Source organism: Pleurodeles waltl, chromosome 8 (genome assembly GCF_031143425.1).
Source record: "Pleurodeles waltl isolate 20211129_DDA chromosome 8, aPleWal1.hap1.20221129, whole genome shotgun sequence".
In the NCBI taxonomy this organism is placed as follows: Eukaryota; Metazoa; Chordata; class Amphibia; order Caudata; family Salamandridae; genus Pleurodeles; species Pleurodeles waltl.
Genome location: NC_090447.1, coordinates 116668925 through 116813103, shown reverse-complemented (window position 1 = coordinate 116813103; position 144179 = coordinate 116668925).

The window sequence follows — 144179 nt, the reverse complement described above, 5'->3', positions numbered from 1 at the left end:
ATAACTGAGAACCACTCAGCATCACAGGGAACTTGAAACATTATCACAGCTGGATTTGGTACTACGGGACAACATTTGACTATTATGTCATTTATCTTCCTCAAATCCTGAACAATCCGGACCTTTCCACTCGGTTTTATCAGTCCCATAATTGGTGAATTACATGGACTGTTTAACACTTCTTTTAGTACTCCCTGTTTTACAAACTCATCAATGAGTTGGGCGACTTTCATGAGGGTGTCTTGCGCCATATGGTATTGTGGGGTCTGGGAAAAGGTTACATTGGGTTTTACAGTCACTTTCACTGGTTCTACTCCTTTGACCAATCCTACTTCTTTCCCTGTCATATCCCACACTTCCTTTCCGGCTGTTTCCTGTAACTCCGCAGGAATATCTGCTTCAGTGAGCATTGGATAAAGAGTAATCAGGGGATACTCTTCATCGACAGTTTCCACTTCGTCCCCTCCTACACCGTCGTCTTACTCCCCATCACTGTTTGTCTGAATTTTAATTCCATCATTTGAGCACATAATTGAACATCCCAATTTGCACAATAGGTCTCTCCCTAATAGTGATATCGGGCTTGAGTCACACACCACAAATTTATGTGACCCTTGATAGTTACCGATCCTGACTTGCACTGGATCTGTGATTGGGTTTGTCAGGTACCTATTTGCTACTCCCACTACTTGAACTGTTCTCCCTGAAAGTGGCAAATTTGGTACTTCGATGCTCCTAACAGTAGAGCGTGTAGCTCCTGTGTCAACCAAGAATGAAACGCGATGACCCATAACTCTTCTTTCCACATACGGACCCTTTTGATCAACTTCCAAGGATGCTGCAAGCACACAATTTCCCTCCTCATCTGAGCTTTCACTCTCCCATACATCGTTTATTCCATTCTCACTGTGTAACGGGAATTGGTGTACTGTGTCACTTTGGTTCATCACTTGACCCGCGACCTGTTGAGGAATCATTACCTGTTGCTGATTCATTGGTGCTAAGGGTATTTGCATTTGCTGATTAGGTACCATGGGAAACTGCTGTTGCATTGGGTGCAACTGTGTCATTTGTGCACGGGGCATTTGCACCTGCTGCGGTTGTATGGATTGTAAACCCTGCATCTGATTTACATTATTTTGAAAATTTGGATTTGGACCTTTCAATTTCGGTCTTCTCATATTCTGAAATGCATTGACATCATTGTTTTGCTGTCCTGCACCTTCCTGCACCATCATTGGGCACTCCCGTTTCCAATGCCCGACGATTCCGCACGTGTGACATGGCATCACCTTCTTCATTGCCTGTATACCATTTGGAATCATAACAGTATTTATGTCAGGACCATTATTCATAAAACCTCCTCGACCTCTGCCTCTCATCTGCGGCTGAAACATAGCATTTCTCTGCTGTTGCTGCTGCGGCATCTGTTGTTGAAAACCTTGCAAACCTTGCAAACCTGTCTGAGCTGCTCTAAGCTGCATCACCATCACCTTTTCTTTCAACCTTTTCTTTTTTGTCTCAATCTCATCACTGCAGTATTTTGCATAGTTCAACACTTCATCGATCGATTTTGACTGCCAACAAATCAAATGCATTTTAATCATCTGACTGACCTCGGGTCTCAGCCCTTCCACAAATCTGAACACGATATGGAGCATGTCCTTTGCCTCAATTGTTTCCGTGCCACTGTAATTTTTAAACACTTTCAACAATCTCTCATAGTACGCATGTATCGACTCTTTAGCCTCTTGTGCCGTTCTGTCAATCCTCTGCCAATCCACGTTTTTTGACGCAACCTTGGTTTTCAAGTGCTCGATCACCTTATGGTATATACTCATTACCGTAGGCGATGGTGCACCTGTGTCCCTATCTCTTTCTGGTTCACTCGTCTGCCAACCTACAGCCCTTTTACAGTCTTCCCATAAATCTGCCGGAACCACAATTTCAAATAAGGTATTCAGGTCTTCCCAGAGACATTTTGCGAGTTTCACAAATCTATCTGTCTGTTGATACCATTCGATCGGTTTTTCTCTTAATTTAGGGAAATCATCCGTGAAGGATTGAATATCGCACCTGTGCCATGGTACATGTACAAGTTTTCCCCCTGCTGTCTCTCTCATTGGCAACATGGTTATTAAATCGGCATTTTGTTGTGATTTTTCGCTTCGATCTGGGGTATTTTCCTTCCTTTTGTCCTTTTTCTTAACCCACTTGCTTTCCCACTTATCTAGACATCTCCAGACCTGCGCGCTCTGCAGTATCTCCTTAAGGTGCGTTTTCATCCCTGCCGATCTCATGTGTTCAAAATCTTTTGTCTCAAAGTCTAGCCTGTAACTTCTGCTCAAGTGTTTAGTCTTACCTATATCGATCTCGTTTCTGTCTGCAATTTCTTGTAACTTCTTATGTATGCTGCTCACTTCCCTTGTAATCCTAGGGCACATGTATCTCAGCTCTTCTTCTGCGTATGATTCTAACCTGTTCAGACCCATTGTTCCCTCCACTAGTTCATCTGCCTCCATGCCCAATCTTATTTTATTCAGGTATTCTTCTCCCTTCCCGCTGGATGTATTCTGTGGAGAGTTCAGACTGTTGAACCATTGTGTTAGCTGTTATGCGTTCAGTCCCATCAATGTAGCACTTACATCAACTGCTACTGAAGGTTGCTGTAATGTTTCAGTCTTTGAAGTTAACGGTATTAATAGTGGTGGACTTGACCTTACCACTGTCGACGGAGCACAAATTGGAATTGGACTAAATCCCGACAACGAACCAGATCCATTTGGCAGTGTTGCTATCAGAGTCATTTCTGGAGTGTTTTCTATGCATCTTCTCCCTGTCTCACTTTGTCTCATTACCCCTTGTTCGCATACGTTTGGGTTTGCCTGTATATACAATGGTACTGGCGGACCCACAGTGATAGGCAGAGATATTGCATCTGGATTCCCTGAATTCTGTGGCATGTTAATCCCCACATTATGGTTCATTATTGGTGGCATTCCTAACTGACCCTCTGTTACTCGAGTGTACCTCGGCACTTCTTGTACCTGTTCTTGAGGCATCAAAAATTGTGTTGATTCGGCTTGAATCAATGTCAGTCTTTGATAACTCTGTCCTCCCTGAGCCACTAAGTCAGAAGTCGTTCCCAAGTTATGCTCATCGCAGCAGTGCCTTTGAACCTGCAGCTGATAAGTATCGATAGGTTTCAATTTAGGCACGTCAGGATATATTCTCTGAACTTGTGGTATTTGTGGTGAAAAAGGCATATCGGAACCATTCTGTCTTTGTGAAATTCTCAAATTCGGTGTTATATTACCCTGTGTTGGTTCTGGAGGGGCAGTACTAATGCTTGAGCCTTTTTCGCTTTCCACATATGGTGGCGGGCGATCATTCAGCAATTGTATAATGAACTCCTCATCGTCTGACTCGTCTGACCTTTTCGAGTTTCTGTTATTCTCTCTATCTCTGGACTGACTCCTGTTTGTTTTATAGGTAGCTTTCCTTCCTTCCGTCTCTGCTTCATCAGTAATTGCTGGGAACAATTTAATTCCCTGCAATACATCTGATATCCAAACTTTTTGTGTGCTATCCCATCTAGCATCCGCTAGTGTCTTTTCTACTTTTCTTATTCTTGTCTCAAATTTCTTTTGTTGTTGGTTTCTAGCTATTAGCTCCCAAATTGCCAATGCCTCAAACTGTGCTGGCCTTAGAGGTACTTTCATGTCGTATAGCGCAAACCTTAGATTCTCCAAAACCCTTAGGTTAAACGACCCATGGATAGGGAACGCTACACTTCCATGCTTCTCTGTTAATTTGCACCATTGCTTTAGCCAAAGACATGGTGCTACACCCTTTTCCTCAATCGCGATGTAAGCTGGTGTACCCTCAGGCGGTGTTTCTTCTCCTACATTTGCTTTAATATAAACATCTCCCCTCATGGCACTCTTAAATGCTTTGAAAAATGTAATCTTTCCGTCTTTTATTTTTCTAAAATAAGTAATCAATAAGTGACTTTAATTCCCGGAATACTCTTCACTTGCCTTTCCCCACCAATTGCGCTTCACGGACTGCGTCCAATCCGTGCGCGACCCTTCTCACCAACCAACCTATCCCAGCGCAGCTCCTAGTGACGTCACACTCACACACTGCGGCTGACAAAGTCCTGCGGCTTGTCCTCCTTCATTCAGCTTCACTCAAAACTAATTTCTGCAATATATCGCGAGCACTAACCAAAAGAAGAAAACAAATCTGTCGGTTTACTACAGGAAGGGTAATACAATTGCTTCAGAAACCTTTGGGATTTTTCACTAGCCTCGGCAGTTATTCCATCTTTCTCGGTTTCCCACTTGCGCAAGCAAAATTTGACCCGCAAACTTTACTCTCAACTGATCAATGAACTATTCTAGCGCGCTTTAGAATTCATCAAATCTCAAAGTCGAAAATTTTCTTTCATGCCTCAATATTCATACCGACTTGTTGACCACGCCCGATCAACCTACTAAACCGAACAGATTACAAAATCAATCAAGTGTCTCATGCACTTTTCAACATACTCCGGAGTCTCTTGACCTCGCAGGGCCCGTCTCAACATCAACAACCACGTGGACAATTTTTCTGCACAAAGCGCTACACACATGTGAAGTTCGACGACTTCCCTACTCTCACACTTTGGAGTAACACTCCTCTAAAACTTAAAATCCTCACAAACTTCTCAATTCATCTGCGGCAATAAGCTGTGAAGCGCAAAACCCTAACTTCACTCATACCGTCACTAGAAACGCCGAAAACATTCTCACACCTCCATGTCCTCCATTCGCAAGCTCCGAGATCCCGGGAAAGTCATTGGGGACTTAGGGCATCATCATTTCTCCAACTTGTTTTATCAAAGAAAATTCTAGCTTAACTCCGTCTATTGTTCGGATGGGGTCCCAAAGGGCGAAACCATCCTCTGCTACCATCTACTGATAACGCGTCCAGCCCTTATAAATTACCTGTACCTGGACACGTTGGAGGTTGGTGAACCTTTTAGCCGAGTTGGGCTCTCCTCATCCTTGAATAGTCGGGTCACTTAAATCAATAATCAATAACTGTTGTGACCGATAGCCAATAGTCAATTAATAGATTGAAATAACACATTAGGAATCAAATAACAGTTGGTATTTCGACGCACCATGACCTTTCAGTCATGAATAACCACACCAGTTTATTAAAAGTTAGTGAATTTATTTCCCTATATTAACAAAGCTAGCACAATGTATATAAGTCTCAAAACCAAATTATATATGTATACGAACATTACTAGCTGTCCATAGCGGCGGAAGAAACGCAATCTATGCAAAATCTGAATAATAATACATTCAGTTATAGCAATACAAATCACTAATATGAGTAATTGAATTTGACTAATTGCATACATCGGTCAGCATGACAAGATTTCAATTCAACATGGTGCGTCAAGTGCATACCTCAACTAACCTCTAATTAGCATTGGCATGTGGGGCTTCATGCAAAACGAATTTAGTCAACACAAATTTGGAAAACTTCTAGCTTGGGCCCTAAAATAGCAGTTGGTACCTAAAAGGGAAAAAAACACAATGCATAATACAATTATCCTTTCATAATTACCAATTACAATCAGCATTCAAGAAAGTCTTCGTCCTTCAGGTATCGGTTCGATCAGCATGGGGCAGAATTTCAAAGGGGCAGAGTTTAAGGGCAAGTTTCCTTGCAGCAGCAAGGAGGATGGGGCAAAGTTACTGCATGGGCAAGATGGGGCAATTTAACGTTAAAGTCTCTAGGGTGAGAATTCTCAAAGTCTCTGTGACAGAGAAAAGGGCATCAAGATGTCATCTAAGATGGCGTCTGGCGTTTGGCTTCAAAGATGGCATCAAGGAAAATGGCTGACTTCTCTTTGTCCAGTGGGTTTAAGTAAGAACATTCCAAATTCTGCAGGGTATTCCATTGGAGGGTTCATAGGGTGGCTTCAAATTGACCAATAAAAATGTCTTTCTACTAGTACTCATTTATGCATACATTGTCCTTGGAGCTTTGGAACACAAGTTGCAACATGGCTTGCCAATTATTTTGGTATCTGTACCCTCATTGTCCGCACCTGCAGAGACTGACCTTGCTTCAAAGGGGATGAAACCGGCCTAGCACGAAACCTTGGAGATAAGTGTATTAGTCATCTCTACTGGAAAAATACAACTTTAAGCAAGAATATATGTTTCATTAGTTCAAGGAAAAGCCACGCAGTTAGAATTTGAGACCAGGCAACTAGGCCAAAGCCTTTACTAAATTTAAGCTAAGCATAAAGCAGTTTCAGCAAGAAATCATGGCACACATTTGCAATTATGACGGATTACTACAATCTTTTCAATTCTCCATGATTAATAAAGCTCGTTTATAATATTGGCGAACTACTCCGAGGGCACAATTTCCCTCGTACATTATTTTCTTTACTAAAATCACACTACATTATACGATTTTGGTTACATGATATATGAATATATGTAGGACCCTCTTTTTCTGCGTCATCAACTCTGTATACCCTTGTGGAAGCCTGCACCAGCTGTAGACTCTGTCTAGGAATTTGAAACTAAAAAGAAACTGACTATCCTCATGAAGAGGCACAGAAAAGAAAGCTTGTGACAGATCTACTACTGTGAACGACTCTGCATTGCAAAGAATCTGAAACAGTACCACTGCTGGATTGGGCACTATCGGACAACACTTAACCACCATGTCATTCACTTTCCGCAATTCCTGCACAACTCGTACTTTCCCACATGGCTTTTTCAAACTCATTATCAGTGAATTACTTGGGCTACTCAGCACTTCTTTCAAAACTCCTTGTTTTAAAAAGCCTCCAATTATTTGTGCCACTTTTGTTAAAACATCTTGTGGCATGTTATACTGTGGAAGCTGCGGGAACACTGCATTTGGCTTCAAAGTGATTTTAATCAGCTCCACTCGTTTAATTAGACCTACTTCCTTTCCTGTCAGATCCCAGACGTCTTCTTTCACAGTTCCCTGTAAATCCACATGCAATTCTTTCATGGTGAACATTGGGAAACATTCCATCAACGGGTATTCTTCGTAAGCATTGTTAACTATCATTGCAGTTGCCTGCTCTTCTTCATCATCACTATTTGTCTGGACCTCTATCCCTGTGTCTGAACAATTGATTGAACATTTGGTCTTGCACAGTAAGTCTCTACCCAATAAGGATATGGGACTTGAGTCGCACACCACAAATCTATGCATTCCCAAATAATTTTCAATTTCGACCTGCACTGGCTCTGTGATTGGATTTGTCAACTGTCTGTTCTCCACTCCCACAACTTGCACTGTTCTGCATGAAAGAGGTAAATATGGGACTTCTATGCTTTTTACTGTAGAGTGTGTAGCTCCTGTATCATTCAAGAATGAGACCTTGTAACCCATCACTTTCCCTTTCACAAATGGTCCTCTCTGATCTACTTCTAGAGAAACGGCAAGCATACAAACTCCTTCATCTGAACTGTCACTCATCCGTTCTTCGTTTATTTCATCCTCACTATAAAATGGAAACTGGTGTACTGTGTTATTACTATCGTCTTGTCTTTGACCTGTGACCTGCTGAGTAAGCATCACCTGTTGCTGTTCCATCAGGGCTTGAGGCATTTTCATTTGCTGTCTAAGTACCATAGGTACCTGCTGCTGTAGTGACGGTAATGGAGCAAATTGCACACGCGGCATCTGCATTTGCTGCACTGGTAGGAAATTCTGTCCTCGATTCTGAGCATTAGGAATAAATCCTTTCATTCTTGGGACTTTCACAGATTGAAATGTACTGACGTCACCTTGTTGAACCACAACATCCTGCACCATCAACAGACACTCCTGTTTCCAGTGTCCCACGTTTCCGCACAAATGACACAGTATCATCTTTTTCATTCCCTGCATGTCATTCTGAACAACCACAGTCCTTAAATTCGGACCACGCATCATGTCTGTTCCACACCCTCTAACCCTCACTTGAAGTTGGAACATAACAGCTCTCTGTTGTGGCGGCATAGGCGGTACTAAAGCTCCCTGCATTCCGGTTTGAGCTGCCTTGATTTCCATCACCATCGCTTTTTCTTTCAACTTTTTCTGTTTCAATTCAATTTCGTCACTACAGTATTTTGTGTATTGCAAAACGTCATCAATCAGATTTGCTTGCCAGCATATTAAATGACTCTTAATCATCTGTCCTACTTCTGGTCTCAGACCTTCGACAAACCTGAACACAAAATGTAACATGTCTTTCGGCTCAATTGCTTCCTTACCACTCTACTCCTTGAATGCTTTCAACAATCTTTCATAGTAGGTATGTATTGCTTCTTTAGCCTCTTGGACCATTCTATCAATCCGCTGCCAATCGATGTTTTTGGGAGAAGTCCTTGTCTTCAGGAACTCAGTCACCTTATAATAATTTTTCATTACCTCGGGTGAAGGCGCACCTGTCACTTTATCCCTTTCCGGCTCACTTGTTGGCCAATCCACAGCTCTCTTACACTCGACCCACAAATCTGCCGGGACCACTATCTCCAATAACGTGTTCAAGTCTTCCCACAAACATTTGGAAAGCTTCACAAATCTCTCTGTCTGTTGATACCACTCAACCGGCTTCTCTCTCAATTTTGGATCATCATTTGTGAATGACAATATGTCACTCCTGTGCCACGGGACATGAACAAACTGCCCTCCTGGAATTTCTCTCATTGGAAGCATCTTAACTGATTCGCCCTTGTCAACACCTTCTACCCCTTCTTGGGAATCCTGCTTCCATTTCTCTTTTTTCTTGGTCCATCTACCTTCCCACTTCTCTAATGCCCCCCAAATCTGCGCACCTGTGCACTCTGCAACAGTTCTCTCAGATGTGCTTTCATTCCGGCTGATCTCATGTGTTCGAAATCCTTTGCTTCAAAATCTAATCTGTAGCTGTGTTTCAAATGCTTCATCTTCTCAATGGCAATGTCATGTTTTTCTGCTAACTCTGCTAGCTTCTGATGCATTTTACTCACTTCTCTTGTAATCTTTGGGCATAAATACCTCAGCTCTTCTTCTGTGTAAGATTCTAATCTGTTCACACCTATTGTTCCTTTGACTAATTCAGTGGCTTCTATATTCAACCTGACACGATTTATCTGATCCTCACCCTTTGATGCATTCTAAGGAGTGTTTAGACTGTCTAACCATTCACTTAATTGCTGAGCTGACAATTCCTGTAATTAAATGTTATTTGCATTCAGCACTGGTAGCTGTTGTACCACTGCACCTGAAGTCTGTGGTGTCAGAAGTCTCAAACTCTGACTCACATCCATTAGAGGTCTAGATCCATTGAAGGTTTGTCCTGCAGACGACATTAGCTGTGCAGGATCACTCACTCCCCTCTTTATAAGGCTCTGTGGCATTTCACTCTGTTTCCCTGCATCTTGTTTCTTTTGTGCAAATAGGGTACCGCTGGACCAACAGTAATTGGTAGCGATATTGAATCTGGAGCTGCTCTAGCACTTGCACCTTGCGGGAATGTTACCCCCATTGCCTGATTCATAACTGGTGTAATATCTGACAGTGTTCCTGTAAACTTCGGTAGACCCTGTGCTTGAGCTGTAGGCAACAACATTGGTGTCAGATCTGTCTGAATCAGCATTGGCTTCGGAAGCACCTGCTCCCTCGGCACCATGATGTTTGAGACTGTCTCAAGAACTGGCACATCTGGATAAATTTGCTGCACCGAAGGTGGATGTATCTGCACTTGAACTACAGTACTAGTTCCTGCATTAAGCGTACTCCGTACTACCCCTGGTAATTGTCCGCCTTCTGCTTGTACAGCTCCCTCAGCTCCCTGGGCTTGTGCTGGAGCAGCCGTAAAGGCAGTAGCATTAGTACCTGGACCCCCCGCATAGGTTGTTGAAGGTGGAGGTCTGTCTCTTAACAACTGAGTAATGAGATCCTCAACATCAGAATCATCATCATCTACATAGGGCTTTCACTTTTTCTTTCTTCCCCCACTCTCATCCTCTTTGGCACTATCTTCCTTCTCTGCCTCATCTCCCTCTGTAATTGCGGGAAACAATTTGACATCCTGTAATTTCACCGCTCTCCATCTTTTTTGTTCCCAATCCCATCTAGCTTTAGCCAATGATTCCTCTACTCGCTTCATCCTCCTCTTAAACTTCATCTCTTATTGCTGTCTAGCCACTAGCTCCCAGACCACTAAAGCTTTAAACTGTGCTGGTCTCGGTAATGGCTTCATGTCGTACAGTGACATTCGCAATTGATCCAAAATTCTCAAATTAAACGTTCCATTCTCCGGAAACGCTAAAGACCCTTGATTTTTATTAAATTTGCACCATTGCTTCAACCGAAAACACAGTGCTACACCTCGCTCCTCCATCACAATGTAAGCCAGAGTATTTTCTGGTGGGGTTGGCTCCACCATTGACACCTTTATGTAAGTATCACCCTTCATCGCACTTCTGAATGCCTTGAAAAACTTCATTTTGCCTGTTTTGTTTACTTTTGATTCAATAATGAAATGACTTTTACTCCCAAGATTCCCTTCACCCGCTTACTCAACCAATTGCCTCTTACGGACGGCTGCCAATCCGATCGCAGCTCTTCTCACTGACCAACCTATCCCAGCGCAGCACACTCTGGCGTCACACTCACCCACAGCGGCTGACAAAGCCTTGCGGCTCTTCCTCCTTGACTCGATTCACACAACTAATGCAACTTATTGCGAGCACTTACAAAATCCCAATAACTAAAACAAACCTGATGGTTTATTACAGGAAGGGATACAGTCGCTTTAGAGACATTACGGATTTTCACCAATGGCTCCTTTGGCTCATATAGCTATTCCTCTTTCTCAGTCTCCCACAGTCGCAAGCAAAATTCGACCTGCAGATTTTACTCTCAACTGATCAATGGGTCTGTCCTGGTGCACATAGAACTCGCCAAATCTCAGTCAAAATCTCTTTTACCCAATTATCACACACACCGACGTGTTGACCACGCCCAATCAACCTACTAAACCAGACAGATTACAACATATAATCAAGTGTCTCCTACACTTGTCAATATACTCAGGAGTCTTAGACCAAGCAGGGTCCGAACATCATCAACAACCACGTGGACAATTGTTGAGCACAAATCGCCACACACATGTGAAGTTCGATGACTTCCCTACTCTCATACTACGGAGTACACACACTCCAATTAACCTCAATTGGAGTACTCAGACTCCCTACTATACCCCACATACCTCACAATTCACCTGTGATTTGCTTAAACCTATGCAAGCGCAACCTACCACTTTTGTACTGTCTCAAAAACACGCAGAGAACATACCCAACTTTACTAGCAGGATCCAGGATCTGGGAAAGTCATTTCTGGGCTTAAGTGGACATCATCTTTGCTACCATTGCCATTTCAGAAAAATAAAATTCAAATCTCATAAAATACAAACAACTAACCCTAACTTAAACTACTACCATAACCAGTAGTCACCACATAACTAGTTCCCCAAGGAAACCAACCATCAAGCTGCTACCAAAAACTGCTAGCGCGCCTGGTCCTTACTAAGTAAATTTACAAGGGGACGTGTATAGGGCGATGAACCTTTTGAATCGCATGGAGTATCCTAGTCATTCAGTGATCACTGGACCAATAATCAACAATAATAAAACAATATCGAACACCTAAGGAAACCCAAAAGAAAACCACATTAATCAAGAAATAACCATCACTCATGGAAAAAGGTTAACAAGTATTATTCTCTATTGATTACAATTCTAAGTCATCAGTTAGTTCAAATTTATTCAATCAATTCTTTATTAATTCATCAGTTAGAGGACATTGGGGGTCATTACAACATTGGCGGTAAAAGCCGCTTACCGCCGTGCAGAAGACCGCCAACACACCGACGCGTCCGCGTTATTCCGCCATGGTCATTATGACCCATAGCTCGGAATCCGCCAAAATCCACACATCCACACAAGTCCGCCACACCAAAGGTCAGTGATAAACTGGCGATAACAAAACCTCCACTGTCACGCAAACAGGAATACGTCCACACTATCACGACCCACGAATCCAGGCTGCGGTCTTTCAACCGCGGTATTCCATTGGCGGTACACACCGCCGCGCTCAAGATACACACTCATTTACAAAACACATCCACATTGGACAATTCGAAATATACACACCTGATACACATACACACACCACTCCCACACATCCAATACAATATAAAACACACACCCACAAACCCTTACGTCAACAATTGCGACAGAAGGCCAGAGAGAGACACCCCCAGAAAGAACAATAGCATCCACAGGCGCCCTACACCATCACTCACACAACATCCAAGCACCTCACACAACACACCTCTAAATATCACCCCACACATCACAACACACACCACCCCACACATCACCCACACCACCTCATGGCCCCGCAAAGACACCCCCAGGTTCTCTGAGGAGGAGCTCAGGGTCATGGTGGAGGAAATCATCCGGGTAGAGCCACAGCTATTCGGATCACAGCTGTAGCACACCACCATAGCTAGGAAGATGGAGCTATGACGAAGAATCGTGGACACGGGTCAACGCAGTGGGACAGCACCCAAGAACACGGGATGACATCAGGAAGAGGTGGAACGACCTACGGGGGAAGGTGCGTTCCGTGGCCTCAAGACACCACCTTGCAGTTCAGAGGACTGGTGGCAGACCCCCACCTCCTCCCCCAGAACTCACTACATGGGAGGAGCAGGTCTTGGCTATTCTGCATCCTGAGGGCCTCGCAGGAGTAGCTGGAGGAATGGACTCTGGTAAGGCAAATCTTTCACTACTTCATCCCCCACCCACCTGCATGCTATCACATACCCCCACCCTCGCCCTCACCCCCATCACTCCAACTCCTCTCGTATGTCCCAATATCACAAACCACACATCTCAAACCCAAGCCCTGCATGTAACACCAAAGCATGGACACCCATCACCAAAGCATGTCCACTGCACATACCCATACACCCCCCTAAACCATTATCACACAAGGTCCTACACAGGAATGCAAGCACTGGGGTACAGGGTCACCCACCCATTGCACACCATGGCACACACAGATGCAATAATCATGCCTTTACACCCCTGCAGGACCCCTACCCAACGTCACCAGACAGGAGGGTCCAGACATGTCCACTCCACCCACAGAAGAGGTCCACAGTGATGACAGCAGCTTTGTCCAACTGGATCAAGATGACCAGCCCGGCCCATCTGGGACCTCAGGACATTCGGTTCCCCTCACACTGGCACAGGCCACTACAGAGCTACCCCCCTTTGGAAACACCAGCACAGCACCCACCCAGCGGGCCCATCCCTCTGTCCCCAGGACACGTCAATCAGCAGTGTGTCCACCACTACAGGGAACCCAGGCTAACCCACCACCCCAACGTCACCAGGGACCTGGGGGAAGTGGCAGTGGGCACACGGTTCAGGGGACAGAGGCACAGGAAAACAGGGGAACTGGGAGGGCTGCTGTGCGACAGGGGGAGGACAGGCCCAGGGAACCCACTCTTCACGAGGCCCTCTCCAACATCATGGGAGCCTACCACCATTCCCAGGAGACAATGGCAACGGTACTTGCCAAGTTTCAGGAGACCCAACGGCTGCAGGTGGAACAGTATCTGGGCTTCAGGGAGGAACTAAAATCCATCAATTCCACCCTGGGCACCATTGTAGGGATGCTGAAGGAACTCATCAACACCAGGAGGGACACTGTGGCACAACAAGGGGCCCCTGACACTAGCCTGGACGATGAACTGCCCACCACCTCCACTGGCGCTAGTGGACAGGAGGCACCGCCACAGCACCACGACACCAGCACCCCACCCCCTGCAGATGGAGAACCACCCTGCAAGCGGTCCCTGAGATCCAGGACAAAGACAGAGAACAATGCCAAGACCCCCGCCAAGAAATGAGACCACCCTGAATGTCATCCTTCTGTCCCACTTTGTCACCCTCTCCATACTTAAACTGCCCCAGCTCCACTTCCTATGCCCCTTTGGACAATGTACCTGTGTGACTAATAGACTGGACTCCGCCATGGACATTCCTCCACCATCACCCCTGACCATTTTACAACCCCCTCCACTATTTAGCACTTAAATAAACACCCTTAAATCACAAAACAATCTGGAGTCAGTCTGTGCTTTCACAATTGTGTATTTGCAATAACTGAGGGAAATAGCAATGTCCATTGTATTGTCAACATACCTATGTCACACAGCTCTAGTCCATGCGGAAACAAAGCAGATGTCACACAAATCGTGAAATCGTAAGGGAAAGTGACAACTCAGTGACCATACACTAGGTGAAAATGACAGACAGATGAGAGGTATTAGAATTAAATCAGATGTAGCAGGCAGTGTTGTCTTCTTACCTGTGTCTCACTGGAAGTATTGGTGGATCACTGTGTTCCTGTTGTCTATGTCCTCTTCTTCTGCTTCCTCGTCTTCACTGTCCACAGCTGCCACAACACCTCCATCTGGACCATCCTCCTGCAGAAAAGGCACCTATCGTCGCAAAGCCAAGTTGTGAAGCATACAGCAGGCCACGATGATCTGGTATACCTTCTTTGGTGAGTAGAATAGGGAACCACCTGTCATATGGAGGCACCGGGACCTGGCCTTCAGGAGGCCGAAGGTCCTCTCTATAATCCTCCTAGTTCGCCCATGGGCCTCATTTTAGCATTCCTCTGCCCTTGTCCTGGGATTCCTCACAGGGGTAAGTAGCCATGACAGGTTGGGGTAACCAGAGTCACCTGCAAATGGTGAGGGACAACTGTTAGACACACACTAACTCATAGGGACATCCCCAGCCACTATTCACACTGTATAGGGTCCATGTCCTCACCTAATAGCCACACACGGTGCCTCTGGAGTTGCCCCATCACATAAGGGATGCTGCTATTTCTCAGAATGTAAGCGTCATGCACTGAGCCAGGAAATTTGGCATTCACATGGGAGATGTACTGGTCGGCCAAACACACCATCTGCACATTCATCGAATGGTAACTCTTCCGGTTTCTGTACACCTGTTCACTTCTGCGTGGGGGGACCAAGCCCACATGTGTCCCATCAATGGCACATATGATGTTGGGGTTATGTCCCTGGGCATAGAAGTCACCTTTCACTGTAGGCAAATCCTCCACCTGAGCGAAAATGATGTAGCAGGGCAGACAACACTCTGGACAACACGTTGGAAAACATAGGCTGGGACATCCCTGATGTGATGGCCACTGTTGTTTGAAAAGACCCACTTGCTAGGAAATGGAGTACTGACAGCACCTGAAATTGAGGGGGGATTCCTGTGGGATGGCGGATAGCTGACATCAGGTCTGTCTCCAACTGGGCACACAGTTCCAGGATTGTGGTACGATCAAGCCTGTAGGTGATGATCACATGTCGTTCCTCCATTGTCGACAGGTCCACCAGCGGTCTGTACACCGGAGGATGCCGCCATCTCCTCACCTGCCCCAGCGGACGTTGCCTATGGAGGAGAACAGCGAGCAGAGAGTCAACCAACTCTGAGGTACGTAAACACAACTTAATTGGAAAATGTTTGCAAATCGACATATGGCTGTATTAGTGTTTAAACAAGGCCTAGATATGTGAGACGCAGTCCAAAATAATGCCATGTGGGCCCCTGAAATGGCGGCTGCCTGACCTGTAAAGTGGGACAAGGGGATATGAGGTAACTGCGCTGGCGTCATACACCGTTGCGGTAGGCGGTCGAAGACCGCGGCGCAATCCTGCATTGGTTAACATTGGACCTTATGGGTCCCAGGAGCCAATGACGATGTACGCCGGCGGTGACGGTACGCACCGCCGCGGACGTGACTGCCATTTTCTCTCTGTTCAATCACTTGATACCTGATCTTCGACAGGAGAGGACCTACACTGCAAGTGCTGCTGTGACCTCAGTCTGGAAGAGACAATGGCTCGTGTGTCTGGGGAAAGGGCCCCTGCCTTCAGCACGGAGGAGTTGGAGAAACTAGTGGATGGGGTCCTCCCCCAGTACACGCTACTCTACGGTCCTCCAGACAAACAGGTGAGTACACTGTGAGCATGCTGTATGGGCAATGGCTGTTTGGAGTGGTGTGGATGAAAGATGATGGGGGGGGAGAATGAGGCGTGCATGAAACGACAGTGAGTGCACGTGCTTCATGGCAAGGGTAGGGATGCGGGCCAATGACTGTGACGGTGCGGAAGGTTATACCTTCTCCTTTTCCCCTGTACTATTCCTGTAGGTCAGCGCCCACCAGAAGAATGATATTTGGCGTGCCATCGCCAAGGAAGCCCAGACCCTGGAGGTCTACCACAGACGGAGCACCCACTGCCGGAAAAGATGTGAGGACATTCGCCGCTGGAGCAAGAAGATGGTGGAGGCCCAGCTGGGGATGGCCCCCCAATGTGGGAGGGGTGCCCATCGCACCATGACCCCCCTGATGTTCCAGATCCTGGCAGTGGTGTACCCAGAGTTGGATGGGTGCTTGAGGGCATCACAGCAGCCATAAGGGGGTGAGTACACTCTCATTCAGCGCGCATTGTAGGTGTCTGGGTGGGGGAGGTGGGCTTTTGGGTTCCCCTAGGCAAGGGCGAGTTTAGTAGGCAAGGTCCCTTCTGAAGGCAGGCCCTCTGGCACCCCACCCCACCTGTGTACAGAGCCAACTACACCTAGTCAGGCTCTTGTGACATCGATGTGTGCAGCAATTGGGCATAGCCTTGTAACCCATGTCCCTGTGATTGATTAGGGAACTCCAAGTGCATGGCGTAGTGCAGGGGGCTTCTGTGTCTGTAGTGTCCACCAACGGTAGCGGTATTGCATGCACTCAACATGTCTTTCTTCTTTCTCACCCCCCCTTTTTGTGGTCTCCCTATTCTTGTGTGCATTAGCATCATCAGGCGGAGGAGCAGTGGCACTGGAGCAGGAGGGAGCTGCATCCCACATGGCCCTGGAGGGCGACACAACGGAGTCTGAATTCACCAGTGGGACGGACGGCGAGGGGAGCTCCACGGCGGGAACAGGAGCTGAGACCAGCGATACGGACTCCTCCTCTGATGGGAGCTCCCTTGCGGTGGCGGGCCCATCTGTGCCCCCCCGCATCTACAGGTACAGCCGCCAACCCCCCTACCAGCATCGCCCTCCCAGCAGCCTCTCAGCGTTTGCCCTGTGGCCGCTCACCCAGGAGAGTGGGCATCTCCTTCGCCCCAGGCACCTCAGCCCCTGCCCCTGTCACCCCTGCTGCCCTCAGTGAGGAGGCCATTGACCTCCTCAGGTCCCTCACTGTTGGGCAGTCAACCATTTTGAATGCCATCCAGGGTGTAGAGAGGCAGTTGCAACAAACCATTCATTCTGGTCAGGCAGCCCAACAGCAAGCTTTTCAGACTCTGGCCTCAGCACTGGTGGCAGCCATTGTCCCTGCCTCTAGCCTCCCCCCTCTAACTTCCTCCACCCAGACCCAAACCCCTGTACCTCAGCCTATCCCAAGCACACCATCAGACCAGCATGCACACACGTCAACACACAAGGGAAGCTCAGGCAAACATAAGCACCACACATCCCACAGGCACTCACGCAAGCATCATACACATGCAGACATACCAACATCCACTGCCTCCACTGTGTCCCCCTCCTCCTCGTCTCCATCACAAGTACACCCACCACCACACCCCGCTCACGTGCAGTCACCACCCCCACTTCCATTCACACATCCCCTGTGTCCTCTCCCAGTGTGTCTGTGAGCCCACCTCCCAAGGTACACAAACGCAACCACACACCCACCCAACATCCATCCACCTCACGACAGCCTCCAGCCCATGCACCTTCACCCAAAGTCACCAAACGTACACCTCCTACAACCACTACCTCTTCCTCCACTCCCAAACCCCCTCCATCTACCCATCCCAGTGTGCCCCAAAAACTTTTCCTGTCCAACCTTGACCTCTTTCCCTCACCTCCCCCACCCCTTCAGTCTCCTACGGCCCGCCTATCAAAGGTCCCAACCCAGCGCTTCAGCCACAACATCTGCGGGAACAGTGGTGCCAGTAGTAACCGGCTTCTGGAGTGCGCCAGGCAGCAGGGCAGCCAGTGTGGCAAGGAGCCAGACCACGGACAGTCCCCCACCTCAAAAGCAGAAAAAGTTGCCCAGTGCCCGGTGGGAGAGAGGAAAAAAATCTGCCCACCAAAGCCGCTCCCAGGGGTACAGTTGGGAGTGTGTAGACAGCTGCGCCACCATCCAAGGTGGGGAAGGGGCACAGTAAAACCGGCAAGTCTGGGAAAACCTGCACGGCGGACAAGACCACAACAAGCACCGCTGCCAAGGACACCGCCGCCACCAGCACTGCTGAACAGGACACCGCCGCCACCAGAACCGCTGCCAAGGACACCGCCGCCATCAGCACCGATGAACAGGACACCGCCGCCACCAGCACCGCTGCAAAGGACACTGCCGCCACCAGCACCGCTGGACAGGACACCGCCGCCACCAGCACTGCTGAACAGGACACCGCCACCACCAGCACCGCTGCCAAGGACACCGCCGCCACCAGCACCGTTGAACAGGACACCGCCGCAACAAGAACCGCAGGCCATTGAGCGCCAAAGATTCCAACGCTACTGAGGCTGCCACGAGCAGGATGAAGCACTCTGGGCACAAAGCCCCTCCAGAACCAGTGGAGAAAGGCAGCCACTACCTCAGTCCTTGGCAGGATGAAGCACTCTGGGCCCAAAGCCCCCTCCAGAACCAGTGGAGAGATCCATCCACTACCTCAGTCCTTGGCAGGATGAAGCACTCTGGGCACAAAGCCTCCTCCAGAACCAGTGGAGAAGGGCATCCACTACCTCAGTCCTTGGCAGGATGAAGCACTGTGGGCACAAAGTCCCCTCCAGAACCAGTGGAGAGATACATCCACTACCTCAGTCCTTGGCAGGATGAGGCTCTCTGGGCACAAAGCCCCCCCACCCCCAGAACCAGTGGAGAGATAAATCCACTACCTCTGTGGTTTGCAGGATGAAACACTCTGGGCACAAAGCCCTCTCTAGAACCAGTGGAGAAAGGCATCCACTACCTCAGTCCTTGGCAGGATGAAGCACTCTGGGCACAAAGCCCCCCCCCCCCAGAACCAGTGGAGAGATACATCCACGACCTCTGTGGTTTGCAGGATGAAGCACTCTGGGCACAAAGTCCCCTCCAGAACCAGTGGAGAGATACATCCACTACCTCAGTCCTTGGCAGGATGAAGCACTCTGGGCACAAAGCCCCCCCCCAGAACCAGTGGAGACATACATCCACTACCTCTGTGGTTTGCAGGATGAAGCACTCTGGGCACAAAGCTCCCTCCAGAACCAGTGGAGAGATCCATCCACTACCTCAGTCCTTGGCAGGATGAAGCACTCTGGGCACAAAGCCCTCTCCAGAACCAGTGGAGAAAGGCATCCACTAGAATGAAGCACTCTGGGCACAATGCCCCCTCCAGAACCAGTGGAGAAAGGCATCCACTGCCTCAGTCCTTGGCAGGATGAAGCACTCTGGGCACAAATCCCCCTCAAGAACCAGTGGAGAGATACATCCACTACCTCTGTCCTTGGCAGGATGAAGCACTCTGGGCACAAAGCCCCCTCCAGAACCAGTGGAGAGATCCATCCACTACCTCAGTCCTTGGCAGGATGAAGCACTCTGGGCACAAAGCCTCCTCCAGAACCAGTGGAGAAGGGCATCCACTACCTCAGTCCATGGCAGGATGAAGCACTCTGGGTACAAAGCCCCCTCCAGAACCAGTGGAGAATGTTATCCACTTGAGAGACTGTGGCTTTGCACTCCCCAGGATGCAGCAGTGGACAACACACCCACTGTAGAGACTTGAGAGACTGTGGCTTTGCACTCCCCAGGATGCAGCAGTGGGCAAACCACCCACTGCAGAGACTTGAGAGACTGTGGCTTTGCACTCCCCAGGATGCAGCAGTGGGCAACCCACCCACTGGAGAGACTTGAGAGACTGTGGCTTTGCACTCCGCAGGATGCAGCAGTGGGCAAACCACTCACCGTAGAGACTTGAGAGACTGTGGCTTTGCACTCCCCAGGATGCAGCAGTGGGCAACCCACCCACTGTTATTCACTTGAGAGACTGTGGCTTTGCACTCCCCAGGATAAAGCAGTGGGCAAACCACCCACTGGAGAGACTTGAGAGACTGTGGCTTTGCACTCCCCAGGATACATCAATGGGCATGGAGCCCCCTCGTGGATCTGGCGTCGTGCACTCATCCGGCTGAGGTGCCCCCCATTCCCTTCCCCCTGAGGTGCCTGTTTTATTTCTATCTGATGTCCCAGCAGTGTTCTCTCCGTCTTGTTTGGGTATTGAGTGTAGACCTTGTCCATGCATTTTGGGCCCAGTGGTCCACGGACTATGATGGTGGAATCCCCTGGACTTGTATTCTTGGTGTATATATTTGTTTATAGTGTGAATATCTTTATATATGTATATATTTTTGATTCATGTATTTGAATATATTACAATCATTTGACTCATTTCCTTTTGTCCTTGCATTCTTCCAGGGGGGGTTTAGGGGTGTAACTGTAATGTATCATGATGTATTAGTGTGTGTGTTGTCGTGGGTGAGGGTGGGGGTGGGGGTGTTGCGTGTGCGTGTCACTCTCTTTTCCCTCCCCCCTCCCCTGTGTCGTAGGTCCAGTACTCACCGTGGTCTTCACCACCGTCTTTGTTGTTCCTGGTAGAGAAGCAGGAAGATAAAGGCTGGCAGTATCTGGAGCTCGGGTTCCATGGCATCCTGATTCCTCGTGGGGTGTGTAGAGGTGAGCGTTTTCCCTTCCAAGTCCTGTTCCCGCCGTGTTTTTGTTCGCGGTGATTCCGCTCTGGAAAAGGTGGCGGATTGGACTGTTGTAAATCTGTGGGCGGTACATTGTCCTCCGCCTGCCTGTTGGCGGTTACCGCCGCGTTGTTGTTTGTACCGCCTTGGCGGTCGGAGTGTTAAAGTGGCTGTCTATGTTGGCGGTTTCCACCACGGTCGTGATTCAAATTTTTTTTCTGACGGCCTGTTGGCAGTTTTACCGCCGCTTTAACACCGACCGCCAGGGTTGTAATGAGGGCCATTATCTCTTAGAAAAAACATATGTGACCAAGCAACAACATAAGCTATGAAAATCAGCATTAACAATGTAATTCAGCAATAAAGTTCGTCATTCATTTGTCACTGTCCACGTCACCCCTAACAGCCTACCTGAGCAAGATTAGCATTGGCATGGGGGTCTTCATGCGAAAACTATTTCGATAAAGCATTAATTTGGAAAAATCGAACTAAGAGAGAACTTATATCAAAACAGTGCAAGTTGGTACCTAGAAGAAAAGGCACAAAAATTCAGTCAGTCACATTTTCATAGCTACCTATCCAGGATGGATCAGCAACGTGTCAGTCTTCGTCCCCAGGTCATCTGTGGTCAGCTACGCATTAGGCTCACAGAGTATAAGGCTAATTATCAGAACTTCGGACAGCGTCTCCTGACATCATCAACTTTCTCCTCGCAGTTCTGATTTCGCTCCCCTTGTCATGACTTTTTATCAGAGTCTCTCAATCCGTCCCACTAATTGCTAATTGGTCTGTCTATCGGAAGTTATGACTCTAACCTTTAGTTTTTGTTTACCAAATCTCTAATTTTGCATATACCTCACGTCCCATAAAACTGATTGGTTCTTCTTGCGATGAGAACATCATCAGGCTCTTCAGGTAACAAAATTGTTGCATACAAGTCTTTAGTCAGTGCCTCTATTGTTCAAGTCCTGGGAAAGGACATGTAGTCTACACTACACATTATTGTATCAAATTGTCTTCATCATCTCCTGTCTGTTTGTACATTGCAGAATGTTCCAGCTAAGCCGTCTGAACTCTGAACAGTTCAAGGTTTCTCCTTCCAGTTACCAGTCCTCGCAACGTTTTTCGAAGTCTCCACATTATGAGCAAGCAAGGCCCAGCGAAACCAGGCCTTTAGTCCGGCTAATTTAAGAATATGAACTAACATAAAACATAAGTTACACATTCAGTTATGATGTATTAATACGTTTTGTTATTATTTTTTCATTATTTTGCATCTGTTAATACACGTAGTGACCATTCTCTGAGGGCATGTTTTCGTTTATACACATTATTTTCTAATATTAATTTTCTATGCATTTTTCTCATTAATACACACATTAATCATTAGCAAATTTCTTTAATTAACATATCTGCTCAATCAAGGCAAACTTATTGACAGAGCTAAAGCAGCTTTTCCTACATACTGTTATGTAAATTACCTCTGTTACTCGGCGTCCCTTGAAAAACTCTTGCCATTTTCATTTGTTCCACAAAACTACAGCTCACCTTACATCTAATATTTCAAGATCACACAGGGGATCCTGCATTTTAAGGTTTCGCCAGTGGCTGCCAATTCAGGGGCATATTTATGAAAGGCTTGCACTGCCATTGCATCAAAGTCAGTGAAGCAACGGTGGTGCAAACCTTCCAACAATATCTATGAGACCATGCACAACCACTTTACGAGGCTTTGAATGGGCTCATAGATATGGAGTAAGGCAAGGCAACTCAAATCACTGTGTTGCCTTACTCTGCATTAGGGAGGCGTTCCATGGTCACTGCCTGGATGTTCCCATGCAACACCCATGGATTTTGATGCATCACCAGATTTACTAGACTATGGGGGTCATTACCACCCTGGCGGTCAGTGGTATAGTGGAGGTATTACCGTCAACAGGCTGGCGCTACCTACCTCCACTATTATGGCATTGGCGGTTGGCCAAAGCCAAACTGCCAATTCAACACACCGACCGCCCCGGTGGTAACGATCGCCGGGCTGGAGACTTCAGTCTCCAGTCCGGTGGCCATCACTAGGACGCCCATGGCATTATGACCCCACCCACCACCATGGTTTGAGTGGTTTCTGCACTGCCACTGAAACCATGGCGGTAGGCACTATCAGTGCCAGGAAATTCCTTCCCTGGCACTGATAGGGGTCCCCCTCCCAGACTCCTCCTCAGCCTCCTCTTCCCTCTCCCGACCCCCTCGCACATTTACACACATACAGGCACATACATACACACCCATACAAACATGCATACACACATTCACCCACGCATTCATACATTCATACACACTCACAGCAACACTCACAAACATACATCCAGGCACACACGCAATCTCACAACACAACATGCACGTACACTCACACCCACTCATTCACACACGCATTAAACACGCATGCACGCATTCACACACAGTCACACACACCCCCAAACACGCACACAACACCTCATACCCCTCTCTTCTGTTGGAGAACCCGACTTACCTGCTTGCAAGGGGTTCTCCGGCAGGAGGCCAGACGCGGCGCTGCTGCCAGCAGCAGCGTCCACCAGCAAAACACCGCCAGGCCGTATCATGGAACATGATACGGTAAGCAGTGTTTTCCTGGTGTGGCGCTGCTGCTGGCAGCAGCGCCACCTTACCGCCGTCCGATGCCATGACGGTATTCTGTCTACGGTCATAAAGCCATGGACGGTAGATAGCCATGGCGACAGTATGTTGACGGCCGTCGCCGTGACGGTAGGCAGCATTTTCCGCCAAGGTCCTAATGAGGGCCTATGTAAACCTAGGGATGTAGCATCGAAACCGGTCCGCCACACATTAGGAGTGCTGTTGTTTAAATCAGCGCTGAGCGCCGATTTTGTTAATTTTTTTGTTTTTTAACCGTGTGCAGAGAGGTGGATCTCCTCTTTTTCATGGATGTGCTCCTACAATGACACTGAGGGGGTCATTCCGATCCCGGCGGGCAGCGGGCGCCGCCCGCCGGGCGGAGACCGCCAAAAGACCGCACCGCGGTCAAATGACTGCGGCGGTCATTCTGACTTTCCCGCTGGGCGGGCGGGCGACCGCCAAATGCCGCCCGCCCGCCCAGCAGGAAAGACCCAGCAACGATGAAGCCGCCTCCGAATGGAGCCAGCGGAGTTGCTGGGGTGCGGCGGCTGCAGTGGCACCCGTCGCGATTTTCAGTGTCTGCAAAGCAGACACTGAAAATCATTATGGGGCCCTGTTAGGGGGCCCCTGCACTGCCCATGCCAGTGGCATGGGCAGTGCAGGGCCCCCCAGGGGCCCCACGACACACGTTCCCGCCATCCTGTTCCTGGCGGTAAAAACCGCCAGGAACGGGATGGCGGGAAGATGGTCAGAATCCCCATGGCAGAAGCAGCGCCGCCATGGAGGATTCCCTGGGCCAGGGGAAAACCGGCGGAAAACCGCCGGTTCCCCTTTTCTGACCGCGGCTTTACCGCCGCGGTCAGAATGGCCCAGGAAGCACCGCCAGCCTGTTGGCGGTGCTTCCGCGGTCGTTGGCCCTGGCGGTCACCGCCAGGGTCAGAATGACCCCCTGGATGGTGGATTTGAGCAGAAACACACTTTACTTTAAAAATTACGTTTATCAGATGCATCTTATAGTAATAACACAATAAACAGTGGGATTCCAACATACCGCTATTTAAAATCTTCTGCTTGATACGCGGAATTTAAAAAAATTAGACAGTTCGAGCTTTCAGCCATCAAACCAGATACAATTGATGAAAGAGACTTCTGCCTCTAAGGGATTAGCAATAGAAGTCATTGCTTCACAGCATCGCCAAATTTGCAAACCAGAAATGTTGTCTGGTTACTCTCACCCCGGAGTCGATCAGACATGTGATAGATATTGCCTTTAATGGCAGCTCGATGACATACAGTAGTAAGGACATGTGTGCGGTCCGCTGTCCGGCAACGCACGTGCAGCCCGGCGCCTGCCTCGTGATCCCAGATCACACCGGCAGACAGTGAGCAGTTGTGGGATATCAGAGATTGTAATTGCATTTATATAGCACTTCCTACCCCTGACGAGGCGATACCAGGGCGAGTGCCGATAAACATATATTTGTTTTTAAATAAAGTCCTACATATTCTAATAAAAGCGCTTTATAAAAATATTTACTTTGTGCAAAGTGCGTGTTTGTGGACATTGCTATTTATCATAACTTACCGTAGGCTTTATTGAAGGAATACACCAAATTGATCACATAACATGTCTAGGTTTGCTGCATAAAATTTACAAATATAAAAAGCATACTTTCCAGGGTTGTACGTGCTATTCATCCCCTTGGAGTTCACAGAAGTGAACCTCTAAATAAAAATGTTTCTGTTTGAAAATGCTCCCTTGAGACACTTCTTTAAATATGAAAATGTTGTTCTGCAGAGGTCAGTTGCTTTAATTATACTGCAAACACCAGCGTTTTAAACCAGATTATATATGTAATAAAGAGATACAGGAAGATGGGTGACACACAGTAAATGTTTATTTACTACGAGTGAACAAGCATTGGAACAGCCAATAGGTTTCAGTAATCCGGCAATCCGAAAGCTATAGGTGTTGGCAATGTAAATGTATTTGTGTACAGCTCTGGGCCTGTTCTTATTGATATATACAAATGTTATTAACACTGACAAAGCCTATAGCTCTCAGACTGCCAAGACCTATTGGCTTTGCCGATGCTTGTTCCTCCTTCTATGTGTGCTGCACTCTGCAGCACACATAGAAAGAGGAAAAAGCCTCCCAGGACTTTTGTTTTTGTGCAGGAAGGTGCACAAAACAATCCTGCATGCAATGCATGGTGCAAGAGTCCCTGCGTTGGTGCAAGGCTGCCAAAAACGTCGCCAGTGCATGGGGAAACAACAGGGGTTACGATGGGAGCCTACATCTTTTCGATATCTGGAGTTTCAGTTGTATCGGATAGAGTCAGATCTCCTGGAGGGAAATATAGGGAGAATTATTACAGCCTTGTGCTTGTGGATGGGGTTCTGGAAGTCGCCCCCAATTATGATGGTGAGGCAGGTGGTAATAGAGAAGATGATAGCCCTGCCCTGACTGCTATATTTCTTTGCCACCCTGCCCATTGTGGTACCTAGAAATAAATTATGGGAGCTTAACTCCCTGCTAGTAAAGCTGGTATAGAATAGGAGTAGGCAGTGAGTGGCCTTAACAAAGCTTCAACGCCCATTTCATGATGGGGGCCTAGGATCCCCAGATGTTGAGGCACGTTACTTGGCAGTGCAATTGCAGTGGGTGACATGATGGGTGGTCGCGAGGATGGTCGGGTGTCAGGAGGATGAAGCCCGTCCCCAGTCGTGGCTGAATCAGTTGATTAAGGCACCCAAATGGTTGATGACAGAGCCTAGGGGATTGCGAATGGTGGCAAAGCACTGCTGGCTTCGATATCTGCAGAGAACGAGAACAGGTACTCCCTACTCCGTGGAGCTGTGTCTAGGTTGGGGGTTTTTATGCAGGGGGATGCTTGGGCCCAGTTGTCAAAGTGTTTGGCATCATCAGGGTGGGTGATCTTTATAATGCAGGCGTTCTGCTGTCGTTTTATGACTTGCAGATCCCAGATGATGTAGTTGCGGGGCATAGGGTCTACCTAACACTGTGTAAGATAAGGAAGTACTTCACGGATGCACAAGTGATGTGCCCTAGGTGTGTGGAGATGGTGGCCGAGATGATACACATGATGTGGGAAGTGTCCAACTGACTACCTATTGAACGGAGATACTCACTCTGACTAATGATGTGATGGGACGCAATCTACAGCTGCTGCCTATGGTGTGTCTGCTGAGGTTCTTCCCTAGGTTGGCTAGGTATAGGATGACTACAAAATCCATTGACCTTGCATTCATCCTTGCCAAGTGCCAGATTATCTTCAACTGGAAAAAACAGAGTGGTCCCCAGGTGGCATTTTGACAAACAGATATTATTCTTTAGGCATAATATGAGAGTGTCAACCTCCTTCAGGATGCAAAGAGAGGAAGAGGCACAGTTGAGGTGGCCTGTGCAGGAGGTGCAAGAGGGGGAAGGTACCTCCGAGGTGGGGGAACTCCGCCTAGCAAGCCGGGCGCAGCGGGTACTTGACTAAAGGGATGGGACCATTGATGGTGTGTTGGCACGTGAGGGCCCTTGTGTGACAAGAGAGGCCTACAGCTGTCCCATGCATACTGTTTCCGCTTTTACTTCAGGGAAGAAGGTTATGGGCGGGGACCATTTGCCCTTTTTCTAAGTGTATGAAGCTGCTGGATGGCTGAGCAGAGCACGAGAGGAGGGGGAGGGGTTTCCACTGTTTATTGTTCTGTTTGGAATGGATACGAGGGAGTGGGGTGCAGTGTTTTTGCTAATTGCTGTCCTACAAAAAAGAAACCCTGTGGTGTTGATAAGGACCGTCATAAGTTTGTAAATTGTGAAATCCTGAGAATCTTTTCATTTTCACTAAAAGGTCACTTATAGCTTTCCACGATCCGATAAAATTATGAACAATGTTAGGTAAAGTTTTTTTTCAATATAATTAAGGTAAATGAAAATCCATTTATAGGATTTTGGGATATAATTCTGTCTGGGTGCTCTGTGTTTATGGAAGCTGAAAAAGGGCTAGCCTGCGAGGCAAATTAACCAGAATGGATTTAGACTTCAAAACATGCCCAAATCTTGAGTTATATTTAGAAAAAAAGTCTTACTTTGATTGTAGAGATGCAGACATAATCTGTGATTAATTGACTGGCTTCATGCAATTATAGACCACTAGACAACCATAAACATTTTAAGAGACTTTAGCAAATTACTTAATAAGGCATCAGAGTATACTGAGTTTAAATGTGCGCCGGAAATCTGCAGCACAAACCACACCTGGACCACTTATGGTAACAGAAAAAAGTAAAAGAACATTCAGAGAAAATAAGTAACTGGACTGTTGCGAGAAGAAACCTATAGAATGGTGTTTCAAGACATTAGCTAAGAGCTTTGGTCTTATTTAGAGTTTGGTAGGCGCTAGACATCCCCCAGACACAGATGGAGGTCTGGCCTGCCGTATAAAGAGTGCATTGATATTCTCTTAATACAGCAGACAGTATCAGCCACTTTTGGGCAGCTGTACCACCCCCCTAAACTCTATATATGGACTTTAGTGAGCACAAGACTTAAATGTCCTGGTGAAAGGCTAAAGGTAAAAGAAAAACCCTACGGTCTCATAAGATAAAAATTATCTACTTATCAACCTAAGGTTATTTCAGGTACTGAAAATAATCTTTGGGATAGATTTGAAGACCAGGCTCTTGCAGACATCCTTTATTAGTGTGAGTAATGTAATGCGTAGTATTTTAATTTGTGCATTGAGACTAGTAGTCTGTTAATTCTGATGACTTTAATGCTTAGCTCACACAAAATAGCGTGATTTGGTTGTCTCACGATGCATTGGGGGTTAGTGAGAAAGCAATAGCACTGTATACATGCCCAGTAGATAACTACAATAAAACAGAGGCAACTTTGCAAAATCGCCTCTGAGCCGAGAAATTATATTAGACCTAGGCCCGTATTTATACTTTTTTTAGCGCCGCATTTGCGCCGCTTTTTGACGCAAGACGGCGCAAACCTACAAAATACAATGGTATTTTGCAAGTTTGCGCCGTTTTGCGTAAAAAAACGACGCAAATGCGGCGCAAAAAAAGTATAAATACGGGCCTTAGTTCTTCACTTATGGCTTTAACCTTCCTTTGAATGCTCACCAAGCTGCTGGGCTGCCTCGTGCAGATAAGATGAGGGCATAAAGGACTTTGCAATACTCCTTGGAGTTGAGAGTGAAACCACTGTAATTTAATTCACATGTAATTCTCTTTTGGTACATACTCTGTTCCCCAGAAATATGCTAATACTAAAATCATGTTTATCTAAATTCTTGAATTCACCTTATTCTTTCTGGCACCGTCTCGCAGCTGTAATCTCCATTAATCAAGATCTCCTTGCTCGTTTCCTAGGAAGAGAAGGCGGCAAGAGTTAGGATTCTTTGTGACTCTCAAGACCCATTTTATTTCCCTTCCCAACAAATCATGTTCCTGAATTTCCATTCCTTTTCAGCGGTCCTGGAACACTTGGCCGGTAACCTCACCCCACTAAAAGCAAGGGGAAAATGCGGCGGGCTGTTTTTGAAAACACAACAAATGCTGCTATAAGAAAACCACTTGAGCGGCTCCTGTTTTGTTCATTAGCCATCTAACCTCTTTCAGGTTTCCGGGGGTGCTGCAGCACCTCTTGCACACCTAGAGCCCGATGTACAAAAGTTAGTGTTTGCGATTACCAAATAGCACATTTTTGCCATTTGTTTATCGCAAGCACATATGTACTGAAGTGTGTTTAACACTTTTTGTGATTCCTAGTGTGTCGCACATAGACCTACCTCATTAATATTCATGAGGTAGGTTTTGGCTTGCGACCAATTGCGAATGGGAAAAAATCACAGGGATGGTGGCCAGCTGGGGTCAACAGACCAACATGTCAGTGATTGCTTTACAATAAAGCGATCATTTTTTTTTTTTTTTTTTTAATGCAGCCCATTTTCCTTAAAGGAAAATGGGATGCATTTCAAAAAAGAAAAAATCAACGTTTTACTGAATCGCAAAACCTATGTGTGATTTGGTAATAGATTACTGAATCGCAAATAGGGCCTTTGTATATTCCAAAATACTTTTTGGGATTGAAAACGGCCCAATTCTGCAAATCAGACCGTTTGTGACCCAAAAAAAATCTGTACTTCTAACCCCTAGTTCAATCACCACTGCTCCCTTTTCTCTTCCAAACTTATTTGGGAAAAGCAGGACACACCAGAGAGGATCCCTTGTGAATCGGCTGCCTCCTGTCTGTGCTACTTCAATAAAGTAGGGGAAATGGGTGTCCTGCAAGACCTCTGGGTCTCTGGAAAATGTAGGTAAGATTTTGCACCTGATTAGTCTTTATACTTGTCAGTCTGAACTGGTGTGGGGCTTGGCTAAAAGAAAGTCCTGCCTCTTCTCTCCTGATGTTGCTTTAGCCTTCAGATGGGTCACAGTTAAGCTGCTATCAGATTACTGGCAAATATCAAATGACATTCCTTATCCTCCAGGATGCAGAACGCTGACATGTGCCTCAGTGTTTGTTCACCGCTCACATTTTCTCTACCATTACTCCTTTACTCCTGTTTGGGTTTTGCGTAAGTGGTCATCTCCATCAAATGAGAATTAGATCCTAAACTTCCCCAGGAGTAAATACTAAATTTTCACTACACATGTGCCTACTGCTACACAGGGGCATGTCAGTGATGGCTGCCGCCAATCTAAAGTGGTTGGAGGGTGTTAGAGGAATAATAGTTACAAAAAAATACCTGCCGTTCCCAGTCCCACTGCCAGATGCCTTGGTGCTTCTCTGTTCCCAGCAGTCACTGGGGCACATAGCACAGGCTCCCTACCCAATCCAGATGCTGCTTTCATGCTATACCAAGCATGAGAGAAGTGCTGGGATTGGCCTGAGTGGGCTCGTCTGATGCTTGCACAGGCACAGGAAGCCTATATAATTTCTTCACCCAGCTGTACAGCACAGCTGGGTTGGAGAAATGTAAGTGCAAGTCAATTTGGCTATCCTGAGGCGGCCGGCCAAACCAACATGTGTACTTACAGTGCATGTCACTCCTCCTCCCTGCCATGGCCCAGCCCGGCCCGCCCTAGATTCCATGGCTCAGTCAGTCAGTGTAAAATGAAATGATAATAAAATTGATTATTATAATTTTATTTTTCACTGACTGACTCTGAGCAGGGGGGTGACACTCCTCCGCTAATAAATAAGAGCCACCCCTGCAGAAACGTCTTGGTGATCGATTCCTATCATATTATGTAAAATTAATTTATTACTTTGCTCTTAGAGATAGGCAGCACAAGACCCTCTCAAGAATGGATAATTTCCTGCTTTATGTACAAGACCTCCGTATAAACTCTGTACTCACTTGCCTAGTATGAGGTTGTCCGCTACCATTCAGATGTGTCTGTATTCCGTCAGTCTTGTCTCTCTTCCAGCTCTGGTCTTTCCTTTTGTACCACATCCTGAAGTATAATGCCAGATGCTAATGGAGTATGTGGCAATTCATATTCATGGATAGGGGCATGAGGGCATCCAGTGTGAATTTGATGAAGGGATGTCGTATGTTGTTGACTAAAATGCAGGACTGAGAAAATATGTAACAGTGATAGAAAGCGACTCACCAGAGGACAAGATACTTTATCCATCCTAATGCATGGAAATGAAAGGGTAGAAGAAACCACCATCATTGTACCTTGATTCATTAACCATAATAAGTTAGTGAATCATGTGTCCTTTGTTATACTTAACTGCTGATGTCACCATGCTTAATATAGCTCCCTAGTTCTACTATTCCTATTCCCTGTTCTTAGGTCTTTCACGTGTGTTGCTGTTCTGAAGCTGTAGAAATGCAGAATGAGCGCTATACAAAAATTACAAGTTACATTATAAAAGATATGCACATCACTGTCCTTTGAGAATAATCGGATGAAAACGCTTTTTTCATTATAATGATGACATTTTAATTACTGTTTTCAATAGTTTCTGGAATATTCTATAATTAACCCCAACTTATATAATTACCTAGTGTGTGTTTCTAGGATACAAAAAGAAGGATTGCCAAGAGGGTCAGATAAGACATATTCAGGGGCATATTTAACCCTTTAATCGCCATTGATGTAGTGGTTACATCCATTGCTGCGCCTCTCAGGCGCCACGGACGTAACCATTACGTCAAGGTACCGGCCCTTTGAGGAATCGCTGCTCCCCCAGGTCAGGGCTGGAAGAGGAATCACTTCCCCTTCCACCTCTATCCCACCCCCAAGCATGCTTCCAGCGGGATGCGGAAGAGAAATGCAAAAACCGGTAGAGGCATGAAAGGACACCAGGGATTTTTTTTTTTCCAGGGCCTCTCCCCTTGCAGAAGGGGAGAGGCCCCTTGGGCAAGGGCCGCTCCCCGGGCGGGGGCAAAATATTTTTAGCCCATTTCTGCCCCCCGGTGGCAAATCGTCCTAATATAATTAGGCCGATCTGCCCCCAGGGAGGGCAGAAAATCCCTAGACACCAGGGACATTTTCTTTTCTTTTTTTATATGTGTGGAGCGACCCCTTAGGCAAAGGTCACTCCACGGGGGGCCAGATCAGCCTAATATAATTAGGCCGCTCTACCCGTAGTGGGAGCAGAATCCACTAGACACCAGGGAATTTTTATTTTTTTTATACTTACGCATAAGGGGAGCGCCCCCTTGAGCAAGGGCAGCTCCCCAGGGGGGTAAAATATTTGTAGGCCTTTTCCCCCCTGAGGCAGATCGGCCTGATATAATTTAGCCGATCTGCCCCCAGGGGGTCAGAAACCTTTAGACACCAGAGATATATATATATATATATATATTTATTTACTTTATGTTTTTATGTATGGGGAGCAGCCCCTTAGGCAAGGGTCGCTCCCCTGGGGGGAAAATTGTATTTAGGCATTTCAGCCCCACCTGGGGGCAGATCAGCCTATTTTTGTTGGGCCAATCTGCCCCCAAGGGGGGCAGAAACCACTAGACACAAGGGATTAAAAAGAAAAAAGGGAGCACACTGCCTCACACTCAAGCAAAAAGTTAGCCCCAATGCATCATGGTAAATGCAGTCACTTCGTTTTGTGCTGAAAAAGTAATCAAAAGTCTTTCACCTAAGTAGGTGCAGCAAGTGCTGTGTATCTCTGGACACGTGTTTCTAGGTTTAGCCCGTCATCAGCAGAGAGCAGCCAAGTCTGTGGGGTTGCTTGAAATGCCGCCAAAAATTGGTGTTTGTTTTGTTTGGGGGGGGGTCAGCCCCTTGGGCAAGGATCGCTCCCCATGGGGGCACATTAGTGTTGGCCATATTTGCCCCCTTTGGGGACAGATCGGGCTATTTTTGGAAGGCACATCTGCCTCCAAGGGGGACAGAAATCCCACCAGAAACCAGGGAAGATTTTTTTTTCAAATAAGAGGGTGGGAGTATGACCATACCTCCACCCCAAATAAATGGGGCCAAAGTTGTTCTGCCCACCAGTAGGCAGATTGGGCAATAACCCCCGATCCACACCCTGGTGGGGGCAGAAAGTCTCCTAAATGCCAGGGAATTAAAAAAGAAAAATAGTGGGGTGGTGGCTATCAACCATTATGGGCCTGGTTATGCCCCCACCCCACCTAAAGGGGGGTAACAGTCTTTCAGCTCTCCTCCCACACAATAAAACATCTTATCCCACAGCAAGTAAGACGACATTTGATTATTTGTGGTTTTTGTTTTACATTTGGGCCATGAGAGCTTGGCAACTCTCAAAAGCGTCCCACTTGGAGTGGTGGGGCCTGCAGTTTTTGGACTTTGGGACGCTGCCATGTAGAAAAATCCACAAGACCTAGACACATCTGAAAACTAAACATCTGGTTGATTCCAGGGTGGTGTGCTTCACATGCACTCCGCACCATTTTTTTACCCACAATGCCCTGCAAACCTCCAACTTTGCTGGAAATCGCATATTTTTCCCACATTTTTGTGATGGAACCTTCCGGAATCTGCAGGAATCCACAAAAATCCTACCACCCAACATTGTCTCATCTATACAGATAAAAATTCTGCTGCACTTGTCAGCCTAAAAATGATTTTTTTCAAATTGCCCTTTTGGACCTGCTTACGTTCCCCCTCAATTTCAACATGTTTTTGGCTCTTCTCTTTCACAGGCACTTGGCCCACATACACAAGTGAGGTTTCATTTTTACCGGGAGGGGAACGTTGGGTGGTAGGAAATTTGTCCTGGTGTGGTGATCCCACACAGAAATGTGGGAAAAATGTGATTTTTTAGCTACATTTGAGGTTTTCTGAGGATTCTGGGTAAGAAAACATTGGGGGATCCACGCAAGTTACACCTCCCTGGACTCCCTCAGGTCTCTAGTTTTCAGAAATGTCTGGGTTTAGTAGGTTTACCTAGATGGCTGCTGAGCCCAGGACCACAAACGCAGGTTCCCCCCTCCCCCGCAAAAACAGGTAGTTTTGTATTTGACAATTTTTATGTGTCCAGATAGTGTTTTGGGGCATTTCGTGTCGCAAGCACTAGGCCTACCCACACAAGTGAGGTACCCTTTTTATCGGGAGACTTGAAGGAATGCTAGGTGGAAGGAAACTTGTGGCTCCTCTTAGATTCCAGAACTTTGTGTCACCGAAATGTGAGGAAAAAGTGTTTTGGGCCAAATTATGAGGTTTGCAAAGGATTCTGGGTAACAGAACCTGGTGAGAGCCCCACAAGTCACCCCATCTTGGATTCCCCTAGGTGAGCAGGTTTTTGTAGGTTTCTCCGGCTGAGCTAGAGGCCAATATCTACAGCTAGGCACTTTGCAAAAAACATGTCAGATTTCAATGTAAAAATGTGATGTGTCCATGTTGTGTTTCCTGTCACGAGCATTGGGCCTACCCACTCAAGTGAGATTCCATTTTTATCGGGAGACTAGGGGGAACAAAGAATAGTAAAACAAGTGTTATTGCCCCTTGTCTTTCTCTACATTTTTTCCTTCCAAATGTAAGACAGTGTGTAAAAAAGACATCTATTTGAGAAATGCCCTGTAATTCACATTCTGTTATGGGCACCCCAGAATTCAGAGAGGTGCAAATAACCACTGCTTCTCAACACCTTATCTTGTGCCCATTTTGGAAATACAATGGTTTTCTTGATACCTATTTTTCTCTCTTTATATTTCAGCAAATGAATTACTGTATATCCGAGTTAGAATGAAAACCCACTGCAAGGTGCGGCTCATTTATTGGCTCTTGGCCCTATATATCCCCACAACCAGAAGAGTCCAGCAGACATAACAGTATATTGCTTTAAAAAAATCTGACATCGCAGGAAAAAGTTACTGAGGAAGAAAAATGGCTGTTTTTTCCAACTCAATTTCAATAATTTTTTATTTCAACTGTTATTTTCTGTAGGATCTACACAAATTACCCCTTGCTGAATTCAGAATGTGGTCTACTTTTCAGAAATGTTTAGCTTTCTGGGATCCGGCATTGGTTTTACACACATTTCTGCCACTAACTGGAAGGAGGCTGAAAGCAAAAAAAAATGGTAAAAATAGGGTAGGTCTCTGTAAAAAGCCAACATTGTGTTGAAAAAAGGGGTTTTCTGATTCAAGTCTGCCTGTTCCTGAAAGCTGGGAATATGGTGATTTTAGCACTGCAACCCCTTTGTTGATGCCATTGTGAGGGAAAAAAAACACAAGGCTTCTTCTGCAGTCCTTTTTCCCCCCTTTTTTTTTTTATGCAATTTTCGCTGTATTTTGGCAAATTTCTTGGTCTCTCTCAGGGGAACCCACAAAGTCTGGGTACCTCTAGAATCCCTAGGATGTTGGAAAAAAAGGACGCAAATTTGGCATGGGTAGCTTATGTGGACAAAATGTTATGAGGGCCTAAGCGCGAACAGCCCCAAACAGCAAAGAAAAGGCTTGGCACCTGAGGGGGAAAAGCCCTGGCAGCGAAGGGGTTAAGAGCCCCTAGCGCCTCTTTACACCACATTAGTGTCATCTTTTTTATGCTAATGTGGCCCAACGAGGCCAAAATCCATGCGCCATATTTACAAAGTGGCAGAATGCTTGCATTGATCTCCTTCGTAACCCTTTGCACTACATTATGCCTGCTCCAGGCATAATGCATGCAAAGGGAGCACTCCCCTGTTAGGGAGCCCAAACAAAATGGCGTAAGGAAGTCTAACAGGTTTCTTTGCGTAATTTTTTTTTGTCACTTTTAAGGCCTGCTCATAGCAGGCTTTAAAATGGGGCACACCATTGTTTACAATGGGCCCCTATGTACTCTGTAGGAGTAGTGGCAACATTTTGATGCTACTCCTGCAGAGTACATCAATAGCGTCATAAAAATTATGCTATTGCCCCCTACCCTGCACTGTGGTGCACCATATTTTAACTATGGCGCACACATGGTTGCGGTAGGAGAGCAGTAGAGGTCACAAGAAACGTGACGCTGCACTGTGTGCAGCACCACTTTTCTTAAATATGCCCCTCAATGTCCAAAATCCAGCTGAATGTTATTGTGAAATGCACATCTTATGCCACCTTACTCTCTCGTTATAGATAATACATGCATGGATTATTGCACAACGAACACATGCAGGCCAACACAACTAAAGAAAATGGCCAATCACCTGGATAAAGATTGGATCCATGTCTCTAGGGCAGTGTTGTACACACCTAATTAGCAATAGTTTACTTTGAAAACAGGTTAAGTAAGTGACCTGTGAAATATGGATTTAAAGATTAAGGGTTTAGCCTCTCCTGCCCCATCATTTAGAAATACACACTTTAAAGGGTATACCATGGCGAAATGTGAGAACACACAATGGTTGCCATTGGCAACAAATGTCAGCACATATATGGGAAAAAATTAACTGTTTTCTGCTACGATCCAATATTCTGGGTAACAAAAGTGAGAGAAGGAGCATGCATGGTACACCGCTGGGATTACTCTGGGTCTCTAGCTTTCATAAATGCTTGGGGTTTGCAGGGCTCACCAGATGCTGGCCAACCCAAAGCCAAAATGCTACAGCCACCCTCAAAGTCTGCGTTTACTTCATTTTGTCACAGTTTAGGTCCTTTCCAGCCCTGTACAATGGTCCCACCCACACATATAGGATACAGTTTTTCTCAGTAGATGGTAGAACACTAACCATTGCAAGCACATTTCACTGTTTGACAGGATATATAATCATGTGATCTAGTAACCAGGTTATCAAGCCAAAACAAAATTAGGGAGGATTTATAGACAACATCACATCTCACCCATAAACTACAAAAAGTTCACAATCTAACTATTGCCCACCCATAAGAGAATACATTTCAAAAGAAAAGATTAAAAACCCATGCAGTGCACCTGTTTGGTTTACGATAAGGTTATTAACAATGTGAACAGTAATGCGATAACAACCTACCAGTCTACTACTCGCCATTCACAAATCTCATGCAGCCACTTGCCAGTCAAGCATACAGCCAGTCACCCACATAATGATACCATCACTTACCACCTAGCCAGGTGCCTTCCAACCACAACAGAAGTCACAAACAATCACACTGTAAATGGTCCAGCAGTCACATCTTCATTTTACAGCTAAGCAACCAGTAACCTGCCATCCACAGCAACAATTTTCTGCCTACCAAGATCAAAGATATTCTGTTGCTCATTCAAAATCAATAATTATAAGCAAAACATACATATCTACATGCATAACCTTCAACAGCTAGCATTATTCCTATATCAGAATCTTCAATAATGTTGGATTTTCTATTCAACTAAGGACAGATGATCTGCATAGTGTCTCCCAACCAGCCTTGACACATCCTCCAACACACCTCTGCTTGAGATGTCTACTTTAGCCTACTTTGAGTGTGTGCAAATTGTTATCTTCTCAACATTATGAAAATACATTTTCCCTTTAAGCTACAGGTATGCAATAAAAAACATGTGCTTTGTACATAGCCAATTACATCTTATGTACTACCAGCTTTGAATATCAATCTCAAGTTCTATGTTCAACACTAAAAGGCTAAAATCTCTGGTGGCTCGACCCCACCCCCATGTTTGTTCTAATCTGAAATACAGTTCAGCTTCTGAACCGTAGCAACCTGAACGTAAATTGACACTGTTGACATGCGCTCATTATGTACGTTGGTAAGAAGATTCACATCCATTTCTTTATTGAACTTGACTGTGAGCGCTGTTTGATAATGTAAATGACTGCATTGTCTTCTCGCAGGTCTCTTTCATACAAGTTCTTTTAAAAGCCTTTTGATTTATCTTTGACTATCCCACATGCAGGTGTGAATGGTAACCAACAGCTTAAAAATTGGAATTGCCATGTATAATATATCAAGATACACATGATGCCTCCTAGTCAGACGAAGATGCACAACATGTTATTAAAGTTTCTCGTTAGTACCCAAAGATTCTGGCTGACTAGGAGTGAAATGCTTGACTGTCTTTTGGTGTGGGCTCTATGGCTATAGCTTTACTCATTAGAGATTTTGCATAGCAGATGCAACTTGACACCATACCAAGGTCTCTTGCTTGGCATGTATTGTTTACCCAACAGAAGAATCTTGTGTAACAACATCAGCAAATACTCAAATGAGAATTTTTGACAAGGAGGATGTATTTCTGTAAACTTCACTGCAAAGTGATCTAACAAAGGAGTACCTTGAACAAATGATGACCATCATTGTGATACCACTGTACTGTAGTTAAAATGTAGCATATGCAGAAGAAGAAAAGAAATAAGATATACTTATGTCAGAAAAAAAAACGAAATGCACCACAAAGGTTCAAAAGATAATATGACATTGATGACTTATAAGGTGTATGATACTCCAAAATTGTCATTATTCATTGGATTGCATCCATTATATCCTTGAATAAAGAAATTGACTTTTCATGTGCTACTGGAAATATTGCTTGGCATGCAGATTACTTTGATGCACTATTTTACTTAGATCATCAATATGTAATTTAAAAAATACATCATGTGTACAATTGTCTGTGTTCTCAAAGCATCCAGTAAGTTCAGTAAATAGTGGAAAATGTGGTATTCTAATTGGATAGGAATTAGGTAAAAAAACTCCTCAGCCCTTGCCTCACTGCACCTTACAGATTAAGGTAAACTGTAAAAGAATAATGGCTGGATTCACAAAGAATAATTGTAAATATCCACCTGTATACCTGATCCTGCATTAAGGTGTAGATGTAGGAGTTTTGGCAATATTCTCAGGCATACACCTTTTAGCACACCAGTAGCAGATTGTTAGGATACTGGTAATGTCATGTGTCATTTTCCAGGACGTGTATTTCCCCATAGGAGTACTCAGTACAAGTATGCATTGGGAAAAAGCAACCTGCAGTGCAAATTAAAATGTGTTTCTTTTTATTGTTTTCTCCACCATCCATACAACATTGCAATACATTTTCATGGATCAGTCTCATGCTGAATAGATAGCTGGTTCTGCTTAGAATCTGCAATCTGAAGCTGCAAATTCAGATGGAGGAGCCCATGGAGTTGCTCTGCAAAAGTCCACCATGCGTGCACTCAAAGAATGATGAAATTCTGCCATTACCCTTTTGAAATTATTCTGGATCATCTGGAGCAATTTTACTTCTGTTAGAAAATGTGCCTTGACAATAAAGACTCAAGGCAATATATTTTTTGACAATGTAAATGATTTATGTCCCCTCCAGATCAGGTAAAAATTTACAAAGTCATGCAAGACCAGAAGTCTGCTAAAAGGAACAGATAAATCAGAACCCTCCTTAGAAATTGCACTGTGCTGGTGCATTTCAGGTATGTTCTAAACGAGGTCAATGGATCTTTTCATCCTAGTTGGGGGAGGTGGAGAAAATCAACATCACAATCAATCAACATATTAATTTACATTATAACCAATTTTCCACAGAAGGAAAACCCAAGTCAGAAACAAAGTTAAAGGGTTTTATTACAAATTTAGACTCAGGTTAATGTAAATGATTCTCACGACAAGACTATATAGATACAGAATTACCATTGGATGTCCAAGGCACTGGAGCAACCAAAGCTTAATTAACATCCAACAGACTAAGCATTCTATCAATGAAGCGCAAAACATAAGCACCAGAACATGATGTTCTGAAAATAAACATTGACCAGTTCTTCTAAGCATTTATTTTCTATAAATCTCAATGTATACCACTAGTTCTCTAAACATTGGGATCCCATAACATTTCCAATCTCTCCTAGTACTTGGCTGCAAGACATATAGGACAAAAATAATATGGGAAAACAACGCTGGGGAGAAATGAGGCTAACTAAAGTTTGCAAAATGTAAGCAAAAAGGGAAGGTGTCAGCATGTCAGAAGCTCGGTCAAGAGTCTTCTCATTTGTCAGAAGAAAAATCTAAAGGCCCAATGTACGACCATTTGTTTTGCAACTTGCAATTTGCGATCCGATTGCGAATCGCAAATTGTGAGTCTCACTGTCTGCGATTCCCAAATGGGTTGCAAGAGACCTGCCTCGTTAATATTCAGGAGGTGGGTCTCAGTTTGCGACCCATTTGGGAATGGCCACACTCACAGGGATGGGTGGACTGCTGGGCTCAGCAGACCACCACGTCTGTGATTGCTCTTCAATAAATACGTTTTTTTATTTTAAAATGCAGCCTGTTTTCCTACTTTCTCAGGCTCCCTATGCTTAAAACAATAGGACATGTATTTCCAAACTAACATTTTATGGGAACAAAGTCTGAAAGAAATGACACGCTATCAAGAATGGAAAACAGTTTCACACATATTTTATGAAACAGGGCCTTGCAGGCCTCACATAGACTAACTAAAGCAAATTAAAATGGCACATTCATTTATGTTAAAATAAAGCACATATAACATTGTGATTATGAATTCATTACTAATAAATCTTGTCAGAGTTCACGTTACAGAAGTTGCAAAAACAAAATATAACTTGTTAATGCTTGAGAAAGGCTATAATGGGGAACTACAATTTCGACATTAAAATATGACATTTAAAACATTTTCTTCTGGAATATCATTATCATTTTAGTGAAAACTATCCATTAACATCAGGGAGAAACACATGGAATCAAATTAAATGATTATACTTGTACTTTTGGGGCTGTAACACATACATCAAATATTCATCTACAGTGTTTGCATGCTAATATAGGCTTTTAGTGCACCACTTTAAAGGTAACTTGTTAGAACTTCAAACAATATAATGCAAATTCTTGTCACATATACATGATCATTGTGCAAGGTAGCAATTTAACTTCAGCTACATCAATTGAAAACAATATTCTGGTAGTGGAAGGAGTTGTAAATAAATCCACTACTTTTTACCTGGCCACCAAATCTAGTAATACCTCCATCTGCCTAAATGACAGTAAAGAATTTGGGAATTCTATTCTCTACATCCTGCTGTTCCATCCTTTGCTGCATTATCAGCTGCCTGTGTTCTCAAGGATGTAATCCCTTCAGCTGCTGAGGCTGAGTAGCCCATTTTAGTTGCCTGTGAGCAGACTTTCAATTAATTGCAGTAACGCCCTAATTCGATTGCCCCTAATTTTGACCTTTTATTGCCCTTTCAGACCACATGATTTTCTCCCCCTCTGCAGCCTTCTGATTTCGTTCCTTCAATCTTCCCAAAACAAAAAAGGACTATGACCCCATACCAGCCTGTGGCAGTGAGTGCCTTTTATTCATTCCCCAATGGGCTACTGCCTCAAATTACAGCGTCAGGGCAGGTTATGACCATCCTTAACCCAGTTAAGGTTGCTTAGGACAATACTTTTAACCTCCCAACTGGCATCGACTCTCCCCAGCACCCCTTTCCAAATCCAACACAAATGATTTCACGATCAAATACCCCCTAATCTTTCCAAACATGCAATGAAAAACTTGAAACACGGGACCCCCAGAGACGGAAAATCCTCTTTGCAGACCAATACCTCTGCCAACACAATGGTTCCCTTAAAACCGACCTCTTCCTCTTCACACACAACACTGACCTATGGATCAGATCCCTACTCAGTTTTTTCCCATTCTCTTCTTTCTCCAACATCCTATTTGGACATAAACTCAAATGCTGCTCCCCCTTTGGCCTCTTGGACAACCTTTTGTATATCCATTTACAACAATGAAAAGATTTTGGGGGTCATTCTAACTCTGGCGGGCGGCCTTCCCCCCTCCAGAATACCGCACCACGGTCAGTAGACCGCTGCGGTTATTCTGTGTTTCCCGCTGGGCTGGCGGGCGACCGCCAGAAGGCCGCCCGCCAGCCCAGCGGGAAACCCCCTTCCCACGAGGAAGCCGGCTCCGAATGGAGCCGGCGGAGTGGGAAGGTGCGACGGGTGCAGTTGCACCCGTCGCGAATTTCAGTGTCTGCTAAGCAGACACTGAAATTCTTTGTGGGGCCCTCTTACGGGGGCCCCTGCAGTGCCCATGCCATTGGCATGGGCACTGCAGGGGCCCCCAGGGGCCCCACGACACCCCATACCGCCATCCTGTTCCTGGCGGGCGAACCGCCAGGAACAGGATGGCGGTATGGGGTGTCTGAATCCCCATGGCGGCGCAGCAAGCTGCGCCGCCATGGAGGATTCAGCAGGGCAGCGGAAAACCGGCGGGAGACCGCCGGTTTTCCTGTTCTGACCGCGGCCAAACCGCCGCGGTCAGAATGCCCTGCGGGGCACCGCCAGCCTGTTGGGTCAAGGACCACCGGGGTCAGAATCACCCCCTTTGTTTCAACCCAACAACACAATTCTGGACACGATCAACTTAATTTTACTCACCCTCAGGCCCACTATGATTCTCCACATTCCCCCTCTCCGTCCACCCATAATACCTCCCACCAACTCTCCCCCACTTCTGGCACACCCAGACATCTTCTCTCACCTGGACTCTCCTACAATCTGTTATGCCCCCCACAACCCATTTCTCACCACCAATGACAGTCTTTAAACAGCCCTCCCACAACCTTCCCCACATCATTGTTCCCCAACCTTCCACAAACCATTATCTTCCACTCAAGTAGGCGTCGCCACACCTCTTTCATCACCACAGCTGGCCCTTAAGTCCCTACCTCCCACCCTTCCTTTCTCACCTCTGGCCCCAACATCTTTAAACTCCAAACAACACCAACCAGCACCTCCCCACTCTTCCACCTCAACCCCTCCGAGTCCATCCCTGACAGTTTACCCCAATCCTCCCACAATTATTATACACAACGGGCCTCTTTTCAACGAGCTTCTTTCCTCATTCTCTCACCTCTTTCAAAGGATGAACATCCTCACTTCGGCTGTATTCTAGCTTAGTGAGTCTCTGTCTTCCAGTCACTCCTATCCTCATCATCTCCTATGGACTCTCCCCACATACCTTTCCAGCATACTGAGAGACAGCCGCCTACTCAGACCCAAACGGACACAACCTCCCCTTGACAACTCAGACCGACTCCATCCCCTAAAGAGTTACGCAGATTCAAATTTTGCTAACCCTTCCTCCAATCTTCCCGCTACCCCCACCTCCTATTTTCCTGTAGGGAGGCTGCTAGATTTCCAGTATCATCTATGACCGCATTTAAACTCTTACACATCACCCCAGTGCAAGCTCATCCCCTCATAACTTGATACAAATCCTAATTACCCTCCAGTTCAGCCAAGTCAGAAAGACAACAGCTTCTCCCTAAATTACATGCTATACAATTGTCGATCTGCAGTCAATCATTGTCTCGAGTTATCAGACTCGATCCTGACCCAAATTCTTGACATCCTAAACCTCACTGAAACGAGGCTCAATGTCTCATCAAACCACGCTCTTGACCTCCGCCTTCCTCGCAACTACTCAATTTTGCACCGCGAGCAGGAAGATAGACACGGTGGAGGTCTTGCACTCATTCACCGTAACCATCTGAGATGACAAATCCCCTCATCATCTCACTACCAGTCTTTCAGAAGTTTGTCAGTGGAACTGTCCACATCCGCCACGTTCAACCTCAGACTGAATGTGATCCACCACACACTGGGTCAAAACAACATCTTCATCGAGGAATGCATAGATTTCTTCAGCTCTTAAGTTATCTGCTTTGACAACAGTATCTTCCTTGGTGACGTCAACATCCACTGGGGAGAAGTGGGCAACAGTTATGTGGACACTTCTAATTCCTTTCTCAGTGCCGATGATCTCCAACAACACTGCCATGAACCTACACCCCAGAAAGGCGCCATTCTGGATCTTATAATCTCCAATTCTCTCTACCTAAAGACATATGACCCCATTCTAGTCGACTGGTCTGATCACATGCAGATTTCATTCTCTCTAACCTTCTTACACCAAAACATAAGGGCAACCCAATAAAAAGGAAATATGGTTTAGAGTCAACTCCTGCATGGAATCCCTTATGACAAATGTGCACCACTGAAGTGTAAATCATCCAGACCAAAACCCTTGAGGTCCTGGTTCTCTAAAGAGCTTTATAAAGAATGTAAGCTTATCAGAAAATGCAAAAAAAGATGGAGAAAAGCACCATCCTTAATGAGGATAACTAGGCTTCACACAGCAAGAAAACTATACAAAGACCACCTCCTCAGAGCCAAATCCTCCCATATCAGAGCCCTTGTGAGTTCCGCAAAGAATAGACCAAAGCGCCTGTTCAAGGTATTGCACAGTCTACTTTCCCCGCTATCAATTCAGCTCCTAAGCATCTGTGGCCCGTTGCAATGACTTCATGGATCTCTTTGATTTCTTTGATAAAAAAGTCAGAGACATCATTAATTCGCTTCCCATCAATGACTCCCTTGAAACGGTTGAGTCTTTACCATGCAAAGCAATACAATCATGGTCATCTTTCTCTGCAGTCTATGAGCAGTACCTACAATGAACTATCTCCAAAGTAAACACTAGAACCATCATCAGGATCCTATTCCAGGCTCTATCAGCAAATCTCCTGCCATACATCTACTCTCCATATGAACCACATTGGTCAGTTCTCTCTCTCTCTCTCAATCAGGGCCTCTTCCCTGAATAACTAAAAATGGGTCAAATCACTCCGCTCTTAAAAAAACAACCTCTCTATCCAGTGAACCTGAACAACTACTGCCCAGCCTCCACACTTCCATTTTTAGGCAAAGTCATTGAAAGCTGCATAGCGTCCCAACTAGCCTCACACATCCAAACAAACAACCTCCCAGACACTCTCCAATCAGGTTTCCACCAAGGTCACAGTACAGAAACTGCGATCCTGGAAATAGTTGATTATTCCCTTAGAATCTTCAACTCCTGGTCCTCCTTGATTTATCCGCCGCATTCAACACTGTCAACCATCATGACCGCCTTCGTATTCTTGAACTACACATGGGATGAGGACGTACAGTCCTCAGCTGGTTTTCCTCTTACCTATTTAAACTTTCTGAAGATGGGCAACTCATTCTCAAGACCAGTCAACATTCACTAAGGTGTCCCCCAAGGCTCGATCCTCTCCCCAACCCTCTTCAACCTCTACCTAGAACCACTATGTGTGATTCTCACAAATTCTGGGATTCTCTTATATTTCTACGCCAACGGTACCCAAATATACTTGAAAATATCATCCCTGGAGGACATTGCCCTGCTTTCAATTACGCTACTAAAGATTCAAAACTGGACGTCCAAATACCATTTAAAACTCAATCCAACTAAAACAGAATTTCTTTTGATCTCACCTCCGAAAGCAAAAATGCCTGTACAAGAATGGATGGCCAGCTTTTCCACCTTTGTAGGCTGCCCTGCCATTGTCATGAGTGCCAGATCACTCGGCATCACCCTGGACAGTCATCTCAATCTTCAAAGTCACATATCAGCCATGGCCAGCATTCAACTTAGGCAGCGTTGGGGCATTAGACAACTGATTCCGGAACAAGACCTCAAAACAGTGGTGCAGTCTCTTGTTCTCTCTAGACAAGACTATGGAATTGCCTTTCTCTCTGGCATTCCAAGGTTCACCCAGGCCCACTGAGAGCAGCACTATATGCAGCAGCATGCTTTGTCTTAGGTCTCAAGAAATGTGAACACATTTCCCCTGCCCTGCTAACCCTCCAATGGCTCCCCATTGAAGCGCAGGCCCAATTCAAAATCGGTTGCATTACCCACTTAGCGCTGCACTCCTCCTCACCCTCCTATCTAAATAAGAAACTGAAAATCTCCGGGGCAAACAGCGGGTCCAGAAATGCCCATTCCCTGCTCCTGGAACCCCCCACCTTAAGGAAAGAATGATACATGAATCAGTTTGTCTCTGGCAGCTCCACAAGAATCTGGAACTCTCTGTCTCCCTCATTCTGTCTAATGACCGGCCTACCAACTTTCAAAGAGAGCATCAACCTCCTCTATTTGACAGACATCTTGGTTAATTCACCCTCGGCCAGACTTACCTCTGGTCAGCGTTTGCACCGCTCTCCTGTGCAGCACCACCTGTTGCTGCTGCTGTCCTGCATCTTGTGAGCCTCCCTGGCTCTGTGTGTCCGAAGCTCTCTTGCACCTGCAGGCACCCACCTGCCCCTCATCCCTGGTGTCATGTGGTGGCCTTCTGTGTTTCTCTCTACTGCCTTTCTGTATCTTTATTTTTCCTTTTTGCTTTTTTCACATTTCTCCTTCTTTTCTGTTCATTTTCTATCCTCTTGCAGATTCCAGCGTCTCCTCAAGCTGCGGCCCCACCTCCTTCCTAGAGCCACGTTACCTGCCCTACTGACTCCCAGCTGACCGACCGCTCCCATTTCCCTACCCTTCTTAAAGGCGGCTGCTGTGTGGTGGGCGGGCGACTTCACTGACCTCTGGTCAGCGTTCGCGTCGCTCCCCTGTGCAGCGCCACCTGTTACTGTCCTGTGTCCTCTGAGCCAGCCTGGCTCTGCTAGCTCTGTGTGTTCGAATCCCTCCTCCACCCGCAGAACCTGCCTGCACCTCATACCTGGTGACCAGTGGTGACCTTCTGTCTTTCTCTCTGCTGCCTTTCTGCCTTTCTGTATCCTTTTTCTGCTTTTTTGCTTTTTTCACTTTTCTCCTTCTTTTGCCTCCTTTTCTATTTGTTTGCCATCCTCTTGCTGATTCCTGTGTCCCCTACTGCTGCTGCCCCTGTGGCCCCGCCCCCTCTGAGCATCACGTTTTCCACCCTCCCACCTCCCAGCAGACCGACCCCTTTGCCCTCCATCCCCTTCTTAATGGTGGCCGCTGCATGGTGATGGGGTGACTTCACTGACCTCTGGTCAGTGTTTGCACCACTCCCCCTGTGCAGCACCACCTCTTGCTGGTGCTGTCCTGGATCCTTTGAGACTGCCTGGCTCTGTGTGTTCGAGGCCCTACTCCACCCATAGGCACCCATATGCGCCTCGTCCCTGGTGGCCAGTGGTGGCCTTCTGCTTTTTCTCTGCTACCTTTCTACCTTTTTGTACCCTTTTTCTGCCTTTTTGCTTTTTTCACTTTTCCCCTCCTTTTGCCTCGTTTTCTATTTATTTCCCATTCTCTTGCCAAATCCCGCATCTCCTGCCACTGCTGCCCCTGCAGTCATGCCCCCCCTTTGGGCCACATTTTGCGCCTCCCAGCTGACTAACCCCTTCAACCCCCTCCCCTTCTTCATGGCAAATGCTATGAGGCCGCGTGCAGCGGCGTGACACTGGTGTGTCAAAGGCAAGCCTGTCTGCGCCCGTCCATGCTTGGACCGCACTCAGCGACATGGACCCTTGTTCCTGCACCATCCATGGATAGGACGCCAGCACCCTGCATGCCCTCAACACCGGAGGCTCCACCGCATGCCACCACGGTTCACTAAAGGACACTAAAGGACCATTTTCCTGCCATAACTGCACCTTCAAACTACACAAAGAGTATGGGGTATCACGTAAGGACAAAATAGTGTTAGATTGTCCTGGACCGTCAGTGTGTCCCAGACTCCGGGACTTGTTTGTGTGCTTGTGGTTAGGGAGCCGTAACAAGGGTCTGGGGGAATTTCTCCTTATGGACTAGGTGGGCTCACGCACTATATAGTGTCATGCTCCATCATATGACCACCTACCCCCATTCAGGTAGGATAGTACCACCTGGACGGGCTCAACCTCACCATTAAAAGAACTTTGAGGGAGTACGAAAATAAAGATTGTCTGGATAGTATTGGGATCCAGTTGTACTATGGAAAATCTAAAATTACATAATCAACCACCTGTGTATTATTGCACCTTTATTAGCAGTGGTTGTTGGTAAGATTAAAAACACAACGGGACGCTTCTAGAGAATAATGACTCAAAGAGTCACCAATGCCTTACTGGGCAACATGTTTCTGTCCACTAGATAAAGCCAAAGAAGGTCGGGGCATTCGTCAGGCCCTTGGATCCTTAGGGTCATGCACTAAAAGGTCATGCACTTAAGGGGATGCCTAGCTTCAGTAGGAAGTGGCTGGATCTATGTAATGCAATGGTCCTACCTGTGGATTGCTTAACCAGGGAGGCCTGTAGATGAAGGAAAAAAATACTTAGAAGTTGCATGCAAGCAAATTACATATATGTGAGGCTAGACACAGCAAACCTCTGCACACGGAAAGTGATACTACATGCTCAAATAGGCATATAACCATACAATACATCAAATCAGCCACAGTAGGTACACTGTTAAGTGGGACCTCAACCTACTAGTTGAGGGAGAAGGTATGGTCTCTTCCCCTGTCAATGGAGGGTGAATAGCCCCTGATCTGGGGAAGGGGGAGAGTATCCCCTTATAGTCAGACACTGTAGGAGAGAAAGCCGGCAGAGACGTGAGAGAACAAAATTAGTGCGGCAGAAGGCAGGAGGGTGAATACGATAGTAAAGTACACCCAGTCAGAGTAAGGGAAAGGTTAGCATCAAGTGAAACTAAAAATAGAGACAAAACATTGAATGATATCTGGTCTTATCTGAGTAGCGAAGTCCGGAGTTACCGTCCGGGAGGGGGGGCGTCGACTTACTACATCAAAAAAGGGTGCTCACTGGCACACCTAAGAAGACTCCTTTCCCAGTGTTCACTGATAACCCACGGGGAGCAAAGGGAGATATTAGAACCTGCCGCCGGGTGCCTGAGCAGACGTTCAGGAGCGTGTCATTGAAAGGGGAGCAGAACGTGACAATGCTCCAAGCACCCGGTCGGAGGACAGCATGGGACATGTAGTCCCAAGTGTCCCACCGCCTCAGTGGATTCTGCACTTTAGTATAAGGGGGGGGAGGGAAGGGGTGAAGAAAAAGGAAACAAGGAAAGCTGAAGAAAGGGACGGAGAGACCCTGATGGGGGGGAAGAATATACCAAAACATGACAGAAGGACAGGACTGGAGCTGGATGCATGGGAGGGGCAGGGAAGAGGGAAAGGAAAAAGGGGAGGAAGGGAGGAGCGGAAGGGGGAAAGAAGGGATTGAATGAGGGTTAGTGGGGGGTTTGAGGTGTGAGGGTGGGGGGAAGAAAAACAGGGGAAAAAAGGAAAGGAGTAAGAGTAGGAGGAGGAAGAGGAAAGAGAAGGAAATTAAACCGAATGAGAAGAGGAGAAGGGAGAAGCAGGGAGGAGAGGACAAAGAGAGGGAAAGGAGGAAGAGAAGGAAATGAACCCGAAAGAGGAGAGGAAAAAGGGAGGGAGAACACAGAGAGGGATGAGGGGAAGAAGAGGAAGGAGACTAGAAAGAGGGAAGATTTGACATGGAGAGCATCAAATGATCCTTTATTTACTTAATGAAGACCATGGTATTTCTTCATTGAGTCCTGTGGTATCTGTACGTAATCTCCAGACCCATCTTTGTTCGTAGTATAAGAGCTTTTGTTTCATGTTATTTGTCGTTAGATTTAACTTGTGAAGGACTACCCTTTCCATGTCATCCGGGGAGTGGTTGCTCCTGTTGAAGTGGTTAGTGAGTTTCGTGGCATCACGTTTGCAGTGGATAGTATTTCTGTGTTCACATATGCAGGTTCTGATTCTCCTCATTGTCATCCCAATGTATTTTAATAAGCAATGACATTGGATCATGTAAATGACATTCTTGCTATTGCAATTAGAGAGGGATTTTAATTCCCAAGGTGTTTTCAAACCTAAATCTATGGTGGTTGTTTTATGTGTGAACTGACTCACACTGCATTTACCACATGGATGGTGGCCTGATGGGGAGGGCAGTTGCCACAAAGTCAGTTGTTTGTTTGCTGGTGTCTTTATCTGGGGCCGTGTGTGTACCACCATGTCTTGTATGCTGGTAGCTCTCTTGAAAGCATGTAAAGGTTGGTCCAAGGGAAGACCTCCTGAAGTCAGGATTTTCCAATCTTCCCTTATTATTTTCTGGATTTTGTTTGATAGGGGGTTAAATGTGGTCACACAAATCACTTGCCCTTTTTCTTTTGTTTGCCTCATTTGCAAGGCTTCTAAGAGCTGGTCTCCGTGGTTATAGCGTGCCCTGTTGTCAGCTCTCCTGGTGAGATGAGACGGATAGTCCCTCGCGAGGAGTTTCTGCAACAGTCTTTCCGCATGTTTGGTGTAGTTCATTACATCTGAGCAGTTGCGTTTGAGGTGAAGGAATTGTCCCACTGGTAGGTTTTCTAGTGAGGACCTTGGATGAAAGTTCGGGAATTTTAGAAGATTGTTCCGGTCTGTAGGTTTGTAGTAGAACTCGGTGGGCAGTGTTCCATTCCTCTGAAAATGAGCAGGTCTTGAAAGGATAGCTCTCTATGGTCATAGTGAACTTTAGATAAGGGTTCAATGCATTAAGCCAATTTGCAAAGGTCAGGGCCTCATTGGCGGCACCTGTCCAGATCAGTAGGATGTCATCGATATGGCGTTTCCATAGTCTGATCTGTCTAGGAAAGGGCTGTCATGTTGAAACACCACTTGTCTTTCAAAGTGATCCACATTTAGGCAGGCTAGACTCGGAGCAAAAGTACTGCCCATGGATGTCCCATGTACTTGTAAGAAGAAGTTCTTCTCAAATTCAAAGTAGTTTCTGGTCAGAGCCACATGGGCCAGGTTCAGTATGAACTCTGGGGGGGGTTAGATTCCCATCTGGTTCCCTCCAGGAGTCCCCAGAGGTGGTGGATTCTTCTTGTTATGCATTTTCGGAAGGATGTAGAGATATGGGACTTTGGGTCCTTTTGAACCAAGAAGGCTGCTTCATGCTTCGCCAGCCAATCATTGTCTGGTTCCCTGGATATCAGGAAGTCAATCTCCTCCCGAATCTCTGACGTGGGCTCATTTAATAATCGTTTGTAATGTTGCGTATTTCCCAACAGGCGTAAGCATTCTTCTCTGTACATTTGCTGGAGTGTTATTACAGTGGCTCCGCCTTTATCTGCTGGTTTTATCACTATTGTGGAGTCTGATGTGAGACGTTTTAGAGCTGCTAACTCTTGGGAACTGGTGTTGTGAAATGTGTTGTTGGGTAACTGTTGTAAATTGTCAATCTTTCGAGTCATGGATTTTTCAAAAGCCAGGACCTCTGGTGGCATTTCACTCATGGGGGGACAGAAGGTAGATTTTGGTCGTAGGCCTGTGTTCTTATCTGTTTCCCAATTTGGGTGGGGTTTTCCCAAAAGAAGGTCTTGAGTTGAACTTTACGAAAAAAATCTGCAAGTTCAGTTCTCACTTTGAAGAGGTCTATCTCTGGGGTAGGGACAAATCCTAGTCCTTTATTTAGTGCACTTGACTCAACTTTGTCAAGGGCTCTGTTGCTGAGGTTGATGATAGTGCTGTCTCCAGCTATTACATCTTGCTGGTTCTGGGGGCATTGTCTCTCAGTAACTCAGTCTCTAGAGGCTCTTCTCTTGATCTCCAACTGACTACCTTCTTCTTCTTTGGCCTCTGTCTAAAAGGCGGGTTAGGGAAAGCCCATGGTGTAGAGTGTAACGGATACATGGGCAGGGGGTCCAAGGTGCGCGGGCCAACCCCACTGTTGGCTGTTCAGTGGGGGAAATTGAGACATCATGGGTGGGTGATTCCACCTGCCCCGGTGGGAGCCTCAACGTCCTCATCGTTGTCGGGTCGTCATGGAGGAATTACTGTCAGAATCAGAGCTGGTGTTCCTACTTGATGATACCTCGGAGGAATTGTTGTGTTTGGGGACACACTCAGCCTTCGAATAGGGGTAAATTTTCTAATGTGAAAATGTATTGAGGTCTTTTTGGAACTTAGAGATTTTTGGGTTGTGTCAAATATTCCTTGTACTCGTTGATGTTCTTATTTATTTTCTCTAGCTTTTTTTTAAACGAAAGGGAGGTAGGACCTGTCTTTAGGTTGTTTTCACCAGTATTAATCTGAACTAGTAAGGCTTCAGATAGTTTCATGGCTGTTTTTATTATTAGGATCAGCCAATCTCGGGTGCACTTCCAGGCGTTCAGAGACCAGTCCTTCCTAAACTCGAGATCGTCAAGAAAGATGCATGGTTCATTGTTTACGATAAGACCATTTTGTGCTGTATTGCTCTGCAGATATTCTGTCAACTGCACCTTCACCTGCCTCTACACATCAAACCACCCCACCTCGAGCCCACCTGGACAACTCAGATGCATACTACTCAACACCCACTTCCCGTCAAACACACAGTAGAAGTACAGGATCTACTTGACTCCATCGCAACCATTGTTGTCTTCCTCACGGACACCTGGATTACCCCACCTCAGCCGCAGACATCGCCACCGCCATTCCCAACAGCTATAAGATTATCCATAAAGACTGCATCAACCGAACAGGAGGAGGCATCACTATCGTCTACAAGAACGCGCTCCTCCTCATGACCAGTGTCGATACCCAGGCTGAGGCCTCCACTGCCAGACACCTACACTTCTAAATCCAAACCGACCTGAGCACCACCTTCCAGGGCACCCTCATCTACAGAATGCCCAGACCTCACCCTCATTCAGTGAAGCCCTTGCCAACCATATTTCTCCCTGCGCCCTTGCCTCAACAAATTACATTCTCGTTTGCAACCTTAACTTTCACCTCGACAACCCCAACGACCCAAACACATCATCCCTCTTGGAGAACCTCGCCACCCTCGGACTCAAACAACTGGTCAACATCCCCACACACTCAGCAGGACACACCCTCAACTTCGTCTTTTAAGTAGGAAACAACATCCCCTCTCACACATCTCGGAACACCACTGGACCGACCACCACTGCGTCCACTTCTTATTCACCAAGGCCACTGTACGCCACAACGCCCCCCGCCCACAGGAACTGGAGCAAGGTTACCGAAGCCCAGCTCACTACCCCACTTCCAGACATCACAGACTCTAATGCCGCGGCCCACAACCTCCACCACTGAATCGCCAATTGCACCAACACCCTAGCTCCCCTAAGGAAACCAGCTGGCAATCAGTCCCACAGGAAACCCAGTTCATTCTTGTCCGATCTCCAAGAATCGAAGCGCACCTGTAGATGACTAGAACAAAAGTGGAGAAACAGCAACAGCATGACAGATGGCAAAGCCTACAAAGATACAATCACCTCACACCACCAGCACATTAGATCCTCTAGAAAATCAGTCATTCAGGAGCGCATCAACACCAACACACACAACAGCAAGGAGCTCTTCACCATAGTTAAGGAATTCACGAATCCTGGAATGGACACCACAGACATCCCCCCTCAAGATCTCTGCGACAATCTCGCCAACTTTTTTAAATCAAAAAATCCAGGACATCTATGAAGGATGAAGGCCCCCCCCCGCCTACCAGCATCATCAAGAGCCCCAACCCCTAGCCGACCCTGAGCCACTGGACCCTCATCACCATGGAAGACACACAAAAACTCATGAGCTCTATCCACTCAGGGACAACCTCTGACCCATGCCTACACCACATTTTTAACCGAGCCAGCGCCACTGTCACCCCCGAGCTGTGCAAGACAATCAACCGCTCCATTGAGACCACCACCCTCCTGGATGACTGGAAACATGCGGAGATCAACCCTCTACTGATGAAACCCTCTGTTGTTCCAAGAGATATGAAAAAACTACAGACCAATCTCATTGCTCCCCTTCCCGGCCAAGGTAACTGAAGAAGCGCACACAGGTCACAAAGTTCCTCAAGACTAACCACATCATAGAGCAGGAGAAATATTAGCACCAAAACTGTTTCCTTGCAGCCACGGATGACATCTACACCCTTGTGGACCACTGAGAAACAGCTGCCCTCATCCTCGACCTCTCCGCTTCCTTTAACACCATCTCCCACATCACCTTATGCACCAGACTACACGATACAGGCAACCACGGCAAGGCCTTGGGGTGGATCTGCTCCATCCTCACCGGAAGAACCCAGAGAGTCAGACTCCCACCATTCATCTCAGAACCTTCAGAAACCAGCTGCGGAGTTCCCACTTTAATATTTACATGACCCCACTCGCCAAGATCGTCAGACACCACAGAATCAAAATTGTCTCCTATTCCGATGAAACACAGCTAATTTTGTCCTTTACTGACGAACCTACAAGAGCCAAGAGTAACGGAATGAGAGCAGTCACCAACTGGATGAAAGACTGCTGTGTCAACCTGAACTCGGACAAGACAGAAATCCTCATCCTGTGCCCCTCTCCCACTGCCTGGGATGACGCCTGGTTGCCAACAGCCCTTGGAATCGCCTCTGCCCCCACTGACCACGCACGCAACCTTAACATCATCCTGCCTCCTTGCTGTCCATGGCCTGTCAAGTAAACGCTGTCTTATCATCGTGCTTCCACACACTTTGCTTGCTCCGGAAGATTTTCAAGTGGATCCCCATCAAAACAAGAAGTACGGTCACACATGCACTTGTCAGCAGCAAACTCAACTACAGCAATGCACTCTATGCCAGCATCACAAAGAAACTTCAAACAACACTCCAGAGAATGGCCAGGCTCATCCTGGACATCCCCAGCCACAGCCACATCTCCGCCCACCTGAGAAACTTGCACTGACTCCCCATCAACAAATGCATCACCTTCAAACCCTGACACACGCTTACAATGCCCTGCACAACATCAGACCAGCCTACCTCACCACCGCCTATCCTTCTAGGTACCCTCCAGTCAACTTAGATCTGCCCATCTGGCCCTGGCTGCCACCCCTAGAATCAGGAAGAACACAGCAGGAGGTAGATCCTTCTCCTACCTCCCCGTGCAGACCTGGAACATGCTGCCACTCCACCTCAGGCAGTCACCCTCGCTTAATCAGTTCTACAATGACCTCCACACCTGGCTCTTTGACTGATCAGTGCCCCCTCACTAGTGCCTTGAGACCCCATGGGTGAGAAGTTGCACTATACAAATAACTTATTGATTGATTTACTTTAATCAAAGCACCCGGATCTGCCTTTGTTTAGCTGTTCATGTCTTCTGCCCTACTGTTGTAACTGTCCCTTGTGGTAATTTCTGTATACATTCACTGATGTAACTGTCCGAGTTCAACTACTATTAATGTAAGTCGCTGTAACCACGTATTCTGTGTGTTGTAAAGAGCTTTGAAGCCTTCGGGCCATGTCTGCACAATATAAAATTGCAAAAATAAAAATAATAATAACAAACAATAACTCTAAATTCTCATTTTCTTGACAATTTAACACAGTAGTCAATGATTTTAACCTACAGCGCAACCTCCTACAGAAAATCATTAAATTGCTTCGAAGTGATCATTGGCTGGAGCTAATGAGAAAAGTGTTACTGGTATGCTTTGACTACTGCAACATCATCAACTTCGGGCTCTCCAAGAAACGCATCAGGAGTGCAAAATAAAGTAGCCGGATAGTATTTGAACCTGCAAAGGCTTAACCTTATAAAGCCACACCTGCCACCATTTCATTGGGTCTAAGAGGAAGCAGGATCAAGTATAATATCCTCATCAGTGTCCTCACAGAAGTGAAGTGAAAACATTTACAGGAACCTGCCACCCATTAACCCGTTCTCCATGCATGCATACATGACGTTGCAATGAGCTTACAAGCACCTGACATGTAGGGGCAGATCCATGGACATCCTGGGTTCCAGGCACATTTCCATACAGTGTTTGATCATCAGAACTTGGGACATGCCAACAGCAATCTCCTGGAATGACATGTCTTTGCCATGTGCCATTCTTCTCTTCACATGACCTCTCATTCTTTCATGCTGTGCATTGTGTCCTATTTTCCCTTTTGCCTCTCAAGACCTTCCTATGCTCTTGTCTCCCCTCATGACCATACTTCACCTAATTATCTCTTTTCATGTCACACGAAAAGTAGATATTGCACACAGCCTGCATCTTGCACTGGCCAGGTTGCAATAATTAAAGCATTCGCTCATTGCGCCCACCAGTCATGCAAACTTAAATGGTCACACTGTTAGGGTCTGATTTAGATACTGTATGAGTGGAGGGGTTACTCCGTCAAACATGTGACAGATATCCCGTCCTCCAAAATCTAAATCCTATTCTGGCCTATGGAATTTAGATTTTGGTTGATGGGATATCTATCACCGTTGTGTTGGAGAAACCCCTTCGCAAATATCTAAACCAGGCCCTTAGGCTGCCTATTAAAGGCTGCTGAGGTACGTAGACCAGATTGGGGCTAACGGACCTACTGCCACTGTGAGCATAATGGGGCTCTACTCAGTGTGGACTGATCCATCATGGATTCTCTACAATTCCACATAACAACTGTGCACTCATCAGCTACCTTTCAGTCAGTGTTGACTCTCCATGCAGGTCACAATCCTCAGGAAAGCCTTAAGCACTGCAAATGTCGCTGAGCCCCGATGGCACATACGTCTCCTGACATCTTCTGTCCAAGACATTTAGGACCCACAGCTGTGGGGTAAATAAGAGGAAACACTTTGGGTCCAGACAGTGAAATAGAAGGGGTACAGAGATGAGACTGGAGGCATGGTACAGAGCAGTGGATAATGGCATTGGCATAAGTGACATGATAATCCACAAATATAAAGGATTCCCAGTGTTTGCTGATACGTATGCTCTTTGTGTGTGGTGAAATTGCCTGTTTCATTCTAGGTCGTTTTAATCAGCCTGCAGATTGCCCATATACAGAGTAATATGTGGGTATCAAGTGCTGTCACTTAGCATCCACAATTAGCTTCTCATTTCATAATATTGCAGTTGCACTTAGGTGCACTAAACTCAAAGTCACTGACTAGGAACATTCATAAAGAGTTTCTTTTGTTGTCACCTAGAGGATCACCTTGGAGAAACCTACCATCCTGAGAATTTCTCAACTCCATACAACTTCTTGCTCTCCTACACACCACTTTTGACTTTCACAGATGGCTCTTGCCCTCCACACTCACAATTATCTTGCCTCTGACACACGCACATTGTTCTAGCCTCTCACATGAAACCCTTCTCTCCAAACACTGTGTTTGACTTCTATATCCATTCATTAAGTTAGCATCCATGCACTAACTTTTCCACCCCACAGTCAGTCACTTCCATTGACCAAGGAATTCACTTATCTCGGAGATGTTTTAAGGCATGGATGAAGGCTTGGGTGAAGAGAAAAATTGCCCAGGGCTTCCACCTTTCAAGGAGCCCCTGGGAAAGTGAACTCTCTCTCTATCCCTCTCTCTCTCTCTCTCCCCCTCTCGCTCAGCTTTGTTTCTATATTTCAACTTCCCTCTTCTCTGACTACCTCTAAATTATGATATTTTCTGATGCAAGGATTTTTCGACTCCTGGAAAGAACATATTTCATCTGTTTTTGTGTGACCCCATTTTCTAAAAATTTATTTGGCATCACTTGGTCTTCAATTAGCAGAAACTGAGTATTAAATCCTTTTTTTTTTTAAACTAGGTCTTTCAAAATATGCCTGGGAGGAGCCTCAAAAATCCTTAAGAAGACACTCGGGCCCTCATTACGACCCTGGCGGTCGGTGATAAAGTGGCGGTAATACCACCAACAGGCCAGTGGTAAAAAGAATGGAATTATGACCACGGCGGAAACCGCCAACACAGACAGCCACTTTAACACACCAACCGCCACGGTGGTAACAACAAGCACTGCAGTGGTAACCGCCAACAGCCAGGCGGAAGACAATGTACCGCCCACCCTATTACAACAGGCCAATCTGCCACCTTTTCCGGGGCGGTACCAACACCATCAAAAGCACAACAGAAACAGAACACAGAAGGGAAACGACTCACCTCTGGACAATCAGGGAACAACCACGACGCCATGGAGCCCGAACTACAGGTGTTACCCATGCTGATCTACCTCCTCCTACACCAGGAATACCAACGCTGGCAACGACGACCAAGGTGAGTACTGCCGCCTAGCACACAGGGAAGGGGGGAGGAAAAAGAGAGTGACACACAAGCGCAACACGCACCACCCCACCCCCAACACCATACACACAAACAGATACAATAACATTACATATTCACCCAGTACCCCTCAGGAATAATGCAAGGACAAAAGGAAGTGAATTAAGTGATTGTAATAAGATAAAATAACAGGCATGCGTCCTCAAAAATAAACACAGTATATCCAGAAATACAAATGGAGGGACACTGCTCAGTCCATAATGTCCGTGGGCCACAGTGCCATATCACACAGGCCAAGGCCCCACTTGACTCCTGCCTCAATACGGAGAGAACACTGCTGGGGCATCAGGTCGAAAATACACAGGCACCTCAGGGGGAAGGGGAAGGCGGGGCACCTCGGCCGGAAGATGGTACAACGCCACTGCTCCTGGAGGGGGCTACATGCCCTCTGCGATGTCCTGGGGAGTGCAAAGCCACAGTCTCTCAAGTGGGTAGTTTGCCCACTGCTTGGTCCTGGGGAGTGCAAGGCCACAGTCTCTCAAGTGGGTGGTTTGCCCACTGCTTGGTCCTGGGGAGTGCAAGGCCACAGTCTCTCAAGTGGGTGGTTTGCCCACATGCTCTAGAGGGGGCAACATGCCCTGTGCTTGGTCCTGGGGAGTGCAAGGTCACAGTCTTTCAAGTGGGTGGCTTCTTCCACTGGTCCTGGAGGGGGCTTTGTGCCCAGTGTGCTTCATCCTGGCAAGGAGGGGGTGAGTGGATGCCTTCTTCCACTGGTTCTTGTGGGGGCTTTGTGCCCAGTGATGCAGCACTTGGGGAGTGCCAGGTCACAGTCCCTCACCTGGGTGTCAGACCGACGAGTTTGCAGTGGGCAGGATGCATGACACTCCATGGAGGCAGGACTACAGTCCATCCGCTGGTGGCGACGGCTGCACAGTGGTGGTAGTGCCAGTGCTGGTGGCAGTGCTGGCAGTGGTAGGGGGAGGCTCCAGCCCTCCCCCTGCAGCCTCGGACGGCTGCCCACTGGGGCTGCTGCTGCTGGCAGTGGTGCTGACAGTGGCACAGGTGGTGCTGCAGGTGGCGGTGCAGATGGCGGTGCTGGTGATGGTGCCTGTGGCAGTGCTGGCAGTGGTGGGGGAGGCTCCGGCCCTTCCCCTGCAGCCTCGGGCGGCTGAAGTGCCATGGTTGGTGTTGTGTGCTCAGATCCAGCTCCAGCACCAGGCCCCCTATCCCTCCTGCCCACAGTGGCCGGACCTTTGTCTTTGCCCTTGGCAGCTGGTGGTCCCTTCTTGCCCTTTCCAGCTGGTGGTGCCTCCTTGCCCTTGGCAGCTGGTGGTTCCTTCTTGCCCTTGCCAGCTGGTGGTGCCTCCTTGCTCTTGGTAGCGGGTGGTCCCTTCTTGCCCTTGCCAGTTGGTGCAGGCACACTGGCAGTGCTGACGGGTGTCTCCTTGGAGCCTCTCACACCTGCAGTAGCTGCCGAAACTACAGTGGCCGTGGACTGGGTGGCTGAGGTGATGGCCTGGGTTCCGCCTACCCTGGCCCGAAGTGAAGGACGGGGGGGAGGGGCAGGGAAGAGGCCAAAGGTGGAGAGGAAAAGCTTTTTAGGGACACTGGGGTGGGAAGAGGGTGAAGGTTTAGGAGTGGAGGACGAGGGAGTGGTGGTTTGAGGTGTCTGTCTGCTGTGTGTGGGTGCAGGTGCATGGGCTGGATGCTGTTGTGAGGTGGATGGCTATTGGGTGTCTGAGTGCTTGCGTTTGTGTACTTTGGGAGGAGGGGGCACAGCCACAGTGGGAGAGGACCCAGGGGACGTGTACATGGATGTGGGGGTGCTGACTGCCAGTGAGGAGTGTGTAGTGATAGGCGTGATGGTGATGGAGGTAGTGGCTGAGGATGTAGTGCATGCAGGTGTGAGTGGAGACGCAACTGGGAGGGAGGTGGACAAGGAGGAGGAGGGGGACACACTGGAGGCAGTGGATGTTGGTATGTCTGATTCTGGATGGTGTTTGTGTGAGTGCCTGTGGGATGATGTGTGGTGCTTGTGTTTGCCTGAGCCACTCCTGTGTGTTGTTTTGGGTACATGCTCGTCTGATGGTGTGCTTGGGATAGGCTGGGGTTCAGGGGAATGGGACTGAGTAGAGGAAGTTGGAGGGGGAGGCTAGAGACAGGGACAATGGCTGCCATCAGGGAGGAGGCCAGAGCCTGGAATGATCTCTGTCGGGTCGCCACGCCAGAGTGAATGCCCTCCAGGAATGCATTTGTTTGTTGCAAATGCCCGGCCAGCCCCCTGGATGGCATTCACTATGGTTGACTGCCAAACAGAGATGGATCGCAGGAGGTCAATAGACTCCTCACTCAGGGCAGCAGGGCTGACTGGGGCAGGGCCTGAGGTGCCTGGGGCGAAGGAGATGCCCACCCTCCTGGGTGAGCGGGCACAGGAAACATGCTGAGGGGCTGCTGGGAGGGTGGTGCTGGTATGGGGGTGGAGGCTGTACCTGTTGTTGGGGTGGCCACAGAGGTGTCCGCCACCACCAGGGAGCTTCTATCGGAGGAGGTATTACTGTCCGAACTGTCCCCTCCAGACTCCGCCGTGGTGCTCCCCTAGCCCTCCGTCCCTCACGGTCTGTGGATTCGGCCTCCAGGGCCATGTGGGATGCAGCTCCCTCCGGTGCCTCTGCTCCTCCGCCACATGATGCTAATTCACAGAAGGACAGGGTGACAAAACAAAAAGGGGGGGGAGAGACAGAGGATACACTTGGTCAATGCCAGCAACAACACCACTGTTGGGGTACACAACACCCAGGAGGCAGCCCTATGCACTAGGCGATGCACTACCAGTCACAATTCTAGTCACCAGGCCATGGAGAATAATGCCTAACACCAATAGCAGCATACCTGAGACCCACAGAACCCTGCTCAAGAGTAGATGCCCACTAGCATGTTTGGGGGTGGAGTGCAACAGACCCTGCCTAAAATGGAACCTACCCTGCAATGTTCGACCTGGCCAAGGGGCACCCACAGGCCCACATCCCTCACCCAGATAACACCCCATCGCACGCAATTTACATAATTGGAAACTGTACTCACCCCCTTGTGGCTACTGTGATGCCCTCAAGCGCCCATCCAACTCCGGATAGGCCACCGCCAGTATGCGGAACATCAGGGGGGTCAGGGTTCGACGGGCACCCCTTCCTCGTTAGGAGGCCATCCCCAGCTGGGCCTCTGCCGTCTTCCTTGTCCAGCATCTCAGGTCCTCCCACCGTTTGCGACAGTGGGTGCTATGCCTGTTGTGGACCCCAGGGTCCGCACATCCTTGTCGATGGCACACCATATACCCTTTTTCTGAGGGGCGCTGACCTACAGAAAAATAAACATAGAATAATGCTATCAGTCATACCGTCCAGCCTGTTACACTCATGGCCCACCATATCCCTCCCATCCCCTTACGCACATACATTGCCCACCATATATCAAGCACTCTGCCCAGGACCCCACAACCAGCCCCCCCTTACACGAGGCCTTCGCATACAGCACTCCATGCATTCATGCCCATGCATCCTGAACACAGTGTACTCACCTGTTGATCTGGAGACCCATAAAGCATTCGGTACAGGGGTAGGACCCCATCCACCAGTCTCTCCAACTCCTCCGAAGTGAAGGCTGGGGCCCTTTCCTCAGAGACTCGAGCCATGGTCGCTTCCAAACACAGGTCACAGCAGCACTTGCAGTGTAGGTCCTCTCCTGTAGAAGGTCAGGTAGCAAGTGAGTGAACAGATAGAAAATGGCGGTCACGTCCGCGGCGGTGCGTACTGTCACCGCCGGCATACATCACCATTGGCTACTGGAACCCATAGGGCCCAATGATAACCAATGAGGAGTTGCACGGCGGTTCTCAACCTCCTTCCTCAACGGTTCACAACGTCAGTGGAATTACCTCATTTCCACCTGTCCCTCCATACAGGAAAGGCGTCCGCCATTTCAGGGGGGACAGGCCATGGCACCTAACTGCGTCACTTACGCACCTTTTGGGAATTAACATAAACACACTGTTTCTGTCACAACATGCAATGCATTGTACAATGAGGAAATGTTGAAAACTGACCAGATGCTCATCGTTTTTCCCCCTAGAGTACAACCACTGAGGATGAATAGGAGATGGAGACACCCCCCGTGTACAGGCCCCTGGTGGACTTGGCAACAATGGAGGACAGGCACATTATCCTCACCTACATACTTGATAGGACCACAATCCAAGAGCTGTGTGCCCAATTGAAGCCAGACCTAATCTCAGCTATCCGTCAGCCCACTGGGATCCCCCCTCTTGTGCAAGTCCTATCAGTGCTACATTTCTTGGCAACTGGCACCTTCCAAGTGACAGTGGCCATGGCAGCAGGGATGTCACAGTCAATGTTCTCGAACGTGCTGACCAGAGTGTTGTCTGCCCTGATGAAACACATGCGTAGCTACATTGTTTTCCCCCAGGTGGAGGATTTGGCCACAGTGAAGGCTGACTTCTATGCAATGGGACATATCCCCAACACCATTGGGGCAATTGATGGTACACAAATTGCCTTTGTCCCCTCCTCCCCCGGAGAAATGAACAGGTGTTCAGAAATCGAAAGAGCTTTCATTCAATGAATGTGCAGATAGTGTGCCTTGCGGACCAGTATATCTCCCATGTGAATGCAAAATATCCTGGGTCTTTGCATGATGCCTTTATCCTGAGGAATAGCAGCATCCCATATGTGATGGCTCAACTCCAGAGGCAACAGGTGTGGCTAAGAGGTGAGCCTATGGTCCCCACCCAGTGTCTGTTGGTATATGGGTGTGGGGTAGGCCCTAAGGGTGACTGTGTGGCTAACAGGTATCCCTCGATTTTTGCAGGTGACCCCAACCTCTCATGGCTACTTACCCCAGTGAGGAATGCTAGGACAAGGGCAGAGGAATGTTACAATGAGGCACATGGGCGTACTAGAAGAATTATTGAGGGCACCTTTGGCCTCCTGAAGGCCAGGTTCAGGTGCCTCCATCTGACAGGTGGATCCCTGTGCTACCCACCCAAGAAGGTGTGCCAGATCATCGTGGTATGTTGCATGTTGCACAACCTAGCCTTTTCTGCAGGAGGATGGGGCTGGAGCTGGGCATGTGGCAGCTGTGGAGCCTGTGGACAGTGACGAAGAGGAGGCAGAGGATGAGGATGTGGACAACAGAACAACTATCATACAACAGTACTTCCAGTGACACACAGGTCAGACACTGTAACTTCACCTTCCATTGCAGTTTTGTGTAGCTAATTTTCTCTAGGCAGGCTGCTATTCCCACTACTCTGGCCACTCATTGTACCCTTTGACATGTCTTTTCACAGATCGTTTTGCCCTACTCTGGCTCCTGGTGTACTGACTGCAGCACATTACAGGTCATACCTATGTATACATAACTGTACAGTCTAATTGTGATGTCTACAGATTGTTAAACGAATACATCCTTAAATCATTTGACAAACTCCATACTTGTATAAGAGGGTGTTTATTTCAGTGCTGAGAAGTAAATGGGGATGTGCAATGGGCTGGGGTGATGATGGAGGAAAGTCCAGGATAGAGTTTAGTCACCATTTGCGTGGTGGTTGTCCTTCTGCAGGGGGCGGGGTTCTGGTGGCCTGTTGTTTCTGTGGCGGGGCCCCCTGTCCACTAGCATTGGCGGAGGTGGAGGGCCATTCATCATTGTGGCTAGTGTCAGGGGCCCATTGGTGTGCCACTGCCTCCCTCATGGTGTTGACCATGTCAGCCAACACCCCTGCATTGGTGACCAGGGTGGTGTGGATGTCCCTCAGGTCCTCCCTGATCCCCTGGTAATGTCCCTCCTGCAGCCACTGGGTCTCCTGCAACTTGACCAGTATCTGGCCCATCGTCTCCTGGGAATGGTGCTATGCTCCCAGGATGTTGGTAAGTGCCTTGTGGAGGGTCCGTTCCCTGGGCCTGTCCTCCCCCTGTCCCACAGCAGTTGTCCCAGCTTCCTTGTTGTCATGTTCTTCTGTCCCCTGAACCGTGTGCCCACTGACCCCAGGTCCCTGATCGTCCTGTGTTTGTGGGGTGCCCTGGGGTCCCTGTAGTGGTGGACACACTGCTGATTGACGTGTCCTGGGGACAGAAGAATGGGCCCGCTGGGTGGGTACTGTGGTGGTGTTTCCTGAAGGGGGAGGCTCTGTGGTGGTATGGGACTGTGGCTGGGTAACCGACTGTCCGGAGGTCCCTGATGGGCCAGGTAGGTCATCCTGATCCAAGCGTGCAGAGCTGCTGTCATCACTGTGGGCCTCTTCTGTGGGGGGACTGGATGTTGCTGGCACCTCCTCTCCGGTGACGTTGTGTGGGGGACCTGTGGGGATGTAAATGCAGTGTTATAGTTTCTGCGTGTGTCATCTTGTGCATGGGTATGTTGCCCTCTATGGTTGATATTGCCATGGCAGATTGGCCTTAGGGAGTGTTGTTATTTGGTGGGCCAGGTGATTGTCTCTAGTGTGCATGCAGTGGTGATGGTTGTCCATGCATGTCTTGAGTGTTGTCCATGCATTGGTATATCATGCAGGGCTTGGCATTGGGATGAGTGGGTTGTGATGGTGGGGTGTGTGGGTAGTGGTGGAGTGATGGGAGTGAGGGTGGGGGCATGCAGGTAGGGGGGGTGAAAGTAGTAAAGATTTGACTTACCAGAGTCCAGTCCTCCAGCTACTCCTGCCAGGCCCTCAGGATGCAGTATTGTCAAGACTTGCTCCGCCCATGTTGTTAGTTGTGGGGGAGGAGGTGGGGGTCCCCCGCCAGTCCTCCGCACAGCTATCTGGTGTCTTGCAACCACAGGTAAGCAGAGGTGTGGAAGTAGGAGGGGCTGTGCTCCTCTGATTTTACTCAGCCTAACCCAAAAATAGGTCTTGGTGGTCTGAGACCCTGAGAAAGACATTGATGATTGGTTAATGCCTACATTTGACTAATTAATGGATAACTCATCCCAAGCATTTTCTCATGACCAGACCCATATTTGTCTGTCCACACTGTATCTTAAAGATACAGTGCTCTCTGTAGCCTCATGAATTCTGCACCTGCAACCCCCATTCTCCGAACTGATAGCACATTGCCCACCTGGATCATCAGCATCTTCTTCGTTTGTTCAGGATGAGCACTAAGATTATCTGATGACTGTTTCTCCAGGACCGCCATGTTCCTATCCACACCTAATGTGTTATGTGATTTCAAACCCTGGTTCACCAAAATCAAAACAATCGAACCAATGTTTTACACATAACAATGTATTTTAACAGGAAAAACTGAACGTGTTCCCAGTGACGTGTCATCTGGTAACCCTAATCAAAATAGGGCTAACTATTCATGCAAAAGTGTAATGATTGCCTGTAAACCAAGGCAATAAAAGAAGTGGCCATCTTTGTGATGAGAATTATATTTGAACCATGAGAAGTGAATGTAAATGCTCTCTGTATTTGCAGGGGCGGTTCCTTCACAATAGCGAAGGAGTGTCACCCCCCTGGCCAAGAGCCAGGAGATGAAAAATAAATCGATAGTTTAATTTTATTTTTCATCTGCTGGCTCAGCCATGAGTGCAGGGATGGGTTGGGCTGGTTCAAGGGAGGTGGAAGGAGAAGAGAGTGCACCTAAGTATGCATGTGTGCTTGGCCTGCCGTCTTAGGCCGGCTAAACACACATGCACACTTAAGTTTCTCCAGCTCGTCTGTGTTGAACAGCCGGCTGGAGAAACTGCACATACCCCAGGACTGTGTCTGAGTGGCAGTCCAAGCCACTCAGACCAATCCTGGTGCTGCTTTCATGCTAGGTTGCTGGTGTCCTAGTGAATGCTGGGACACCACATCGAGGGAAGAGGACCGAGGCGGCAGGAGACAGCAGGAGATGGCAGCATCAAGGTGAGTTTATTATGTTTTTTTTTTTTTTTCACCTCTGTCTCCATCCCCCCCACCCCTCCCCTGGAGATTCGCAGCAGCTGCCGCTGTGTATTTGATCTTCCAAAGACTTTTTTAAAGTTATTTTTTGTCCTCCTAAAACAGTGAGTGAAAAACAACATCGTTTTTTTAAATAGCTAAGTAGAGGCGTGTGGTGAACATGTTATGTTGGAAGCTTGATGCTTGCAGGATGCCAAGAGGTGGTTCTTTCATCATGCACCGTGCATCTGGCGGAGTGAGGTGCTTTGCTGAGGGCATGCATTGTGGTTCTCAGAGGGCGGGTGTCATGTACCTTCTGGTCTTCGGTTCCTGAAGGAAGGTTGAGAGCCTTCAGCACAGAATGCCTCACATCCATCTTCATTGTAGCTTAGATACATGTCCTTATGCAGGTGCTCCCTGAAACATGAAGAATCCACACTTACCGGACAGAGGGCCCATTAACAAGTATTTACAGCTGCAACAAAACGTCCAGTGCCATCAAATGCAGAGCAACAGAAGATATGAAGGGAGAAAATGGGAATGAGACTCCCAAAGAACTTTGGGGGTCCTTCCAACCTCTGCGGTAAAAGGCGCTTACCGCCGTGCAGAAGACCGCCATAACACCGCCGCGGCCGCGGTAAACCGCCACGGTCATTCTGACCCACAACAGGCAAACCGCCAAAATACAGACATCCACAAAAGTCCGCCACACCAAAGGCCAGCGAGAAACTGGCGATGACCAAACCTCCACGTCACGCCAACAGAAATACGCCCACAATATCACGACACACGAATCCACGTGGCGGTCTTTCAACCGCGGTATTCCATTGGCGGTACACACCGCCGCGCTCAAAATACACACACTCTTATTAAACACAGCCACATTGGATAAATCGAAATACACACACCTGAGACACATAGACACACCACTCCCACACACCCAATACAATATAAAACACACACCTACATCACCCACAAACCTCTACTCCTAGAGATTCGTGAACACGCACAGAGATAAGAGACCCGAGCACCCAGACGCGCAATTCACTGTCACCCAGCAATATTACCACGCACTTCAAACTACACACCAATACACATCACCACACTTAGCACCACACAATCCACCCCACACATCACCCAAACCACCCCATGGCACCGCAAAGACACCCCAGGTTTTCTGACGATGAACTCAGGGTCATGGTGGAGGAAATTGTACAGGTAGAGCCACAGCTCTTCGGGACACAGGTGCAGCACACCACCATTGCCAGGAAGATGGAGCTATGGAGCAGAATAGTGGACAGGGTCAACGCTGTGGGACAGCACCCAAGAAATAGGGACGACATCAGGAAGCAGTGGAACGACCTACGGGGGAAGGTGCGTTCCATGGTATCCAGGCACAACATCGCGGTGCAGAAGACTGGCGGCGGACCCCCACCTCCTCCCCCAGAATTTACAACATGGGAGGAGCAGGTCTTGGCGATCCTGCATCCTGAGGGCCTCGCAGGAGTAGGCGGAGGAATGGACTCTGGTAAGTCAAATCTTAACTACTTCATCCCTCCAACCACACCAGCATGCCAACTCATACCCCCACCCTCACCCCCACCCCCACCCCCATCACACCTACTCCTTGCAAATGTCTCACCCTCACAACCCACCCATCCAAACACCAAGCCCTGCATGCGACCACAAAGCATGGACACCCATCACCTAAGCATGCCCACTGCACATACCCATCCCCCCCCCCAAACCACCGTCACAAAAGCCCCCACACAGGAATGCAAGCACAGGGGTACATGGGCACCCACCCATTGCACGCTATGGCACACACAGAAGCAATAATCATACATTTATACCCCTGCAGGACCCGAACGCCACGTCACCGCGCAGGAGGGTCCACATATGTCCACTCCACCCCCAGAAGAGGCCCACAGTGATGACAGCACCTCTGTCTCCCTGGATCTAGATGACCAGCCCGGCCCATCGGGGACCTCTGGACAGTCGGTTCCCCTCAGACAGCCACAGGCCACAGCAGACCTTCCCCCCTCTGGGAACACCAGCACAGCACCCACCCAGCGGGCCCATATCTCTGTCCCCAGGACACGTCAATCAGCGGTGTTTCCACCCCTACAGGGCACCCAGGTTAACCCACCACCCCAACAACAACAGGGACCTGGGGGCAGTGGTAGTGGGCACACAGTCCAGGGGACAGAGGCACAGGGAAACAGGAGAACTGGGAGGGCTGCTGTGCGACAGGGGGGGGACAGGCCCAGGGAAACCACTCTCCTCCATCATGGGAGCATACCACCACTCCCAGGAGACGATGGCCACGGTCCTGGCAAGGTTTCAGGAGATCCAGCTTCTGCAGGAGCAACAGTATATGGGGTTCAGGGAAGAACTAAGAAACATCAGTACCGCCATGGGCACCATCGTAGTGGCTCTGAATCAGGTAGTCACCACATTGCGGGACACTGTTGCACCACAAAGGGCCCCTGACACTAGCATGGACCAAGAACTGCCTACCACCTCCGCCGGAGCTAGTGGACAGGAGGCCCCGACACATGACCAACAGGCCACCAGAACCCCACCCCCTGCAGAAGGTGAACCACCCCGCAAGCGGGCCCTGAGATCGAGGAAGAAGACAGAGTAAGAGGCCAAGACCCCCGCCAGCACAGGATACCTCCCTGATTGTCATCCCATTGTCCCACATTGACACCCTGTCCAACCTTACACTGCCCCTGCTCCACTTTCCACAGGCATCTGGACAATGCACTTGTGATACTGATAGTCTGGACTCTGCCATGGACAATCCTCCACCATCACACCTCAACGATTTGCAACCAGCCACGAATTTTAAGCACTATAATAAACACACTTATTGCATAAAACAATCTGGAGTCTGGCTGGGATTTTGTACAAATGTATTAGACATTACCGTGCCAAATGGCATATACACATTGTGATGCCAACATACCAATGTCACACAGCTGTAGTCCATGGGGAAATAAAGCAGATGTCACGCAGTGGGGCCCACATCTCTGAAATCGGAAGGGAAAGTCACAACTCAGTTACCATACACTGGGGGAAAAGGACAGACAGTAGAGAGGTAGTAGGGGTTAAGTATATGTAATATGTCGGTGTGGATTCTTACCTGTGTGTCATTGAAAATACTGGTGTATTACTGTGTTCCTGTTGTCTATGTCGTCCTCTTCGCCTTCCTCCTCTTCACTCTCCACAGGCTCCACGGCTGCTACAACACCACCATCTGGACCATCCTTCTGCAGAAAAGGCACCTGGCGTCGCAAAGCCATGTTGTGAAGCATACAGCAGGCCACGATAATCTGGCACACCTTCTTTGGTGAGTACATTAGGGATCCACCAGTCATATGGAGGCACCTAAACCTGGCCTTCAGGAGGCCGAAGGTCCGCTCTATCACCCTCCTAGTTCTCCCATGGGCCTCATTGTACCGTTCCTCTGCCCTTGTCCTGGGATTCCTCACTGGGGTCAGTAGCCATGACAGGTTGGGGTAACCAGAGTCTCCTAATAGCCACACACGGTGCCTCTGGAGTTGACCCATCACGTAAGGGATGCTGCTATTCCGCATGATGTACGCGTCATGCACTGACCCAGGGAACGTGGCATTAACATGGGAGATGTACTGGTCAGCCAAACACACCATCTGGACATTCATGGAATGATAACTCTTCCTGTTCCTGTACACCTGTTCACTCCGGCTTGGGGGGACCAAAGCAACATGTGTCCCATCAATGGCACCAATGATGTTGGGTATATGTCCAAGGGCATAGAAATCAGCCTTCACTGTAGCCAAATCCCCCACCTCAGGGAAGACGATGTAGCTCCACATGTGTTTGAGCAGGGCAGACAACACTCTGGACAACACCTTGGAAAACATGGGCTGGGACATCCCTGATGATATGGCCACTGTTGTTTGTATGACCCACTTGCTAGGAAATGGAGTACTGACAGCACCTGCACTAGAGGGGGGATCCCTGTGGGTTGGCGGATTGGTGACATCAGGTCTGGCTCCAACTGGGTACATAGTTCCTGTATAGTGGCTCGGTCAAGCCTGTATGTCAGTATGACATGTCTTTCCTCCATTGTCGAGAGGTCCACCAGCGGTCTGTACACAGGAAGATTTCTCCATCTCCTCGCATGTCCCAGCAGACGGTGCCTATGAAGGACAACAGCGAGCACAGAGTCAAACAACCCACAGGTACGTAACCAGTGCTTGTACATAACACGATTCCCAATGCATTGAATGGCTTGTATGAGTGTCGATGCAAGGCCTAGGTATGTGTGACGCAGTATAAAATAAGGCATGTGGGCCCTTGAAATGGCGGCTGCCTGACCTGTGAAGTGCGACAATGGGATGTGAGGTCAATGCGCTGGCGTGGGACACCGTGGCGGTAGGCGGTCGAAAACCGCGGCGCAAAGCTGCATTGGTTAACATTGAAGCCTATGGGTCTCAGGAGCCAATGACGATGTGCGCCGGCGGTCGCGGTACGCACCGCCGCGGTACGCACCGCCGCGGTACGCACCGCCGCGGGCGTGACTGCCATTTTCTATCTGCTTAATCACTCGATACCTGATCTTCCACAGGAGAGGACCTACACTGCAAGTGCTGCTGTGACCACGGTCTGGAAGAGACAATGGCTCATGCGACTGGGGAAAGGGCCCCTGCCTTCACTGCTCAGGAGTTGGAGAAACTCGTGGATGGGGTCCTCCCCCAGTATGCGCTACTCTACGGTCCTCCAGACCAACAGGTAAGTACACTGGGACCATGCTTTGTGGCCAATGCCTGTGTTGAGTGGGGTGGATGAAAGATGGTGGGGAGGGGAGCGATTGAGGCATGCATCAAACGACGGATGAGAGCATGTGCCACATGGCAAGGGTGGGGATGGGGGGGCCACTCACATCGAGCATGCAGAAGGTGATGATTATTCTTCTCTCCATGTACATGTCACATAGGTCGGCGCCCACCAGAAAATCGGTATTTGGCGTGCCATCGCCAAGGACGTCCGGACCCTGGGGGTCCACCAGAGACGGGGCACCCACTGCAGGAAGAGATGGGAGGACATCTGACGCTGGAGCAGGAAGACGGTGGAGGCTCAGCTGGGGATGGCCTCCCAACGTGGGAGGGGTGCCAGTCGTACTTTGACCCCTCTGATGTCCCGGATCCTGGCGGTGGCCTACCCCGATTTGGATGGGCGCGTGAGGACATCACAGCAGACACAAGGGGGTGAGTACACTCAAATCCTGGTGACTTTGCGCGCAGTGGAGGTGTCTGGGTGGGGGAGGAGGGCTGTGGGTATCCCTAGGCCAGGGCGATATCTGTAGGCTAGGCCCCTCCATAAGGCATGGCCCTGTGCCCCCGCCCACCACCTCTGTAGGGTGCCAAGTGCAGCTATTCATTGCCCTGTGTCATGTATGTGAGCAGGGGTCGCCCATAGGCTTGTAGGCCATGTCCCACGGATTGCGTAGTGGACCCTAAGTGCGCGGCGTAGTGCAGGGGGCTTCTGTGTCTGTCCTGTCCGCCAACGGTGTCGCCAATGCATGCACTCAACATGTCTTTATTTTTCCCCACCCCCCTATTTTTGTTGTCTTCCTGTTCATTTGTGCATTAGCATCTTCAGGCGGAGGAGAAGTGGCATCGGAGCACGAGGGAGCTGCATCTCACATGGCCATGGCAGGCCATGCAACTGACTCGGATTTCACCAGTGAGACGGAGGGCGAGGGGAGCTCCACAGCGGGGACTCGAGCGGATGTCAGTGACAGCGATTCGTCCTCTGAAGGGAGCTCCCTTGTGGTGGCGGCAACATCCGTGCCCCCCGCTACAACAGGTACAGCCGCCACCCAGCGCACCAGCACCGCCCTCCCAGCAGCCCCTCAGCGTTTGCCCCGTGCCCGCTCACCCAGGAAGGTGGGCATCTCCTTCGCCCCAGGCACCTCAGGCCCTGCCCCTGTCACACCTGCTGCCCTCAGTGAGGAGGTCATTGACCTCCTGAGGACGATCATTGTTGGGCAGTCTACCCTTTTGAATGCCATCCAGGGTGTAGAAAGAGAGGTGCACCAGAGTAATGCATACCTGGAGGGCATTCATTCGGGTCAGGCTGCCCATCAGCGATCATTCAACACTCTGGCCTCAGCACTGATGGCAGCAATTGTCCCTGTCTCTAGCCTCCCCCCTCCAACTTCCTCCACCCAGACCCAATCCCCTGTACCTCTGCCTATCCCAGACACACCATCAGACTAGCCTGCACACACCTCAACACCAAAGGGAAGCTCATCCAGACATAAGCACCACACATCACACAAGCATTCACACAAGCAACATCCACATACAGACATACCAACACCCACTGCCTCCACTGTGTCCCCCTCCTCCTCGTCTCCCTCCTCCCTCCCTGTCACGTCTCCACTCACACCTGCATGCACAACATCTTCAGCCACTACGTCCATCACCAGCACACCCACCAGAACCCCCCGCACACGTGCAGTCACCACCCCACTACCATTCACACGTCCCCTGTGTCCTCTCCCAGTGTGTCTGTCACCCCCTCTTCCAAGATACACAAACGCAGGCAGCCACCCACCCAACAGCCATCCACCTCACAACAGCCTCCAGCCCAAGCACCTGCACCCAAAGACACCAGACTTCAAACTCCTACAACCACAACCTCTTCCTCCACTCCCATACCTACTACACCTACCCGTCCCTCTCTTACTAAACTTATTTTCCTTTCCAAACTTGACCTCTTCCCAACAACTCCCCCACCCCGTCCATCTAAAAAGACTCCAGTCAGCACCTCAGCCACCACAACAGCGGGCCCTGTGAAGACAGTCTGCCATGGACTGTGGAGTCCCCCACCCTCAAGGGCAGACAGCTCAGTAGGGAGACGAGGCACGGTCAGCCCACCGCCGCAAAAACATGCGAGGATTGTCAGTGCCCGGCGCAAGAGGCCTAAAACACCTGGGACCAAAATCCCTACAATGGCTTCGGCAGGGAGTGTGGTGCCACCTGGCACACCGCCAAAGGTGGGGAAGGGCCACAGGCTACCAGGGAAGGCTGGGAAGGGCAGCACGCCCGACAAGACTGCCAGCAGCCCAGCTGTGCAGGAGGGCCCCGCATGCCCCATCCCAGGTGGGCAGGAGGACACCAACAGGCCCGGTACTGCAGCCCAGGAGGGCCCCACCAGGCCCATCCCAGGTGGGCAGGAAGGCGCAGCCAGCCACAGGTCAGGTGGCGAATGACCTCCACGCCATGGGCTGATCCGCTGAACTGGGCACCGCCGTCTCAAGCACCGCTCCGCTGGGCCCTTCATCTCAAGCACCGCTCCGCTGGGCCCTTCATCTCAAGCACCGCTCCGCTGGGCACCGCCATCTCAAGCACCGCTGAACTGGGCCCTTCATCTCAAGCACCGCTCCGCTGGGCACCGCCGTCTCAAGCACCGCTGAACTGGGCCCTTCATCTCAAGCACCGCTCCGCTGGGCACCGCCGTCTCAAGCACCGCTGAACTGGGCCCTTCATCTCAAGCACCGCTCCGCTGGGCACCCCTGTCTCAAGCACCGCTGAACTGGGCCCTTCATCTCAAGCACCGCTGAACTGGGCCCTTCATCTCAAGCACCGCTCCGCTGGGCACTGCCGTCTCAAGCACCGCTGAACTGGTCCCTTCATCTCAAGCACCGTTCCGCTGGGCACCGCCGTCTCAAGCACCACTGAACTGGGCCCTTCATTTCAAGCACCGCTGAACTGGGCCCTTCATCTCAAGCACCGCTCCGCTGGGCACCGCTGTCTCAAGCACCGCTTAACTGGGCCCTTCATCTCAAGCACCGCTCCGCTGGGCACCGCCGTCTCAAGCACCGCTCCGCTGGGCACCGCCGTCTCAAGCACCGCTGAACTGGGCCCTTCATCTCAAGCACCGCTCCGCTGGGCACCGCCGTCTCAAGCACCGCTGAACTGGGCCCTTCATCTCAAGCACCGCTCCGCTGGGCACCGCCGTCTCAAGCACCGCTCTGCTGGGCACCGCCGTCTCAAGCACCGCTGAACTGGGCCCTTCATCTCAAGCACCGCTCCGCTGGGCACCGCCGTCTCAAGCACCGCTGAACTGGGCCCTTCATCTCAAGCACCGCTGGCCCATTGGCGGAAGGGGCAGGCCCGCATCTGTGTCGGGCAGGGCTGCACGAAGCACTCTGGGCACTAGTCCCCCTCCAGTACCAGTGGAGACTGATATTGACTTGAGAGACTGTGGCTTTGCACTCCCCAGGATGGCACAGTGGGCAAGCCACCCAATGTAGAGACTTGAGAGACTGTGGCTTTGCACTCCCCAGGATGGCACAGTGGGCAAGCCACCCACTGTAGAGACTTGAGAGACTGTGGCTTTGCACTCCCCAGGATGGAACAGTGGGCAACCCACCCACTGTAGAGACTTGAGAGACTGTGGCTTTGCACTCCCCAAGATTGAACAGTGGGCAAACCACCCACTGTAGAGACTTGGGAGACTGTGGCTTTGCACTCCCCAGGATGGAACAGTGGGCATGGAGGCCCCTGGTGGATCTGGCGTCGTGGACTCATCTGGCTGAGGTGCCCCCCCTTCCCTTCCCCCTGAGGTGCCTGTAGTTTTCCTATCTGATGCCCCTGCAGTGTTCTCTCCGTTGGAGTCAGGTATCCTGTGTGGGCTTTGCCCATGTGATTTGGGCCCAGTGGCCCACGAACAATGCCTGATACACACATCGGACTTGACAATTTATGTATATAAAGTTTTAGATGTGTGATATATTTTATACTCAGTCATACAATATATTCCAAAGTTTATAATCATTTCCTTTTGTCTTTGCATTCTTCCAGGGGGTTTGGGGGGTTAACTGTGATGTGTTGCTATGCATTGATGTGTGTGTTGTAGTGGGTGAGGGTGAGGGTGGGTGTGTCGCATATGTGTGTCCCCGTAATTTTTTGCCTCCCCCCTCCCCTGTGTCGTAGGTGCAGTACTCACCGTTGTCTTCTGCGCCGGCGTTAGTGCTCCTGGTAGAGGAGCAGGAAGAGAATCGCTGGGAGGATGTGGAGTTCGGGTTCCATGCTGTCCAGATTCCTCGTGGGGTGTATGGAGGTGAGCGTTTTCCGTTTGAAATGGCTGTTTCCGCCGTGTTTTTATCGGCGGGGCTACCGCCCCGGAAAAGGTGGCGGATTGGTGGGTTGTGATAGGGTGGGCGGTACATTGTCTCCCGCCTGTCTGTTGGCGGTGACCGCCGCACTGTTTGTTTGTCCCGCCGTGGCGGGCGTTGTGTTGAAGTGGTGGGCTCTGTTGGCGGTTTCCGCCAGGGTCGGAATTCCATTTTTTTTACCGCCAGCCTGTTAGCAGTTTTGCTGCCGCTTTAACACCGACCGCCGAGGTTGGAATGACCCCCTTTGTGTACACTGACCTGTGACCCATAGAAAATGTACAAGAATGCTGCTTCCTTAAAGCACTAAAGAATGCGTATGATGGTGAAATCCTGCACATGGACACTTGCATCAATACTCCAGGTGAAGTAGATGCTCCATGGTCTTCAGAGCAAACTTTTAGTTGTGATTTCTGTCATGGTCCTTTTATCTGTTCTGTTTTAGGTTGATTCACTCTTGGATTTTCTTGTGGCTGTCTTTTCAGAGGCCAACTCAAGTTACTCTACACAGGTTGGCTATTTTTGTCTTTGCACTATTTTCCTGCAGAACTAGTTGTCCACTTTTATTTTCCCTTTGTGTGTCTTCCTGGAGCAATGCCCATAGCAACAGGTACATATTTTGGGATAACAGGTCCCTGTAATGGTATCAAAATGAAAGGTGCATTGTGGGAGTACTTCAGGATAGTGCCAGATTTAGGGCAGTGTGACTGCTGTCATCACACCTGGCGCCAGTATCAAGGAGTGCCCTCTGCATGACAGGCTGGACTGAGATAATAACAGCCTGCAGAGATTTGTGTGTCCACTGCATTTTCCAGGGGATAATCACAACTCATGATAACTCTGGTGCTTAATGCACTTGAGAGAGAGATCTCCTATTTGTCTAGTCAGTTGTGATTCATGATGTAGTAGAAAAGAGGGGTAATGTTCTTCCAAAGCAACGCAACTTGCGATGGATTAGTATTTTGTGTTGATAGCTTAGTGGGTTCCTTTTGTTACTTGATGTTCATAAGTAATGACTCTTCTAATATAGCAGATTGAGCTATGAACTGGTATCAAAGTGCTGCATGTAAATTGAAAGGCATAGGTTTAGAACCTTATCGTTTTCCCCTTAATATTTTGTTATTGTAAGGTTACTGAAAGGAGTTCCTTTGTGTAGCAATATAGTTTTATTAGTTTGACACCCCAAGCATTGTGATACATTTATGGGGTGGATTTACTAATACTTTACACCTGGTTTGTATCCCAAAAACAGTGCAAAACTGGCACAGTGTTGTTTTGGGGCTTGCTTACAGTGCAAATCTTGACATGCGTTGGGAAGCAGCCTTAAAGTAATACAAAATAGTACTGTGCACTACTTTACGTCAAGGAAGCATACCATGGGTAGTATATGGACATTCCTATGCACTAACCCGTGCATATGGATGCTAAACCCTATCTACTAACTTTGGTAGAAGCTGATTGGCATCTGCATCCTTGAGGCATACGTACAGCTAGAGAAAAGATAAATATTCTTCAAACCTTTCCAATTTAGCATGTGTTCTCGATCGCTCAGCACATAGAATTTTGTGCTGGAATGGTTCCCTTACAGTAAATAACCTAAGCTCGACATCACTCAATTACCCCTTGCTAGAAATGGGGTCTTTGGTTGGCAGTCAGGCTACCCCCCTGTCCAAGCAAGGACCCTCACTCTAGTCCGGGAAAAGTAGAATCACCCTAAGCTAACCCCCGCTCACCACCTTGGTAGCTTGGCACGAGTAGGCAGGCTTAACTTCAGAGTTGTAGGTGTAAAGTATTTGTACCCAAAAACACAGTAACTTAATGAAAACCCTACAAAATGACACAACACAGGTTTAGAAAAATAGAAAATATTTATCTGAACAAAACAACACCAAAAACTGCAAAAATCCAACATACACAAGTCAAGATATTAATTTTAAAAGCAAAATAGTCTTAAATCCTTTTGTAAACAGAAAAAACACTGTTAGCATTGAAAAGTACCTGGGTAGCATCAAAATAACATGCACAGGCAAGGGTGGGTCGAAAAAGGTAAGCAGTGCACTGATTTCTCACCCACAAGCGAGACCGTGCGTTGTTTCTCCTTCTCCCGTCGGGTCGACATACGTTGTTTTTCCTCTCCACCGGAGAGTGATGCGTCGATCCGGGTAGCACTCTGGTCCGGGCAGGCGTTGTGTTGTTTTTCCACGCCCAGCAAGGTTTGCATTGAAAATCCTGCAGTACGGTATCAGCAAAACGGCGCAATGTGGATTGCGATGTTATCAGCCTCCGTCAGCGGGTGTTGCTCATCATTCTTCCAGCTATGTGCGTCGATTTTCCAGCCACGATGCTGCTGGAGCATCGATTTCTGCTGCAAAGCCAGCGGCTCGTCGTTTTTCAGCCGCGTCTCAGAATGTGCGTCAATATTTTCCCCGGGCGGCAGTCTGTGCGTGGATTTTCAATCTTGGTCTGCTAGCTTCACCTGTCAAGGCCCCAGGAACTGGATAGGGCACCACTTTGCAGGGCAGGAGTCTCAGCAGAGAGTCCAGGTGCTGGCAGGGGAAGTCTTTGAAGGCCCTGAGACTTCAAAAACAGGAGGCAAGCTCAGGACAAGCCCTTGGAGATTTCTTCACAAGCAGGAATGCACAACAAAGTCCAGTCTTTGTCCTTTTCACCAGGCAGAAGCAGCAACTGCAGGATAGCTCCAAAAGCACAGTCACAGGCAGGGCAGCACTTCTTCTCAGCTCTTCAGCTCTTCTCCAGGCAGAGATTCCTCTTGATGTCCAGAAGTGATCTAAAGTCTCTGGGTTTGGGTGCTCTTCGCATACCCATTTTGGCCTTTGAAGTAGGCTTACTTCAAAGGAAAGTTTCTCTTGTTTATGAAATCCTTCCTTGCCCAGGCCAGGACCCAGACACACACCAGGGGGTTGGAGACTGCATTGTGTGAGGGTAGGCACAGTCCTTTTGGGTGTAAGTGACCACTCCTCCCCTCCCTCCTAGCACAGATGGCTCATCAGGATATGCAGGCTACACCCCAGCTCCCTTTGTATCACTGCCTAAAGAGAGGTGCAAACAGCCCAACTGTCAAACTGACCCAAACAGGGAATCCAGAAACAGGCAGAGTCACAGAATGGTTTAAGCAAGAAAATGCCCACTTTCTAAAAGTGGCATTTTTAAACACACAGGCCCTCATTACAACCCTGGCGGTCAAAGACCACAGGGCTGTTTTGTCGATTGCACCGCCAACAGGCTGGCGGTTCAATCTTGGGTATTACGACCGCGGCAGAAGCGCCGCGGTCGCACCGCCGGGACCAGCAGTTTTCCGCAACACAGTGGTCCCGACGAATTTAATCCTCCAGGGCAGCGCTACTTGCAGCGCTGCCCAGGGGATTACGAGTCCCGCATTCCTGCCAGCCTTTTCACGGCAGTAGGAACAGCCATGAAAAGGCTGGCGGAAAGGGGAGTCGCAGGGCCTTTGGCATGGGCAGTGCAGGGGCCCCCTGGCACAGCCCCATGGAGCTTTTCACTGTCTACATAGCAGACAGTGAAAAGTGCGACGGGTGCAATTGGACCCGTCGCACCGCCAGCTCCATTTGGAGCCGGCTCCCGTGTTGCGGCCGACATCCCCGCTGGGCCGGCGGACGGAAACTCCGTCTCCGCCCGCCGGCCCAGCGGGGATGTCGTAATGGCCACCGCGGGAGTGCGGCCGCATTGGCGGCCGCACTGCAGTTACCACTTGGCGGGCAGCGGTTGCCACCCACCAATGTTGTAATGAGGGCCACAATCTCAAAACCAACTTTACTAACAGATGTAATTAAATTGTGAGCTCAGAGACCCCAAACTCCATATGTCCACCTGCTCCCAAAGGGAATCTACACTTTAATCATTTTTAAAGGCAGCCCCCATGTTAACCTATGAGAGAGATAGGCCTTGCAACAGTGAAAAACAAATTTGGCAGTATTTCACTGTCAGGACATATAAAACACATTAGTATATGTCCTACCTTAAACATACACTGCACCCTGCCCATGGGGCTACCTAGGGCCTTCCTTAGGGGTGTCTTACATGTAAGAAAAGGGAAGGTTTCGGCCTGGCAATGTTTACAGGGCTACTAAGGTGGGTGGCACAACCAGTGCTGCAGGCACAATAGTAGCATTTGTTTTACAGGCCCTGGGCACCTCTAGTGCACTGTACTAGGGACTTACCAGTAAATCAAATATAACAATCATGGAAAGCCAATTACGTACACATTTTATACAGGAGCACTTGCACTTTAGCACTGGATAGCAGTGGTAAAGTGCCCAGAGTAACAAAAACAACAAAAACAGAGTCCAGCACACATCAACAACCTGGGAAACAGAGGCAAAAAGTTAAGGGAGGCCACGCCAAGGATGAAAAGTCTAAAAACCCCTGCGCTATGATGCAAAGGTGGGTGCATTTGTTGAAGGCAGCCTAAGGTATGCCAGCACTGGAGGAGAGAGCAATAGCACTATATCTTGGCAGACATGGTGTTGTTGTGCTTGCTCCTTTTCACGCAGTGCAGCGCAGCGCAGCAACTTTGCTTACTGTACATCGTGAAAACTTAGTAAATCTCCACATTTGCTTCTCTAGACCAAGATCACTTAACATACAGGGCCTCATTACAACCCTGGCGGTCAAAGACCGCCAGGGCTGTTTTGTCGATTGCACCGCCAACAGGCTGGCAGTGCAATCTTGGGTATTACGACCGCAGCGGAAGTGCCGCGGTCGCACCGCCGGGACAGGCGGTTTCCCGCCACAGTGGTCCCGGCGGATTCAGCAGTGCTGCCCAGGGGATTACGAGTCCCCCACCCGCCAGCCTTTTCATGGCGGTAGGAACCGCCATGAAAAGGCTGGCAGAAAGGGGAGTTGCAAGGCCCCTGGGGGCCCCTACACTGCCCATGCCTTTGGCATGGGCAGTGCAAGGGCCCCCTGGCACAGCCCCATGGAGCTTTTCACTGTCTGCATAGCAGACAGTGAAAAGCGTGCCGGGTGCAACTACACCCATCGCACCCCCGCGACACTACCGGCTCCATTTCCTCCCGCAGGCCCAGCGGGTATGTCGTAATGGCTACCGCGGGAGTGCGCCCGCATTGGCGGCCGCGCGGCGGTTACAACTTGCCGCCTGCCAATGTTGTAATGAGGGCCACAATCTCAAAACCAACTTTACTAACAGATGTATTTTTAAATTGTGAGCTCAGAGACCCCAAACTCCACATGTCTATTTGCTCCCAAAGGGAATCTACACTTTAATCATTTTTAAAGGCAGCCCCCATATTAACCTATGAGAGAGATAGGTTGCAACAGTGAAAACCGAATTTGGCAGTATTTCATAGTCAGGACATATAAAACACATTAGTATATGTCCTACCTTAAATATACACTGCACCCTGCCCATGGGGCTACCTAGGGCCTTCCTTAGGGTTGTCTTACATGTAACAAAAGGGAAGGTTTAGGCCTGGCAAGTGGGTACACTTGCCAAGTCGAATTGGCAGTTAAAATCAGTTAAAATCTGCAAACACAGACACTGCAGTGGCAGGTCTGAGCCATGTTTACAGGGCTACTAAGGTGGGTGGCAAAACTAGTGCTGCAGGTCCACTAGTAGCATTTGTTTTACAGGCCCTGGCAACCTCTAGTGCACTGTACTAGGGACTTACCAGTAAATCAAACATGCCAATTATGGAAAGCCAATTACATACAGATTTTATACAGGAGCACTTGCACTTTAGCACTGGATAGCAGTGGTAAAGTGCCCAGATTAACAAAAACAGCAAAAACAGAGTCCAGCACACATCAACAACCTGGGAAACAGAGGCAAAAAGTTAGGGGAGACCACGCCAAGGATGAAAAGTCTAAAAAACCCTGCGCTATGATGCAAAGGTGGGTGCATTTGTTGAGGGCAGCCTAAGGTATGCCAGCACTGGAGGAGAGAGCAATAGCACTATATCTTGGCAGACATGGTGTTGTTGTGCTTGCTCCTTTTCACGCAATGCAGCGCAACAACTTTGCTTACTGCACATCGTAAAAACGTAGGCAATCTGCACATTTGCTTCTCTAGACCAAGATCACTTAACATATAGGCCCTCATTACAACCCTGGCGGTCAAAGACCACCAGGGCTGTTTTGTCGATTGCACTGCCAACAGGCTGGCGGTGCAATCTTGGGTATTACGACCGCGCCGGAAGCGCCACGGTCGCACCGCCACAGTGGTCCCGGTGGATTTAATCCTCCAGGGCTGCGCTGCTTGCAGCGCTGCCCAGGGGATTACGAGACCCCACCCGCCAGCCTTTTCATGGTGGTAGGAACCGCTGCATAGCAGACAGTGAAAAGCGCGACTGGTGCAACTGCACCCGTCGCACCGCCGGCTCCATTTGGAGCCGGCTCCCGTGTTGCAGCCGACATCCCCGCTGGGCCGGTGGGCGGAAACTTGGTTTCCGCTCGCCGGCCCAGCGGGGATGTCGTAATGGCCACTGCGGGAGTGCGGCCGCATTGGTGGCCGCACGCGGTTACAACTTGGCGGGCGGCGGTTGCGGCCCTTCAATGTTGTAATGAGGGCCTTAATGCCTACCAATATGGATGAAATGTGACTCCTACACCTCCCTGTACTCCTCATTGGCTTAAGTAACATTTCCTGTATATAGATTTACACACTTGTTTCACTCTGTATATTATGTTTGTGATGTAAAGTGCTCTAACATTCTACATTGGGATGAGTAGTGAAGAAGGTCGGGCGGGCACCAACAAAGGTTGTTGCACTGAGCACCACCATCGCTAAACCAGCCCTGCATCCGGAACACATCTGCAGAGTGATACAGCATGGTAAGACTTTGACTCTCACAATTGTTTTTTTTGTATAGTTTTGTCATGGTATTATATTCTCCTAAGATATACTTTGCAGGGTGACTAGGCTACTCGTCATGTAACAATGATCAAAACTTAAAATAATTTGATGTTTTCTATGAGCAGTATTAACTTGTTTTTTGAGAGAACTATATACAGTATTTCTGCCTTTCCTAAAAGTTGTAAATACCAGTGATTATTGGTATCCAATTTAAAGCAAATCACTTTAGTGCCCAGGGAATGATGAAAAGCCGAGTTGGTCCTTCTGAGAGCAATAGATGTCTGCAGCAAGCCTTGTAAATGTCTGAACCAACATGTTAAGAACCTCTGATAACAAGCACTGGAGAAGGCAAAAGATCTAGCTTCCATTTTGAGCCCTCGCTACAAGATGTAAAGTTTAAAAGCCTGCTGCAGAGAAAAAGAAAGAATAAAAACAATTGCTTTCTGTAGAAAGTGCATTAATGAGCAAAAGAGCTTAAAGATTAATGTACAAAAGTTTTATATTGCAATTTGGGAAAGCAATTTTTAATGAATCACTATTTATAAATTGCAAAATAGTATGTATCAAGCATCATTGTAACCAAAGAGCGATTTTGCAATGTTTGCTATCTGTTGATAGCGACTTCCAGTTTTCGATGCAGTAAGCATTGCAAACTGTGGATCGTTAGTTGCACAGTGTGACCATCACAGTGAATGATGACCTCACAGCTCCAAGAAGCAGGCTAGAATTATTGCAACTAAGCCTAGGAGAGGAGCATACTTTTCCAACAGTTCTTAGTCAAGAACATTGTGAATGTGAAGACAGGAACCACAAAAAGAGGTGGGAAGAAAAATCTCTTCAGGAACTGAAGGTCCTGGTCGAAGAATGTATCACTGATAACAAATGATTTGGAAAAGCCTCACTCATCATCTTAAAGTCTATAAAAAAACAAATATGATGTGGATTCAAGGCCAAACTAATGACGTAAGGTTCACCAACTGGAACATTGAGGACATCTGTAAATGGTGGTATGACCTGAGGTTCAGGACCAATGAACAAATTGGCACCCAAAGGCATGAAGCATGAGCAAAGATCAGAGACCCTGCAATGAATCACCACCTTCATGAATGGAGGAAGTCTTAGAGTCAGAAGTGGTGACTATAGTATCATCCATTGAGACATCAACTCCAAGACAATGCACACAAGGTGTGTTCAAATAATACATTTTTTCTTCAAAATGTTTACTCTATCAGAGTAGGCATTAATGTATATTGCCCATACTTAGTGCAAAATAACACAAATCATAAATATTTGTTTAATTCTGCTTCTAGTTTTCACAGACATGATAGGTAATACATGCTTTGTTAAATTTGCTTTCCTATCAATAGAAATTCACACATAGAACATAAACTAAAAAGAGAAAAAATAAAGCTATACAATTTGATTGAAAAGATATTGATTTATCATTTTTATAGACCCTCTGACAATACTTCTTTTAGATTTTTTAAGATACTAACATTAATTTACATAAAAAGTCATACATTATTAAAGAAACTGAAACTACATTAAATTTACAGTGGTCGCTAACAAAGCCAACTAGCCAATGTGGGACTCAAGCCACCACTAACCTGTAGACCCAAATGTCGCTGCTGGACCGACGTGGAACCCACTAGTCTCCTTCCCCATCAACAGCACTGAACACTCAGGCCCTCATTACAACCCTGGCGGTCGGTGATAAAGTGGCAGTAATACCGTTAATAGGCCGGCAGTCAAAAAAATGGAATTACGACCATGGCGGAAACCGCCAACACAGACAGCCACTTTAACACACCAACCGCCACGGTGGTAGCAACAAACACCGGGGTGGTAACCGCCAAAAGACAGGCAGAACACAATGTACCGCCCACACTATTGCAAGGCACCAATCCGCCAGCTTTTCCGGGGCGATACCAACGCCATCAAAAGCATGGCGGAAACAGTCTTTGGAAGGGAAACCACTCACCGCTCGACACTCAACAAACAACCAGGACGCCATGGAGCCCGAACTACAGGTGTTACCAATGTTGGTGTATCTTCTCATCTACCAGGAGTACAAACGGCAGCCGCGACGACCACGGTGAGTACTACACCTAGCACACAGGGTAGGGGAGGAGGGAAAGAGAGAGACACACACACGCAAAACACAACACCCCCTCCCCCACCCACAACAACACACAAACACATATCCAATAACATTACAGATGCACCCCGTCACTCCCTGGAAGAACGCAAGGACCAAACGAAATGAGTTTAACTAGTGTAATATTCGAACAATCAGATAGCCCAAGAGAACAGTAAATAATCAGTATACATAAATATTTACAGCAAGTACACAAGTCTGTACACTGTCCCATGAAAAGTCCGTGGACCAGTGATCACAAAAAGCATGGGCGAAGCCCACACATGACACCTGCCTCAAAACGGAGAGAACACTGCAGGGGCATCTCAGGGGGTAAGGGGAGGGGGGCATCTCAGCCGGATGATGGTATGATGCCACTGCTCCTCGAGGGGTCTCCATGCCCACTGCCTGGTCCTGGGGAGTGCAAAGCCACAGTTTCTCAAGTCTCTTAAGTGGGTGGGTTGCCCACTGCTTGGTCCTGGGGAGTGCAAAGCCACAGTCTCTCAAGTCTCTCAAGTGGGTGGTTTGCCCACTGCTTGGTCCTGGGGAGCGCAAAGCCACAGTCTCTCAAGTGGGTGGTTTGCCCACTGCCTGGTCCTGGGGAGTGCAAAGCCACAGTCTCTCAAGTGGGTGGTTTGCCCACTGCTTGGTCCTGGGGAGTGCAAAGCCTCAGTCTCTCAAGTCTCTCAAGTGGGTGGTTTGCCCACTGCTTGGTCCTGGGAAGTACAAAGCCACAGCCTCTCAAGTGGGTGGTTTGCCCACTGCTTGGTCCTGGGGAGCGCAAAGCCACAGTCTCTCAAGTGGGTGGTTTGCCCACTGCCTGGTCCTGGGGAGTGCAAAGCCACAGTCTCTCAAGTGGGTGGTTTGCCCACTGCTTGGTCCTGGGAGTGCAAAGCCTCAGTCTCTCAAGTCTCTCAAGTGGGTGGTTTGCCCACTGCTTGGTCCTGGGAAGTACAAAGCCACAGCCTCTCAAGTGGGTGGTTTGCCCACTGCCTGGTCCTGGGGAGTGCAAAGCCACAGTCTCTCAAGTGGGTGGTTAGCCCACTGCTTGGTCCTGTGGAGTGCAAAGCCACAGTCCCTCAAGTCTCTCAAGTGGGTGGTTTGCCCACTGCTTCATCCTGGGGAGTACAAAGACACAGTCGCTCTAGTGGGTGGTTTGCCCACTGCTTGGTCCTGGGGAGTGCAAAGCCACAGTCTCTCAAGTGGGTGGCGTCTTCCACTGGTTCTGGAGGGGGCTTCGTGCCCAGAATGCTTCATCCTGCCAAGGACTGTGTTAGTGGATGCTTTTCTCTACTGGTTCTGGAGGGGGCTTTGTGCCCAGAGTGCTTCATCCTGCCAAGGACTGTGTTAGTGGATGCTTGCTTTTCTCCACTGGTTCTGTATGGGGCTTTGTGCCCAGAGTGCTTCATCCTGCCAAGGATTGTGTTAGTGAATGCTTTTCTCCACTGGTTCTGGAGGGGGCTTTGTGCCCATTGATGCTGCTTTTGACTTCGTCACACCTGTGTGTCACAGCCACGCGGTGTACCCGGAACAGGTAGCATGATACTCCATGGAGGCAGACCCACACTCCATCCTGCGGCGACTTAGGCTGCCAATTGCTGGTTTGTGTCAGTGCTGGAGGTGGTGTCTCAAGTGGCGTGTCCAGGGTCCAGGATGTCACCTGCAGTCTCTGACAGCTGCACACTGGGGGTGGGGCTGACGTCCGACAGAGTGGCATCGGCTGTGCACGTGGCGGTGCTGATGGTGGTGCAGGCGGCGGTGGCTGTGGCGGAGATGCTGCCAGTGCAGGCCGTGGTGCAAGTGACTTTTGGGGTGGATGGAGACACCATACCGTCTCCAGCAGCCTTGGATGGCTGATCCTTGGGGAGGATACTGCAGACTGACGTTGTGGTAGCGGCGACGCAGGTGGTGGTGCAGGTGGCGGTCAGAGCAACAGTGGTGACTGGGATGCATGTGGCTACCATCCCTGATGATTTGGTGGTCACCAGCCCCTCCCCAGCTGACATCGTGCCCAGAGGTGATGTGCCCTTTGGCTTGTGGCCAATCCCCATCTTGACAGCCGCTGCAGGGACCTTGGCACTGTCCACTCTGTGTTTGTGCAAGGCCTTGCTGGGTGGGTGGTGTGACTGTCCCCTGCTTGAAGCCGGTCCCTTTTTGAGCTTTGCAGGTGGTGGAATAGGGTGGTCCTTCTTTTCCGTCGGTGGCACACTGGCAGCTCTGACGGGTGCCCCCTTTGACCGTACTGGAGTAGCAGGGACCACAGCAGATGGAGATTTGGTGGCTGAGGTGCTGGGCTAGGATCTAGACGTCCTGGCTCTAGGAGAAGGACGGGGGGAGGTGTAGGGAAGAGCTCCAGGTTAGCTAGGTAAATTTTTTTGGACACACTGGGACGGGAAGATGGAGGGGCTTTGGGAGTGGAGGAAGAGGTAGTGGTTGTAGGGGGTGTACGTCTGCTGAGTTTGGGTGAAGGTGCATGGGTTGGAGGCTGTTGTGAGGTGGATGGCTGTTGAGTGGGTGTGTGCTGGCGTTTGTGTACTTTGGGAGGAGGGCTCACAGACACACTGGGAGAGGACACAGGGGACGTGTGAATGGTAGTGGGGTGGTGATTGCACGTGAGTGGTGTGTAGTGATGGGCGTGCTGGTGATGGAGGTAGTGGCTGAGGATGTGGTGTATGCAGGTGTGAGTTGAGACGAGACAGAGAGGGAGGTGGAGGATGTGGGGGAGGGGGCCACAGTGGAAGCAGTGGATGTTGGTGTGTCTGCATGGGTATGGTGCTTGTGTGAGTGCCTGTGGGATGCGTGGTGCTTATGTTTGCCTGAGCCACTTTTGTGTGTTGATATGTGTGCATGCTGGTCTGATGGTGTGCTTGGGATAGGCTGAGGTAGAGGGGATTGGGTCTGGGTAGTGGAAGTTGGAGGGGGGAGGCTGGACACAGGGACAATGGCTGCCATCAGTGCTGAGGCCAGAGCCTGAAATGCTCTCTGTTGGGCCGCCACACCAGAATGAATGCCCTCCAGGTGTGCATTTGTTTGATGCAATTGCCTTTCAACATCCTGGATGGCATTCAAAATGGTTGACTGCCCAACAGTGAGGGATCTCAGGAGGTCAATAGCCTCCTCACTGAGGGCAGCAGGGCTGACTGGGGCAGGGCCTAAGGTGCCTGGGGCAAAGGAGATGCCCACCCTCCTGGGTGAGCGGGCACGGGAAACACGCTGAGGGGGCTGCTGGGATAGGCGGTGCTGGTGGGGAATTGGCAGCTGTACCTGTTGTTGCGGTGGGCACAGAGGTGCCCGCCACCGCAAGGGAGCTCCCATCAGAGGAGGAATCGCTGTTGCTGGTGTCCCCTCCTGTCCCTGTCATGGAGCTCCCCTCGCCCTCCGTCCCACTGGTGCCCTCACCGTCGGTGGATTCACCCTCCTGGGCTATGTGGGATGCAGCTCCCTCTGTCCCCGGTGCCTCTGCTCCTCCACCAGATGATGCTAATGCACACAAGGACAGGGTGACAAAACAAGAAGGGGGGAAGAGAGAGGAGACACATAGTCAATGCCAGCAACACCACTACTGTTGGCGGACACAACATACAGGGAGAGGCACTATGCACAAGGCCATGCACTAGCAGTTCATAGGAAAATCCCTGGGGGACTATGCCTAACACGATTTGCTGCATACCTGGAACCCAAAGGAGGCTGACTAGTTGTAGATGCCCACTACCACTATTGGGGTTGGAGTGCCTCGGAGCCTGCCTAACAAGGGACCTATCCTACCAAGTTCGCCCTGGCCTAGGGGAACCCACAGCTCACATCCCCCACCCAAACACCTTGTAAAGCAAGCAGAGTCAGCTGAATGAGGCTGTACTCACCCCCTTGTGGCTGCTGTGATGCCCTTAAGCGCCCATCCAACTCCGGTTATGCCACGGCCAGGATCCGGAACATCAGGGGGTCATGGTGCACCCCTTCCACATTGGAGGCCATCCCCAGCTGGGCCTCCGCCATCTTCTTGCTCCAGCGGCGCAGGTCCTCCCATTTATTGCGGCAGTGGGTGCTCCGTCAATTATAGACCCCCCGGGTCCACACTTCCTTGGTGATGGCACGCCAAATACCCTTCTTCTGGTGGGCGCTGACCTAGAGGAAATGTACAGGAGGAAAGGAAATTACTCACCCATCCAGACCGTCATACTCATTGCCCACCAGTTCCCACCCATGCCCTGACACACATACACTCACCATTCTCACATGCAGGCCTCAGCCCCCATCCTTACATGTATCTTCCATCCACACCACTCCATACATTCATGGCCCACGCATCATGCTCACAGTGTACTCACTTGTTTGTCTGGAGGACCGTAGAATAGAGTGTACTGGGGAAGGACCCCATCCACTAGTCTCTCCAACTCCTCCGAAGTGAAGGCAGGGGCCCTTTCCCCATACGCTCAAGCCATTGTCGCTTCCAGACACAGGTCACAGCAGCACTTGCAGTGTAGGTCCTCTCCTGTTGAAGGTCAGGTATCAAGTGAGTGAACAGATAGAAAATGGCGGTCACGTCCGTGGCGGTGCGTACCGTCACCGGCGGCATACATCGTTATTGGCTCCTGGAACCCATAGGGCCCAATGATTACCAATGCTGAATTGCGCGGCGGTCTTCGACCGCCTACCGCGACGCTGCACAATGCCAGCGCAGTTACATCATTTCCCCTTGTCCCTTCTTACAGGTCAGGCAGCCGCCATTTCAGGGTGGCACATAGTATGGCACCTAACTGCATCACAGCACATTTGGGCAGAAATACAGACAGACAATGCCACACACGGATTTGCTCACATTACAGCAAAAACACTTGTGCAACCTACGTGACCACTGGGGCAGATGATGAGATGGCGTCATCCTCCGGTGTACAGACCCCTGGTGGACCTGTCGACAATGGAAGACAGACACATCATTATCACCTACAGACTTGATCCTGCCACATTCCAAGAACTGTGTGCCCAATTGGAACCTGACCTGATGTCAGCTATCCGCCATCCCACAGGAATACCCCCTCTAGTGCAGGTCCTCTCAGTGCTCCATTTCCTGGCAAGTGGCTTCTTTCAAACTACAGTGGCCATGACAGCAGGGATGTCTCAGCCAATGTTCTCCAACATGTTGACCAGCGTGTTGTCTGCCCTGCTGAAACACACACGCAGCTACATTGTATTCCCACAGGTGGAGGATTTGGCCACAGTAAAAGCTGACTTCTATGCCCTGGGACATATCCCCAACATAATTGGTGCCAAAGATGGTACACATGTGGCATTTGTCCCCCCGCAGAAATGAATAGGTGTACAGAAATCGAAAAAGCTACCATTCTATGAATTTGCAGATGGTGTGTTTGGCGGACCAGTACATCTCCCATGTGAATGCCAAGTATCCTGGCTCTGTGTATGACGCTTACATTTTGAGGAATAGCAGCACCCCTTATTTGATGGGCCAACTCCAGAAGCACCGTGTGTGGCTAATAGGTGAGCCCAAGGTCCCCACACAGTACGAATAGGTGTCTGGGTATGGGGTAGTCCCTAAGGGTGTGTGTCTAACAGATTTCCCTCGACATTTGCAGGTGACTCTGGTTACCCCAGCCTCACATGGCTACTGACCCCAGTGAGGAATGCCAGGACAAGGGCAGGGGAACGCTACAATGAGGCACATGGGTGAACTAGGCGTATTATTGAGCGTACCTTCGGCCTCCTGAAGGCCAGATTCCGGTGCCTCCATCTAACAGGTGGCTCCCTCTACTACTCACCGAAGAAGGTGTGCCAGATAATCGTGGCATGCTGCACGTTGCACAACCTGGCTTTGCGACGCAGGGTGCCTTGTCTGCAGGAGGATGGGCCTGATGATGGTATTGTGGCAGCTATGGAGCCTGTGGACAGTCAGGAAGAGGAGGCAGAGAAAGAAGATATTGACAACCGAAACAACATCATCATACAGTACTTCCAGTGAGACACAGGTAAGAGACTGGCACTGCTCATCTCATATCTGACTACTGGAGGACATTGTATAACCTCTGTGTATGGACCCTGACAGATCACTTCGGCTTTCCATTTCACAGATCTGGGTACCTCATTCTGCCTTCTGCTATGTTTACTGCTGCCCAACAACTGTCATACATTGGTATGTGCAAATGAACATTTACATTGATATTTGTCGAAGAAGTTGTAATTCTACATTTGTGAAAGTACAGACTGACTCCAGATTGTTTTGTGATTCAAGGGTGTTTATTTAGGGGCTAATGTGTATAGGGGTATGTGGAAGTGGCTAGGGTGATGGTGGAGGAATGTCCAGGATAGAGTCCAGTCTCTTGGTATCACAGGTGCATTGTCCAAGGGGGCATAGGAAGTGGAGCAATGGCAGTTCAAGGTGGACAGGGTGACAGAGTGGGACAGAAGGGTGACAATCAGGAGAGTCTTATTTCCTGGCGGGGGTCTTGGCAATGTTCTCTGTCTTCTGCCTGGATCGCAGGGACCGTTTGAGGGGTGGTTCTCCTTCTGCAGGGGTTGGGGTGCTGGTGGCCTGTTGGTCCTGTGGCGGGACCTCCTGTCCACTAGCGCAGGCGGACGTGGAAGGCTGTTCATCATTTGGGCTGGTGTCAGGGGCCCGGTGGTATGCCACTGTATCCCTCATGGTGTTGGCCATGTCTGCCAGCACCCCTGCAATGGTGACCAGGGTGGTGTTAATGGACTCCAAGTCCTCCCTGACCCCCAGGTACTGTCCCTCCTGCAGCCGCTTGGTCTCCTGTAACTTGGCCAGTACTGTGCCCATGGTCTCCTGGGAATGGTGGTATGCTCCCATGATGTTTGAGAGTGCCTCGTGGAGAGTGGGTTCCCTGGGCCTGTCCTCTCCCTGTCACACAGCAGGCCTCCCAGCTTCCCTGTTATCCTGTGCCTCTGTCCCCTGAACCGTGTGCCCACTGCCACTGACCCCAGGTCCCTGATTGTCCTGTGTGTGTGGGGGTTGCCTGGGGTCCCTGTAGTGGTGGACACACTGCTGATTGACGTGTCCTGGGGACAGTGGCATGGGCCCTCTGGGTGGGTGCTGTGGTGGTGTTTCCTGAGGGGGGGAGGTTCTGTGGTGGTTTGGGACTGTGGCAGGTGAACCGATTGTCCAGAGGTCCCTGATGGGCCAGGCGTGCAGAGCTGCTGTCGTAACTGTGGGCCTCTTCTGTGGGGGGACTGGATATGGCTGGCACCTCCTGTCCGGTGACGTTGTGTAGGGGTCCTGTTGGGGTGGAAATGCATTGTTATTGTATCTGTTTGTGCCATCTTGTGCAATGGGTTTGTTTCCCTTTACTACTGTGTTTGCAATATCGCCTTGGCCCTTGTGTGAGTGGTGATTGTGTGCCCTGGGTGAGTCTCTCCCTTGGACATGCTTTGGCGATGGGTGTCCATGCAGGTCTGTGATGGGTGTCCATGCATTGGTGTAACATGCAGGGCTTGGTATTGGGATGTGTGGGTTGTGATAGTGGGGTATATGTGAGGTGGTGGAGTGATGGGTGTGAGGGTAGGGGTAGGAGTTAGTGACGGCATACAGGTAGGGTGGGGGATATAGTAGGATAGATTTGCCTTACCAGAGTCCAGTCCTCCTGCTACTCCTGCGAGGCCCTCAGGATGCATGATCGCCAAGACTTGCTCCTCCCATGTTATTAGTTGTGGGGGAGGAGGTGGGGATCCACCACCAGTCCTCTGTACTGATATCTGGTGTCTAGATATCACGGAACGTATCTTCCCCGTAGGTCGTTCCATCTCTTCCTGATGTTATCCCGTGTTCTTGGATGCTGTCCCACTGCGTTGACCCTGTCGACAATTCTCCACCATAGCTCCTTCTTCCTATCAATGGATATCTCCTGCACCTGTGATCCAAATAACTGTGGCTCTACCCGGATGATTTCCTCCACCATGACCCTGAGTTCCTCCTCAGAAAACCTGGGGTGTCTTTGAGGTGCCATGATGTGGTGTGAGTGATGTGTGAGGTGATGGTTGATGTGATGTGTGGGGTGATGTTTTGGGGTGTGTGGTGTTTTGTGCGTGGATGGTGTATGAGTGATGGTGTTGCGTGCCTCTGGGTGCTGGTGTTGTCTTAGCTTTTCTCTCTCTCTGCTTCTTCAAACTTTTTCATTGTAAGGGGTTGCAGGTAATGTGGGTGTGTGTTTTACATTGGGTGTGTGGGTGTGGTGTGTGTATGTGTATCAGGAGTGTGTATTTTGAATTGTCAAATCGGTTGTGTTTTGTAAATGTGTGTGTATTTTGAGCGCGGCGGTGTGTACCGCCAATGGTTTACCGAGGTTGAATGACCGCCGTGTTGATTCGTGGGTCGTGATAGTGTGGGCGTATTCCTGTTGGCGTAACGGTGAGGGTTTTGGTACCGCCAATTTATCACTGACCTTTGGTGTGGTGGACTTGTGTGGGTGTCTCTACTGTGGAGAATCTCTAAGTGTGGGTCATAATACCCGTAGCGGATTTCTGCCATGGACACGGTATGCTGGCGGCCATCGGCACGGCAGTCAGTGGACTTTACTGCCAGGGTTGTAATGAGGGCCTCAGTACTGATGAAAAGTGTGAAAGGGATATGAGGGAATGCACACAAGAGACGCAGTCAGTTTTTAATTAAGCAGCTCAAGAAGCTTGTCTCATCAAATGGAGGTTCTATCCAACTTTCTGCAGTCTCATATGAGTGACAGCATTTTATACTATACAGAACACAAGAGTACTGCACTTAGATCAACTTAAAATGCACAGTTTTTTCATTTATATGGATTACTCATGAAGGGCAACAATCGCCAGAAAATTAGACATGCACAATATTTATTCTAGTAAATGATGCACTATGGTAAATATTCCACATATCAATGGCACAGTCGCTTTATCTAGTAATGAAGAATTGTCAGGAGACTGGTCTTGTTCAGCTGTCATATAGCAGTCATTAATGTTCTACTAATTGAGAAACTGGTCAGAAACAAAGATTCATACAGGGTCTGCATGCAACAAGCCCAAGACACAGCTGTTACAACAAACCATTGAGCGAGTGATAGAATCTCAGTTTGTCAGTGGATGGGCACTATAGAGGCCCAACATGAGTCTCACAATGCAAACAAGTAATATCTAACTCTCCATAGCTATTGCTACCCGGACCTCTCCAGGCTTGCTGGGAGAAGTCAAATAATTCCAAAACTACAAGAAAATTCCTTGAGCTGACACTCAAGAAGAAATTTTAAAAAAGCGATGCAAAGATGTTTTGTTTGGATGACGTGTCCTTCTACTGATTACATTCAGGGAACTACTTTATTTATGCTTGTTTTAAATAACTCCACTTCTTCTCCAGTTGTTCTACACTCCCGCACCTCCATTGCTCCCCCAGGCATTGTATACTTGTATACTTTTTTATTGCATTTTTTTAAACTCTGAAGGAGGGCCCGGCAGATGCAATTGCCCTCCCTTGTGAAAATGTGCTTTTCCACACATCTTTTTTTTTTCAATTTACTGCTTTGTGGGCATTCTGCATCTTAGGACGACAGTAAATTTAACAAAAAAACAAATACTCAGTACATTTCATGTACCTGCTTGGTGATGTATGCTTGCCTATTTATATTCATACGTCGACTGCCATATCACCCTGATGCATATGTGCACATGTGCCATGACACATATGTGCAAATGCGTCATGTTGCATGTGAGCCTATACATCATAGCATTTTTACTCTTCTTTTTACCAATGCTAGATAGACATCATCAGTGTTTCTCTGTTTGCTGATGTGAATAGCACAGATAAAAACTATTGTCAGAGCCAAAAGTCGTGACCAATTGGCTTTGCCAATGCTTGAGATGTTAAGTTATATTACGTTTTGGTTTGTTACATTACGTTACTCTATATTACATTACATTAAGTTATGTTATGTTATGCTGTGTTATGTGCACTGTTACCTTAGAGTTGTCCAACCGCTCAATCCAGATGGATTTGAACAGCATAGATAGGAGAATAATTATCCATTTTTGGAAATAGCCAGGTATTGAGTTTTTCAGAAGATGAGAAGTTGAGTTTCTGTTTCTAAGTGGAGAGGGAAATAATTCCCCAGTTTAGCTAAAATGATGGTGTGAGACCGCCCACCCAGACTGATGGGTTGAAATCTGGGAACCATCATCAGCTTGGAAGTAGCAGATCTTAAAGCTTGTGGGGGGGGTATAGTGATGGAACTTCTTGTTAAGGTTGCTAGGGAACTGAAAATGACTATTGCACACTGTGCAGAGGGATTTCGAATGGAATTCTCTGAGAAATTCTTAACCAATGCAGAACGTGCAGTACCTTTTTGAAATGAAAAAGGTCAACTTTTCCATATTCTGCCCTTGTCATTTTTTCACTTCCTTTGAACATCTCTTGTCTGTTCTCGGATCACCAGCTTTGCTTTCCATCAACTTGCAGGACATTAACTCCTAACACAAGTAAGTACTGTTCTACATAGTATTATGACAGTCTTTTTGTTTTTGCATTTTTTTATTTGCTCGTTTTGCGTTGTAAGATTGATTGCTCACTGGCCCCAAGTTTTTTTCTGGACAAATTTGCTTTACATTAGACTTTTCCTTTCCAATCAGGATGCCATTTAATGTCAGTTTCCCTAATGGTCTTCTTTCTACCTTTTGAAGAGGGGCACTGCCTTCGAGCTATTCGGTTTTCGAGCAGATGTTTCATTAACGGCACTCTGGTGGTCCTGCCTGTTTTCTGCTGTTGATGTTTGCTTCGGATAATTGGTCGTTTATGCTCTCCTCCTGGCATGGTGCGGTGCAACACATGTAAGATTAGAGTGGATTATTTTGTCCATCCGAATTCATCCTTATCTCTTGTCACACAAATGTGAGCCATGTCTGTCGCAGACAAATCTCAGGTTGTCTAGTGCATCACCCATGAATACATTTTGTATGTTAAAAAGACTGTGTGCAATCTTTTATTCAGCTTGCAATGGCACACCCTAAGATTACGCATTGTGGAACTTTCATGTGAGCATCTGTGCATAAGGGGGATCTCGAGGTGAAAAAACATATTTATATCTTCTCACCTTTGTCTTTAGTTACTAGATTTTGTTGTGTGACGTAATTTATGTAATTTATTCATTTTTATTCCTTTTCATTAGACAATTCTACAAATAGATCATGCTTACGTGCTATTTTACAGCACATGTAAAACAGAAAAACTAAAAACAATACATGACCGTTTCTGAAATTTCAGAACATGTTATATATTTGTTTCATTTACTTTTCAATTAGACAATTCAACATGTTATTTTATCCCAATTGAGGTACATATGTAGTAAGGGATCTCTGCAATGGACATCTCAGAATAAAGAAATGAAACTCACACTGTTCCTTAATCCCCCCCCCCCCCTCCTCACAGACAGTGCGCTTCGCACTCCTATGTAGTGCTATGACAGGCACAATAAGCATCGGCAAAGCCAATAGGTCTGGCTAGAATTTTGAATCCAGAGTACATTGTTTTAAAGGGAGAAAGCACGCTGCAGTGAAGAAACACAACACGTAAACATTGCTTTCTTTATAGAATGCATCTATGAGAAAGAATCTAGTGCGCAATAATGTAATGTAGTTTGAAATGTAAAATAGTCACTCAAGCTTTGTAATGAAGGCACTTCACCAGAGTCAGAATAGCACACTAAGCATGGAAGAGCATGAGGTGAGAGGGAACTACTCTTCTGGACACAAACAAAGCCCTTTTATATATATATTTGCACTGCAGAGAAAGTTTTTAAAAAGACTTTCCTCTAAGGAGATTTCTAATCACTGTTACAAACCTTTCACCATTGTGTTAACCCTACAACTTGCAGTGGGCATCCCTAGGATAGTCTGCCATTTCCTCATGGCTCCTGGTTAGCCTTGCTGTATTTTTTTCATCCTTACCTTTGACTACAGTTGCTATATTTACTTCGGATGCCTAGAAGAGCCTATCCGTGTTATTTAAAAATGCAAAATAAAAATGCCAATCCTGCAGGAGTATTTTTCAATTTCCTTTAAGATATGATAAGCCCATTTCTCATAAATCCTCCTACAGAGTTTTTTAGGTATGCAAACGTTCTATTTGCAGTTTAAACAGAATCCCACGCTTGCAGAGTATATCTTCATTAAATCATTTTCCTTCTCTTTTTCCCAGGGCTTGTGCCCTTACCACTCTGTAAATTGTATTTTAATTATGAGGGTTTCATTGTTGAATAATTTGATGTTTCAATTTCAACTCATTGTTTTTATTTAATGTATTTGTATGTGGTGTTTTTGTATCACTGTCATATGTGCGCATGCAGGGAGTCATACACTGACCAGATTAATGGAATTTTGTAAAGACCAAGGTATTCATTTTCCTTACAAATCTACTTTATGGTCTCTTCCTATCCTCTTTATAACGTTTCCAACTCAGAGAAAAACTGATCCTTTACTTGACAAGCTGATGACTGGATAGCTACTACAAAGTAATTGTACAAATGAGAAGTTGGCTGAAAATAAGTACTATATAAAATGCATTGGCAAAGCCAATGGGTCTCATTTTTTTTTTTTAAATAACATTTGTGTGTCCTTAAATAGCTGCAAACAGCCCTTCTATACTTTAGAACTGCTTTCATGTAAACATCTGGAAAGTGACATCTGCTGATGGACAACTCTAGACAGTGCCAAACGCCAGCTGCTGACAGGAGCCAGTGGGTGAAAGGAGCTCTACAAAGCCCATTTCTGAATCAGTATGCATAACTATAAGGACGTGCATCTTGTGTGCTACGTGTGCAAAGCAGTTTGTAGGCAAGACCTAATAAGATAATAAGACGGTTCATGTCAAAAAATATAAAATACCTACAAAATCACTGTACACATATAAGACACCTAATAGTAAAGTCTATTCACTGGGCACTCCAATAAGCATGTTGACTGGTGCATATTGAGGAAATTATAGACATATGCCACAGTTGTCTGCACAGCAATGTTTCATTTTTCTGTCATCAGGTTATTTTATGTTTTTTCTTCAATGTGCATTTGCCATCAAAACCTGGGTGGCAAGAAATGTGTTTTCACTTCCGCATGCTCTGACTAGCCTATTCAGTTTTCAAGTTTCCTTTGAATAAAAAAAGTTTTTATGAATTCATAGTAGGTGAAAGGACACTTGATCATCTGGAAGATAGCAACGAAGTCAATAGAGATCAATAAACTTTTTTTTAAGTATGAATACTATCCTTAGTGGTATTCAGTAGGTCCAGCAATAACTGCCCCAACTAATGAAGTATTTTTATATTTTAATTGTATTTATATAGTGCTTACTACCCCTAACGAGTTGTTGAAGTGCTTTTCAGCGAGTAGCACGCTACTCCGGAACCCAAAAGGATTAGTGGTGGATTAGTAAAGGGAAATATGAATATACTGTTAGTATGGGGAGGTATGAGTTAATTTGAGCGGAGGACATGTGAGTCTGTAAGTTGAATTGAATAGAATAATGGAGGGATAAGAGGGAAGAATCCAGAAAGTGTTAATTGGGAGATCATAGTAGTAAGATGAGGTTTGGGATGAGTAAAGGAGAGATGGAAGAGGGAAGAGTCTGTAGAAAGGGATAATGTAGATCATAGTAGTTAAAAGAGGTTTGGCATGATTCAAAAGAAAGATACAAAAGGGAGAATGTAGTAGGGTTGTTTGAAAGATCATAGTAGTAAACTAAGGTTTGGGTGAGCCTTGAGGGGTAGAGGAGTGAAGAGTCTAGGAAGGGTTATTTTGGAGATCGTAGTAGTAGAATGAGGTTTGGGATGAGTCAGAGGGTGGAGATAGAGGATAGATTGATAGAGGTATAGGGTGGGACAGAGTAATGCATTGGAGAAAGTGTGTGTGTGGTTTTGTTTTACTTTTTTTCTTTTGTACAGTTGGACTAAAGTAATAAATATATAGCTACATCATGACATAATAAGGGAATATATGTGTAAGGAATATAATTTAATAAGATTTAAAGTTGTATAAACACAGACTTTCCAGTGTTGCAGTATGTTAAGTTAATTTATTTGTGTACTTTTATAACACTATTTTTATCTTTCCTCAGTATTTAAATTGTGAAATGCGAGTAAAGATAATATTACCTATTGTGATAGATAAACAAAAACAGAGACTCATAAGCATCTAATCAAACAATTTATATAGAAACTATGCCATGACCAATGAACATGTTAAGAGTAGAATAATGTCTCAGTTTATTATAAAGATAAATCTATCTATCTATCTATCTATCTATCTATCTATCTATCTATCTATCTATCTATCTATCTATCTATCTATCTATCTATCTATCTATCTATCTATCGACATATATATACATATATATTACCCAGGATGGTCACCACTGGGTAGTCATAGTTAGGACCTAGTTTCTATACAAAAAGCGTTTTTTTTTACTTGCCTATATCTTTGGTGCCACTTGAGGAATCTTCACAAAACTTTCCCAAAAAAATTTGCCTGTACTGGGTGCAGCCCCACTTTTCATAAATCTGCCCCTTAGTTCCTTCAAGGCCGATTCTGAATGACCTTTTATATGCAGGGGAGAAGTAAGAGAGCCATGTGCCTTGATGCAAGCAAGGAAATTGAGCCCTTCTTACCTGTGGTTAGGTAGAAAGCAATGGCCATAATTAGGCGTGCAGCGGGTCCCCCACACACCTGAGCCTCAGTGCCAATGCACCTGTTGCACTAATGATAACTGTGTCCTTCTTAAGAGTAAGGGACCATTCTGATGCACTCTTCCCAAGGGATCCCTGTAATCATGTCTCTGCAGAGCACATTGTCAGAGTACAAACTCTTGCAAAGGTTGTTACAAACAAGGAAGTCTAACTGCAAAGACTTATAACAGGTGTAGGTATGTCTCATCCTATTTCTGCTGATTTATCAACCACCAGGAGGTCATTAAAAGGGCTTTAGATCTTAAAAGTCAATTGTAGGAGCACTATAGTGAGACTGCCATATATGTCAGTGACAGCATATTCGTGGATGTGAGTATGTATAGGTCTGTATCCATAGAAAATGTATGTACATGTGTGTGAGAGTAAAAGCCTGTGTCACAGTGTACCTTTGCACAGCACACCCCTATAAACATGTGTGGCACCGCTGCATTAAGATTTTTTTTAATGGTTTATATTTACAGTTAAGTGTTAACCTTTTCTAATAAAGTCAACTCTTTATTTTCATTTTATCCTGTTTAAATGTGTGCATTTAAAAATTACATCTTTCTCCCAGAGACTGGTAGACAGGCTGCCATTAACATAAAATTTTACACTCTCCTATATTGTTAAGATTTATTTTTTAAGCTATCTCAGTGAAGCTGCAGAGACATGCGATGGTGAAAGAACTGATCTTTTATATATCAGAGCCCCGCCCTGGGTCACAAAACGGAGTCAGTCACCTTTTGTTTTATGAGCCACTAAGGCCCGTATTTCTACTTTTTTAGCGCCGCATTTGCGTCATTGTTTGATGCAAAAGTGGCGCAAATGTACAAAATACAATTGTATTTTGTAAGTTTGCGCCGCCTTTGCATTAAAAAGTAACGCAAATGCGGTGCTAAAAAAGTATAAATATGAGCCTAACTTTGCAAAGCCACAGTCTCAGGCCTCATCTGGATAAGGATTCAACCTTATGATAGGCTCTTTGGTGGGCAATGCCAATGGCCATAGTGCCAGGCCTCTTCCAAGACTCCAGAGCTGTGCTGTTGCTTTGGTGCCATTCCGGCCTATGTGCAGGCCGGAGCCTCAAAGGTGCTTCAGGCAGGAGCCTCAAAGTTGCTTCAGGCAGAAGCCTCAAAGTTGCTGCTGGCCGGGTCACACAGCGTCCCTCAGTGCGGGTTCAAGCTGCACAAGATAAGTGGCATGATGCTGTGTCATGAGAGGATGTTGTAATGCATCATCTGTCTTTTCTCATCTGAGTTTGCAGCAGCCTTTATGAGTGAGGACGGAGAAGCGCTGGCTAAGCTGACATTGAAAGAACATCGGAGGCCCAATTCCAAAATAAAATACAGGCTTACTTTAGTGCAGTGTGAAGCTGCAATGCCTCGAGCTAATCAAAGGGTATTGGAGAGCTACAAGTAGCTTGCGATCGACGGGTTGGAGACACCTGGTCTAATGTCATGGTGGGGATACCTCTATGTAGTCTCAGTTGAAATTGGACACTTTTGGCCATATTATTATATACATGATAATGGATTTAATACTTTGTCTAAAGCAGTGGTTCTTAACATTTTGACTTCTGTGGACCCCCACTTAATCATTACTGGAGTCTAGGCACCCTAAACTGAATCATTATTAGATTCTGGGAACCCCTACTGAGTCATTTTTGGAATGCAGGGACACCGGCACAAGCAGTTTTGATGATTTGAACAGCAAAACAGTACACAAAAATACGGAAACAAACATTAACCTCGCAATACAGAAATAATGAAATATTTAATTTAATATTTTATTTTATTTTATATTTTATTTAATTCAGAAACAAATACAAAAAATAAACTTTTAATAGGAAGGTTGAAGATTGTCTAAGTTAAATTTAGGCCACTCATCATCCATATTATATTCTGTTTGATGCACTTGCACTGCTCCCACAAATCAATCTGAGAATGCCAACTAATTATTTAGCCTTCAATAGTAGATAGAATTAATGATCTATTCAACATGGGAAAAGATAAATATGAATATAATAGTGTGGGAGGGAATAATCTGTGACTCTGGCTGGTCTCCCTATGCTAAATAGCAGGTATTCCAAGTTATTTCACCTGAAACAGGAATTAACATGGAGTCCCGGAAATGCCAGGTCCTTTTCGTTATGAAGTTTCCCCTTCCGCGCCAAATAAGGAACCCATTCCACTGCCACTTTCTGCTTCAGTCTTCCACCTGGATTATGGTAAATGATGTCAGGTGCATTCTGCAGGTTAGGAGTCAGGGGCCCAGACACTGGGGCCGAGGAGACTGAAGAACACAGCAGGGCAAACCTGCTAGGGGCAGTGTTGCCTGATCCTCTATCTGTAGCCCCTGCAGCTCTCCAGTCAAGGTTCTAGCAAGGGCAAGCTCTGTAATTTTAGGTCTGGAAACACCGGATCACTTAGAGCTTGACAGAGTGGTGTCCACAGGGCGATGTTGCTCCACCATAGTTGGAATGAGCCATCTAGATAGAATTTGAGTCCCACAGATTGGGAGGGGCCGTGCGGAGTACAGTCTGCTATAATAATCAAAGGTGCACTCAGAGTGCGCAATGCATGCTAGAGAGCCCACTAAACACGAGAAGAGATGAAGTGTAGAAGAGGAGGCAGGATTTGTGTGGAGAACGGAAGTGAGAGTCATTAAATATGAGAACAAGAGCGGAAGTAACAACAGTACAACAGAGGAAATGATTTTATAAGAATCTCGCTGCAGTAAAAGGAAAGCTGGGAAAAATCTTCCAGGGATTAGGAATACATTATGTAAATAAAATGGCATATCATAAAAAAACATGACTAGGCCCTTGCAGTGTTTGCCAAACCACACTCCAGCCATGCACGTAAAGCACCTGCAAACAGCCCTTGGACTCCAACCAAATTCTACCTCTTCCTTGAAAAACCTCTGGTTTGGAGAATGCTCATAAAATTTGAGATTTTTAAGGCAGTGATTGTCCGTGTTTTTAATCATATTTTATGAGGTTGTGGTGCTTTATTCTTGTCAGGAAATGCTTTCCTTCTTAGTATTAGTCTGGAGTCTACATTTTCTAATGATATGCACCTATTTGCTGGCCTCAGATACAAATCACATTGATGGAATTCCCCTGAGACTGTTTTTTAAAAGATGTAATAGTGAACACACTTGTATCAAAGGTCCTAAGAATAGGTCTGGCTGTTTCTATTTGTTTTTTTTTCCATAAACAAATTGTAAAGTGACTTGATAAATTGACAGACCTAATAATTAGCCACAGAGCTAATCAGACGAAATATTTCTTTGTCGGATTTAAATACACAAAAATAGCCGAGTGTTTCAGAAACCGATTTTTATTTTTTTGTTGCATATTTGTTCTTACAATTTATTTCAGATTTTTTGCTGAAGTTCGGCACAGTGGGGTTTAATCCTTCAAGGGATGCACACATTTAGCAATAATTCTTCAATTTAACCATTCGGTTAATAATACACAACCCCTTTATTAAATGTCAACACTGCACATGAACTGTGCAGTAGGAAACAAGGCACAGCTGCATGATCTATAACAATGCTAACTGCTGGCGGTTACGTCACATGACCACAGCACGCCAACACTCTGGGTGAAACAATACGAGACAGTCAGCACTATTTTTTAACAACTTCTGGCCATCCTTGGAGGATGAGACCAAAGAGGATGAACAAAACCATATGGAACCGTTCTTTCACCAGGGGACTCTTTTTTTCCTACAAATGCGGATGCTCTGAAGTGGGCAACATCTATGCATGCCGAATCGAAGATGCGGTCCTGGATTCCATGTGTGATTTCGTGAATGGTTCTTTTCCAGTGTGTTTTTGGCTGTTGCCTCTGGAAGGCAAAGGTCTGGGGCCAAACGATTAACACCTGTGGAAATACTCATTCGGTTTACAACTTCTGTGAACGAAGCTCAAGAAAAGCAAATATATGTATACTTTTTGATCTGGAGGCGCGGATGATTTCCCGGCAAGTTTGATCTCAGGAGACAATCCAGGCACATTTTAACAGGTTTTTCTGATCTTCTTGTCAGTCATGCAGCACAATATAAATGCTGCTCATGTGCCTTGATTGGGTCCAGGCCTGCTTGGAGTGATGCGCCTTCTAGCACTAGCCCTGCAAGAGCTTTATTCCCAGTTCTCACAGCTTAGAGTGCCTAGATTTTGTGGAGCAAAAACGGAGACAGGTCAGACATAAAAGAAGGACTAAAGACTTTACTCACACTTTTATATCTGGCCTGTCCCATTTTGTGCGTGGCTTTGTGAATGTGTGCATGTGTGTGAGTGTGTACAAATACACACACACGCACATTTACACGACTGCATATAAAATTAGCTATGGCTTGACTTCCCACCCTGCACCCACAACCAGTCCCCACCCACCGCTCTTTGCTCCCCACTTGTCTCTGTGCTAGGAGCAGACAGGGGACTGTGTTGCCTGACAGTAACAGATATATTACTTTAATGATTTTATGCTTTATAGACGTCTTTAACTTATGCTTCCCTAGATGATCTGACCTTTGTCCCAAAAACCGGGACATTTATTTAATAATCTGACCTTTGTCCAAAAAAACGGGACATTTATTCAAAATAAAGAGACGTGTCAGGACACCGGACAGTCTTCTAAAAACCAGGACTGTCCGGGGAAATCCAGGACGTCTGGTCATCCTATCACAGCTGGATGGCGTTCAGGCTGGCACCTTCCAGTGAGAGCTGTAAATTAAGGAGATAGAAATGATTCCTCCTTCCTCCAAATTCTGCACCAGGAAGAACTCTTATTTCAGCTATATCACCCGTTCAAAGTGTAGGCTCTTGCAATTTCTGTACAACGTGTTTTGTTTGTGAAAATGTCAGTGAAGTAAACTGTTTTGGTTCACAAACTATTTCAAAAAGCTGGAAATGTAGTTATCACAGCTACTTGGGGCTTCGCAATGTTCTCAAACCACGCCCAAATTAGAGAAACACCAACTTTTTGAAACCACTAATCCTGATACTTGGTCAAAATTTCCAGTGTTCACTAGATTGGGGATTCTGTACACACATTCATATATACCCTCTATATTGAGAGAGAGGGACCCGGTAGTGCTTATAGTCATGATCTAGTGTTTCGCTCCAGAATTTATATGAGGATTGTGACTGATTGTTAGAGTGGCAATATTCACAGAAAAAAAGCAATTGGAACTGGGTAAGAATTTATGTTCTGAAAAAACACCCCTCTCTGTGAGGTCGGCTGCGGAAGAAAGAGCCATCTACAATTATCGAAGAAAGATTTAACCAATTATATATGGAATGGTGGCACACAGCTGGGAGAAGAGCTAATTACATGTGGCCCCCAAGATTGGATAAAACCATGCTGCTTACATCCTGATTTTCAAACAAATTGCTAAATATTTGCTGTAAGGCCACTGGTTCTTAAGGAACAGACAAAACAAAATGTAAATATGCTTGAACTATTTTCAGCCAGTGGTGTTCCCTTTTATCTGCTTTTCAGACCACTGTTATTCGCCTTTTGTGCAACTCCATGCCAGGAAATAAGTTTTGGTCCTGCTCCAACAGGAACATTTCAGCCTGATTTTCCATGCCAGATCCCCTCCAGGCAAGAACACATTCAACCCTAGAAGTGTTTTGACATACTTGAGTCTCGTCAATGAAGGGTAGCATGAGTCTTGTGGCATAGTGAGAATGGGACACATGTCTGGACATGCCTATTACACTTAGGGGGCCTGATTCACAAAGCAACTTATGACTCATAAAGTTACAAGTGTGGAGTATCCGCACTCAGGGTGAAATCTCCACACTTGGAGCAGAATCTCCGCACTGCAGTGCACAGTGCAGAGATTTGGCCATGGTTGCAGAGATTTTGCAGTCATAACTTTATGGGTCGTACGTCTCTCTGTGAATTGGACCCAGAGTATCTACTGCAACAAATTAAAATATGATGGGAGGAATGCTTGTAATAATCACAGCCACTGGTAATCGCTTAGGGTGCACTCCAGACCATCATCCCTGACCAAATATGCCACTCTATACAGAAATCCGCCTAATGCAAATCAGTCTTGATCCTGTTTCATCACGAGAAGCCCAGCCCAAACTGCCAGCAAGGTCCCCTGCAGACAAGAAGAAGAGCAACTTAGGTCTCACCGTGAAGTATAGCTTGAGCTCTGTGGTACAGTGAGCACAAGGTCCATACTTGGCCATACCCACTGCACTTAGAGCAGTGGGTTATTGTTACCAATCTCAATGACAGTGACTTTAGAGACCTATGAATGTTAACAGGCTTAGTCAGCTCAGCTTTGATTCATACCTCTTTCCTGCAGGTTGTGCAGGCGAGAGCTTTCCTGCATGCCAGGAGGAGGAAGGGTATCCCCCTCCAATTTCTGACAAGTCTATGGCATGGGACCTGCCATGAATCTTCCCAGAGAAATGTGTAGTATCTCTGATAACAAAATCCCTGCCTATTGTGAAATCATAGACAGCCATACAACCATTCCATAACACTCATGAAAACATCCACCCAATCAGCACACAGTGGTTTCTGAGAGGACAGAAAAGAGCAACACTGCTTGGTTTCAACAAATGTAGTTGTGCATCAAAACATTGCTTAATATGTTGTACTTTTGTAAGCGTGATCAATAGGCCAAAAGCTAACTCAAACAGGACACAATTGTAACAGACAGAAATGTATAGATGTGACTTTGCATATTTTTAAGGTGATACTGCAGCAAGGTAGAAAGTTTACTCAAGATTGCTCTCTTAACTGCCACACAAAGCACCTTTAATATTGAAAAAAAAGATTGGCATACATGCATAGGTCCATGTCCTTGAATGTCGAGAAAAAAACATATAGCTGATCGAAAAATTGTTGGGCTCCGTAGTAAATGAAGGAGTTGATTTATATTTTGGCGGTAAGGATAATCCGTGCCCCGATTTAGATGTGGCCAGATCATAGGTTCGGCTACATCGGTGACTACTCTGTCACTGGCATAGCTAAACATCTCAGATAGCCTAACGGAGTAAGGGCCATCAGAGACCGCCCACCAAATCAGGTTGAGTTTTGAAAATAGAAAAAGAAAACTATTTGGTGCAAGACTGCGTCATGCTGACTTAGCCCTGCACCAAACAGCGAAACGCATCGGTAGGAACTACCATGACGACAGTTCCTGACAATGCAAAATAAATGGCCACCAACTTGTTGGTCATTTATAAATTTGTTTGGTGGTCCCTCCACCAGGGGCACAGAGTAATCTATTCCATGCCCCTGGCAGAACAAAGGGCCATTAGCGGACATATATACAAGCTCCTCATATATGAACAATATATAATTGGGGCCAGGTCATAAAAGTGTTTATGGTTTATGAGTACAGGAAGTAATACTACAGGAGTACACCTATTTATTCTTACATGTTTTTGAAAATCGCCTACTTCCTATTAGTAAAAGTGTAAAGAGAGTGCAGCCCCTTCTATTTATACTGATTGTATATGAACATTCCCTGAATAGTCCAATTTTATTCCAGGTTTAGATAATTCACAAAGGCATGCAAGAGAATATGAAAGATGGGAGGAGTACTACTTTACGTTCTCCTAAACAGTGCTTAATTTGTGCATGTAGTTTTCTGCCTCAAGCATTTACTGCGAGCAAAACACACACATGGAAAAGACGAAGGAAGAGAAAAACTAAAAAGCGTCACAATGGGAGAAAGCAGAAAGCTGCAAGAGTGAGCTGAAGGGGCAGGGAGTGGCTGTAGATTGATTAAAGAGACCCGAGATGGCTTCAGCATTACTCTGCCTCAGTATTGCGTGTTCGCACATTTAATAGGAGCAGCCATGTTTCGAAGAAAGCTTTGAGCACTGGCACATTTTTATTTACAAATTAAGCACTGCTCCTAAATGCCTTTGTGAATACGACTCAATTGCCTCGTGAAAAGCCGTTGATATACAGAGCTTTGCTGATCCCTGGATACATTCATCCTATACAATTCCCAAAGTTTACAAAACATTATCCTGTAAATATATTTAGTAGATGTTGGCTGTGAATGCATACAAGGAAGTGCTAATACAGAGGTTATTTTTCTTTCCAGGCACTTTTATTGAGACCAGAATAATGGGTCTGTGACTTAACACTCGCTGCTTCCCACTGCAGTAATCGAAAGGGTACAAGTTCAAGTTGCTGAACAGCAGGCTCAGCCTTCCATCCTTCTTGGGTCAGTTCTTATTATAAGTAATTGGCTTATACTGAAAGGAAAGTGGCAAAAAATTAACTATTTTCTATAAAAATGAATGTTTTAGAAGATTTCTGATTCCGATCCTGCTCCTCCAAGAATCAATTCTCTCTGCAACAACAGTGATGTAATTTGTACTACGAGAAATCCTAAAACAGTCATGTAATTCTAAGGAAAAAGCATCCTCATTCAAACGTTTTGTGTGCACTATCACCAGCCTTAATCAATTCAGTAATTTATCTTTTTCAGAACTGACAATATCTCATCTTTTTTTTTTTACTTGGAGACGAGCACATGCATCTTGGGCTGTCTTTCACATGTCTTTCACATGTAGTATCTTCCATGTATTTTTGCAAAATGTATAAAAGTTTATCACCAAACATTTTTGTAGACGTTGGAAATGTATTAATCATAGACTTATGCACACAATTTGCACAGATGTCCATTTTAAGGTGATTCACACAAAATTATCAGAAACTAAGCACGTCAGATTTTCATAAGTACACTTCCTCTATCTACACTCAAGTCCTGTGGAAGGTCCATAGGGACGACATTCCATATGAGTAACAGTAATTAACTTTTGTATTTGTACATCAAACCTTTTCTGTTTTTCTTCCCAGGAAATATTGTTTATGGAGGAGAAGTCCCTACCTCTAGGTCCCCATGAACCTCAGGGGTTTTTCTGAATCAATTTCCCCCATTTTGGGACAGATTTACATGAACTTCCAGGGTAGAAGAGACCTTGCAAAATGCACGTGACTAGGCACAGAACATCAGGGGGGCATATTTACGAGCCCCTTTGCATCACTCTGCATGGTGTGTTACTGTTAGAAATGGGGTCTCTAGTCGACGGAGGTATACACCCTTGTTTAAGCAGGGACCACAATCCTAGTCAGGGTAAATCACACACAATCTAAATTATCCTGTGCCCACCCTCTGGTAGATTGGCAGAGAGCAGTCAGGCTTAATGTAGAAGGCAATGTGTAAAGTAATAGTGCAATAAATCATACAGTAACACAGTGAAACCACCAAAAAATACACCACACAGGTTTAGAAAAATAGATGAGATTTATCTGAATAAAATAAGGCCATAATGATAAAGATTCAATAAGCACACTTTGAAATGTCACTTTTTCAGGTTTAAAAAGAGTCTTAAATCTTAGCAACCAACAGTTGTCTCTTGCTTACACAAAGTACCTGGTTTGCGTCAAAAATAACATGCACTGAGACGGCAGAGGAGGAGATGCATGGAAAAATAAGGTGTGCATCAGATTTTCTGACGCAGCACAGACATTGTGTCATTTCTTTCCACACTGCAAGGGGCTTGCTTCAATTTTCGGCGCGCAGTCCTGGTTCCTCACTGTGATGTGGGGATCCTTTTGATGCCCAGGGACGATGCGGGGAAATCCTGGGCATGCTGGAAGAAGTCACAGGTGTTGGGTTGATCCGGGAGGGCAATGCATAGAATTTTCTGTCTCACGGCAGGCGCTGCATCGATTTTCCACTCGGGGAATCGGCTGCATCATTCCAGTTCGGCTCTGCCTTGATCCAGTAGGGCGGTGCGACTAACTTACCGTCGCAAGGCAGGCGCTGCATCGAATTTCCACTCAGGAAGTCATTCCGGTTTGGTTGTGCACCGATTTCTCGGTCGTAAGGCAGGCTGTGTGTCGTTTCCGGCAAGCTGGCATCGATTTTCAGCGCACAAGGAGTTTCCTAAAGAGATGAAGTCTTTTTGGACCTGAGACTTCAAGAAACAGGAGGCAAGCTCAATCCATGCCATTGGAGAGCACTTCTCAGCAAAGTCAGAGGGCAGCAGGGCAGTAGGGCAATAGCAGGACAGCAGTCCTTCTTAGCAAAGCAGTCCATCTGAGTCCTTTGGGCAACCAAGCAGTTTCTCTTGACAGGTTGCAGGTTCAGGTCCAGAAGTGTCTGAGTTGGTGGGGTCAGAGACCCAGTTAATATACCCAAAAATGCCTTTGAAGTGGGGTAGACTTCAATGAATGGTTTTGAAGTGCACACGTTCCCCTTTCATTATAGGTCTGTCTGACAGGGTCCCAGTAGGGGGTTTGGCAGTCCATTGTGTGAGGGCAGGCCACTAGCCTTTGAAATGTAAGTGTCAGGCCCTCCACCCTTCCAGCCCAGGAAGAACCATTCAGTATGCAGATGAGTGCAGGTGTGACTGAGTGTCCTGTGTTTGTGGTTGTTTGGGTGAAATGTACAAGGGAGCTGTCAACCAGCCCAGTCCAGATGTTGTTTGGAGACAGGCTGAAAGGCACAGATGGATTTTTAATGGCAGAGAAATGCTCACTTTCTAAAAGTGGCATTTCTAAAATAGTAATATAAAATACAACCTCACCAATAAGCAGGATTTTCTATTACCATGAACTAGTGGCATTCAATTTACAGGCCCTGGCAAATATGTAGTGCACTTTAATGGGGACTTACAAGCAAATCAAATATGCCAATTGGGAATGAACCAATGTTACCATGTTTAAGGGAGAGAGCATATGCACTTTAGCACTGGTTAGCAGTGGTAAGGTGTGCAGAGTCCTAAAACCAGCAAAAAACAGTGTCAGAAAAGTGGAGGGAGGCATGCAAAAAGTTGGGCAATGGCCACCATAAGGCTGTCAGCTCTAACAGTTATGCAACGTGGTGCAAGAGCGACACAACTGCGATTTATGAAGCTGTGCAAGGCCACCTTGTGTGGCCCTGAGTGGCTTCATAAATCTGAGCAAAGCAATGCGGAGCAAACCACTGCGTTGGATTACTTTGCTCTAGAAAGGCGTTGACATGTGTGTTGGATGAGTGTTCCCATGGAACATCTTGGATTTTGACGCATTCCCAGCTTTACCAGAATATCTTTATTTCTCCTTGTTTTTGAATCATTCTATGTGTGCTGCATTCTACAGTACACATAGAAAGATGTAAAAAGCCTCAGGGCATTATTTTGTGCAGGAAGGTACCCCTTCCTGCGCAAACAATCCTGCATGTAACGGAGGCAGTCTTGCACCATAGTGCAAGGGTGCCTGCATTGGTGCTAGGCTGCCAAAAGGGTGACAATGCAAGGGAAAAGGCAAGAATGATACATATTGACTTAAATATGATGCATTTCTACCCTTTTACTGTCACGTAGAGCAGTGCAGCAAGGTGACTTGCTGTACTGCGTGACAATCTCATAAATATGCCCGCAGATTCTTGGCTACACCATCTGATGTTCCCCCTTGTCCAAACCTAACAATAAGCTGCAGACTGCAGAAATTACACCCCACTAGCCACATTTTTTCAGTTGAAAGTTCTATCTGCTGGTGTACACCATTAGTCATCTTGGTTCTATGATGGGGAATGAAGAAAGCTATGTGCAAATGTAAGTTTTGTGGCACCTAATTTGAGAGGGTTTTGGGTGCAGCTAATTTTTGGGTTTTATGCACCCTTAGGGGCATATTTATACTCTATTTCCGCCGGATTTGCGTCACTTTTTTATGCAAATCCAGCGCAAACTGAACTCCATATTCATATTTTGCCGCTAGACAAGTCTAGTGCCAAAATATTGGAGTTAAAGTCATTTTTTGTCTGTGGAAAACTACTTTGCATCATTGAGATGGAAGGTAGGCGTTCTCTGGCAAAAAATGACTCCAAGGCTCTAGCGCCTTATTTATCCTCCCGTGCAAAAATCACACACGGGAGGCGGAGGGCCTTAAATAATGGCACTAAGCATGCTTAGCACCATTATTTAATGTCTGGGTATGGGCACGCGTGAGGGGACCTATGGGCCTTTTTCTATGGTCAGAGACCATGGAAACAGCCCACAGGTGCCCTTCCCTGCCCCCAGGGACACCCCCACCCACCCGTAGCCGCACACACACCTGGAGGACACCTAAGGATGGGGGGACCCATCCCAGGTAAGTCCAGCTAAGTATTTTTAATTAGTTTTCATTGTGCCATGGGGGCCTAACATGGGGCCTCCTACATGGCACAGTGCCAATAGCCATGCCCCCTGGGCATGGCCATTGGGCTGGGGGGCATGACACTAGTCAGGTTAGAGTCATTTTTTTTACTCTAACCTGACTAGCATCATTCTTTCACACACAACCTCCAGTTTTCCCTACGCCTCCCCTACCCAGTTAGCGTCATGTATTTTGACACTAACCAGGCCTTAGTGCCAGCTTGCGCCATTCCTTAAATATGGCACTCGGCTGGCATCCTGGAATGACACTAGCTGGCACTATACTTTTTGACACAAACCTGCACTAACACAGGTTTGCGTCAAAAAGTATAAATATAGGCCTTCATTTTCTGAAGATAGAATGTCAAGACATTTTTGAGAATTGTGCTCATATTGTAAAATGTCCAAAATCCATATGCTGAAACTTGAACAGCAGAAAGTGATTGTAATTTGTCAAGTGCAAGTCCTGCAATATAACTTATATCTTGTGCTTTCTTGATCCCCCAGTCCTGCTCGTCTCCCTCAGTGGCACTCATATGCTTCCATACAGTAAATTGCATGTTCACAGCTAGTACCTATATTCATGCTTGCACATTGGAATTTGATCTCATTTACTCTTCTACTGTTATATTAAGTTGTTTTATTTAGTCTATTTTTATTATACAAAAAATAGGAAGAAATGTGGGAACAAAATACTTAGTGAATTTTATTGGGTCTAAAAATGTGTTTTGTATGGTGTCATGAGAGCTTTAGCTGTTTGGTGTAGTCAAAAACCAATTGCATACAATACAGTGGCCTTTGGGTTAGCCCATTCCTGACCACTGGTTGTCTTTCCTGTCAGTCTTATTTTCATGCTTCTCATAGGATGATGTGCCTTCTTTTCTTGTGCTTGACACTCTTATGGAACACAGCTGCTTTACCATCCTTTTGGCTGGATGACTTGTATGAATACGTTCAAGGAATTACTTTTTCTTTTGTTTTCTGCACTTCATGAGAGTGCATGTGTTTTCTTTGTCTATCCCCCTTTCCCTTGTGTGCTGCTTCCCCTACACACCCTGTCCCCATGCTCTCTGTGTTTCTGTCCCATTCCCTAGCTCGTCCATTGCTTGCCTCACCCTCCCTTTCCCCGTCTGTTATTTTTTATGCCCTTTGGTCTCCTCCATTGCTTCCTGGCCCACATTGCTAACTGCAATTCGTCAATGGCATTGACTTGCTTCCCAGGCCACTCACTCCTCTGTTGCTCTCCTGCCCCTCTCTGTATTTTTTTATGTATATCAGTGAGTGAAAAGAGAGGCAGCTGGCTTGTGGACTATTAATTTATTGTGCTGTAGTGTTCTTTAAAAAGGTGCATCTTCAACTTTTTCCTAAATTGGAGCAGCGTTAGGGTGGTCCTGATGGATACAGGCATTTTGTTTCAGACCCTGGTTGCATAAATGAAAAAGGACTGCTGGCTTACTTCTTTTTTGCACTTCTTAGTCTGCAGTCTGATGAGGTCCTGGCTGCAAGTGTACCGAGAAACACCAGAGATGGTGAGCTTGTCTGCAACATAAGTGGAGGTTCTGGTTGTGATGGCTTTGCAAATGATGCAGTCAGTTTTGAAGAGGTTCCCAGCCGGCAAGGGGAGTCAATGAAGTTCTATCAAAATGGGGATGATATGATCATATTTATACAGGCCCTGGATAAGAAGTACTGTGGTGCCTGGGATGCCATTAATGGGTGCCATTGAGGTTTCTAGGAGGCCCTGGAGCAGGGTATTACCATCATCCAGATGCAAGAGTATGAGGCCTTGAATGACAGTTCAGAAGTCTCTTTCTAGAAGAACCGTTTTCACTTCCTTTAGTAGAGAGAGCTGATTTGTTTCTTTGACAGTGTGTTTCTAGAGCATAAGGCTGGTGTCCCGGATAAATCCAAGTGACTTGGCATTCAGTGAAAGTTAGGGGTCAAAGCTGTTAAGGTTCACGTCATAGAGCCAACTTTGTACAGTTTCTTATTTGTTGTTCTTGGTAAATAGCAAGAATTATGTCTTAGTTCAGCTGAGCTTTAGGTAGGGACTGGACATTCAGCTCTGTATGAGGTGTAAGCGTTGTTTAAGCTGTTTGTGTGTAGAGCATCAAGGGCTCCATTTAGAGGTGAAAATCCCAAGGAACAATATGGAATCCTGGGGAACTACATAGAGTGATGGGGTCTTTTGGGACCAGGAAGTGGCCATATGAACAAACTAGTGCTAGTTGGAAAGGTAGGAGAAGAACCGGTGAAGGATATTGCCAGTAAATCCCATTCAAGCTTCAACTGTGCTTACGAGTTCTGGGCCTGATTCGCAAAAGTAAACTTAGACCTTTGGTCTAAGTTTAGACCAAAATTCTAACTTCACGACATTTCAGTATTCGCGAAAGTTATGAGAAGTATTTTTATGTCCGCACTTGGGGCAGAATCTCGGCAATCAGGGCAGAATCTCAATTCAGAGTGTGGAGATTCCACTGCACACCCAGAGTGTAATCTCCGCACCTGGAGTGTAATCTACGCACCCAGAGTGTAATCTCCGCACTCGGTGGGGATCTCCGCCCCGAATTTGGAGATTCCGCACCGAGTGCAGATATAAAGACACTACTCGTAACTTACCCTTGTGAATACCGAAAAGTCGTAAACTTTGACTTTTGGTCTAAACTTAAACCAGAAGTCTAAGTTTACCTTTGTGAATTGGACCTCTGTTTTTATTTAAAGGAAGGCTGCAAGTTGCTGCTAAGCCACTCCTTTCTCTGAAAGCACTTTTGCTCACTATTTTTATTTTTTAATTATTGCACCAAGATGAGTATTAATCATCGTGGAAAAGTAAATTAAAGACTGGCAACCACATCATAACACCTATATGCACATGCGTGGAGATGCCTGCGCATTTATACCCCATCACAGTAGGGCCAAAAATCAAAATGACCATTATGCCATGATTTATGCAAGTAATTGCATGGTAATGAAGGTGCATCTGCCGCAATCATGCTCGGCATACGAACTAACGTTGCAAAGCCAAAAGGTTGATAAACGTCGTTCAAAAGTTCGATCTATTGGCTTTGGCAATGCTTGCTTCCATAGTTTTCGAGGCTGACCTGATTCTGTATTAAAGGGCACTAACAAAATGCCTTTAGATTAACTTAAAGAGCAGAGATTGGTGAAAGAATTGTGGTGGGGAGAGTGAATGAGGGTAACAAACAAACGAGGCATATCACTCTTGTTCCATGCTTAATAAAACATGTGCCTTTGAAAGTCCAAAGGAAAAGACACCTGCAGCCCAAGAATACAAAAAAGATGCGAACACGTGTACCCACCTTCTTCCACGGCAAATACTCCAGGTGCCTACTCCAGTAATTGCCAATCGCGTTGTCTGAACTTTTAAAAGTGGAGGACACTGTTTTGTCATGTTCTTCAAATGTATTTCTGAGAAAGTGTTGAATACTGTTCTTCTGAAATACTTTTCTGACTGGATACGAGAGAACTAAACTGATCTACACCCCTCTCGCAGCCCCCTTCTCAAAGCCGTTCTACTTCCACAAACTTACAGTAAAATATTTCATACCAGCTGACAGTGTGAACGTGGCCAGGGGATAGTCTTTGCATTCCTTGGCCACGGGCCAATTCAATAAAAATACTTTGGCACATTAGAAAATCTGATGAGCGGGCGACGCCTCCTGCTCTTTGTTAGCGTATTAATTATGGGAGGGTGAATGGTGTGAAGGGCTGAGCACGTTTAACTTGTTCTTGACACTTCCCACCAGATGTTGTGGAGACCAAAGCAGGGGCTTTGAACATCCAGCGTCTCCTTTCCAATGCTGTCAATCACCAGGCACTTGTTGGGCCAGATGTCCTATTAGACGGATTAGTGTCTATGTTCCGCTCCCAAACATGTGGTCAAGGCCCTACATCCCGGCAGGTGTGGAGACTATTACTTTCCTAACTGGGTATCATGTTTGTCAGATGGGGTGCCTCATGTGAACCCTAGATGCCGGGATCACTCAAGCTTCCTTGAGTCGCCGCTCAATGTTTTGAATAGCCGATTAGTGATATTTACCATGGATTTGTTGGATCTCAGAGCTGGGACAATCAATAGGGATAACAGCATAACCTAAAAACTGTGTCAACATCCAAGAGGAAGCTTAAAAAATGCTGACACCAGCTCTGCACTTTTAGCTGCCCTGCTTTCATTGAGTATGGGCTAGTGGCTTCCATTGCATCTAATAATTTTTGTGGTCCGCAACTGCTTAAAAAATTAAATAATGTGAGCAAATTAGGTCCCCAGCTTTCAGCAATAACTCAGGGGGGTCCCCAGATTACAAAAGTGATTCTGTGGGTGTCCACGGGTTCCAGTGATGATAAAGTGGGGGCACACACAAGTCAAAAGGTTGGGAACCACTGCACTAAACCATTTGCACAACCATATTGAACTGGGCTGCTCAAATGTAATTATTTATGAATGAAGTTCAATTTTGCGTACAAAGAGGTGGATTTTCACTCTTAAATCTCTTCACATACAACATGATCCAGGGGGTAAATTTGCTACAGGGATATGGCATTGGTGGGTCATGACAGGAATGCATTGCAAAATGCTGAACACTCATAAACTTTGGAGTATGGGTATATTCACAACTGTTTGCAAGACACATCTCCACCATATAACTAATTGGAGCCTTATTCATGTCAAGGAGTAAATCCCAGGGCAGGAGTAAAAGTGAATCATTGGTGGAAATGGGCAGAGAACACCCAAAAACTGGTGCGGTTCAAAATGCTGTCCTTGAGAAACAAAAATTAGCGTGTGCAACTGTGCGTCTGCTAAACAGTTACACACGGTAAATGCAGATCTTGTATATTTGCCATGTGTAAATGATTATGTGTGCAAGTACTCTTGGAATGCTATGAGAGACATCCCTTCCCAGGAGTACTCATGAATTTTTGAGACTTCGAAAGAAATCCTAAATCTACCACATTCATTGGTCTAAACCTTACAATGGTTACGAGTTGTATTGATATCTTTTTAGCAATCAAACTGTCCTAAGGTGGGCCTGGTATTTAGCTACTAACAGGAAGCTTTTAGGATTTTCTGCATATACCTTTTGCTCTCTGCCTTGGTAACGTGACTTAGTTAAAATAAAATAACTTTAAGGGTTAATTACCTTGTACTTCTATGTCAGTTGGTGTAAAATGTACAGTAGGAAGTAGGTGTGCCTACAGTATTACTAAGGTGTATTTTAGGGCTACGAATACACAGGTAATATGAGTATTACAAAATAGAGTCCAGATGTACAAGACCATTATGAGGTCACAAACCCTGTGGTTCACAAAATAACAGGAGTTGCGACCACATTTTTTTTGCTATATACTAAACACATTTTGTGATTCAGAAAAGCCATTTGGAATTGCAAAGGGCTTTTCAAAATCATTCTGAATAAAAAATAATATATATATATATTTTTTTTAAAAACACTTACCTTCTCCACACCGCCGCATCTCTGCTCTCTGCCACGCTGCAGTTACATGCTTTCAGCCTGCCCTGCGGCCAATCGTGACGCTGCTCAGAGCTGCCCCTCTCTGAATCTCACTTAGGAGGGGTCATGAGAGGGGCTCCTCTTCAAATTGCTCTTCACAAATATATGAAGGAATTTTTTTTGACTACTATTGTGGTGGTAAACCATTGAAACCTTACCAGCAGCTCAAAGGATGTGTAAACTCAGAAAAGGGATACTGCCCTTGTTGGACAGCTTTCCCCTTGGGAATTGTGTCAGGTGGCCTTGGCGTGAGAAGACAATGGTCTGCCTGCAAGACCATGATATCGTCTTAAACTGGATGTATTTTGTGTTTTTTCAGCAGCACCATTTCTGCTAAGGGTTGGTGGTCTGCTGACCTTTACAGGCTACCATCCCTGTGCTCATAGTTAATCACAAAAGGTCGCAAAGTGTGAACTGCCTAAGTAATGTTCATTGAGCAGATTGTTTTGTATTCACCTGTGAATGGACATTTTCTGAGGCAACAAATTCGTACAAATCACAGGCAGGTCGCAAAACGTAGAGCATCATTTACACAAATTATTTGCATTATTTAGCATAAATTGTCAGCCAAAGACCACACGTCTATAAGCATCTACGGAACCTTAAACGCCGAAGATGTTTGAAGCATCTTTGCAGGAGAAAATGGCAGCTGAGAGCTTCCTGACTGTAATGCCAGAGCTCTGAGGAGTGAGCTCTGCTGCTCCTCGGAGGCAGTGTACTTTGCCTGATAGTTACTGAAATGTGCAGACTGGGTGAAACCCTACCTTTACTGCACCAATTGAGCTTTTGCCGTACCACGAGGTGACAGCGCAGGGGATCCAGAGATCTGTGGATGCTGTACGAGAGCTCCTGGGGTCTTGGTCCTGGGTTGGGCACTTGGGAGAGTAGTGGTCCTGCCATAGCTGTCAGATGGAGCCCTGAGCAGTCTGAGTTTGAGGTATGTGACCAGACCATGCTAAATGACACCTCCTATCTGAACATCTGGGCTTGTTGCCCTGAGTCTGCTCATGCCCCTGCCCCACCAGAACATTTTCTGGAGGCTACTCAGGTGAAAGCGAGAATCGCAGAAGACAGTTGGTCACTATGACTTTCATTTGGGGGCACTATTGACAGTACATCTTGAAGACAGTCTCTGTGGGAAATGTTGCCCCACCCACCCCTGCACGCCAGGCCCTCACCCATCTAGAGCAGTTCCTGCATTCATGGATGACTTGAGAGCATGTGGTGGGCATGGTCCAGATATGCAGGATCATCCTGGGCCACTCCCCTATACCCGTGGAGTACAACATCGCAGGTCAGTCCCTGGATGGAACATCCATAGAATCCTGGACACCCTGCACTGTCATAGTCTGCATAAGCTGTGTCATCCTATACATATATAATTGGCAAAATGGACAACCATCAACCCAAGTTGAATTTTGGGCCTAGACATACACCGCGAACTGTGACCCTGGATAACAACATGATAGAGCCTCCTGATCCTGTCCAGCCACAGGAGTTTGGGAAGATGATATGAAGTCACTGCTGAGGGCGATGGAATGCCTAGTCTCAATAAAGAACAAAATGCATCCCACCACCACTAGCATGAATTCTATTACCAGGAAACTCAATATGGAGAAGGTGCATCTTATCATTGCTGCTAAAAACAAAGACCTAGAGCTAGATCCCAATGAAACAACATCCACACACTAGGAATTCCCAACTCCACCATCATAGGAAGCCTGGAGGAGTGCTTTGAACGATTGCTACTGGCCTTTTTGTGTACAGGCCGCTTCTCGTGCTTGTTGGTGGTGGAGAGGGCATCCCTGTCCACCCCATAATGGCACCCCTACTTGATTTTAGAGATAGGGACTCAGCTCTGACACTTGCTAGAGAAAAGCAGAAAGTAACATGAGGGCTATGATATCTCACTGTATCTAGACTTCACTATTGCTGCACAAGAGCAGAAGAAAATTTGTTCCAGTTAAACATCAGCTAGTTAAGGCAAAGATACAATATGCCATGCTCTACCCAGCTGGGCTGAAGGTCAGACATATTGGGAAACAGCATTTTTTTCCAGACACCACAGCAGGCTGCTGACTTCCTAAGGAAATTGACCCGGTCAACTTGGTGAGACAGGAGTGACTAAGAGCATCAAATAGACTCCGACTGACACCCTAACTTCAAACACAACAGGGACCTGCCTGATGATGGCGTGCCTTAATGATACCCCCAAAATTCTTGTCTTATGATTGGAAATCCTTTTCTGATGATTGGAAGGGAAAAAATACTGTTGGCTCCTCTGATGGCCCTTTAGGGTTAAACCCCTTTACTCCATTGTTGTACGGTTACATTTGTTCACTATTGCTTTCCCTGTTGGAGAGCAATGATCTATATGTTTTTCATAGCATGGATTGCAAGATATATCCTGATGGTATTGGGCCACCAGTATGGCAGGGTCAGGGAGGGGTTCCCTTTGGGTATGACCCCCTGCATAAATAACAAGACGCCGCCACCGGGATCCTAAGTACGCCGGCCGGCTGTGACAGACAGTTGGAGGGGCAACGGTGCCTTAGTGAGCTCCGGTAACTCTAAGCAGAACACCTGGGTCTGCAAATCTGGGAGACATCACAGGCCAGGGCACCCATGGCCTGCCACATATAACAGATGTTAACGCCGCAGTGAACTGGCAGCTTGCCCGCCTACCTGCCTGGTCTGGACCTGTCGACCAGGCCTCTGTGGAACTCCCCTAGGGGCTGCAATTCTACATCAGCTACAGGGGACCTTTGAGGACGATCTAGAGGCAGAAGGCAGGTAGCCACAACATCGGATTTATTCACAGCAGCACCTATCTCCCCGCCTGGGTGACCAAACAGACTATGGGTGTACTGTCAATGCCCCCACCCACGCCTAGCCTCGCCACACCCAGACAGCCAGCCGCATACAATCAACCATTTGGATGGGGTGGTGCCTTACCTCTTACCATCAACATTAATATCAAGAAAGGTGAATCTCTAGGAGCTGTTCTTCGTGCCCGTACGGGCCTCATCGGGGGGAACCGAGGCTAGCGCCACCATTTTTGACAGAGCGACTGGGTGGCCAGATCCAGGTCAGCCAGCCCCTCCTCTGAGACCCATTGACAGTAACAGATGCCCTGAGGAGCAATGCCCACCGGCAAATCCTCAGGCAAATCCACCCTTCAATTGTTTTTTTTAAGCTATTCCACAACCACGGCCTACGACCTCCTCCACAGACCCTGCCGGTTCCAACCCCAGTGACACCCTGGAAAATACAAACTCGGACAACACCATGGACCGCATACTGCAAGAAATCACCACAGTGGGGTGCTGCTTGGAAACCATGGACACTAAAATCATGGACCTGACTACGGAAACTAAATCGATAAAGGCAGATAGCACCAGATTCCAGGACAGGGTGATGGAGTTCGACCATCACCTTACGCAAGTGGAGGGCAGGGTAGATGCCATGTCGGACAACCATCGGGAACTGCAGCTCCTACAGAAAAAACTCACAGATCTCAAGACAAGAGCCGGAGAGATAATGTCTGTTTCTTTAGAATACTGCAATGTAAGGAAAGTTTGGACACTAGGACCTTTTTAGGGACCTACTCCCCGGCTTCACAGGCCTCGCCTTTTCCTCTATACTTGAGGTCCAACGTGCCCATAGGATCGCCCAGACACGCCTGGGAAACCAAGCCCCATCATAGCATGCTTTCTCAGGCACGAACAAGTGCGCCAACTGTTAACTGCTGCGCACACCCATGGTCCGTATTCCTATGAGGGTCATGAAATATGGATAACAGCGGATTTTCCCTGAGAAACCAACCAGAAACGGAAAGCGTTGCTGGCACTTAGACTATTCCTGCCGAAACCTGGACATCAAGTTTGGCCTGTTTGAGCCCACCCGCATGTGGATAACAAAGGATGGCAAATCCAAGGATTTCTATGACCCAAATGACCTGAGAATATATCTGGAAAGCCTCACGACTCAACCTATGGACCAGTCCTCCATGGGACTGCACGTGGCTCCCCCCAGCGCAAACGGCTCCTCTTTCAAAACCATCACCAACAGCGACAGGGCCGTCACCACATCGTCGAAAAGAGGAAGGACCTTTGAGCGTCCACCGAGGTCCCAGGATGGCAGGGACAATATTCTCCAGGCATTGGTGGCATTAACCCAAGACCAATGCAGGGACAAATCAAGATCCCCGTTGAAGCCCCTGCCTCCAGCAGACTGATCCCCCAGGATCCCCTAGTGACGTTGCAGACCCTACCTGCGAACCTGAGAATCTTTAGGACACCTACACGAGGATTGGCTAAGTGGTATCGCACCTATACCTCTAAGGTGCTGTTACCAATGTTCTAATGAAGGATTCTTGCTAGCTGTGTTTTCCCTTACAACTTATCTGTAGTTTGCCTATTAATGATTAATGTCTCCTGTTCTATTGTATAATGTTCAAGTATTGACCTCTCAGGAATAACACAGATTTGCAACTACTCTTCAAGGGGGGATTCTGACCTGTAACAGGGAAACCAGGCAATGAGCCCCACCCGGCAGCGGTCTATAACGGACTGTAACATGTTAGCGCTCACTGCCAAACCCCTGAGCCAGGGTATAAGTTTAGCAAGCATGAAGCGTCGCCCGCTTTATGATCATGATCATGTCTCACCCCCCCTCCTGCTTAACATGCCATGCCCTGCCCACAATTCTCCAAGTTTCCGACTCTCCACATCACCACTTCTACAACCCTTGCTTCCTCACTCGTCCACCCGCCCCTCCTTTTACCCTCCCTTCCTTCCCTTGCCCTCTGCCTAGTCCTCTCCATAGATCTGAGCCCATCCCAGCCTCTGTGCCCTGTGGCGGAGATTATGTTTTTTTTTATATATGATTGGATAGCTGGCAGATGCCCGCAGCAGCTGTCCAATCCTGCTATCCACATAGAAGCATGCCCCCTACCTTCTGCCACCCCCCCTTTAAGGGTATGGTAACTCCCCCCACCATGGACCCTGATGAATACATATGTGGCTCACGGGCCCCCCCACTCTATACCCATACCCCAATGCCACCTCTCCATGTATCTGTCAAGTACCGACGGGACATCCTGGATACCATAATATTGTTAGTCTATCACCCACCTTTTGGCAGAGAGAGAAGGAAGTTGGTTTAGTGCCCTTAGGACCCCGTCCCTCCCCATCTTTCACCCATGTGCCCTTGGGAGTACTGAAAGGCATTGTGATTTGCTAATTTCTTATCTGGGTCCCCCCGGTTCACTATCCCTCCCCCCTCACATACCCGATCCCCTTCACCAACAATGGTATGATCCATCCATGTTGCTCTACTCGTTACCTTCCCACCAAGGGGTTGCACCTGGTATGTTGGCTATACAAGTTTAGACCCACGGATTAACGCTTTTGAGGCTCTCGCAAGGTTACCCTCCTCGTCTCAGAGCCGGTTCAGGTGTACCTCTACTTTTCTTCCCCACTTCCCTTCTCTTCCTGCTCCTTCTCTCCCTCTTCTCCTTCTTTTCCTTCTCTACCCCCAATCCTTCATCTTTGCTACCCTCTTTCCTTCTTTCTCTTCACTCCTACTGATCTACACATTTCTTGTGCGACTGAGGGGCCTCTAACTACCCCCCTTGCTGAACTACTACCTGTGGTTCCAGATTCTCCTTTGCGGCCCAAACTACCTGTTGCAGATGCTCCAGCTTTTTGCAGACATTGCCCTCTTGCAGGAAACCCACCTCTCTCCCCAGGAATCGGAGAAGCTGCACCACGAGTGGGTAGGTCGGGTGCTCTACAGCAGCCATACCCAAACAGTGGAAGGGAGTTCTGATCCCGTTAGAAAGCCTGGGTTGGCAATACTCCTCTGCAGATCTTTGCGCTTCAAACTCCTTAACAGTTGGTCTTAGTTGGAAGGCTGCTATGTCCTTGCACAACTCAAACTAGAAAAACGCACGATATGTGTTGGGTCCATATATCCCCCTACGGGCCTCAACCGCCTCTTTCTTCTTCACCTCAACCATCTTCTGACGGAGGATGGCACCTCCCAATATCTGCTGGGGGGGCTGGAACTTGGCCTGCAATGCTGTCCTTGATCGCACTGGTAGGTTAAACATAAGCAGCAACAATGACAGGGCACTGATGGGGGACCTGTTAACTCACCATGGCCTGGTAGACCACTGGCGCCTCTCACCCCCGACTGACCGGGAATACACTTTCATATCACCAGTCCATGGTACCCAATCCAGATTGGACTACTTCTTAACCTCCCACAGAATGATTCCCCGGGATACAGAGTTCCAAATCCTAGAAGCTGCTCTGTTAGACCTCTCACCTGTCCTACTTGCGCTAGACCTAGGACTTGTTCCAAACCGCAAGCCCTGGTGCCTGAACTCCTCACGATATCGTACACTGTGGGGAAAAGACCAGCTAGGAATCCCACGTCTTGACCTATTTAAAAGACAACAATGGGTCGGTCTTCTCCCCATAGATTCTGTGAAAGCGACTATACGGGGTCAGATAATGAGAAACACTGCCATAGCCAAGGCCGAACAGCGTTCCAGCCAACGGGCCCTGGACACTGCAATAGTGACATATACGCGTGAGTACACTATGACTCCTTCCCCTCTCATAAGCAGTCACCTGGAATGGGCCAAAAATGGAACTCAATGCCCTATCTACTTCCCAGGTGGAATACGCATTACAACGAATGAAGGGGCATCATTATGAACAAGGTGAGAAGGCAGGCAGGCTCCTGGCACCACAACTATGGCAACAGGAAGCGGCACTAGCCATCCTGGCAATCAAGACCACAGAGGGCATGATTGTCACACACCCTCAGGCAATATCCTGTGAATTTGGGAACTTCTGCCGGGCTCTATATGCTCCTGAAACAGAGGCAGACTATGTCCGCCTTGAAACGTTCTTCAAGAACGCACGAATCCACAGTCTCACTGACGAAGGCAGGGGTCTGTTAGAGGGTGAAATAAGTAAGGAAGAGATAACCCACGTGATCTCCAAACTCCTGTACAATAAAACCCCAGGTAAAGACAGCTTCCCGGCAGAATTCTACAAATGAATGGGAGAGCAGAAGGTAGATTTAATGTATGAGGCCTTTCGAGGGGCAGAACTCCCTCAGCCCCATTTCTAATAAAGCATCCATAGTGGTTATCCCGAAACCATGGAAGGACCCTTTACTTTGTGCCAGCTACAGGCCCATTTCCCTCCTCAATGGAGACACCATGATCCTGGCAAGAGTCCTAGTGGCACGCCTCAGAAAAGTGATCCCATCCCTCATTCACCACACCCAGGTGGTTTTTGTACTTGGACGGTCCCACAGAAATCATCTGGGTACCCTTGTGCACAAACTATGGACCGCCAAGGACTTGCAGGATGAAGCCCTCTGCCTTTCCCTGGATGCCGAGAAAGCGTTTGACAAGATAGAGTGGTGGTACCTCTTTGAGACCTAGCAACTCTTTGGGCTAGGTGACGAGTTTATAAATAAAGTCCGCTGGCTACATGATTCCCCCACAGCACAGGTACCTGACAGGGCAGCCCGTTGTCACCCTTGCTGTTCCTTTTAGTGGTTGAACCCTTGGCAGGTTCTATCCGACATTCGCATCTCATTGCTGGAATCCCTGTTCCAGGTGGCTGTTCCAAAATATATCTTTACGCAGATGACATCCTACTTACACTTACAGACCTTACCCGTTCTGTCCCGCATTATGTGTCCTCCTAAATGACTTTGAAGCACTGTCAGGATACAAAATAAACTGGGACAAAAGTGAAGCATTACTCTGTCCGCAGCGACCACATGTGCTGTGATACAGGACTTCCCAATCCATTGGAAACAATCACATCTCAAATATCTGGGGCTCTAAATCAACAGAGGCCTAGACTGAATGTTGACAGATAACCTGGAACCCCGGCTCACCCGCAGGAAACAGGATTTTGAGAAATGGTCTCATCTGGGTCTCTCCCTTTAGAGAAGAGTGCAGGCGGTCCGCATGGTAACCTTGCCACGCTATACTTAAATCCTAGGAAAGCTAACCATGCAAGTTCCCCTTCCCAAGGTTGCAAGCTGCAGACAAATGCATACGAGCCTTCGTGTGGGGGTAAATGAGTCCTCCGATCTCCAGCGCCAAACTCGTAGCTAGCTGGGCCTACCATCGGTAGAGCATTATACACTGGCCCTCCACCTTTCCCAACTCACCTACTTGCTCCCTGGAACTCAAAGCCCACCGCTGTGGGTGACGATTGAATGCACACTGCTGCGGAACTCGCAAGGACTCAACCTGCTTTATGGCGCTAGGGATACCATGACCCACCCCGCCAACCCAATGATACAGGCCATGTTGCAATCCTGGCGACGAGCCCACCGCCTTTTGGGAGTAGAATCGAGGATACATGACAAAGCTCCAATCTGGGAGAATGCCAGCCTGGTAATTGGAGGCGAGACAGTCGACTGGGAGGGTTGGAGATTAGCATGCATTCTGAATATAGACCAACTCTTAGTGAATGGGGGTCTAAAACCCTTTACGGTCCTACAAGAGGAATTTGGCATCCCAAAAAGACAATCTTGGCGATATCTACAACTCCAGAATTGTTTCAAATGCAGCATGGCTGCTTGCCCATGGACCCTTCATCCCTCACCAGTACTTTCCTATATCAAGTCCTGGGATACATCCAGGGGAGTGATATCCGGTATCTACAACCTAATGAATCACCACTTATCCTCTCTACCCCTCTTAAAGGCCCTCCAAATGAAATGGCAGTTGAGCCTGCAGGTGGAAAATGAGATGGTTGACTGGATTGACCTACTGGAAGCAAGGGAACGCAGTGCACAGGAGACTTGGATGAAATACTGTCTCTTTAAAAAATTACATGACTGGTACTGGACACTTCAGAAACTTAGGGCAGCAGGCCTCCTATCACGTGCGACCTGCTGGTGCTGCTATCATGCCTGCTGCAACCTACTCCACATATTATGCGACTGTCCCGCCAAACAACCTTATTGGGACACAGTGGGAAACACGTTACAAGACACCATACCAATCCCATCCTCCCCCCCGGCCACTAATTATTCTGCACGACACAGGTGGGATGCAAATTCTCTCTCGCCCCCAAATCCATCTATGACACAAGGCACTAGCCACTGTCAAACTGTGTGTCCTCCAACATTGTTGAGCGACCCTGCCCCCACCTATGATAAATGGCTCACAGCAATGAATCAAACTGCCTCACACAAACGGGTTATTCACAAACGGGTTATTCACAATCTACAAGACAGGACGGAGATCTTTCTTCAAACCTGGGGCCTTTCTTTCATGGCACAGAGAACCGTCACAGTCAAACTGACCTCTCGGCATCGCCCCAGACCTTCAACTGGCCCTCTTAATCCACACCACGTCTTCTTCCCTTCTCTCTATTCCTCTTTTTCTTTCCTCCTACTTTTCTTCTTTTCTTCCTTTCTTACACACCCCCTCACTTTAGTTCTTTTTGCCTTCCTCCTTTCTCTTCCTCTCCCTTTTTCCCATTCCTGTTGGGCTCCTCTACCTTTTCCCTCTTTCCTTATTGTTTAATGATTTACTTTCTTTTCCCTTTCCTCCCTATTCCCCCCCTCCATTTGAGTCCTTCCTCCTTCTTTGCCCTTCCTGAGTATAGTTCCTCTCCTCTACATAGTAGCACCTTGAGACGGTTCATGCCTGTTGCCCCGCCTCCTCCCCCAACATCGCTATTGTCATACCCCAGGGTGTCTACAGGCCCATAACCTGGACAGAGACCCATGGACCTCCCTGTACTTCATTCCATTGGTTAGAGAGTATGGTCTACGAGCCAGCCCTCTGCTTCACCCTACCTAGAGCCAATAGTTTAATGATGCTCTAGAAAACGGTCCCCTACGTGTGATCCACGTTGTACACCCCATATGCAAATATTGATGTCATCCTGTATGTATCCTTTGACGCAATACCTGTTTGTGGCTGATCTCATCGTTTGTAAAGGTTATGAAGGAAAACATTTACTCCTCAAGGTCTCCATATTGTAATATGATACTGTATTTTGCTATAAAAATCAATAAAGAATTACTTAAAAAAATTACAGCTCTATGTGTGGGTGGACTGGACGGGTCAGCAGTCTTATATTTATGAGTTGTCAGAGTCTGGCCACACAGTACATAGGTAGAACTTTATGCTAGATTAGATGTGCCACAAGAGTGGCCATTGTATAGTGATAGCATAAAGCAATGAGGTGGAGCAATCAAAAGGATGTGCAGGTAGGCCAGAACAGTCTACTGAGACACAGCAAACCATAGAAAGAAACAGACACAGAGAAATGTGTCATGTCATGTCATGTTATGTTATGTTATGTGTAGTGCATGGCTGCCCCTTGCAGGCTTCCACAGCACTAAGCGTTTGGCTACAGTAAATCTGCACACACAGTCAACCTACTTAGAACACCAACGTCTTAAGATTTGTCCAAAAGATACCTTCATTTTGGCTTCAGCACAGATGCAGTGGCAAGGTGATCCAACATTTCAATGCCAAATAGCTGAAGGAATGGCCTCCCTGCCTTACTCATTTGAGTCTGGGAATGTATGATAGCTTTAGATTGGAAGTTCTTGAAGTCCTCTGTCGAACTTAGGTCCCTAAACTCTCTAGCTATTCTAAACAAGCAGCAGTGTGATAGAGATAATTTCATACACAGCACTTTCATCCCTATTTGGGACCACTTGGTTTATCACAGTGAATGCCATGTGTGAATAAAGCAGCCAGATGTGAGGGAATATGATTCATTAAGGGCCAGATGTACAACCTTTTTGTTTTGCAACTCGCAATTTGCAATCCGTTTGCGAATTGCAAAACAGAATGTACAACAGTGTTAACCGCGTTCACGGTCACAAAACAATCATACACCCCCCAGCGAGTCACAATTAGGAAGTAATGCCCTCAGGATGCCCCTTCCTAATTTGGAATTGCAAATCCTGTTTTGTGATTCGGTAAGTGAATACCGACTCGCAAAATAGCGTTGGAACATTATACAAGGCAAAGCGCATCATACATCAGGCCCTAAGTGCCCTTCACTTCCATACCTAAAAAAACGCAATGCCATTTTGAGGGAGAATAAATAATAAATATTTTCACGACTGCTACCCCCACCTTCTATCATCTGTTCCTGTGAAGGGCATAATCCTTTTATCACTTACTGGTGACCCCACTACTCCCGATTCTACTTCTTGTCCTAACTCTAACTTCAGAAGTTTTGTTCACACATTGGATTCATACAGCACTGCCTCTCTATAAAAAAAACATTTAAAATCCTTTCTCCACATGTGCCTATGTAGGACTATCTCTACTCAGAAACCTCATGTGTTGACTCCCAAAGCCGCCCAACACACCCAATCAGATCTGGGTGCATAGCAGGGGGTTAGGGGATTGTAAGGGCTGGACAAGGAAGTTGAATTAGAGTAATGGGATTACGTATGCTTCCGTTTTTACAGACTTTTTCAGGTAGATACAGCTAGAAAACAATGTGTTTCTTGTTTGCATTTATTTTTTTAAGACAGAAAAATACATAAAATGTGGCTTCTTTTGAGTGACTTTCCATAGTGTCTTTCATCAATACCTGGGCAAGAGCTGAGCAAACAGACAAATTGGGCAGTTAAAAACAGGATGAGATTTCCTTAAATAACAGCATATGTCAACAAGAATTTGTACTATATTTTTGATATTTGCCCGTGGGTGTATTTTTATGTTATATTTAGCTTCTTAATTTGTTAAAACATGACAGGCATTAAAATATGAGTGCACATTTATCAGTTAAATATATGTGGAAATACACAATTTTACAACTTAATTTACTCACAAAATACAAAATAAATGTGGATAAATACCGATAAGATGACCAACCACTGATAAGGATAAATACAGATGGAAATGTTCAAAACATCAATACCATAAAACTCAGTTCCCTACCTATGATTAATTGAAACATTGCCTTCCCATCACTTTCGTCTCCCAGTCCTTGGGTCATGACGATATAACAAAGCATACATGACTGGTATTGTTCCTTTCCAGTGCTTTATAGTGGGCAAGTCCCCTAAGCCCAGTATCAATAAAGGGAAAGGCCCACCCCTAGCCACACTATTCTGAACAAAGAGATCAGCATCCATCTAAAACAGGTTGACAGCCACATCCAGGAAAGCAACCACAACCCGGGCAGGTCAAAGACAGAAACCAGCAACACACAATCTCAAAAAAGATCAGCATGATGGCATTAGCAAACACAAAGCCAACAGAAACCTGGTCACAAGCTCAGAGTGGACAAAAAAGTCAGTAAACACCAGGTAATTCAGTAAATTCCATCCAGAGACAGGAAACACAGAATGACTGTTTCCCAAAGGGAATATTCAGAACAGGAGGTTTCAGAGTAGAGGTTTTTCTATTTATCACACACTCAAGAGGGGGATTTAAAATTATAAAATTATAGGCAGGTAGTGGTAGTGAATTGGCTGTTTCCAGGGTGTGGATACATCTGATGATGAATGTTAGAAATTGTGTGTTTGGTTGAGGAGGATATGAACCCTTCTCAAGAAACAACCGTAATCCCTGCCAGAGTGAACCACAAAAAGTCATTAAATTAAGCTGTGCTTAGCTGTCAAGTATCTTGGCATTAACTTACAGGCAATATGTAAAGTATTTATGCATCATACAAACAGTAACAATGTAAAAACACAACACAAGAAAAATCCCACACAAATTAGAAAAATAGAGAAAACAAAAAAATCCAATCAGTAGATCCAGAGTTAGGAATTTGAAAGTTGATAGTGAAAACTAGCACATAAAAGAATGAAGCCCAACCGTGGACATCAAGTCATGCAAGATCCGGGCAAAGCCAAAAGTAATGGGCAACTGCAATGGAGCGTTGTCTGGATAGACAAGCTAGAGTGGGCCTAGTCTCAGCTTACCTTTGGAATTGGAAGAAATTTTAATGAAAAATGTCTGAGAAGGTAAAATTCAGCAGGACTAGGCAGCCGGCAGTGTCCGAGGAGGAGTTGTCATTGTTGGGGAAGCACTAGACAGAGTCTCGTGAAGATTTCTACTTTCAGACTTTGTCACTTTTTTGGATGTTGAAAATCTCCAGCAGACCAAAGCTGCTGGCTGTGGTCAGTGAGGGTGCCATGAGGCCAAATACCCCTTATGCAAGGAGCTGCTGAACTGAACTTGCCTCTGCAGAGGAGAATGTAGTGGGACTGCAACAAAGTCAGGCTGACTGGCGATACACCTTGAGCGGATTGGTAAGCATGTATGTCCTGTCGGTTCTCAGGGCACTTTTTACCTGAAACATTTTTGAGCTTCATATTTTGGGGTTTAGCACCAGTTCCAATGGGCCAGGACCGGGTAAGCGCCACTTGGAGGGTAGGACTCATTTCAGGCAGGGCCCAGGTGTAGGGTTCAAGTTGTTGGAGTTTATTGTGTCCCTGTAGCTCAGAACACAGGAGCAGCCAACTATCTCTTGGAATCACTCTGGCAGTCCATGGTTCAAACATAAAGGTATTCCTCAAGCAGCAGGGAAGCCAGAGGACAAAGTTGCGGTGAACATTTCAATGTTCAGACTTTGTCAATTTTTTCAAGATTGAAAATCGCAAGCGGGCCATAGCTGCTGGCTGTGGCCGGCGAGGGCTCCACTAGGCCGGTTACTCCTTCCAACTATGCAACATGTATTTACCAACCAAACAATCAACTCTCTTCCCCTCCCCACCCTTCCCACCCGTGAGGTTACCGGCAGAACAATTACACTACTCTACCCTTTCTAGATCTTGTCAAATTTCTTAGGTCACCCCCTCCCTTCCTAAATCATCCTTTCCTGTGTGTGACTCCTATCCATTTCCCTTTCCCAGTCTCTCATGTTGGGAGCCACTAAGGAGCCCCATTTTCACACTATTTCTCTTTTTGCGAAGAGGAACACTAAATTGAATAATATGTGCTGATGGCCAGTTGCGTACGATTCGCACCAAATCCCTGAAAGAACTAGAAGGGCTCCCAGGATTATCTAAAGGTCAGTAGCAGCCTCCAATCTGTGAGTCACCCTCCCAGAAAGCACGCAAGACTGGGCAATCGCAAAGTGTATGTAGGAAGGTTCCCTGGTGTCCACACAGCTCAGACAGTAATCCTCCAACACTTTCCCCACTTTATGTTGTAGAACTCTAGTGTAGTAGACCCTATTTATGATTTTGATTTTCAGTTGTATTCATCTGTAACAGACCTTAATTCAAACGTGTCTGGGGAATTGCAAGGCATCTCCCCTGTCCTCATTCTCGAAGTCTCCAATGTCTCCCTGCCATCTCATCCTTAACGATTTCAAGTCTCTTTGGGTGTTACTCATTAAGGCTTGATAGGTGAGAGAAATCATTTTTATAAGTATTGGCCCCATCTAATAATCTGTTCTCCAGAGGTAAGGCTTCCATATTTCCTCCAGTTGTGTAATCCTTGCCTGTGGTGAATAGCGCAACTGCAAATATTCGAAAATTTGGGAGGGTGGCATTTCATATGCTGCCTGAAGGTAAGTGAAAAGCACCATACTATTAGAGTCCCATACATCAGCCAATGTACTGAGTCCTATCATATCCCATTGTCGGAAGCCCCTAAGGCCTGTCACCTCATTCACCTGTGTGCCCAACCATGACTCCAGTCCCTGGAATAAGGTGTTCCCTCCATTCCATTTCTCTGTGTAGCGCATGCCATAGTGTTACCGTCACCTTTGTCAAGGGGGACCTTCTCTGTTAGCCTCCCAATATAGAGAACATGTAGATACCATTTTCCTCTCAGCAGATCCCTGACCATTCTGAATGCTGGGTTCTCAATTGGTGCATATGCCTAATCATTGATTATGCTCAAATGTGACGCCTCATAATTTTATCTTATGTTAGGCAGTACTATCCCTCCCTCATAACTGGAGCATTGTAGAGTGGAGACCTCTTTTCCCTGGGCGGCCCCTGCCACAGTAATATCCTAAGTATTGCATCCACTTCCTTGAAATATTGTTTGGGAATCAAATGGGGGCTAATTTGTAGTAGATAAGTGAAGTGTGGGAGGGCCACCATTTTGAACAATGCCGCCTTCCCCATTAAAGAAAGGGGCAGACCTCCCCAGTGTTTTACCAGGTCCTGGAGTAGTGGTGTAAGATTGTCCTCGTGATGTGAGGTTAGCCCTCGAAAAATCCATATCCCCAAGTATTTAAAGTGTGTTCTTTCAATACACAACAACATTGAAAGGTTCGCCCCCGCTTTTCATGTACCCATCGTGAAGAATGAGGATTTCCCCCAATTGATTCAGAGCCCAGAATATTTCACGTAAAGTGCAAATATTTTGCCTACTCTATCCAAGGTCTTAATGGGGTTGGCCAGACGTAGTAGCATGTCATCCTCATATAGCAAGATATGATCCTCCTATCGGGGGACCCATCTCCAGCCCTTGTTCTGTGCATCTATTTATACTGATTACGCTAATGGCTCTAGTGCTGGTTTGATTAATATTGGTGGGAGGGGGCAGCCCTGCTGCGTGCCTCTCCCAATCGGGAATGTCTCTGAGAGGATTTCATTCACCGTCAGTTGCGCTGGGGGTTTTGTATATAGCAAGCAAACCCAGGCCAGGAATTTCAGTCCAAGACCCATTTTCTCTAAGACTGCAAACATATAGGGCCACTCCACAGAGTAAAATGCATTTTAGACATCAAGGGAGGTGCCCATCAGCGGTACCCTCAACTCTCTAGTTGTGGCTGTATTGCTCTTTAGCCTTCTAAAGTTAAACCTTGTGTGTCTGTTGGGCATAAACCCACTTTGGTCTGGATATATCAAATCTAAAGTCACTTTCCTCAATCAGTTTGTTAGAGCTTTTGTCAGAATTTTCACATCTACATTCAGAAGTGAGATGGGTCTGTAGAAGTCCCATCTATCTGGAGGCTTCCCTGATTTTAGGACCAATACCACCTTCGCCATCTGCAAGTCTCCAGGGAGTTCACCTTTTTCATAGGCCATGGAAAACATCTAGTGGAGGGGGGGTACCAGTTTCGTGGGCAGTTGGTGCATTCGCCCCAGTGACTTCCCAGTCTGCAATTAGAAGAGCAGCAATCGGATCTCGCCCTCTGTCAAATCTGCTCTAACTCCAGTGCCTTCCCTCTATCCAATTTCCTACAGGGACAATCCTTAACAAAGTTCTTCATCTCTGCTTCCTCCTCCAATGGAGCCTCTGCATGGCGCCCCCTTAAGTACCTTACCATGACCTCCGCAATATTGTCACTTCCATGCACTCTTTACCCCTGGGGATCCACTAACTCAGTTATGTGTGATCTTGCTACTTCCTGGGCTGCTAGCCATGCTAAGAGTTTTTCCACTTCGTCCCCCTATGTCATAACATCTCCGCTGTTATCTCATTAGTCACCTCTGTTTTATGCTCTGCCCGCTTCGGACGAGGTGTTGAGTTGTCTCTTCTGTTGGGGTGCGGTCCTGTCTGTCATCCAGTCATCAGGTCGCCCATTCCGGTGCTCAGCAGTCCTGCTCTCTTTTCCTTTTATCCACTATTTCTCCTGGGAGTATCTCCCCTCTTACTGTAGCTTTATAAGCCTCCCATTTAGCCATTTCCACATTCACCTGAAAATACATGTCCATAATTTTGGAAAGCCTCTCTACTTTTGTTGGGGAGGTTAATCGCCACACTGCCATGCACCATTCACTCAACCCTATTCACACATGGAATGTGCAGTGTAACGTCCAAAGGGGAGAGATCTGATTTTTCCCTTGCTCTGAATTTTGCATCTGTACATCTGGGGAGTGTCAGCGTGGGTGTAAAGACATGGGCCCTCATTACGACCTTGGCGGGCGGCTGAAGCCGCCTGCCAAGATCAGACCGCCGGGCGGCCGCCAATGCGCCCGCACTCCCGCCGCGGCCATCAGGAGATCCCCGCTGGGCCGGTGGGGATCTCGGACGCAACACAGGAGCCGGCTCCAAATGGAGCCAGCGGTGTTGCGGCCGTGCAACGGGTACAGTTGCACCCGTCGCACCTTTCACTGTCTTCATTGCAGACAGTGAAAAGCTGCACGGGCCGTGTCAGGGGGCCCCTGCACTGCCCATGCCAGTGGAATGGGCAGTGCAGGGGACCCCAGGGGCCCCGCGACTCCCCGTACCGCCAGCCTTTTCCTGGCGGTTCAAACTGCCAGGAAAAGGCTGGCGGTAGGGGGACTCGTAATCCCCTGGGCAGCGCTGCAAGCAGTGCTGCCCTGGCGGATTAAAACCGCTGGGGCCATTGTGGCGGGAAACCGCCGGCCCCGGAGGCGCGACCGCGGGGTCGTAATGCCCTGTGAAGCACCGCCAGTCTGTTGGCAGTGCTTCCTCCGGAACAGCCCCGGCGTTCTTGGACCGCCAGGGTTGTAATGAGCGCCATGGTCTTTTCTGGAGTGTATGCTACGACTTCCTGAATAATAAGGGTAGCCTCTATCCTGTTCTTGGAGGGATCGCCAGACATCCACCATCTCTAGTGTCCGAATAAAGCCACTTATTCTCCCCTAATGGGCTGTTTGTATGGGTCTAACAAATGTCCGATACAGTCTGGGGTCCATAATCATATTGAAGTCACCGCTCACTAGCATTGTAGCCTATTGGATATCTGCTTTTATTTGACTTAACCATTTGAAGTCTGGGTGGGATATATAGATTAATGAATGCCAATACCTCACCGTCAAAAGGGAGATGGCCCCTCCCCTAGATCTCTTGGTGTACTCTGCATTTCCTGCCACATCATATTTGCCTCTCCTCAACAGTGGTGCCTGATTTCCTCTCATATGAGTTTCCTGCAAAAATACTATATCAGCAGAACATCTTAGGAGGGCTTTTGCTACCAGACCCTGTTTGATTTTATGACCCAACCCATTTACATTCCAAGTTAGTATAGAAAGCCTTTAGCACTCATGGTGGTGCATCATGGTCTAGTTGCTGCCCCCCCCCCCCCCCACCATGGCTCTTCCTATTATCGGTGACCTCCCAAATACATTCCCTTCCCGAACAGAAGACTGATATTAAAACAAATCCCCAACTCCCATCCTTTCCTACCTACTGTGCCACTGTCATGCAACTGGCTACCCCCCCAATTCACAGTACATCGTTCACCCCCCCAACCACAAATCAAAACTAAATCTCAATAGTTGACAAAGGTCCAATGTCTGTGAAAGCAAGATTGGGGTGAATGTGTTCCCCGAGTCTACCCAAGCCAACTATATCCCTCAGTAGTGTTCATATTATTCCCCTGAAGTCTTAGGTGTCACCACTGACAGCGGTGTCTCAGCTCCTGAGGCTCCGGACCCTGATCTCTCATCCCACGATTCCTCCCCTGCCTCCCAGAGACCATCCCAATTCATGTCCACTTCTTCAGTCTGCTATCGATGTAGTACCTCCACCACCCTTGCTCTCTCGGTCTCTGTCTAGTCCAGAGAGGGTTTCTGAGCCAGTCTCCTGTGATTTGCATCTTCCCTTTCTTTCTCTCCATTCAGACATGGAGTGCCCTCCTGGGGGGTGGTGGAGCCCAGACTCTCAAGAGGTCCTCGGCGCTCAAGCCACTCCCAAACCTCTGCCCGGTTCGAGAAGAAGTACATATCATTGTTTAAAATGAAGCTGAGTCTAGCTAGAAAAAAGAACGTATTGTATGTCCAAGTTCCGCAGGTGTCAGTTCATCACTATAAATGTTTCTCTCTGTCTTTGTACCATCATGGAAAAGTTTGGGTAGAGGGACAACGAGGCTCCTTTCACCTGCCAGGGCCCATTGCATTGGCTATTTGCAATTTTACTTCCCTCAACCCCACTGGCCTGGGGGGAGCCCTGGGCTGTGGTGGCTTACCCGGTATCCAGTGGGCCCTCTCCACTGCGAACCATTTGGAGGGTTTTCTCTCTAGTACCAATATGGCCAACCAACCTTCCATAAACAGCTCAATTGATGGTCCTTTCACCCTTTCCTGGAGATCCACCACTCTGATATTATTTCTTCATGATTGTCCTTCCACATCATCTATTTTCCACTTAACAACAACGCTTCCTTTTCGAGCTGGAACAAGCTATCTTCGTGGGTCAGGACTCGCGGTTGTGTTTGCATCAGAGTCGATTCTGTCTCCGCCACCCTATCCACCAATTTCTTATGATCTTCCCTGAGGAAGTTCACATCATGTGCCACAGTCTCGATCTTTCTCTCCAGCACCTCTTAAATGCCTTTAATGGCTGCCAGGATTATTGCTGTATGTGCTTCAAGCCACTTATCTGCCATTGGCTGTGGGTGCGAAGCTGCAGCCCCCAGTGCTACCTGTCTGTCCTCTTCCTGTGGCAGGTGTGTAGTTTTGGTGCGCATCATCCTGCTTCCCTTACCCATCAGGGGGACCAAATTCTCTGTTCACTCTTAAGCAGTGGGTATTGTCTACTTGATAACTGAGAGTTCCAGTGTCCTTGGCAGAACAGCGTGGGCCATGAGACTTTAGGGCTGCCTCCGACAGGGCTGTGGTGTATTCACCAAGTTATGGCCCATTATCCCTTTGACCACTGCTCCCCGGGCATGGGCACCCTGCTGTTGCACTGTGTATTTCTCTTTTTAGTGGTATGGCCCCCTGGGGCAGCGTGGGCATCTATGCATGGGACCAGATCTCTTTTGGTGGCAGTATCTTACATCTAATGTCACACATGATCCTGTCTCTTGTCATAGTGGGATAGGGGGTCTGACTGTTTCCGTGCTTTGCTGTGGTCCCAGGGGAAGGTATGTTTATATTGTGGGGCTACAGGAGTATTTCTCTCCAACCCTGCGCCTATGGGATTGGTGCCCCACCAGCTGTGCTCCAGTTAGCGCCCCCAGTGGTCCAGAAAACAAGGGGAGTGGGGGGAGTGCCTTGCACCCCCATTCATTCAGGCTGATTAATATTTCCTCCCAACATTGACAAGGGTCCCCTGCACCAGTAGGTAAATTTAAAATGGAAGGTTGTGTGGGGACGGTGCCCTTTTCCACCCTTCAGTGGTCCTTGGAGGCCAGTAATCTATATATGGGTGGTTGGCCCGTCAACCTCCAATCCCAGCTTGCCTCCATCTTTTATTAATGCATAGTCTATTCACCCATGGTTGCTGGGCTTTATAGTATGCCCCTGTTTTATTAAAGGAGGTCCCCAGACGTCCATATTTTGTGGTGGGAGTGTTTGGCCCACCCCCGTTGTTCCCTTCTTGCTTTGTGTTCTTTAGCAGAACCAAGTCCACTCCCAGTGCAGTTAGGCCTTACTGTGCGCCGATACCAAGTCAGGCAAACCCCAGATGGGCCCCTTCTGCCACATCTCTCTGGCAAGCGGTTCTTGAACCCTACTCAATGGGTGCTGCTCCAGAGCCCAATTAGCTCTGCGCAGCCCATCTCCCTCCACCCCCTTCTCCTTTATGGCCACGACACCATGTTATTTCCCCCGGCTGCCGTGGTGGAGCCCTCGTTGTCCCTGAACTGCACCGCACCTAGGGTTTGTTTTGGCTGCACAAGATGGGTAGCCCCTTCTGCAGACCATGCTCCCACCTGGAGCCTCGAGATTTTTCACCACAGATGGTTCTGTAATTTCCTTCCTTCCTGGCCAGGCTCCAAGAGGTCTAGGAGCACAAAAGACTGGTGTGAAGTTCTTGGTGAGTGTGCTGAGGCAACTCCTTTGGAATGTAATCTGGGAATGTCCATATGATCAATGACTACATCTCGGGATAGATAAAAAGCCCAGGCAAGTGATCATCTCTTTCTCCCACCAAATATTTGAAACAGTGTCATGTCTCCAATACTTTTTGTCAAACCCATATTTCAGCCATCTTTTCTCATCTTTTAGGGATGAACTGTGCTGCTTCAAGCAATAAGACAAGCAAAGGAGGATGCTAGAAGGCAATCTACGATAACCACAAGAAGCATCAATCTTTCACCTGCAAGTGAAGTCCACTGCTGGAGAAGCAGTCAGCAATATGCCACTGTGCATGGAATATGAGGGCAAGGCACCAGTTCGCAGACTAGAATGTCATGCGGTGCATAGGATGTTCCCTCATAGAGTACTACATCTCTCATACCAGCTCCAAACATGAAGTATGTATAATAAGGATAATTCTTGATCTATTTCTCTTACAAATACAGACACAGTCTGTACAATGTGGTAATTGGGTACATTTTTGAAGCATGAGTTCAGTGCATAATGTTGGAATTACCCATTCTGAACATTGTTCCTAACCTTAGTCTGCGGATACTGGATTTTGAAGAGGTGTTAAACTGTAAATCTGCTATTGCCTTCTGAAACTGATTAAACATGGCGGCATTCCTATAGGTGACTGGATACGGAAACTGCACATAATGATGAGGTGAACTTGTATAACTCCAAATAAGCGACAGAGGAGGCCAAATTCATTGATCCTGGGCTCCGCACAGGATAAACAGCTATGAAGCCTAATCATCACAAAACGTTTATTAAAACTTCTAAAGTTTATATTGGCCTTTTTCATCCCCCTTCATGCCACATACATATGGTTAACAGACGTATGTTCGGAATGATGTTTATTACTGGATACACATTAAGGAAAGCTTAAAAAATAACAGTTTGTTCCGAAAGTACAGTAACTTTGATATTGTATACAAATTCACCGCTTCTTTACAAACTACATGATCAGAGAAGACGCTTTTGGGAAGTTTGTCTTTTGTAATTTTGTAAATATCCTGCGATGCATCTGGGCAGGACATGCTGAAGACACATGTCACATCTAATTCATCTTTCTTAATCTCGCTGCCTTTTCCCATCACTATTTGGAAGGATGTTTAGAGCAGAAAGACCAGGATCAAAATGACGTATGGGTCATCCACTCGACATACTTCCGTTACTTTATATGTCCTCAGAATATCACACCAGTGATAACATGCTCGTTACCTGCAGCCTAGGGCAGCTGCCTCTCAGACAGGACACTTCACTAAAGTTGACAACAGGAAACTCAGTGCCAGGCATTGGAGAACAATCTGCCTGAAATCCAATTAGGTTTTCTGGCGCAACCACCCTTGCAGTTGGCTAGCAGTGCGAACAGTGTTTGATAATTCTTACAGGTTGCACATTTGCTCTGACAATCATGAATATTGATTAGATAATTTGCCAGTTATAACTGATTTACATTGGAAATATAGGACCATGAGTGGGGAAATCTACATATTTACATATTACATTGAAGTAATTTGTGGTGTGTGGCATGTCTGTGTTTATTGTAGTCCAAGATTCATTCACAGCAGTCATTGCAGTGCTGACGTAGCATGTTATTCTTCTGAGGACAATGAAGCCGGCCCATCTAGCCATACCCCAGACCTGGCATTTACCCACTACATTAAATTCTTCGACATATAGGTGGTCATTACAACCCTGGCGGTCGGTGTTAAAGCGGTGGTAAGACCGCCAACAGGCCGGCGGTAAAAAAAATGGAATTACAACCGTGGCGGAAACCGCCATCATAGACAGCCACTTGAACACTCCGACCGCCACGGTGGTACAAACAAAGAGCGCGGCGGTCACCGCCAACAGACAGTCGGAAGACAATGTACCGCCCACAGTATCACAACCTACCAATCTGCCACCTTTTCCGGGGCGGATTCACTGCAAACAAAAAAAAAGGCGGAAACAGGACTTCGAAGGGAAACCGCTCACCTCTACACACCCCACGAGGAACCAGGACGCCATGGAACCAGAGCTTCACATTTTCCCATCTTTCATTTTCTTGCTCCTCTACCAGGAGCACGAACACAGGCGGCGAAGACCACGGTGAGTACTGCACCTACGACACAGGGGAGGGGAGGGAAAAAACAGGGACACACACACGCAACATGCAACACCCCCACCCTCACCCACGAAAATACACACACTAATACATATTGATACATCACAGTTACACCCCCTGACCCTCCCGGAAGAATGCAAAGACAAAAGGAAATGAGTGTAACCATTGTAATCTATTAAAATCCAGTACGCAAAAATATATATACACTATTAACAAATATATACACCAAGAATAGAAGTACAGGTATTGCTCCATTTAAGTCCGTGGAACACTGGGCCCACACTGCATGGGCGAGGCCCACACAAGGTCCCTGAACATGACGGAGAGAACACTGCAGGGGCATCAGATAGAAATAAAACAGGCACCTCAGGGGGAAGGGAAAGGGGGGGCACCTCAGCCGGATGAGTGCACAACGCCAAATTCACGAGGGGGCCACATGCCCACTGTTCAATCCTGGGGAGTGCAAAGCCACAGTCTCTCAAGTCTCTACAGTGGGTGGGTTGCCCACTGTTCAATCTTGGGGAGTGCAAAGCCACAGTCTCTCAAGTGGATAACAGTCTCCACTGGTTCTGGAGGGGGCTTTGTGCCCAGAGTGCTTCATCCTGGCAAGGACAGAGGTAGTGGATGTAAATCTCCACTGGTTCTGGGGGGGGGCTTTGTGCCCAGAGTGCTTCATCCTGCCAAGGACAGAGGTAGTGGATGTAAATCTCCACTGGTTCTGGAGGGGGCTTGGTGCCCAGAGTGCTTCATCCTGCCAAGGACAGAGGTAGTGGATGTAAATCTCCACTGGTTCTGGAGGGGGCTTTGTGCCCAGAGTGCTTCATCCTGCCAAGGACAGAGGTAGTGGATGTAAATCTCCACTGGTTCTGGAGGGGGCTTGGTGCTCAGAGTGCTTCATCCTGCCAAGGACAGAGGTAGTGGATGTAAATCTCCACTGGTTCTGGAGGGGGCTTTGTGCCCAGAGTGCTTCATCCTGCTCGTGGCAGACTCAGTAGCGTCAGTGCCCTTGGCGCTCATGGGCCAGCGGTGCTGGTGGCGGCGGTGTCCATTGAAGCGGTGCTTGTGGCCGCTGTGCCCTTGGCAGCAGTGCTTGTGGCGGCGGTGGCGGCGGTGTCCATTGCAGCGGTGCTTGTGGCGGCGGTGTCCTTGGCAGCAACTCTGCTGCTGGCAGCCCTGTCTGGGCCTGCGGGGCTGCTGCTGGCGGTCCTGTCTGGGCTAGCGGGGCTAGTGCTGGCGGTCTGGCCTGGGCCTGCAGGGCTGGTGCTGGCGGTCCTGTCTGGGCCTGCGGGGCTGGTGCTTGCGGTCCTGTCTGGGCCTGCGGGGCTGGTGCTGGTGGTCCAGTCTGGGCCTGCGGGGCTGATGCTGGCGGTCCTGTCTGGGCCAGCAGGGCTGCTGCTGGCGGTCGCCTCCTGGGCAGCAGGGCTGATGGAGGTCGTCTCCTGGGCAGCGGGGCTGATGGCGGTCGCCTCCTGGGCAGCGGGCTGGTGCTGGCGGTCGCATCCTAGCCAGCGGAGCTGGTGCTGGTGGTCCTGTCTGGGCCAGCGGGGCTGCTGCTGGCGGTCCTGTCTGGGCCAGCGGGGCTGATGGCAGTCGCCTCCTGGGCAGCGGGGCTGATGGCGGTCGCCTCCTGGGCAGCGGGGCTGGTGCTGGTGGTCGCCTCCTGGGCAGCGGGGCTGATGGCGGTCGCCTCCTGGGCAGCGGGGCTGGTGCATATTGGTCGCCTCCTGGGCAGCGAGGCTGATGGCGGTTGCATCCTGGGCAGCGGGGCTGGTGCTGGTGGTCGCCTCCTGGGCAGCGGAGCTGATGGCGGTCGCCTCCTGGGCAGCAGGGCTGATGGCGGTCTTCTCCGTCGTGCCGATCTTCCCAGACTTGCTGGGTCTCTTGTGCCCCTTCCCCACCTTGGAAGGTGTCGCAGCTGACTCCACACTCCCACCTGTACCCCTGGGAGCAGCTTTGGTGGCTGATGTCTTCCCCCTCTCCCGCCAGGCACTGCCCAACTTTTGATGCTTGACAGGTGGGGGACTGTCCGCGCTGTGGCACCTTGCCACACTGGCTGCCCTGCTGCCTGGTGCACTCCAGAATCCGGTGACTACTGGCACCACTGATCCCACTGATGTCGTGGCTGAGGTGCTAGGTTGGGACCTGGAGAGTCGGGCCCTCGGGGACTGATGGGGTAGGGGAGGTGAGGGAAAGAGGTCAAGGGTGGACAGGAAAAGTTTCTTAGGAACACTGGGACGGGTAGCTGGAGGGTGTTTGGGAGTGGAGGAAGAGGTTGTGGTTGTAGGAGATGTACGTTTGGTGACTTTGGGTGCATGTGCTGGAGGCTGTCGTGAGGTGGATGGCTGTTGGGTGGGTGTGTGCCTGCGTTTGTGTACCTTGGGAGGTGGCGTCACAGACACACTGGGAGAGGACACAGGGGATGTGTGAATTGTAGTGGGGGTGGTGACTGCACGTGAGCAGGGTGTGGTGGTGATGGAAGTCGTGGCTGTAGATGTAGTGCATGCATGTGTGAGTGGAGATGAGACTGGGAGGGAGGAGGGAGACGAGGAGGAGGGGGACACAGTGGAGGCAGTGGATGTTGCTATGTCTGCATGTGTGTGATGTTTGCGTGAGTGCCTGTGGGATGTGTGTTGCTTATGTTTGCCTGGGCTTCCTTTGTGGGTTGGGGTGTGTGCATGCTGTTCTGATGGTGTGCTTGGGGTAGGCTTAGGTACAGGGGTGTGGGTCTGGGTAGAGGAAGTTGGAGGGGGGAGGCTAGAGACAGGGACAATGGCTGCCATCAGTGCTGAGGCCAGAGTCTGAAAAGCTCGCTGAAGCGCTGCCTGACCAGAATGAATGCCCTCCAGGAATGCATTTGTCTGTTGCAACTGCCTCTCTACACCCTGGATGGCATTCAAAATGGTAGACTGCCCAACAGTGAGGGGCCTGAGGAGGTCAATGTCCTCCTCACTGAGGGCAGCAGGGGTGACTGGGGCAGGGCCTGAGGTGCCTGGGGCGAAGGTGATGCCCACCCTCCTGGGTGAGCGGGCACGGGGCAAAGGCAGAGGGGCTGCTGGGAGGGCGGTGCTGGAAGGGGGGTGGCGGCTGTACCTGTAGATGGGGGGGGGCACAGATGGGCCCGCCACCACAAGGGAGCTCCCATCAGAGGAGGAGTCCGTATCACTGGTCTCAGCTCCTGTCCCCGCCGTGGAGCTCCCCTCGCCCTCCGTCCCACTGGTGAAATCCGACTCCGTAGTGTCGCCCTCCAGGGCCATGTGGGATCCAGCTCCCTCCTGCTCCGGTGCCACTGCTCCTCCGCCTGATGATGCTAATGCACACAAGAACAGGGAGAACACAAAAAGGGGGGGGGACGACAGAAGAAAGACATGTTGAGTGCATGCATTACCGCTACCGTTGGCAGGCACGACAGACACAGAAGCCCCCTGCACTACGCCACGCACTTGGGGTCCACTATTCAATCCCTGGGACATGGCCTACAAGGCTATGGCCGACATCTGCACACATGGATGTCACAGGAGCCTGACTAGGAGTAGTTGGCACTGTACCGAGGTGGGGTGGGGTGCCACAGGGCCTGCCTGAAAAAGGAGACCTAACTAGCACACTCGCCCTGGCCTAGGGGAACCCACAGCCCACCTCCCCCACCCAGACACCTCCACTGCGCACTGAATCAGCAGAATGAGAGTGTACTCACCCCCTTGTTGCTACTGTGATGCCCTCACGCGCCCATCCATCTCCGGGTATGCCACCGCCAGGATCCTGAACATCAGGGGGGTCATGGTGCGACGGGCACCCCCCCCCACGTTGGGAGGTCATCCCCAGCTGGGCCTCCGCCGTCTTCTTGCTCCAGCGGCGAATGTCCTCCCATCTCTTACAGCAGTGGGTGCTCCGTCTGTGATAGACCCCCAGGGTCCGGACGTCCTTGGCGATGGCATGACAAATTTCCTTCTTCTGGTGGGCGCTGACCTACAGGAATTGTACAGGGGAAAAAGAGAAGTTATTTCTGTAGGAGGCTGGCCTGGCTTGTAGTAGGTACCATAGGTACTTACACCTTGTGCCAGGTCCAGTTATCCCTTATTAGTGTAGAAGAGGTGTTTCTAGCAGCTAAGGCTGATAGAAGGTAGCTATGGCAAAGCAGCTTAGGCTGAACTAGGAGACATGTAAAGCTCCTACTATACCACTGGTGTCATATGCACAATATCATAAGAAAACACAATACACAGAAGTACTAAAAATAAAGGTACTTTATTTTTATGACAATATGCCAGAAGTATCTCAGTGAGTACCCTCAGTATGAGGATAATATATATATACACAAGATATATGTACACAAACTAAAATTATGCAGGTAATAGCAAGAAAAGTAATGCAAGCAATGTAAAGTTACAGTAGATTGCAATAGGAGCACATAGGTATAGGGGCAACACAAACCATATACTCCAAAAGTGGAATGCGAACCACAAATGGACCCCAAACCTATGTGAGCTTGTAGAGGGTTGCTGGGACTGTAAGAAAACAGTGAGGGTTAGAAAAATAGCCCACCCCAAGACCCTGAAAGGTAGGTGTAAAGTGCACCTACTACCCCCAGAGAGCACAGAAGTCATGATAGGGGGATTCGGCAGGAAGAACAAACACCAGCAATGCAACAACACTGGATTTCCGGACCTGAGTACCTGTAAGACAAGGGGACCAAGTCCAATAGTCATGACAGTGTCGAGAGTGGGCAGGAGCCCAGGAAATGCCAGCTGAGGGTGCAAGGAAGCTGCCACTGGATGGAAGAAGCTTGTAGTTCTGCAAGAAAGAAGAGGACTAGGAACTTTCCCGTTAGAGGATGGATGTCCCACGTCACGATGAAGCTTGCAGAGGTGTTCCCACGCAGAAAGATTGCAAACAAGCCTTGCTAGCTGAAAGGGTAGTGGTAGAGGTTTTTGGGTGCTGCTGTGACCCAGGAGGGACCAGGATGTCGCCACTGAAAGGAGGAGACAGAGGGGGTGCCCAGCATCTCAGGGAGCCCTCACAGAAGCAGGCAGC